Genomic DNA, 122,056 nt, shown 5'->3' on the forward strand with positions numbered 1-122,056 from the left:
CGCCCCCCTCCGCGCTGAGCCCCCGCACCCGGCAGCTTGATGAGGCCGGTAGGGTCCCCACCACCACCACCACCAGCCACCCACCCCCTCGCCTGCTCGGATGGGAGCGTTTGTTTCTCGTCCCCTTGGGAAGTGGAGGCAGGAGGGTCGCGGCGGAGAGGGTTGAGGCTGGTCCGGTGGCTGGTGGAGACCCGATGTGCCCGGCTGCCTGCCGAACCGCAGCGGGCAGGCAGGGAGGGCTGTGCTGGGGGGAACGCAGCACCTTGGGATCCTTGTCCCATTGCCAGGCACTTGGGGATCCTTCTCCTGCTTGCACATCCCTTGGGATTCTTCTTCCCATCACACACCCCTTGGGGTCCTTGACCCATTGCGCACCGCTCGGGATCCTTCTCCCCATCACACATCCCTTGGGATCCTTCTCCCCATCACACATCCCCTGGGATCCTTCTCCCCATTTCATGCCCCTTGGGGTCCTTGACCCATTACACATCCCTTGGGATCCTTCTCCCCATTGCATGCCCCTTGGGGTCCTCGACCCATTGCACATCCCTTGGGATCCATCTCCCCATCACACATCCCCTGGGATCCTTCCCCCCCATTGCGCACCCGTTGGGGTCCCATTGCACAACCCTTGGGATCCCACTGCTGTTCCACACACGCTATTTCACCTGGATTCAGAGGCTTGTGACTGTCGTAGCATCCCAGGCCTTGGCAGGGATGTGCCAGGATGGTCTGTGTCCCTGTGAGGCTGGAAGAGTTTCATGCTGAGTTGTAACTTTAGCAGAGAAAACTCAGGGGAGTTTGCTGCTTGCTTGGGAAGTGCTTATTTTCAGCTCTCTCCAGGATCGGTTAATTATCGCTGGAAAAAAATTATTGCTAAGATCTTATAATTAAGCAGCCTGCCGAGACTCTGCTGCTCAGAAGGCAGCAGAAAGCAAAAGCTCTTTGTGAAACGTTTCTTGCGTGTGCGTGTGAATAGAGCTGCCTGGGCAGAGGGCTGGCATTTCTACTTGCGCATTACCGGGGAGCTGATGCACGTTGGCAGCTCAAAAGACCCTGCAAAATAATGAAAAAAAAAAAAAAAAAAGCAGCAAGAAAAGAAAACCTGCTAAAAGGACTCCCGTTGTCTTTGTAGAATTGGATCCCAAGTCATTATCATCTGTTTGTGGAGCTATAGCTGCCTTTAGGACAAACTGTTAGTTCATCTTTGCAGGACTGGGACTGCCTTTATAGCCTGTTTGAATGGTCCGTGGGCTGTGGGGTCCAGGGTGCTACTGCAGAGTGCCTGCTGCTAATAATAACGTGGTAAGGAGTTTACCCGCTCTGATCCGGCTAAAGACGGCACCGAGGCTGGCATCGCCGTTATCAGCCTCCGATCTGTCCCTAGATTACATGGATAAAACCCACAGAAGAAAAGGCTGGGGTCTGAAGTAGAGATTTGATCCAGAATGGAAAGGAGCGGGGGCTCTGATTCAGAACGGAGCGGTTCAGGCTCTGCCCTGGCAGCCTGTAGGGACAGGATCTGCAGAGGGGCAGGATTTGGAGCCGAGGAGCGCACGTCAAAGCCGCCGCGTCCAGGGTGTTCTCATTTCCTTTGCTCTCCGAGTTATAATTTGTTCCACATTGCAGTGCCGGGGCGGCCTCTCCCTCCGCTCGCAGCATCCAGGCTGCAATCGTTGCCGTTCAACTGAGGCTGTGGCTCGACTGGTTTCCGTCCAAAAAAACAAAGGAAAAAAAAAAAAAAAAAAAAAGGAAAAATTTTCAAAAAAGGGTCTGGGGAAATGGCTTTTCTGGTTGCCATTCTTGGGACGGTTATAGCTGAAATCTCACCGCCCATCCGTGCAGAGTTGCGTCTGCGCTGGGACGAGCCCTGGGGAAATTCCAGAAGATTAAAAAGTGTTTTAGTAGTGCTGCTGCTCTTCCCAAAAGGGAGTGAGGTGACCTGGTAGCTACAGGTTGATTGGCTTGATAGCATCCCCCCAGGGAGAAGAGGGAGAAACCTGGCTCAGGCTTTAATTGATTAAAGACTTCAGGACCAGGAATAAATTCCTGCCATCCAACGTGGCTATATGGAAAATAACTCCTGGCAAGTAGAAATTATTTCAGCCTCTGGCGCGAGAGGTGACTCTCTGGCTGTAATACACTTTTGTGAAGCGTTTGAGTTATGCGAGGTGATGTTCTTGTAAAAATCTGCACTTTCCAGTATTAAAAAAGTCAGTCCAGTCCAGTATTTAGAGCTGACATTATACAGTGTCAAGAAAGCTGGTATTAAATAAACTTGATCCATTTCAAAGGCAGTTACAGGGGAGATTATCACTGCTGGGCGCTGCTAGCTGGTAGCACGCTCTCAGCATTTCAGTGCTTTTATCACTAATCTGGAAGGAGATACAAATGATTTCTGGAAAAACCTGGGGCTGACCCAGAGCAGCGCAGTTTAATAGCTTGTACAAATCCAGACCGTAAACTGGGCAAGCGAAAGGCATCCCAACTGGAGCGGAATGGAAAATGGAAATCTTTTTGCACCCAAAAATAATAACCGAAGTTGTACGTGTTTTCCTGTCCTGAATCCGGATGATAAATTTTCGGCAGGAGCTGCTCACAGATACTGGGAGAGGCAGCGCAGGGGCTCACCGACTCCTTTGTCCAGCGGGAGTTGCCTGGGGAGGTGTCTGTGTGTCTGTCCTGATTTCTCTGCTGGAAAATGCAAAATTTTCAGGGTGATGGGAAGTTTTGCTGCGGAAAAAACAGCAGTTATTTGCATTGCTGGTCAGGGTGCTATCAGAACTGACTTTAGGCTTGTGGCAGCCAAATCTAGTCTCTCCATGTTGGGGGAGAAGATGTGGGAACCAAGGGGAAGGGACCAAGGGGCTGCAGAAAATGTCTTACAGCGAGAGACGAGATGGCCAGCCAGTTAGTCTACTCATAAATCAAACCAAAGAGGAACGAGGCGGGCTTGATTAAAGCATCTAAATACTCTCGTGGAGGAGAAAATACATGGTAGCCAAAAGCTCGTTAATTGAGCAGAGAAAAGCATGACAAGAATCAATGTCTGGCAGCTGAAGGCAGACACGCTGGAAATAAGGCATAAATATTTAACTGGCGGGAGCGATCAATCATCGGCAGGACCGGCGAGCAGCAGAGGTGGGTTCAGCATCTCTTTGCCTTTCGCCTCACGGCCCGTCGCCCTGCGGAAAGTTTCTCCCGTAGCCCCAGCGCTGGGCCAGCAAGAGGGGCTGGATCGAGCCCACAGCAAGGCCCTGGTTATTAGGTGATTTAATTAGGCGGTGTGTTTGTCTTTAGTCACGGCGGAGCCGTGGAAAAGAGTATTTCTGGTGCCCTGTCGGCTCTTTCTGAGAAACACCCGTGAAAGCACTGCAGGCACTTGGCAGGTGCTGCTTTTCTCTTTCAGCTACCGGTGGTCGCGTTCTGGCAGATCTGCGGTGGCGGGGCGAGGGGATGGTGCTCAGTGGCTCTCCTCAATGTCCAGCAAAACAGACTGAGAATCAGGAAAACCAAATCTTGGTGAGCATCCCAGCGTGCCGTGGCCGCTGGGGGAAGGAGCTGGGCCAGGACTCGTGGCGAGACACCCAGGCTGGTGTCCCCAGGGACACGTGTGCTTGCGAGAAGGCGATAAAGGTCACGGGGTTGCTGCTGGCCCCATCTCCTCCCCTTCGCCTTTCCTTTTCGACAGCATTTCTGTTCCCGTAGCTGTTTTCCCGTCTCCTTGTGGTGGGGGAGATGCTGTTGGTGGGCAGCGCCGGGGCTGGGTTTGCTCCATCTCCCCCGCAAGGCTGCCGTGTTCCTGCTGCCATGGAGCCTGAGCTTGCGGCTGGCCTGGTCTTCCCCATTTTCAGGCTGTGGCTGGACGAACACGTGTAAACTTGCCCGTCACCAGCATCCCCCGTGGGTCCCCAGAGGTCAGCAGCCCTCAACTGCAGCAAAGGATTGGGCTCTTTAGTTGGAGGCAGGGGGGAATATAGTGAGATGCTGAGCTATAGGGGATATATACGTGTCTCAGCAGCCTGCATGCAAACGTAACGCACACCAGGAACGGATTTGCAGCAACTCTGAGTCCTCAAAAGCCACCACGCTGTGAGCAGCTGATGTCCGTGAGCAGCCCAGGACCGCTCTTCCTCTTCTTCTTGCAGAGACACGACAGACACCCACCTGGGACCATGCGCGACACGGGGGAAGGCCTGTTTTGAGGAAGACCATGAATGGAAGGAGAAAAGGCATGTGAGAAGGATGGCAAGGTAAGGGGAGGCTTTACATGGGCGCTGGGTGGGGGCAGCAGGAAGGAGCTGCTCACTCGTGGTGGGAGCAGGAACCTTGGGGCTGGCAGGAAAGTCCCCAACGGTTGCAGAGTTGGTTGTGGTGATGGAAGGACATGTGGTGGCCATGTGAATACCAAAAGCATTTGTCATAGTTCTGCAGAATAAATACAGACAGTGCTGGCCAGGGAAAATAACAGGTTTTGGTGTGGCGAGGCACAGCGTGTGAGGAGATGGAGGATACCTTATAGAGATGCTGCCGGGAGGCAATCACAGGCTTTTGGCTAATTACTGTGTGGTTGTTAGCGGAGATGTCACTGAATGCTGAAGAAAGGGACTCTTCGGAAAGTCTGGGTTATGCTTCCATAGCTGCAGGCGTGTGTCCTCCAGTGACACAGCTGGGGAATGGGGCTGCCTGCGGCGAGGAGGGGGCTCACCTGGGCCAGGGAGGGTCTCACCGACCTGCGGGAAGATGTGCCCAAACAGTTAATGGCCTTGCCAGCTTGTCCCCAGGTAGCTGGGTCCAGCTGGAGCATCCCCTCTCTCACAGCAGGGCCCAGCAGCATTGCACCTACCACGGTTTTCTCTTTAGCCTCCTCGAAGATGCCCGTGACCGGCGTGCCGGAGCGCACGGATGCAGGAAGAGCCAATCTCGTTATCATCTTATTGTATCAATTAGAGTCCTCAGGGGGATTAAGGCCGTGTGTTATGCTGTCTCCGGGAGAAGGCTGCGATTTCTCAGGTGACCTGGGCTGCTGCCTGGTGAAATCACACCGGTGTTGCTCCAAATGTTGAAAAATGGGGTGACCAGGCTGAAAGCTTCTCCTGACCCGGGCTTCTTATTTTTTCCCTGTGAAATGCCTTCACCCCTGCACTCTGTAGAAGCTGCGTTTGGTAAAAAGAGCAGGAAAATAGCTGAGCTATAAATAACATATTCAAAACCAGTCAGGGACCTGCAAGGATGGTGTCTCCGTCTGTGATGTGGGCTTGGAGGAATGATTTTACCACCAGATGATGTTAAAAGGTTTCCCTTTGTGCTGGAGGTGGTTCAGGGCGGAGGAGATTAAATCTGCGCACTGAAAACAGTGATTTGATGACAAAGTTTTGTCTTTTGCATCCTTGATGGCGAGGTCCTGTAAGGACACTGGGGTAGTTTTTCTTCTGGTCGATGTTAATGAGGGCTGGCGGGGCTGTGCTGACAGCTTGGGGTAGTTTTTCTTGAACCTGACTGACTGCCAGTGCCCTGACCTGCTCCCCAGGTTGGGTCCGCCCTGGTGCTCCTGGGAGATGTCACACACCAAGGGATGTCCCCAGTGGGAGCAGCAGCTCTGAGCTCAGCTGGAAAAGGAGCAGCAGCATGGAGGGGAGCCATATCCCTGATCCCACCCCTGCCTCAGTTTCCCCAGTCGCAAGGTGGGAGCAGGAACAGCCTTCCCCAAACCTAGCGAGTTGCAGAAGCTCTTGGGGCTGATGCTCAGCTGGCAGGGTACAAAACTCAAGGTGCTAAGCTCTGCTTTCCAGCCCCGTTTCGGTGAGCCGGGCAGCAGCGATGTGCCAGGGCCGGGGTGGCTGCCAGCTCCCCTCCCTGCCCCGCAGCACCCAGACAGCCGCTTTTGGAGCCGGTGGGTTGGGAAGAAGGACAAACCCCAGCGGTTTCACAGTCCTGGTGAGGCTGGAGGGTAGAAAGGGGTGGTTTGGGGAACAGCAACATTGCAGTATTGCACAGCTCCCACGTCCTGCAGCCTTAGCGCTTCCTGGTGCCTCAGTTTCCCCATCTGCAATGATTAACGGGCCTCTGGTCCTGGGATGGGGAGGTGTACGCCCTGCAGAAATCCTCCACGCACATCAGGGAGGTTGTTTCTGGGTTAGAAGGTGACCTCTTCCATTAGCAGCAGGGACGCTTTTTCTTCCTGAATTAGATGGTGGTTTGGAGGCTTTCCAGGGCCTGATAGTGCTGAGTTTGCACCGATGGAGAGATCCTGCTGGAGTGGGACAGGGCTGCAGATGCGGAAACGTGCCAGCACCCTGCATCTCCCTGGCCGTGCACAGCTGGATCACGCCAACTGCTGCATCGAAGCGCTCCAACAGCTGCGGGTGGGACATTTTGGGGGTCCTCTGTGTACGCACCGAGTCCCTGCTCATGCCTGTTCCCGGCACGCAGGCTGTGTATTATATATAAATCTGGAGGTGAGGGAAAGGCGCATCCTGTCGGAATCAGAAAAGCCCAAATTCGCTTTCCGGACCTTCCCCACCAGTGGTTTGTGGGGCAGCTGGTGGCGTTATCAGCGCCGTGCGAGTGCCGGGTGTTTGTGCCTCCAGGATGCGGTTTCAAAGCTGACCCCAGCTGTCAGCAGTGATGTGGGGCAGGACCGTTATCTGCCTAAAGCCAGAAGAGCATCGGGGTTTGCAGCCCATTCCTGGGGATGGAGGTGCACCGGGAGCTGTCACACGGCCGTGGCCACGTCTCCTCCGGTCGCTGCCCGCCCCGAGCAGCCCTGCCCTGGCTAACGTGACCAGGGCAGCGTCATCAGCGATGCCACTGCGTGCTTTAACATCCTCCACAAACTAGCAACAGCCAAGAGATTTGCCAGAGTCAGGACATTTTTAGAAAAGCTAATTAAAGCCCATTTTCACCCTGTGCCTCTCGGTGAGCAAAAGCATTTAGCGGTGACCTCAGAGTGATTGAATTTGCACTTGAGCTTTTGGTTTCACCTCTAAAAAATGGGATTGCTCCATAAACTCGTTAGTGAGAGTAACTCCTGATGCCTTGGCTCCTGACCAGGACAGGCCCCGCTCTTCTCCCGCTGCAGGTTGCTTGGGCAAGAGGGACCTCTTAATATGCACGATGGACAAATTTGGGGCCGCTCCAGGCTATGTTTTCAGGGACAAATCCATCCCGTGGTAACCGTGCTGATGGCAAGGAGCCCAGCTGAGCTTGGCCACTGGTGTTTAGGGTTGCACAAGGGACATGGCTCTTCCTTGCCGCTGTCCCTTTCCACCTTGGAGGTGACAGTGGGTCCTCTGTGGCCACCAGCTGGGTCCTGCTTGCTCTTCCTTGCTGCGCATCTGGCCTCCAAACCGCTGACCTTCCCCTTTTTCCTCTTCCCTGTCCAGCTGTACCCCATGACGACCTCACACGCGATGTTTTATGGGTCCTCCTCCACCATGGCTCCACCATCCAAGAACCGGCTGAAGCGCCAGAGCCGGATTTTCTCCCAAGTTTTGTACCGGACGCTGAGCTACAAGGACCGGAGCTCAGCCTCCGCTTCCCTGGCAGCCAGTGAGGATGACCCGGCCGAGCTCTCCACCCAGCTGTCAGCTCCTGGTGTCCTCAAGATCTTCGGAGGCAACATCTGCGCGGGCACCAACTACAAGAGCGTGCTGGCGACGGGCAGCTCCGGCGCGCGGGAGCTGGTGAAGGAAGCCCTGGAGCGCTACGGGCTGAGCCAGCTCAGCGCCGGGCAGTACGCCCTGTGCGATGTCATCGGGAGGTTCGAGGGCCCCGAGAAGCAGTGGCAGATGGAGGGCCTGAGGGTCCTGGGTGACCACGAGAAGCCGCTGCTCATCCAGGACCTCTGGAAGCCCAGGGAAGGCTTCTCGCGGCGGCTGGAGCTGCGCAAGAGGGCGGAGGTGGAGGAGCTGGCAGCCAGGGATGTGGACACCACCACTGCAGGTCAGAGCCGGGTAGGGGGCAGGGAGAGGGTCCGGGGAGCTGCGACCCCCGCTGAGCTCCTGCGGGAGATGCACCCCACATCAGCAACTCTTACACGTGTTTTGGGCACGAGGGGGTGGTGTAAGCGGGAGGGTAGCCACATTTTAGCTGCAAGGCTCCTGGATAGAGTTGGTATTCAGCGCTCTCCTGCATAAATTTGGTACCTGTGACCTCAGATATTTACCCCAGCCAGTCGAGGGGTTCATACCAAATAATCCCCACTCGCAGCTGGGCAGCAGCAGGCCAGACCATCAGTGTTGCTCCCTCTTCTCATCACTGTGAGCCAGCATCACGGCGTCCCATGCCTCGGTGCAGCTTCGTGCCTGGCAGAGCACTGCCCTGCTCCCCTGCACCCCCGTCTCCCCGTGGGCATCCCCCAGGCCAGACACCCCAGGCAAACCTGCAGGAATAATTGAGCAAAATGAGAAGCTAATGAAGCGACAGCAATGTAGGGCAGGAGAGCCCTCCCGGAGATGCCTGATCGAGTCCAGGGCTGGCAGGAGGAGATAAGTGTATCATTAGGAACCAGCAGGTTAGCAAGTGATCCCAGCACAGAGTAATGAAGTTTTCCTCCTCCCACCCCCGGATAAAAGCCTCACAAGGATGAGGGCAGAAAGGTTGAAAATCAGATTTTTTTTTTTTTAGCTGCACGATGCCCTTGGTGGGCCTGACCTGCTGACAGAGGGGTCAGGGTCAGGCCCTGGAGGTGTTGGCCGGGGGGCTTTGCTGGGCTGGGCACCGAGTGGTTCTTTACACCTGTAGGAAAGGGCTGTGATTGTCAGAAATAACCCAACGATGATGCAGGATTGCCCGGCGCGCTCGGCAAACGGGAGCCAAAGCGTCCCCACCAGCAGCAGAACAAATGACCCGACCTGCCCAACGCCAGCGGGGACAGGGCTCCTTTCCCATCTGCTTTAACGAGGGCTGGAAAGAGCCCAGGCACACAGCGTGAAGGAAACCAGCCGTGGGTGTTTCGGGGGAGAGCAGATGCTGCTGGAGCCCCACCAGCTGCAATTTGCGATTGCACTTTTGCCTGGGTGCCCCAAAATCCGAGCGTGGAGTCTGCAGCTTTGGGGATTGCTGGTGCGGTGGGCAGGTTCCCCGTCAGCGTGGGGAGCTGAGGGCGGGCTCACCTCCTGCCTTGAAACTGGAGGGATGGAGGAGCAGTGGAAAACAACCCCCAGCCCTCGTATTAACGCTGTGCAGGGTGGTCCGTTGGCACCCGATGGTGAGACAGGGCTCCCTCCATCCCACGCTGTGTCCGGTCCTGGTGTCTGCTCAGGGAGGGGATGCTACAGGATCGGTCCCAGCTTGCTGCACGTGGGATGCAAATGGAGAGAAAGGGGCTCAGGCCAGGGAGGGAGTTGCAAAGGTCAATGATCTGCTCTTCTCTTCGGCTCCTTCTCCAGCCGGGATCAGAGAGCTGTTAAGCACTTTGGGAGAGCGGTGACTAAAACCAGCTCCTTTTGAACTGAGGAAAGGGCAAGGGCCAAGCATAACGGTTATAGCACACGGCAGGGAGGGCCACGTAGCTGCTCCCTGCCTGAGCCCAAGATCACATCAACTCTCAGCCTCAAACGCTCCCCCTCGGATGCGGGAAGCAGCTTTCCCACCTGTGACCTGGATGCCGGGTGGGCTGGCAGCCGTGGGGAGGGTAAGGCTCCCACACAGGCTGGGGGAGCAGCAGGCTCCGGGCTGCCTGGCAGCACCGAGCTGGCCTGGGCTCAGCACCTTTCAGTGATTTCCGATGGAGGAGCAGTTCCTGATGGGATCGCGTGCCCTGGATCTGGAAATAAGCCCGTCATGCTTTCGATGTAGATATCACTTCATTTGTTTCAGCACTTCTGGGTGGGGCGGTGGAAATTCTCCCATTTTTCACCCTTTGGGCATTTTCCGTAGCCGACCAAGCTCTTCCGAGACAGAAAACCTACACCCATGTTTATGTAGGCTGTCTGCTCTGCAGACTACACAGCCCTTATGTGTCTTACCTGTTAAAATTTCCCTCCTGCAGCCCTTTCTTTTGGTGGCACCAGGGGCTCGGTCACCGGTCTCACCCTGCGCTGGTGGCACTGCCCGAAGGGATGCTGTGGGGCTGGGACCACACTTGCCCACTCCATCTGCAGCTGCCAGGGATGAATGGGAGTGATGCAGCGTGGCTGGGGGAGGCATCTGCTTCCCCCCGATCCAGCATCCTAAAAGACACAGAACTCCTGGTGTGGCAGGGACTGACTGTGAGTGCCCTCCACCGAGGTCACCCTTGTCACCAGCCTCAAGCTGGCAGAGGTCCCCTTGCCGAGCATCAGCTGCCTGCCCAGGGTCACGGAGCACTGGTGTGGAAAGTGCAGCGTCTGTGCAAAAAAATAAAGGGACTTTGGGCTTGCAGCTCCCTAGGAAAAACAAACAAACAAACAAAAACCAAACCCAAACCAGGGACACTGCAAAACAGGGTCCCCAGGGAAATACCTGCAGGGCTCTTCCCCACACAGGGTATCGCTGGAGCAGCAGGACCAGGCCCACTGGTGTCACACAAGCTGGAGTTGCCCACCCTGCTGCTGAGCTGGTAGCTGGGGAGAGGCTCCACACCCATCTGTGACCTGTTAGCAAATAGCTTAAGAGTTTTATCTGCTCAGTTACCCATTATCCTAATTAGTTTATTAGCTGCTTCCCACTGCCGAGGAAGGTGCTTCCTCCTCTTGCCACTAATTAGCAGAACAGGTAGAACATCTCTGCAGTAAATGAGGCTTGACTCCCTCTCTCACTGCTACCCCCAGCCCTGCTCCTTTTGGGGAGCCATAAGGCAGAGGTTAGGCAGCATCCAGGGAAAACATCCACAAACTGGAGGGTGCTGGGACAGAGGCACAGCACTTGGCATCTTGATGGCATTCATCTTCCGAAACAGCCCAGTTTTGCACCGTGTCCTGAGCCTGCTGGGTTTTTCCCCAGGAGGCTGAATTGCGTGCACACCTCGAGAAACTTAGGTGTTAAGGTTATTATATTAAAAGATGCTCTGCCAGGTACCTCTGTGGATCTGGCTTTGATATACCTTAGCACGACTGCATCCAGGGGAGACTCCCTGCAGGGTCTGTGCGGCAATTACATTAGGAAGGACTAGCCTGGCATTAGCCACTCCTGGGTAAATTCAATGCACTGCTTCTTTCCTGGGGCCTGTGGAGTTATTTACTGATTGATTTATTTCTTAGCCAGGAAAAAGGAACCTCTTTCCTAGGCTGAAAAAGAGGCGGATCCCAGACAAGATCCCAAGCCCCACAACCGGCAGGTTTCCCCTCGGGATGCAGGGTGGGTTTAGAGGCAGCAGCTTGGCGGGGTCCGGTGGATGCTGGCCAGGAGGTACACGGTGCCCCTGCCCAGGGTGCCCAGCACTCCCCAAGGGACAGGGTGCAATCCTGCCCCGTTCCCCTCCGCACCGCCCTGTGGCTTCAGCAGCTGCCGACTCTGCCCCGGCTGTGCTGTGTCGGAGATGCTCGCGCAGCATTTTGGGTGGGACAACCTGCACACGTTTGGGAGGAGAAAACAGTACCAGAGGATTGAGAAAAACTAACCCAGTTTATAGAGAGACTTTGTTATGCTCAGGAAAAGAGCTGTGTTTATCTTTCCAGTGCAGCTCCGGGGTTAGCAGGGAGCCTGTGACGGGGGCTCTATCGGCAGTAAAAAAGCAGCTTTTTCTTACACAAAATAAATACAGAAGCTTCCTTTCCCCTAGATAAGGGACCGGTGATGGCGGGTCTCTCTAGGCGGTTGGACCCCAGTCCCGGCAGCCCCTACTCCATCCCAGTGCAATGAGCTCCAGCAATAGCTGTTCCCCAGGATCCGGCCCCACTCCCACGGGCCAGGCTGGGACCTGCATCCCCCCAGCCATCCTTGATGCCTTTGGCCCATTTGCGCACTGTGGGTTGGGGATGGGTCTCCTGGGGGGAGCCAAGGCCTCCTGCAGACACGTTTGGGGTGGCCTTTGGCATCCCCAGCGGCACGGCTCGGGCTGTGCTCCTGCCCAGGCAGGCGTGTTGCACCGCCCGGATTTCACATCTGTGGGACACGGGCGTCCCGTCCCGAGCCGCTGGCCGTGATGGGGCTGTGAGCAGGACCGATTGCCTTTTTAAGAAGGACGTGGGGCGCTGGACCTCTGGGGTTGGCTTGACCATGCCTTGCCCTAATCCAAAGGCATGTAAACAGCAGGGGCTATTTTCTCCCTCTCCTACCCCTCTCCCCATCCCCATCCCTTTCATTTTCCCAGCAAAGGAGTGCTCGATTTAAAACAAACAAACAAAAAAATGTATCGCAGAACCAGCAGTCCATTCCTCACCAAATAAGGCAGATGACATTTTTTTCTCCTTGGGTCTGAGCTTGTGAGTGTCCCTTTAAGCAGCCCTGGGCACTAGGCTCTCTGCTCCGCCGTCCCCAAATCCCGCCGGCTGTCCCCAAATCCCTCCGGCCGAAGCCTACTCACTGGTCAGCCAAGCTGTAAAGGGGGCTCTGGCTCCGTGCTGCACCGCCACCGCTGTGAGCGAATCCTTTAGGGTTTTTCCTCTCTCTTCGTCCTCCCTGAATGTCACCAACCTGCTCCCAGGAGGCTGCCCACCCGAGGTACGAGCATCGCCCATCGCACCCACAACTTCTTATTTCTCTTGCAGAGCTTCAGCCACGCTTGCAGCACGGAGGGGCCCACGGGGACCCCCCCCAGGACTGGGGATGCCACTCGAGGGGCTGCTTTTGCCGCTCGGCCAGGCCTATTCATTCACTCCAGCTCCCGTTCGTCTTGCGGGCAGCCCTGCTCGGATTAATGCTTTAGAGAAGTTAATTACAGCTTGCTCCTGCGGCAGGCAGGCGGGCAGGCAGGCTCCACTGCAGCTCACAGATCCCATGCCTGGCTGATGCTCGGGGGGGGGGGCTGGGGGGGGGGTCCCTGCAGCTCCCACTTGCTGCTGGCCACCGAGTGCTGAAGACCCAAAAGCAACATCCAGGCTCTTTTTAATTTTTTATTATTATTATTTTCAAAGATTGAGCTAAATTTCTTTTTAGCACAGATTTCCTCTCCCCCCTCCCCAGCCCTGGCAGCGTGGCCGGGGCAGGTGGGGGATGCTGCGGGCGCTGAGCCCCAGTCAGTGGGTGTTGGGGACCAGGGAGGGCTGGGGCACCCCCTTTTTGGTGGCGGGCCGCGAAACTCGCCGCGTTGGTGTCCTGGTGTCACCCTGCGAGGAGAGCAAAGGACCAGGGGACATCAGCTCAGGGAGGGTGCGTTGTCCTGGGGGTGGCGCGGGGGGGGGGGGTGTTTAGCTGCTCTATCCCCGCTCCCGCGCTGCAGCATCCCTCCCGACGTGGGGGGCTGCGGCTGCGGGGGTCGCGGGGAGGTAGTGGGGTGCTGAACGCTGCTCTCCCCCCCACCCCCGCACCCCTAACACTCCACCCCCCCCCCCCCCCCCCCCCCCCCAAATCCCCGCAGGCATCAACGCCCAAGCGCGGAAGCTGCAGCGGCACCGGGCGCGGGGGGCCCGGCGGGCGCCTCCGGCGGGGGCTGAACGGCGCGGTGCCCCCCCGGTCCTGCGGCGCAGCCTCAGCGAAACCAGCCTGGGTAACCCGGTTCGGCGGGCCGGGACCGGGACCGGGACCGGGACTGGGACTGGGACCGGGACCGGGGAGCGGCTCCAGCGGCACTGCTCCACCCTGCCCGGGAGCCCGGCGGCGGCGCGGAGCGGTGGCGGCAGCAGCATGCGGTACTCCCTCTACCAGTCCCCGCACCTCCTGCTCCTGCAGGGCTACAGCCAGCAGCATGTAAGCACCGAGCCACCTCCCCGCTCACCCCCCCTCTGCACCCCCCTGGCACCCCCTCGCTTTCTTACCACCCCCCCCCCCCCCCAATAAACCCTGGGAAAGGGGGGGCTGCTGCATGGCCGGAGCTGCTGGGGTGGGGGGGGTGGGGTGGGGTGGGGGGGGGTGGAAGAGCATCCTTTAGAAAACGAGCGGTGGCAGCTTAGGACTTTGCAGCCTTGTCCCCAAGCCTGTCCCCAAGCATGGGGGGGGGCGCGGGCGCAGGACCCACGACCCCCGGTCAAAGCCCCCTCGGAGGGGTACGAGGAAAGCCCTCGGAGCGGCATCACTGCCCTGGCACAAAAGAGGCCCCTTTTTTTTCGGGTGATGGCTGAGCTGCCCCATCCCATGTCTGGCTGCTTCGTTAGTGGTAAATGTAATGAGAGGCAGCAAGGAGACAGCGTGGCTGGGAGCCTCTGCTCCCCAGCGCTGGAGGCACTTGGAGAACTGGAAAGGACTGGGACGGCTCTTGTAGTTAATGGCTACTTCGTCCCCGTTGAGTGGCTATTCCAATCTTTCTGGCAGGGTGACAGTGGCACTGCAACTCTCACCCATCTGCAGCCATCTCGCTAGTACAGCTGGGGAAACTGAAGCACAGGGGGGGTTACAGGAGCTGCCTCAGGCAGGCTGGGGGACAAGGCAGGGCAGGGGATGGCTGCTGTGACCGGGGTCCCAACCATCCTCTCCCAGGCAGGCAGATGCAGGCATCACTGCAGTCTCGGGGGAGAAGGTGGGAAAGAAAAGCAGCTGCGGGAAATGGGGCGGGGGGAGAGGCGGAGGGAGGGCACCTTCTGCCCAAAGCAACCCCATTGACTGCATGCCCAAAGTTACTGTGCCCGTTTATTAGCGTGCCCAAAGCAGGATGGCCGCTGTCCTGCTCGGCAGCGAGGAAAATAGAAACGTGGCTCTGCCGTGCAAAGGTGCAGCAGGCGGGTGGGCGGCCGGGGGACAGTGGGAGGCTGCAGCACCCACCACGCTGCAGGGAGGAGAGTCCCTTCTCCCGCCTGGTTCATGCCGCATCTCTCCGCTCGGCAGGACAGCTTGGTTTACCTGCTGAACCGTGAGCAGCACACGGTGGGCCAGAGGACGCAGGCAAGCAAGCCCAGCATCAGCCTGTCGGCCCCCGACATCTTGCCCCTGCACTGCACCATCAGGAAGCTCCGACCTTCGCGGCATCGCTCAGAGGAGAAACTGGTGCTGGAGCCCATCGCCGGTGCCGGCATCTCTGTCAACTTCGCCAAGGTGGCCCGGACGGTCGTGTTGCGGCACGGAGACCTCCTCTCCCTTGGTCTCTACTACCTGCTCCTCTACAAGGACCCCATGAAGGCGCAGCCACTGCCGGCGCAGACCCTGCTGAGGCTGCGAGCCCTCCACGCCACTGTCCCCGAGGGTTCCCCCGTCTGCGGGGCGTGCGGCAGCCTGCTGAAGGAGAGGGACCCTCCCACCAAAAAGCAGGGCCCCTTGCCCGCCAGCAGCCCCAGGGCACCCCGCAGAAAGCTGCTGCTGGAGTTTGAGCCGGCGGCCGAGGACGTGCTCCTACAGCGCATCATGACCCTGATCGAGCCGGGGGGGGACGACCACAAGCTGACGCCCGCCTTCCTGCTCTGCCTCTGCATCCAGCACTCGGCCACCAGCTTCGAGCCGGGCGACTTTGGGCAGCTGCTGCTGAAAGCGGCCAAAATGATCCAGAGGACGGTGTGGGTCAGTCGGCGGTGGGACGGGGTGTTGGTGGGGTGGGGGTGTTGCTGGACCGGAGCGGGGCTTCCCCTGGCGGCAGTGAGTGCTGGTCGGGGTGATGCTCGTGCCACCCTGTCCCACTGGTTTTCATTTTGCTTTCCCCTTCTCTCCCTGCCCAGGAGCGGACGCGGGAGCTGGCCGAAAAGCAGTCCCAGCAGTAAGTGCAACCTGCTGTCCTTCCTTGTTTTGTCTCAAATTGGGGAGAATTCAATCCAGTTCTTCCTTCATGAGTGAGAGGGAGTCCATGGCTGGCTAAAACCACCCTCTCAGCCTGGTGGCACTGAGACACGCTGAATTTTCCTGCTAAATCCCATGCATTCGGCTCTCTGGTCCTTTCACCGTGGTGCCTGCAAGGCCCCTGCTTGGGAACATGTAGGGCTGGAAAAGCAGGTGAGCTCAGGGGGGAATAGGACCTTCAGCAGCTCTGGGGTCTTCTCTGACCCAAGACCTAGCCAAGGCTTTGCACATGTGGCTTCAGCATCCCCGAAGGATGTAGTGGGGATGGCCCCTAGTGCTGAAGACCCTGCTGAGGAGCGGGGGCAGGGCTGGCATTGAATGTATGCATCCGGGGATGGTGGCATGGGGTGTCCTGGGCTGGGGAGCACCACTTAGGGCCATCACAGTGGCGTGGGGGGCTGGCTTCCCAGCCATTTCCAAAATTCAGGCTCCAAAGCAGCATCAGGAGAAACTGTTGGTGCTTGCTGTGAGCTCTGCTTCAGGACAATCTCCAAGGGTGCTTCCCAGGCCTTTCCTATAGCAGGAAAAAAGCAGTTCAGCAGTTAAGAAACTTCCCAGATGCTTTTTATTTGTTTTGTTTTATTTTTGAACAGCCCAGTCCGGGCGGGCTAGGTTTAACCGTCCAGAGCTGGCAGGAACAGCGCATACTTCTCAGGGAGAGCTACTCTTCGGCCACGAGTATTTACTGCAGTTCAGCTGTATCAGGGGCAGTCTCCCCCAAAAGTGGCACCCCACAAAGGCCAGGTGCCTGCAGGGTCCTCTTTGCCATCCCACGGAGCAGGAACCACCAGATTTTTGCTTGTAAAGGGACTTCCTAAGGCGGGTGCTGGGCTTGGGCGTGAAGGGATACAAAAGCTCTCTGGCATTACCCCAGGCTGGCTGTTTTCACCTCAAAAGCTTGAGTGGGGCTGCCAAGGAGCAGCAGCCATAACACCCGCTGTGTCTCCCCAGCCAGGACCCCGCCACCCTGTCCCGCTTTACCATCTCGGACCTTCTCCCGGACCTGCAGCACATCCTCTTCTGGATGGCCAACGCCATCGAGGTCCTCTACTTCGTCCAGCAGAAATCGCCCACCTACATCCAGAGCATGGAGGAAGAGCTGGACGTCAGAGGTAGGGCTGGACGCAGCGCCCTGCTTGCTTCTCCAGCCTGAGCGACTTTGCTCTGGCTAATCCCCAGTCGCAAGCGGTGGTCAGTGCCCCTGAGATGCTCCTTTAACCCCCCGTAATCCTCATCAGCAGGGACATCTCTGCGGTGCAGCCTGGGGTAATCTGCGCGGGAGGACCAGCCTCATGTCGTGCGTTGGTGCTGCTCGGCTTCGGGGCCGGGTTGGGTGGCGTTGGCAGCCGAGCCTCCCCTTTCCACCCCGGCAGCTTGTGGTTAACGCCTCGGGGTGGCTTTCTGCCCACCCCTCCGGCTGCTGTGGGGGCACCTGGATTTGCAGGCAGCCCTGCAGGATTGCTCACCGGTGAGCCCCCCAGCAAAAAAAAAAAAAAAAAAGAAAGAAAAAAAAGGATTAAATCAGCCTCAGAAACCTTCTGGTCTATGCAGCAAGTTAAAGTGTTCGTAGGCCAGGCAGGCTCTTGGAGGGACAGGGCAGGGGCCACTGTTCTGCAGCAGCGGGCTGTGCTGCCAGCGGCGTTGTGAGCCGTGGGAGATGGCAGGCGGGCGCTCTGGGTGATGAGGAGCCTCTTTGCCCCTGTTGGGGGGATGCCAGCGTGGGGATGCCAGCCCAGGAGCACTACTAACCCCCACCCCGGGCATGTGGGGAGCGGTGAATTCGGCCCACCTTGCTGCTGCAGGGTTGCTCCCCCCTCCTCCTCTCCACCCCGCAGGCTCCAAGGAGTCTCTGTTCTCCTCGACTATCACAGCCAGCGAGGAGGCGATGACGGTGCTGGAGGAGGTGATCATGTACACCTTCCAGCAGTGCGTCTACTACATCTCCAAGGTACGTGCTCTCTGGGGAGGGCAGCAGCATCCTACAGGGTCGGCATGAGCATCCCCAGCAGCTCTTGGGCCGTGCAGGAGGGTTTTTTTTAAGCTTATTTACTCTTTGGCAGTTGCATCATGCCGAGGTGTTTTCCTTTGGGCTGAAGTGCCCCGATTTTTGGTCGCAGCCCAGGAAAAGTATTGAATTACTGCGGCGTGTTTCCCTGCCCGCAGTGCAGCGGCTCAGGGGAGGCGTTCGGGGCGAGCTGCTTGGCTCCGGCCGGTGCGGCATAATGGTGCGATTGAGGGCGCGATGGAAAGGGGCCCCTGGACCGTTGCCGTTGGACTGCGAGAGCCGGGCGGCAGCGGGAGCGGGGAACAGAGCGGGCAGTGTGAGGCAGGAGAAAGGCTGCTGTGTGCGGGACGGCCCTGCCTGTCCGTTGGTGTTGGCACGCAGGGACGCAGGGCTTGCTCCTGCGCCGCTCTGCCAGAGCAGCACCCTCCTTCCCCAGCACCCTCGCCTCCCCCTTAGCCTCGGCAGAGGTGGGTGCTGGGTGCTGCTCTCCCATCGAAGCGATAGGGAAAGGTCATCTCCATCGGTCTTAGTTTTTCTTTCACCCTCGTGCCCAGCTCATCGGCTGCTGCCCTGGTTCAGATCAGTTTTCAGAACCCTTTAGCTTGAGCTGTCCCACGCCGTCACCTCCAACTCCTAAAAGCGACAGACAAGTTCATTTTAAGTTTTTTTTTAAAGGCTTGTGCAACACCAAGGCAGGGAGTAAGCAGGATCAGCCCCTTGCCCCTCAGCTTGCGGAGGTCAGGGGGTCGGAAGGGTTTGGCTCATGCAAAAAGAAAAAAACAAACAAAAAAAAGGTCAGTTTTTGCTGTGAGCTTGCCATGCTCTTTGCAGTGTCTGTACGTGTCGCTCCCTGCCCTGCTGGAGTGCAACCCCTTCCAGAACGAGTGCCGGGAGAGCTGGCGGGCATCCCCGCCGCTGCCGGAGGAGCTCCGCAGGGTCGTACTCATCTACCAGGCGGTGCTGGACCTGCTCCGCCAGTACGAAGTGCACCCGGAGATCACCTCCCAGATGTTCGCCTACCTCTTCTTCTTCTCCAACACCTTGCTCTTCAACCAGCTCCTGGATAAGGGTCAGTCTTCCTCAAACACCCAGCCCGCACTGGGTAACCTGTAGGGGGCTGGCCCTTTGGGAGACCCTCCAGTCCATCCCAGTGTCACCTTGGGGGGTACAGGAGGGAAGGGGCTTCAAGCAGCTTGGCGGGGGCTGGAGACGGGCAGGTTTCAGCATCGTTATGATGGGGAGACCAAGCACAGACCCAGCAGCTGTCTCCAGGGTCCCCATTCCCAAGGAGGGGTGTAACCCCATGAGTGCCCCATCCTCACCCCCTTACTGCCCTTTTGAGCCTGAGCAGAGGAGACTGAGAGCAGTTTGGAAGGGCAGCTCATCAATAAACTACTGCAGCCTGCTTTGTAATGGAGGTGCTCGTTAGCCCTCATTAACACAGCAGCCCCGTTACCTGCTGTTAGTGCCAGGCGAGGTCCAGTCACCACCAGGAGTTACAGCTATAGGATGCTGGGGACATTCACCTGGACTTATTTTGCTGTCCCGGGGCAGCTCTACCCCTGGGGCAGGGGCTGGGCTCCAGCCAAAGGCTGGGGGACTGGGGGGCTGTTCCCCAACACGCACTGATGGTCGCTTTGCCTCCACAGGCTCCTCGCTTGGCTGCTTCCACTGGTCGCAGGGGGTGAAGCTGCGGGCCAGCATGCGGCTGCTCCTGGACTGGCTGCGTGGTGCCGGCTTCGAGCAGCTTGCCCAGCAGTTCTTTGCCAAACTCTCCAGCGTGGCCAACCTGCTGGCCATGCCCGGCTCCCAGCTGGTCCAGGTGAGGGATGCCCAGCTAGGGCCTCTTGGCACTGGGATGGGCACGGGCAGGAGAGACCCTGCACAGCGTTTGGGGGTCCCTGCAGTGATACGTCCCTTCTTCTGCAACCTGTCACCAGCTGCCCCTTCCTAGGGTGGTGGGTCTGTGGATGGGCAGTGCTGAGGAGATGCTCAGGTTCACTCCATCTTGCCTGGCCTCTCCCTCCCATCCTCCTAGCGAGCTCCTGCTCCTTGGAGAAAGCAGCTTCTCACCTCTGGCGTTCCCCCCCGTGCTCTGTCTCCTCACTCAGATGACCTGGCAGTCCCTGCGAGCTGAGTTCCCGGCGCTGAGCCCCACGCAGCTCCACCGGGTGCTGAGCCAGTGCCAGGCGGTGATGGATGTGGGCTGCATCGCAGCGTGGCAGCCCGGCGAGGAGGAGAGCCCGGCCACCTTCCAGCCCGGTGAGCCCCTGGCTTTGCGCTCAGTGCTGCTCCGGTCCCCGTGCTCCGGTCACCTGCAGCCTCCCTCGAAGCAGGCAGTTTCCTTCCCCTCCCTGGGGCTCCTGTAGTAACTGCAGTGATCAGGGTTAACCACGGGGCCATGATTTCGGTATCGCAAAGAATGCAAAATGCACTCAGAAGGGTTTGGGGCTCTTTCTGTGTTCCCAAGTGAGGGATGCTGCTGCCTCACAGCTCACCGTGTGCCTCATGCCGGCTGGGAGACTGAATGTGGTCGAGAGTTGGGAGGCAGGAGCGGGGTGCAGCCCAGGCCAGCACTAACCTCCCTCCCTCCGCTTTTCAGATGAGATGCTGGAGTCCTTTGACAATCACCCACCCATCATCCTGCCCAGTGGGGGCTTCAAAGTGGATCTGGAGGTGGAGACGTTGGATGACAACATCTACCGGCACCTCCTCTACATCCGCCACTTCCTCTGGAGCCTGCAGAGCAAGAGCCCCCACACCAGCGAGGGGCCAGGCTTAGCACCCCCAAAGGTAGCCTGTACCCCGTGGAGAGGCTGTTCCTCTCCTGGGTGGGCAGGAGAGTCTCAGGTCCCTCTGGAGCCCCTCCAAAGCCGGTGCCAAGGGCTCGCTGCCCTCGCCTGCAGCCCGGAGCTGCAGTGATGCCCTCATGTAGAGCTGCTGGAAGGATTAGTGCTGCTAATCCCCCAGCCTGGGGGGGTGCGGGAAGGTGAGCTGGAAGGACAGGCTCTTTCCAGCAATCTCGTTAGTGGGGAGGTGGGAGGAAGGGGGGATGTCTGCAGGCAGCACTCCCCTTCTCCCTGCGTGTTCCCCCGTCCTCCCTGCCTGTCCCCACGTAGGTGGGCAGGCTTGCACAAAAGCGCTAATTAGCTAATGCCTGTAAAGCACAGAGAGGGCGAGATGTGCTGCGGGTGCTAAGCTCAGCTGCCATTCCTTTCCAGCTCCCTGAGGAGGATCTCCCTCCAGCAGGTCCCCTTCTCCTCTCCCGCCCTGTCCTCATCAGCTTGCAGCACTCACAGGCACTGCTACCTCCTCCCCTCACCCCGAGGCCACATCACCCAGCTCTAGGGCCACAGGAGGAGCTGTGCCCCCCCAGTGTCCCCCTCCAACGAGATCCCCCATCAGGGACATGACCTGGAGTCCCCTCCTGGCTGGCTGTGAGCATCCCCAGCATGGCCCTGGCCCCAAAACTGGTGTGTGGGATCTGTGCTGGGAAGCCAGGACAAGCCCTGGTGATGCCCAAATTGCCAAGACTTTTATGGAGCCGTCGTGCCTGCAAAGCAGACAGGGTGGTGGGGTGCAGGTAGGGTGTGAAGAGCACGCGTAGGGGGTCCCACAGAGCATTTTTCTCCTTCTTAAGAAAGAGGCATGCACGACGCCAGATGTCCTGGAGGTGAGCGAAAGCCCAGCTGCTGCCCTGAGGAGCACCATCACCCAGGAGGACTACTGCTCCCTGGGGGGCTGCACCGAGCCGGAGGGGAGCCCCCCGCTCTGCCTGGCCACCAACGGCTGCCCCTGTGAGCAACCCGCCGGCGAGCCCCAGCTCCAGGAGAAGCTGAAGCAGCTGCAGCTGGGCAGGGGTCCGGCCCCAAAGGCTGGCACGGCACCCACAGATCCCTCCTGCCTGCTGACGCCACCCACCACCCCCCTGAACTTCGACTCGGGGAGCCTGGAGTCCCCACAAGGCACCAGCAAGGGGCTGCAGGATCCCCGGAGGAACGGGATGAACGGCACCAAAGGCAGCACCCCCGAAGGTACCGAAAACTGGCGCTGCCCTGCTTTAGGGGTGCAGGATTGGGGCACGAGGGTGTTTGCTGCCATTCTCCTGTGCAGCCCTCCCCGCACACACTGTTCCTGCGGGGACTTGTCAGTGCTTGGACAGGTGAGAGCAAATGAAACATCTCATCCAGCTCCTGCCCAGGTAGAAAACCAGCCCTGGGGCTCCCAAGGTTGGCTTCGATAGGGTTTGGGGGGGCAGTGTTCTGTGGGAGGTTGTAAGGTTGGGTTTGGGCAACGCCAGCGCGGTAAGCCGGTCTCTCCACTGCCAGGATGCTCACCGACCCCCTATGACTACCCCACGCCAGAGTCTTCCAGCCGCAGCTCCGCCACCGACGACTTCTGCTACGTCTTCGTGGTGGAGCTGGAGAGAGGACCCATCGGGCTGGGGATGGGGCTGATCGACGGCTTGGTGAGTTCTCACCGACTGCGGGACAGGGCTGATGCCCCTCTAAGGAGCTGGAGTAGAACACGTGAGGTGTGTTTCATACCTCAAGAAAAGCCTCCAAAGAAGCTAATGGCTTCCCATGGGAGCTAGGCTGCTTCTCCTGGGGAAAATAAGGCACAGTGATCTCTCGGGAGAAGCAGATTTCTGCTCCTGGGTCACTGTGCCGTGCACGCAAAGTCCATCACAGCTGTCCTGCAGCTGGAGAGAGCAAACAGGCTTGGCTCTCTTGTGGAAGGAAAATGACTCAGCCGAGGTCTTTCCTCCACCCTTCAGCGGGTGGCAAGGGAAGTGGAGGGGAGCAGGGAGACTCGCAGGGTGCCAGCACAGCTCCGCCAGCAACGGCATTCATTGCGTAAGGTGGCCTTGCAATCTGGCTTAGTGCAGTGGCTCATCTTACTAAGTGGCCCTTCACAGCAGTGCATTAGTCAGTAGGAAACAGGGCATCACCGAGCCCCTGGGACAGCCGTGAGCAACGAGCTCCCAGCCCAAGACGGCTGCAGGTTAACAATGCTTTACTCTTAATTAGATTGAACAAGAAAAGATTGCCCCCACCTCTCCTTTCTGTGTATAAAGTGATATAAAACTGAAGGCTCGTATTTCCTTCCTGGTACTGTTAGTGACACCGTCCCCAGCACCCATCCATCAAGTATCCCAGCACCTCCAGGGTCGCACCTCCAGGGTCCCGCCTGGCATCAGGCACCCGCTTGGCTGGGAGCCATAGGGGAGGGTCACCCTGCCTGGTTTGCTCAGCCCTTTGGGACCCCGAACATTTCACGTCCCCTCTGTCCTGGCTGGTCGCTCACTGCCTTTCCCTGCCACCAGCACACTCCTCTCTGCTCCCCGGGGATCTACATCCGCACCCTGATCGAGGACAGCCCCGCGGCCGCCGACGGCAGGCTCTCCATCGGGGACCGCATCCTGGCTGTCAACGGCACCAGTCTCATCGGGGCAGACTACCAGAGGTGAGTCGTACCTTACTGGAGGGCCGGGTCCGGTATCGGCACTGTGGGAGTTACTGCTCGAGTCCAGGTTTTCAGCTGTTTTGCAGCAAAAAGCTGAACAGGGTCTCTGGGTGCCTGGTGCTATGGTCCTGGCCAACGACACAGAGGATGCTGCAGTATGGGCAAACCTGAGAGAGGAGAGACCTGCGCAGGACACTGCAAAAGGGGGAAGGCAGCTGGGGAGGTGGAGGGGTTTGGAAAAAGGAACAGCTGGAAAGCACATTTGGGAAATAAATGAGAGCCCCAGAGGTGGGTCTCAGCGATGCAGAGCTGCTCCAGCCCTGCCTGACCCCAGGCTTCCTCTCAAAGGCAGCGGGATGGGGCAGCTCGCACCCTGCTGGCCTGTCCAAGGCAGAGCCCAGGTGCCCATGGGGCAGAGCATTTGCCCTTGTCCTGCCAGCACTTGCATGAAGTGTGGGGAGCTGCCAGTATGTGGGGAGCCAGAAGTCACCTCTCTCCCTGTTGCCGCTCTCTGCAGCGCGGTGGACCTCATCCGCTCCGGAGGGAAGAAGCTGCGGTTTCTGGTTGCCAAGTCGGACATGGAAATAGCCAAAAAAATCAGTTCCAGCTCCTCTTCCTCCTAGTCCTTGTGGCGTGAAGGTCCTTCTGCAGCAGCTTGTGGGTGCAGCTCTGGTTAAGGTTGCAGGAGGGAGGACCAGGACTCCACCACTGCCCTCCATTCGCTTTTCAACACCTCGCCCCTGTGCTGCAGTGGATGAAAGGACACACAAGGGTGATGCACGCTTCTCCCACTGCACTGGCTGAGACCATCACTCCTGATCCATTGCCCGGCCTCACCTTATACCCTGTGTTGTCCTTCTTGGGAGCTGTTCTGGTCCTTCATCCCCTCTGGCAGGGGGCAGGAAGAGGATGCTCTCCCCACAGGGACTGTAGGCAGGTTCCTCTGTTCCTCTAGGCTGGCAGCCCTGCGTGATCTCTCACGCTGGCAGGCAGAAGGCTTGAAACACCTTTGGGATTTAAAAACCTGCACGTGGGGCAGGCCTGGGCTTCGCTGTGGCAGTGGCCACCTGAGGTGCTGGCTCTGGGGGTGGTAAAGGCAGCACAAGCACCCAGGAGCAGGCTTCCAAGCAAGATGCATCGCTAGGAGTTAAGTTCCCTGGTGCCATACCCTAAGGCAGGTGCCTTTCTGCTGCTGGGCTACAACCACGCTGCCCCCAGCCCTGCCTTGGGATGGGAAGCAGCTGCAGCAAAGGGCTGACACCACCAGCGGTTCCCTGTGAGTCCTGGGGAGAGCCCTGTGAAGAAAAGGCCTCTCCCGCCCTTGCTCGTGCAGCAGATTTATTGCCCAGCTCTGGCACCATGATCCTGGCAGAAGGCCCCCCCAGGACAAAGAATTTCCCCACGCAGGAGCCCTCTCCAAGGGGCTACGGCCGGGTTAGTGCTTCTGTGCTTGCCCCTGGTCCCTGCAAGCCAGGAACGGTGGGTTTGTGCCACCAGGAGCCTGAGCGAGCCCGGCAGCGTGCGGTGTCAGACCCCAGGGGTGGCTGACACTAGCCCGGGCAGACAAACGACATCTCGGCACCGTGTCCACAGCTTCCAGGCCGTGGTAAAGCCACCCTGTTTCCTGCCCAGCTCAGAGCATCTCCGAAGTGCATGCTGCTGACATGCCAACGGGTGATGATGGGCCACTGAGGTTCCCTTTGGAAGGGCAGTCTTGAACGTCCCAGAACCAGCTCTGCTATCTGCTGCCCACAACGGTGTCACCAGCGCTGAGGTGGCAGCTCCACCGTGCGGCCGGCCGGTCCCCTGCACACCCGGCCTCCTGCCGGCCAAGTCATCCCTGCGCTTTTAGCAACATTAACGGGATAAACCCGACCTGATTTCCGCATATAGACGGATATCGAGACCTAGTTTAGCCGAACCCTATTAAACCAGCCTGCTGCAAAGCCCTACATCACACCCTGCACTTCAACCAGCACGGTCTAGGCGCTGGCAGCAAATCAGATATTCACACGGCGTCTGACAACAACAGTGCTCCGAGGATTGCGACGCTAAAAAAGGGATGCTTAGCAGGGTTGGCCTCAAATTAAACCTCGCTGCTGTAGTTTTGGGTTCCGTGCTTAGTCTTGCACTTTGCAGAAGGAGAGAGATGTCAAAATAATCCGCGCAGGGGAAACCAGTACTGGATTTCAACGCAGCCTGGCCTGCCTTTTTTTAGGGCAAAATGGACAAAGCACCTTCACCGAGACACTAGTGCCTTGCTTCTCTGCCAACTGGCCTGGGGTGCTACCCCAGCAGGGACTGGGAACAATGCATCCCTCCTGCCACTGACTCAGCTGCACCAGGCAGGCGAGCAAAGGCTCAGGGCCCCCACAGGGCTCCTGGTGATTTCACTCGACGTTGAATCGAGTAGGTAGGTTGGCCTGTGAACCTCCACGGAGCTCAGCAGGCTTGTAGGGTAGGACACGGGCTACCTAGAGCCCCTGGGCAAACTGCATGCACTCCTTACTACCCTCTGCCCAGGAGCCAGGGCTCGGGGGAGGCTTGGTTTGCACTAGACAGTACTGGGGCTGCACCCCGGCAAGTTCCAGTGGTACCGACAAAACCCTCTGCTCGCCGCTGAGCCTGACTCTACCCCTGGGGGTGGGAAACAGCCCCAGAGCCGTATGTTGCTCACAGCACAGTCAGGTATTGAAACAGACTGTAAATAAACCCTGCTATTTCCTTGTGTGCATGAGGGCTTGCTTCTCCTGGGAGGAGCAGCGGGATGTATTCACTTCCCCCATTTGTTAATACTGTACAGCTCGAATGTGTATAAACTTCTCGTGCAGACACAGAACACAGCATGGCGCCTGTTTGACACGGGGCTGATGTATATAAAGAAATGCTCTCGGTGTCGCCAATAAACTGGATCAATAAATCTCTCTAAGCTCCCCTCTGGTAGCTGCCTCTTGGATCTCGACACGTTGACTTCCGAGAAAGACGGAAGAGCAGCGAGGGCTCACAGCAGACTTAATGGAGCCACTTCTGCCTTCTCCAGCTCACGCAGGCCTTTGCTTGGCTGATCTGCTGCAAGCAGAGAGGCAGTAAAAGCAGCACACGCATAGCCACGGTGTAGCGAGGGTAAAGGGGAGGGAGGAACAAGTCAGGGGAGGGGAGGGAAGAAGAAATATGTCTCCAACGGGGCGTGGTGTGCTGGCAGGGTGTTAATGCGTGCATTCACTCTCCCGCCACATTCATACAAATCCACTGGGATTTTCAACCCATACTGGCCAGGGAGAGGTAAGACAAGCTTAGGAGGTAGAAAAGCAACAGGCACTAGGAGACAGAAATACAAACAGCCTCAGACCAGAAGAGCTGCCTCAGCTCTACTTATATCTGTTTTCTGTTTCGTTCACAATCATTTGTTCTTCATCTCCAGTTCAGAGCAGGGCCCCAGCCGTGAGCACCAGCAGTGTCCGATGGGTTACAAGTGGCTGGAGCCTCTCAGAAACCTCATGCCCTCACCCTGGCATGAAGCCAGGAGTCGGCTCTAGGAGACGGGTGACAATCCTCAGGGCAAAAGGGAGGGAGTCATTCACCTCCCTCTGAAACCGGGTCCTGGCCACCTCTACAGGCGGCGTGAACACAAACTGAGCCACGCTTGGCATTTTCAGTAGGTTCATCAGCTCAGTTGCCCGGATAAGGATCTCCTCAAGGTCCTCCTCGCAGTAAACAGAGGTGACAGCAGGGCTCCGCACAAACGTCCTCATCTTGGACAGGAACATGGACACCCTGCAGGAGAGAAGGACCCGGACATCAGCTGGCAGGACCTCTGCACTCAGCAAGGTCACTACTGAAGCTTGTGTACTCCAAAAGACTGTTGCAGGGGAACACCAGACACTATCCACCCCCTCTTCCTGATGCAGAATGTTTTAGTCAGCAGATGAATCCCCACTTCCCCAAACTGTGCTCCTCCACAGCTTGCTTCCTCTGTCCTGTTCGTTTCAGGCTCCATCAGTCGCCAAACTCAATGACTTAACGCTAACAAACATCTGTGTTTGGACCCCCAGGATCTGCACGTTTCAGACCTTTGCCTGTCCCTGTCACCTCTCCTCACCTGGGGATCAAGTCCTGGCTGCGAGCTGCCAGCTTGGTCAAGGTGGCCATAAGGACACTGATGGCGCGGGGTGCGTAGCTGGGGGTGCTGGCCAGCGGTCGGAGCTGGGTGATTTCAAACAGCACGGCCTCCAGAGTCTCAAAGAACCGGTTGATCTGCTCCACGGTGCAGCGCTTGTCGTAGGACACAGACATGTACTCTCCAACAGACCAGACCTGAAGCAAAGGCAGGTGTGCTCAGGGCAAGCGGAAGGAAGGGGAAGCGAGTCATTTTTAGGGAATCAGATGAGCTAATGCTAGGAAAGAGGAGGAAAGGGAAGGTGACCAACAGATTGCACCGCAGCTGGAGCAACCTGTGGCAGAAGCAGGCAGGCCCTGCTTACCACATGGCTGAAGACGGCCTCCTTGTTCTGGATGTTGCTGACTGTCCCCGAGAACTCCAGAATCTCCGTGGACAGTTCCACGACGAGCGCAGGGCGCAGCTTGCAGAGCATCACCAGCTGCGAGCTCAGCACCCTGGAGGAGAGAGATGGGCAGAGGTGAGACCACGGCAAGGCGGTCGTCACCAAGCCGAGGAGGTGCTGGCAGCACCCGGCCACTGGCCCAGCGGCCGTACGCTCAGGATGTTTCCAGCAGGGCTGAAGGTGCAGTCCCCGTTTTGCACCCTCCAAAGACGTGTCACAGCAGGGACTGGGCCACAACTAAAGAGGGTCCTGGGCTGCCAGGCTGCAGCCAGCAGAAGGACTCGGGAGCTCGGCTGGGCCTCCTGCTCCACCTCACCTGTACACCTCATCTTTAAATGCTGGGATCTCATAGAGCTGGTCACTCCTCTGCAGCAGCAGCACCACCAGCTGGTTTATCAGCGGCCCATCTGCAAACTGAACAGCAGCCTTTGTTTCAGCAATACCAGTGACTTCCAGCAGCCAAAACCCAAACTAACCAGCCAGGTAAGACTGCTGGCACAGAAACAGCCAAATTTAGCAGGAGGGGAGCAGTGCACGAAACAGGTATCAGGCACTCATTCTGCTCTCACCCCCCTCCTTTACAGCCTGACACTGCACCATGAAGCTTTTCTGCTCCATGAAGTAGCCACCCCAGGGCTGGTTCATGCCAGTATTAGACCATCCCACCCTCCCCTCATGCACCCCTCTGTTGAAGCTGCAGTGTCTTAACAACTTTGCTTCTACAGCTGCTCTTTGCATAATGTCCCCACAGCGTGACTGGGAGCCAAACTCCCCCAAGAGAGCCTACCTCTGCCACCACCCTGAAAAAGAGCTCCAGTAAGACAGGGACAGTCTCTGCACATTGCACGACCCTTGGGCTGCTGGCCAGGGATCCCAGGAGCTGCCGAAGTGGAATCAGCCTGTGGGCAACAGAAGAGTTACTGTCAAAGGCTTGTTCCTAGCTACTGTCCTGGCTGCCCTTCCCTATCCCCCCGCAAGGCCTCTGAGCGCTCGGCAAAGCTAACGCAGGGAAGATCCAATCCACCTCACCCCAGCTGAGAGCAGCTATGCCTTTCCCAGCAATCCCAGTGCTGCCTCCCAGAGCTGGATGGCTGAACCAGACAGCTTGTGGCAGACTCCTACAGCAGCCTCCTACCTCTCTGGGGCATCCTCAGGAGCAGACTTGGTGCGGAGAAGATACTGGAACATGCTCTTGTAGAGGGGATGGCGAAAGGCTTCCAGACAGGTAGCCGGCTTCGCAGCTGGGTCGCTGGCAGCCCTCTCGGAGGCAGGAAGAGCAGCTGACCTAGTAGGAGGCACACACAGAACGTGCTGCATTATGAGATGGGCCAGGGCATAGCTACAATCCTGAGCAATGGAATAACTCCCTTTGCACTGAAACAGGGAGAGCAAGTTGGTGTAATCCCTCTGGAAGCCAGAGAAGCAGGATGACAGAAAATTGTGAGCTCAGACCCGCTCTGGGCTCAGGCAATAGTTCCGGAATTGCTTCTATATCACTCCTGGGAAAGGGGAAAACGGTGTCCTGTATCCCTCAGTCATCAAAGCCTCTAGGATGGCTGCCTTTTCTAAGCACTCCAGAAAGAGCTGCTAATGGCAGAGAAGACAAGGAAGAGCAGAGGTACAGCAGTGAGAGCCAGTCCTAGTCCCATCCCATCTTCCTGGAGACTCACAGTTCCTAATGACCACAGGAAGAAAACTCTGTATGCCTCCAGGTGAACCCAGCCAGAAGAGAGGGGTAAGAGCAGGGAGGGAAGACCAGGTAGCCCACACCTCTGTGCTGAGGTGGTGGTTCACGGCAGACACTCCAGCATGTGGCGACAATTTGGAGGTGGATATGGAGAGGGGAATGACAACAGCTCCCTGAGCCCCAAAGACAGTCCAATACTGCGGTCACCTTCTCTTCCCATGCACAGCATGTTACTATGAAAACCAGGCTGACATCTGTGCAGCTTTGTGTTAACCTGACTGTAGCAGATGCCTCTCGTTCTGTGACAGCAGCAGCCAGAGGGCAGCTGAGGCGCAGAGAAGCGTGTACTAGGCTATGGTCAGTGGCAAGCCCCTGATTAGCAAGCAAGAGGAAAGGAAGGTAGCATTACCTCAGCTGGACGTCCAGAGCTGCTGTCAAACAGGGCAGGTCAAGCAGCAAATGGAAGATCTCAATGGCTGTGCCTGCCTCCAGCAGAAATGGGAGAAGATCCACAAACTCAGAGATAAGGGGCGGGCTGTTCCACGCCAGGAACTGCAAGGAACAAGCACAAACTGCTGTACTATCCCTGCTACTCCACCCCACACCCAGACAATTCTCAAAAGGGATGGCGAAGGGAAAGTCACTTCTGAAAAGCAAAACCAGAGAAGTCTGAGGGTTTTGTCAAAACCTGGGAGGCTGCTGGAAGCTCGACACAGGCATCTGGCAGCTGGTTCAGTGGCTGGCAAGCTGCAACTTATTAAGTTGTCCAGAAACAAATTGCTCTGTCCTAATTGTGTTCACCGTGCTTCCCAACCCACTGGCAGTAATACTAACGCAGACTCTCTTCTACTGGCAGTGCTAATCACACCCAGAACCCTCTTCCCTCTCCAAACCCACACTCGGTTTTATAATAGAGTTCTTGCCTGTACTCTCCCTAGCACTGCCACGGAGGCACATGGAGGACTCTGGGGTGCAAAAAGAAAGTTCTGGGGCACAGAAAGGAATGTGCAGCAGGCTCGCTCCTGTGCTGCGACAGCAAGTTGTACCTTGAAGAGATTTGGGAAGCTCTGCCTGAATATGCTCGAGGTCTCAGTGAAGAGCTGGCTGTTGTCTTTGCAGAACTGGACAAATTCAAAGGCCAGTGATGGGTTGTGGAAGAGCTGAGCCGGGACATCAGTGAACAAGTGTTTGCAGATTGCATCGGAGTCCACAGCTGCCACCTTGCCTGGGAGGACACAGCACACGGCCGAGCACAGCCCACCTAGCAGCCCTGCCAACAAGGGCTCCAGGGGCTAAATTAAATCTGGGTTATGTTTTTCTAACGAGCACAGGACACTCCTGGGTCTCCAGGAGTGGGATCATACACCCCAGGGTACAGCAAACTGCCAGGACAAAAGGCTGTGCTGAGAGTATGCAAGACTAGATTGTGGAGGAGGGAGTGAGAGCTGGTGACTTACTGTGGTTCAGGAAGAACTGGGTAATGGGCAGCAGTGCCCTGGCGTAAGTGGCATCCCCACAGATTCTGCCATGCAGGACTTTCAGGAAGGAGACTGCGCGGTACACGTAGGAGGAGTCCTGTTTGCAGATGATGTCCATGATTGTCACCGCCTCAATGAGACACTGCAGGAGAGCAGAGAGTCAGATCAGAGTGGGGGAAGCTGCAACTCCCAGAGCTTCAGCCCCACCTCTGCGTACTTACAGCTTTCTGCAGGTCTCCATCCTCTTTCTTCAGGGGTCCTGCCAGAGAAGGCGGTCCAAGTTAAACTTTAAGTCCAAGAAGGAACATTAGGCTGTCAGTTTGACCACTAGCCCAGATTTCAGGACAGCTGGGAACACATACTAATCTCAATTCCAGGCTAATGAGAACCAAGTTCCACAGCCCCCTGCTGCAAATCACAGGTAGGAGTCAGAACACGGCCACTGCCTCCAAATCCCTCCCAACACCCCAGCTCAGGGCTGATCAATGACTTGCACCAGCAGCTGCAACAGGTCCCATGCCTAGAGCCTGACTGCGGACTCTAGGGAGCGAGATCCCAGCCCAAAGAGGCAGTGAACCAGAAACATCTTCAAGAACACTACCGAGAGAACTCCAAGGAAGGTTCATAGCAAGACTCACGCCGGTTGCTCTGCTCAATAAGCCGCTGGCAGTACTCGAAGGCTTTCTCCCGCAGACGTTCCTTTGGGGGAAGCAGGCGACTAGACGTGGACGTAGCTGAGACCATGGACGTAGCAGACCTGTCCATCCCCGATGCCTCATCTACAGAATGATGGTTACCTCGTATCAGCTCACGTCACAGGCCATGTAACCCCCCCCAGATACCCAACAACAGCAAGGGAGCTGTCTGTCCGCAGGTGCGCTGTGGAGAAAAGGAGGCTGGGGAAGAAGGGAGTGTTACAAGAACACTAAGGGGATGCTGTCTCCCACCACCCAGGCTCTTTTTCTCAGGGACCCAAAGGGTTTTGCCTGAAACCAGGGGACTCACTGAACAAATAATTCCTTGTGGAAGGGTCAGTAAGGATCAGCCAGGAGGCTCTGCGATATTCCCTCCCAAAGTTTCCCTGCTCCTAGTCCAAGAGCTCTGAACTCTTGCCCATATTCCTGCCACTTGCTGGGTTGCTGGTGCAGCCACCTAATCATCTCAGAGCACACACTGCTTTTGTGGGGGCAGCCCACACTGGCCTGCAGCCCTGCAGTTCGTACCTGAATGAGGGGTTGAAGACCCCTTGCCCCCATAGCACAGCAGCCAATTCCGCAGCATGGAGAAGGCTTGGACGTTGAGCCACTGGTCCTGTGTGTAGTACTGACCCACCGAGAGCACTGTGAAGAAGTCGGTGGCAATGGCACCATCCACCTCTGTGACAGGACCGGGCTGCAAGAAAAGATGCAGCAGGTCAGATCTCCAGGGAGAGGCTAAGTGAGAAGGCATGGAAAACCCCACTGAGGCCACGGAGACACGTAGCCCGTGTTTATATCTACGGTGGGGCCTGCAGGGGGGCAGTTACCCAGAGAGAGAAAAGCCACCTATGTTGGGTCCTTTTCCCCAGCTAAAACACTCCAAACTTTCCCCCTCTTTCTGACACAGGCCTCATTTGCAATCAGCTTTTACTCTGAGGTACACGGTCACTAAAAGACTGTCCCCTCAAAACTACTTCAAGGATCAAAGCTCTGGTTCTCCAGCAGAAATCCTAAATCTGGGAGCTATAAATCCTCCTACTTTGCTTTCCTATGTGTCTTGACCACTTACCCCACAAAAAGTGATCACTTCTAGGTTACTATTTCCCAAAAGAAGCTGATTCTGGGAATTTGAAACAGCAAGTAACTGACTAACAAATGCCCCTGTGAGATGACCATGGCAACTCAGCACTTACCTGTCTGGTTCTGGGATTGGAGAAGAAGCCTCCAGAGGGTTGAGCGACTCCTTGCTGCATACTCGCGTACCTCAGCCAGTCAGCCATCTTTTTACTGACTACGTTGGTCTGCTCTGTACAAGGGAAGTCACAGGGTCATTGCTAGATCAGGCAGAGAAGCAGCCTCTGCAACATACCCCTGCTACCTCTCAATTGCTGTGCTTTTCCTCCAGCCTAGATCACTGTCTCTGATCCAGCAACCAGTAAAGAAACTGGTACCCCAACGTGGATGGCCTATGCTTCTCCTCACACTGATTCAGAGTCCAGGATCACTCACACTCAGAGTCTGTTTGTGAAATGGGCTCACATTTCAGAGCTGTGTCCTCTCACTCCTAGTCACTGGGGCAGTCTCATTATTGTTTTGCCTGTTTCCTCAGACAAGAAGTCAGGGAGTGAGTGCTGGAACCAAGGACTTCTGGTACCAGATCAGTCCAGAGGTACTTGTCTCCATCCACAGCTGCTCTTAGGAGGAAGGTACAAAGATACTGTCAAATCTATTCAGGCAGTGGCTGGCTTCAGCTCTGCAAACAAAGGCATAAATCCCTCACAGAGGACATGCAGAAGCTAAGGCAGGTAACCCTGCCTGCTCAGCCAGCCCATACACCCTGGCCCAGTGTCCTCCCCAAAGCTTCTCCTGCATACTGCACAACATATGCAAACCTCACAGAAACAGACTCTTGCTCACAAGACCACTCCTCACCATTTTAAGCCTGGAATGCTCTCCTACAGTTTACTCACCAGGCCCTATCGCTCACCACCACCTACGCAGTCCTGCCTCTCTCATGAATAGTACCCTCAGTTGTTTTTGCTGCTCTCTTGAACAGGTACACAGCCACATCCCTGCTTCTAGCTCTCACTTTGCTTGATGCTCTTCAGGACAGCTACAACCTCACACTCCTATGGCATGTGGAGGCCTTAGCTAAGGTACCTGTTACTGTGATATAAAGCCATACAGAACAGAGACTCTGGCCTCCAGAAGGGGCCAAAGCAGCTGAAGGCCCAGTCCCTTTTCTGAGTGGTGGAATATAGTTCACCAAATAATTCCACTTTCCTTCTGGCAGAGATGTCACTTTTAACAGCAACTTCCAAGTCCTACCCTTAGCCAAAGCCTTCAGAGAACCTTCTGATCACTATACAGATCACAGCCAGACGGTTGTCTCAGGCCTTCCTACATATTTACCTTCAGTTAGAGATTCTGGTGAAAGACTGATGACATTTGACAGGATAGGAAGAAGGTATCGAGCACTCTGACCCTCAGGCAATCTTCTTTCAAGGACTTTTACAACACGCTGCCCCACAGCAGACACTTCAGCCTTCTTATTTCCCTTAAAAATAAAGCAGAGGTTAAGCTAGGCAAACAATCTTCTACTAGTGCTAGAGACCAACACCATACAAACTCTTCCATCAGGCATCAATACTAACGTCAAAACCATAAAAAGAACTCGCAGCACAGGCTATTTTACCACACTTTACAGAGATCTTCTGCAATGTGAATTCACAGGTTCCAGTACTTTGATGGAGCAACAGCTTTGTGGACAACCATCACCTGAAGTGGAAATTAACAACTGCAATGGCTGTCTTCAAATTAAACACTATGATCCATCAATTCTAGAGCAGAGTACTAGCACTAGCTACTCCCCATGTGGTCAGTTTGCTAGCTCCATTGTTAAATTAGAAATTTATGAACTGTTGTTACATGTTCTAGGATTCTCTGGTTAGTCCATATCCTCACAATGTGGAAAATAAAGCAGCTTCCTCTTTGGGAGACTGTTATAGCTGTGGCTTGGAGATGCTGTCAAACCCTTCTGTCCAAGGTTAAAGATGACAGGTGGACCTAGACTTTTGACAAGTTTTTTTTCTCCATGACTGCATCGTGCCAACAGAAGGAAAAACCTTCTCTGCTGCTCAGGGCCCTGGGCAGCTGGCTGCTGAAGGCAGTGAACAAACACCAATCTCTGACACTCCCCATCTAATAGTCAGATTTGTACCAGATCACTAGAAGGAATTAGGAAACTGCAGGTGAGCTTCCAGTGAGAAATTTCACGGGGGAACCATGACTGGGGCTAATTTCTGTGCTTCTCTCATGCACAGAGTGAATAAATCAACCAAAGCAACATAAAGACAAGGAAGTTTAAGGTTCAGGGATGGGGACCTGTGCAGTGAAGGAAAATGGAAGAGACAACCCTGCTCCTCCTGGAGATACATTGCTGCAGCCCACTGCAAACCATGGAGCTACTTACACGTGTTGCTGACACATCTCTTGTTGCTAAGAGAAAAACCTGACAGAACTCAAATCAATGGCAGGTTTCCAGCTCCTAATGCAACACTAAACGCTGTATTTTCTGGAAAGCCAAAAGCTTTACAAAAAGAAGAACAGCTTTGCAGAGCCAAGGGGAGCAAGGGGGTAAAGAGGAGGAGGAGGATTTCCACCCAAAGCAGTGACAAATGAAAATATGCAGATGTTTTAAAAGCTCTGCTGAAGTGTGGCTGCTTTCATGAGTGAGGCTGCTGCTCATTGCACCCCCTATTAGAGAAGTGATAATGAAATGGCTAAAATACAGTACGTTTATCAAACATTGATAAAAACCTCTTCATGGTTTCAGTCGTAATCTAACAAAAATTAACACACAGAGCATGTTTTTACATTGTAGAACTGCAGGACAGTCTCAAGGCTGGTTACGGGAGCGAGATCCTTTGTAAAGCAGCCCATAATTAATATATCACTGTTTGCTGTTTCTATGTTTTCATTTCCTCTAGCTAAGTAAGACTCAGAGGAGTAATCACAAATGTAGGAGGCATTTCTAAGCACACAGTGAAACTCAGAATGAGAAGTTTCAGAAAAATATTTTGTCTCTAATAGGCACAATTCTTCTACAAGAAGCAGCAGAAGAAAGAAAAAGTTTCTAGCTCATTCTCCAGAAGGCAGTCAATGCAGGCAGCACTCAAAACAGGAAGGTCCTCATGTTTTGTTCTTCATGGAGAATCTAGATCTTTGAAGTGCCATCCCTACATGTTTTGTAGGTTCTATGTATTTTTTTTTTTCACATTTGAACATGAAAGCCAGTACCATAAAAAGTAGCAGTAATAAAGTCACTCTCAAATCCTTTGCTCTGCAAGCAGCCCTGACTTGAAGTCTATTATAGAGCTAGCACTAGCGTTCCTTTTTGCTTCCAGTTAGTCGCAAGCCTGCTTGAGGTCCTCAATCTCTATGCATCACAATTTTAAGCAGTCTTTGTTATCAAATACTAAACACAAAAAAGTTGTCATTTTTTCCTACACAAAGCAGAATAATTATGTTCCTTAAATGAACGTGGAATACTTCTGCTTCTTCCTAGATACTTTCGATTGATTTTCACTCTCCTTGAGCCCAGCAAACAGGGAACAATCAGTAAGCAAATCCATATCGACAAGGGAAGATTTCTGACGTGACAGGTCATTTACCTGAGCCAAAAGGACAGAGGATACCAGGCTCAAGAGCTTTGTATCCTGAATCTCATCACAGGAGAGGATCAGATCATTGCAAGGTGACATCTCTCTCAGGATGGCAGCACATAACACCTGAATTTGCTCAGGGCACTTGGATGAACACAGCACTGTCTGCAACAGCTCCACAAACTTGCCATCTAGCCTGCAAGAGTCACAGTAAAGCATCACTGCAAGGCAAGAAAAGATTCAGACGTTTATTTCCCATGTATTCTTGCTCTAGGGATGATCCGCCTTGACAGTGGCCCTGACTGATGCCATCTAATCATCTTCACTTCTGAATTTTGTTCCTTAGCGCAGCTTGAAAGAGCTCTCAGGGATACAAACACTTGTTACTTTCACTGCAAAAGGAGGCAGGCAACTTCTGCTTAGCAATGGGGGAAAAAGGCAAAGAGGGGCTTTACATTCATAGCAAACTCGATGTTTTCAAGACAGGGTGGTCTTTCAAAGTACTAGGCCCGCCCCCCCTTTTTATTTAATTTTCAAGAAAGTAACGCCTTGCTTCTCGCGAATGTCAGACAGACCCAAGGCCACTCACTTGCGGGGGTACTTGGTGGCGGCGACGGTGAGGTGCAGCCTCTGGAGGCAGTCCACGGCCTCGGGGCCCAGCTCCGGGCCCTGCAGGAGGGCGGCGACGCGGGCGGCGAATCTCCGCAGCTCCTCCTCCTGGATCTCCCTGGCGGGGGCAGCGGCCGTCGGGATCCCGGCCGCGGCCCCTCCGCTCATTCCTGGCCCTCCTCGGAAGCCCATGGCTGGACGGATGCACCCCCCAGTCCCCCCTCACCCCGGTGAGGCACCGCCGGGGCCCGGTTTCCCCCTCAGCCCCGGCCAGACCCCCGCCAGCCCCAGGCCCGGTACCTCCGACAGAACCCCGGCCCTCCCCGAGGGATGGCCGCCGCCCTGCCCCGGTACCTCAGCACCCTTACCCCGGTGCCCCAGCACCCCTCCCGGTACCTCGCCTGCTTGAGGAAGCTCTCGGCCGCCGCCGTGAACATGCCGGATGCTCCGCCGCTCTCTCTGCCTCGGTACGCGGCCAAAGCGGCCCCCCAGAGGCGGGCGGTCCGGCCGGGCCAGCTCCGGGGGGACGCGGCTGCTGCTGCACCAAGGTTCCGCCTGGCGGGGAAGTTCCGGGAGGGGCTGGACTGGTCCTAGCCCTGGGGAAATGGGCCGGGTCCCGGCCGCAGAGGGGAGGGAAGAAGAGAAAATGGCAAAATACTCTCTCGTGGCTGTTCATTGATTATTTCGAGATAATCGTGGCACGAAGGAGAGCAGCTCTTGGGACTCAGACCCAGGGGAAATGTCACTGCACAGCCCAGATGTGGCAGTTTAGGTTTTTAAAGGCAGGACGATAAAACATGCCATATTAGCCGTTCCTGCAACCCGTTCAAAGAATGATGCCTTCCAAAAAGAGCAGGAGGTTTTAAAAATTGGTGGTCTTCAGAGCTTCCAAAAGGTTAAAAAGACATTAACGTTTCCCTATCAGAAACATCTAATAAGAAAGCTGAAGCTCTCACTGCCGTGCCTTGCATCACCTTGCAAGGAGGAGATGGCACCGGAGGAAGCTTGGTGCTTTGCCCTTTGGAATGACCCTGCCCTACGCCCCCCTGGCATTAACGTTCATGGCAATGGGCAGTAGAGCATCAGCTCCCTTTTGCCCTCTGAAGATGCAGCAGCATCCATCACCCTCGCTATTAACAGTCAGAGCTACTGCAGGCACTGGGCTGACACGCAGAGGGCAAGCACGAGCATTCAGATTTTTCTCCACATACCTTCTCTGGCTGCATCAGAAAACACGCCTGATGCACGTGGGGAGCTAAAGATGTGACCATTTTAAAAGATGCTAAAAAAATGGCTCTGGCAGAATACTATTTCATTACTTTTTTTTAAAAAAATCATTAATTTAACATTAGCTACTTTATGCCAACTGAGGTCTTAAAAGCCATTCCTATTCAATTTTTAAGCTCAGAATGACTTTTGATCAAAATAAACCCTAAACAAAGTGCAGCTCTGTTAGGAGGACAAAGGAGGAAAAACCTAACTATTAAAGTAGGTGGATAAAGAACTATTTTCTTACCTCATATACTTAAACGAAACAATTATTATAAATTACAGGGAAACAGACTGAAATAGTTTATATTTCAAAATAACAATGTTTCACTTCATGACAAAATGAAAGCTAGAGCTGGAGGAACAGTTTATAATCCTCAGGAGAAGCATTAGGGATCTCACACACACACACAGATGTTCACTCTGCTGCTAGTTAACAGCTTCCCAAATAACTGACACTGGATCGGAAGCAGGATATCTGTGAACTCTAAAGCAGTGCACGGTGTCCAGACATACTTCTCTCCTACAGCCTTTACTGAAAGTAAGGAAAAAAAAAATACCTAAAACACTGTCCCCTCACATTGTGAGAAGGGGTAGACTGTACAACACAAACTGCTGCAGGAATCTTAATTCCCCTACGATACTACGCAGGAAGGGTGCGAGTCTGTCACTTGGAAGCAGCAAGCAATTTCAGGGCATTTTCTCTTTCATATATAATTTTATTTCTGGTTATAGAAACAAATGCTAAGAGGAGAAGCAACATTCCCCAACCACATACATCAAATTAAGGTAACAGAACAGAACAGTTAAAATAAATGAAAAAAAATGGTAGAAATTTAAAACTTTGTTATAGCTTTAAAATATTAACGTTCTTGATACATTAGAAATCACATTCAGATCTCAAATTACTTTAAAAAATGTATGGCTCCATATTAAAAAACAACAAAACCAAAACCACTGTATCCCATTTGATGCAGAAAAGCAGGTCCTGCTCCTCAGATGCTCGTATTTGCCACCTCCTCTGGTGAGCAGCCGCCTCCTCGGCATGACCAGGACGCTCCCACCCCTCGTGGGAGCCACGGCCCGCCTGTGCAGCTGAGCACCTCGCAGGAGCAGGGCTGCAACGTGGCTGGATAAAGATGAAGAACTTCACATCCACTGCCCCAGATGGAGCTTTCCCCCTTGGGATACACACCTGCTTTTTAAAAAGCACTGAGAACGAAGACAAGTCACCAAAAATACTTTTTGATATCAGCTGTAAAAAAAAAAAAAACAACCCACAGCCCCCCAAACATCTGGCTGGAGGTGTCTTGTACAGGCAACACCAGGAACTGAAATGCAGGCATGGCTTTAGTTCCCCCATCCATCCCCATCTTTAAATTAAGTGCCAAATCTAGGTGAAAGGGGTAAGGCTCCCCCAAATCTGTAGCAAATCACTTCTGTTAAGCCATTGAGGTATATCTGGTCCTTGCCTCACTGCAGCCTTCCCTTAAGGGCTCAGTGGGAACGCGAATCTGCAGAACAGGGGGAGATTCAGATTTTTCTGAATTTATTTTATTTTTTTTTAAAGCAAATATTCAGAGCTGGATCTGAATTTCCAGCTTTACCACCCATTGCTCACACACCTCTTCTGATTTATCCCTAACAGCTTTTAACAGTCCTTTGGATAACAGTGTTTGGATAGCTACAGACACTTAAATGCTCTTTTTGGCTACGCAGAGGTTGGCTGGCAGGCTGGACAAGGCCACTCTCATCACAGTACAAAACAGCATGTCCAGAACCCAAGACAATACACAGTCTTGTAGGATTTTTTTTGTATTTTAAAGCCATTTAATTTCCTGTATCAGTATGTTTGAATGAGATTTTTTTTTAAACATTTTCCATTTTCTTTTCCATTAAAGCAAAAAGACCTTACAAACAATACTCTGGTTCCCTCCACTTCGAGCCCAGTTAGGGGAGGAAAAAAAAAAAGTGAGTTTAGGTTTACAGTAACTCGTTTGCTACAGAGCCATCTTGCCTACTTAGCAGCCTGTCCACCTCTGAAGAGTGGCATATAAATCAGCAGAACATTAGGATGTTCTGCACCAGACTTTTAGCAGCAAGGCAGTGAAACAGAAGGAAATCTCACTTTTTCTGCTCCATTTAAATCTCATTTTTCTTCAGCTAACAGACATTTCTCCTCAACATTGCCCTTAGCTTTAAGGAAGGCTCTGTTTCAGACTGCTTTAAGTGGAACTGAGGTGGGGTAGAAGCAGGACTGAAAGGTCTAGATTCACAGCAAAGGTGCACTGCAGACACAAAACAGTAAGCAAATACTAGGGGAAGTCTGGTTTTCACAAGGGCTGTTTTCTGCTGAGGAGGAAAGCTGTTTCCTTTCACTGCTCCTGTGCTGGTTACTCTTCTTACCAAAACCCTGTCCTCCCTTAAGTAGCAAAGCCCCATCACCAGACAGTAAGCACTGCAGTGAAGCATTGACTCAGATCCTTACAGAGAAAGGAACTTCTACTTCTGGAAGAGCAATTAGGATTAGGAAGCCAAGTATCACTTGCTTTTAAGAATAATTCTCAAAAGGCCCAAGTAGGTCAAAACACACGCTTCTGTGAATTTAGTGATTCTTGTGGAGCTAAACCATAACTGAAATTTGGCCAGTTAGGTAAAAATTTACTCCCTGTGAATGGGAACATTAGAAAAACTCTTACGCATTTGTTTTTAAGGGGTTATGCACACACCTCGTGCCATGAAGAGACAGAAGCCTCATAAAAGGAGCATAATCTCACCACAGAGGAAAAGGAACTATTTTCTAGTGCCCCAGTGTTAGCTTAGCCACCTGACAGACAGACAGGGAAGAGTTCTTCAGCCTTACAGCATCCTCATGGACCCCCCATTATTTTCCTCTGTTAGAAATAAGGTCCCACTACTTATAGAGCAGAATCTGTAAAGAACTCTGAGACCACAGCTAGAGAGAATTTGAGACAAGAAAGGATTCCAGCTTTCATCAGCGCCATTTGGGGGATTTTCTTGCCAGAAAAGCAGCAGGGACTGGGGCTGCTGAAAACATGACAAAGCCAGAAGCAGGGCTCCTACACAAGGAAGATGCAAGTACCAAGTTGTCTCTCCTGCTCTGTGAGAGGAATGAAAGCAATCACTGAAGTAAAGCTGCTTCTACTGGCTGCTCACATTCGTTACAAAAAAGGGTACATCATTCCTTTAGAATCAGTGCCTGGTGTGGGAATTTACCAACATACTGTATAAAAGCCTGTGTAAAGTACCATTTAAGAGAAAGAAATAGCCATGGACCATGTATATATCTATATTGACACACACACTCGCACACACACATTAATAAATATAAATTTTATGTTTACACAGATCTAATTTAATATTCTCTGAAAAAATATTCAAAGGGTTTCTTCCTTAGCTGCCACCCATGAATTGTCAATGTTTTGGTTTTTGTTTTCCTCTATCTTGAGAGCGAAGGGGCAGACTTGGCACAACTACCCTCAGGCTCCGAAACTTAAAGTGACACGTAAGGAGAGGACCAGCCACACATTCTGAAGGGTTTTAATTCAGTGTTGGTAAATTGAAAACGTATCAAAAGAATTTTCTGAACATATAAATACAAAGGTTTAAAGTCATTAAAAAATTTGGAATTTAAATATAGTGCTCCAAGAAAACCAAGTATTTTTCAAAATGTCTTGCTCAGGCCAAAGTGAAAATGCTCGCTGCCGTATAACTGCCCCACGAAAGACGCCCTAACACCCTAACAGAGAAAGCCCACCACCACAGCTCGGCATTTTCCACTGCTCATTATGATGTATGCATATATCCACACCCCTGTGCACAAACACATGCCCTGTCCTGCAATCGACCCACCTAGCAGAGAGACGCAGATCTAACTTACTGCAGCCAAAGGTCACTAGGCAGCTGCAGAGAGAGGTGCTCCAGCACAAAGTCACAGCTACGTTTTGATCAGGGGCAGATCAAAACGCAAGAAGGCATCACTTCCCAATCCCATCAGTTCCAGCAATCTAGATGACCTTGTAGTGTAACTGTCTCCTGCAGCACAGCTGGCTCCATTGTAAGCTACACTTCACAACAGTAGTGTATGCTATAGTAGCAGCAGCTTTGGAGTAATTTTTCACCCAGAAGGAAACAAAATTTACATGACTGAACAATCTGTTATATAACTGCAACCTAACACACATATTCTCACCAGATGCAGACCTTCAAGCAATGGCATTAAATTAGGAGTTGGATTAAAGGACTCTGGAGTTGACAGAAAAAAACTACAAATAGAGGGGAAAACACTGTGACAGAGAGCAGAAACAGGAGATGCCCGAGAGACTGTCTGGCAAGGGAAGACAGATTATTTGCTGCAGGATGGCATTTGCAAACTCAAAAGCTCAGTGTGCAGCAAGGGCAAAATTAGAAAGCTAGTCATGTTCCTTCACAGGTTCATTCTTAATGCCCTAGTCCAACTTAAGAGCAGCAGGACCAAAAAACCTGAAAGATTTTGCGTCAGGGTGGAAACTCAAGGCAAGATCCACATTAGATTGAAACTATCATTTGATAAGGTAAAGCACAGATACTGTTAAAAGTTATCGTGATCCTTCAGTGCTGTCTCCTGTTCAAAAACCTCCAAGATCCATGCTGGCACTCTTCCTTGGAAGAGAGGGACAAGATGGTTGCATACATTCGAATGCAATCCAGAGTACTCCCAGTTCACTTTGTGACTCTTGTTTCTTACACTTACACTTGTCTTGCAGCAAGAGACCAAGCAGGTACTGGGCTGTACTTGCAAAAGTGTAGCTAGCAGGCCAAGGAAAGTGATTCTTCTTCCACTCCATCAAATCGTATCTGTAGCACTGTGCCCGGTTTTGGGCACCCCAGTACAAGACAGACAGGGACTTTCTGCAGCAATTCCACCTGATGCCCTGGGGCTTGAGCACGTGATGTACCAGAAGAGTCTGACACAACCAGTTTGGTTGAGCCTTAAGAAAAGGAAACAAATGGGGAAAATCTTACTGCTATCTCCAACTACCTATTTGGAAGATGCAGAGAAGGCAGAGCCAGGCTTTTCTTAGAGGTGTGATGTGATAGCAGGAGAGACATCGAACACACAGGGCTGCAAGGGAAATTCTTCTTAGATAGCTGAGAAAAAGTTTTCACCTCATCAGTGGTCAGATCAGAACAGAGATCAGGCTCATGAAACCTCTCTCTGGATATTCAAACCTCAGCTGGACAAGGTCACAGCAACATGGTCTAGTTGGACCTGCTCTCAGCAGGAGCTTATAGCAGAGACCTCCAAAGTTCTGTTCAACGCAGGTTATTCTCTATTTCTACATAGCTACAACTGGTTAACGGCAGAGACAACAACGAGAGATTTGACCTTCCCCAATACTGCTGTTTAATGTGATCTATGTTTATCACAGCGACAAACTGTGTCATAGTTTAAACCTCAGAATCAAATACGGAATAACCACCCAGTTAGAATTCAATCTTTAGATGCAACAAGCTTGAAAAAACCCAGCTTTCGATCCTCTATGGAAAGGTACAAAACTATTGCTAGATTAAATCCTTGTCATCCAAGATCCCCAAACATAGGTACAGGAGGGAAACATTTCTCCTTTCACCCTACATTCTGACATTCATTTACACGCTAGCACACATCAGAGCAATACCAGATATCTCACTGTTGCTGACAGATGAAAAGCTCTAACATCAATTTAACGTCCCCAGCAGTCAGCGAAAAATGTTGCATACCACACCGTACGAAAGCTCAGGTCAGATGCTCTCCCTTGCTTAGACACAGGTCCCTAGGCTTCTGTGCTTCAAGTTTTATTTTACTGCTGGCATTTCCCTACTGAAAAAGCGGAAAAATGTGGAAGTTAACTTCGAATGACAGTTCTAAGTCAATACACAAGACAGACACCTAAAACATGCAAAACCAAGTTTACTACCCCCAAACCCTGAAGCCAGACCACGATGACATGGATCGCAGCAGCACTGTAAATGCTTCAGCTGTTTTCTAACAATTTCTTTTCTCTGTTTACAAAGCTTTAACATGTCTCTAAAAACACACTCCTAAACAAGCTGTGCCCAACAGCAGCACGTCTAAAACACAGCATGAAAATTAAATACAGGGTAACCAAATTGACCTTTCTCAACCTGCTCTGGACCTCCGTGTGTCCCACAGGTATTTTCACCCTTGAGCCCTTGGGCAGAGCTTGATGCAAGGCGCTGGTCCTGTCAGTGGATAAAAGAGACTGTATATGCTACAGGGCACAGTGTTAATGGTATTGGGGAGGGAGGAATATGGGAAGAAAAAGGAGTTGAAAAGAATATATGAGCTAATCATGAACTTCAATTTTGTGCTCAGCACTGTGTTGTGTTATCACTAAATCAGGTTAAATCGATCTCACTGTAAAATGCTTCCTGTATCACAAGAGCCAAGGTCAAGACAAAACAACAACTAAGGAATTCCAGTGGAATAAAACCAAGAACAACTGTATCCAGCTTTTGCAAACCGAGACAACAGAAGTTGCTATAAACTGAGCACAAAGTAAAATTAGTCTCTGTTATTGCCTAAGATGAAAAAAAAGTCAATAGGGAACGGTGAAAACTAATTCACGCATTCAGAACTCTGTTTAAAAGTTTTCCCAGGGCTAAGTTATAGATGGTTAAATACTCAACATGCCTCAACCTTCCTTGAACAGACAGCAGAAGACGCAGTGAAGCCTCCTAGTCCTCTCCCCCTCAAACCTCCCTCAGTTAATTTAATTGAGGACACGAGATGCAACTTTTTAGAAAACATATAAACAAGTTAGATGATTAATTTAGACTAATCCAACTGCATATAATCATGAAGGCAAACATTTTCTTTCTAGTTGAAGACCTAATTCTGCTATCACATTGATTTTCATTCCTCTGCAGTGCTCAAAACCGAAAGCCTGGGGCATCAGGACCGATGCAAGAAGAGCGACGCTGTCTTCCAGACTGAGCGGTGTGTTGAAGGAATTAATCTGGAGGCCTGAAACAAGATGCTCCCATCTCATGTGTTCCAGATGACCACATTTTTCCACAGCTCTCAACAGGATTTAGTAAGAACTGTTATTTTACCTAGTATCAGGCAATGATATAGGGAATGTATAGGACCAAAAAAAACTTCCAAGTGGCACGGCTGCTTCCTACAGTAGCAGGGAGATGCAGCAGCCTGATAAAGCAAAAATCCCAACAGGATGACTGACAAGCTCCATACACCTCAAGCGGAATGGGTGAACAAATCAAAGATATTTGCCTATCCTCAACTCCCATTTTAATCAGCAGGCATTGAGAGCCACAAAGGGAAGAGTGAGAAAGTGTTATTCTGTTCTAAATACTTAGAAGGCAGATCTATACACGCAACCCGAGGATGGACTTTCAAGAGGTATCTACAAAGCAGCAGCTGGTGTATGAAAACACTGTCATTTAGTTGATGTATTTCTACAGCACTGGACTAGTTTACAAGAAGTTTAGGACCTAATTATCTAGACTCCCCAAGACAAAAGCAGCAGTAAAGAAAAATCCACAGAACTCTGGCAGCCTCACATCCTGAGCAGCATTCTGTTGGTTGCTCCTCTTGCACTGACTCACCCAACCTACTGGAAAGCTAAAGATGACTCCGCTTCAGGAAAGCTCCCTGGCCTCAGGGCTGTTTCAGAGGTGTGCCTGTATCTAAACGAGCAGTCACCCGAAAGTAATGATTAATCACAGAAACTATGCTGCAGTCTCACTTGTGCATTCTTCCTTGAAGTACGTTTTATTGAATTCTGGCTTTGAAAAGGCTACAGAAAACAGAGCTAATCCGTGTGCTTTTCAGCTATGCCGCACCTAGCTTCCTAGCAGGAAAAGTGACAGCTGGAGGCCGGCCTGCTTCAATTACTTTGTGGTCTGTAACAATCCTCCTTCACAAAATAATTCCAAAGTACTAAAATCCAATCTAATAACTTGTCACTAAAGGCACACACGTAAATTATGAAAGCCTAGCTGTAGAAAAATGAACTGCCCTGAATATTTCGTGTGCCTCCAACTGCAGAAAGTAACCGCAAATCACAAACCCAAGAAATTCTTTCCTTCTCTCAGAAATATTTCTCACAAAACAATTGGCTTGAGAATAAAACATGGCTGGATTTTATTCAAGCAGTGGAACTTGGCTATTGAACAGGATTTGGCAAAGAGAAAGGAAACCTAGAAGGGAACAAATGATGCCAGCTGTTACCTTGTGGATTTCCTTCCCCCTCCCCAGATTCCAGTTGAACGGTTGTGCCTTACCCCCTAATCCCCACAGACATCCTGACAGTATCATATACTGACAGTATCATTTACTGCACATTGGGGAAATCTTTTTGCAACATGTTTATGCAGTGGGCTTGCTTCTCTGCTCTGCGATAGCATTGTCAGACTCTACAAGACAGCAACCTGACAACAAAACAGCACAGACGAGGGAATAACCTACCAAAGGCATATTCCATCCCTCTTAAGTCTCTTTTGCCATTACTAAAGCCATAACATTTCCTAAATGAAAAGATCTCTGCTGTGCTGCCAGAAGACACGTTAGCCAAGGGGACTGCAAACAGGCATAAAACCAAAGGGCTTAGCTGGAGGCTACGCAGGGGTTGATTTCTTTGCCAGTCATAAGGCACCACACGCACCCACTGCTCCACGGCTGAAGTGACTCAAATCTGCTTAACTCGTAAGACATCCTTGTACTACATCAAAAGCCTCGAATACAGTTTGAGTAAGAGCCTTCTACTACTGGCCAACCCAAATGCTTCTCAAGGGAAGAGAGACAAGAGAGGAAGCCAGGCAATGAAAGGAAACCTCCAATTCCTTTTGGAAAAGCTGTTTAAGACTTCCTGTGACTTTTGCCACATGGAAAATAAAAAGCCTCTTTTCCATTGGTCTCCATATCCTTGCAGAATTTGTATTAAACACTATGAACTCTGCTGCCTCTCACCCCAGCTCTCAACTTCTCTCACTGAAGAGTAACACAGGAGCTTTGCTGTTAGCTGTGGCAGAGGGTTAGCGACGGTCTCCTACCCAGCCCTGGACTCCTCACCATCGTCCATCTCGATGAGGACCACTACCAACAGGAGGTGAAGCCTGACTGCTTTAGTGCACAAGACCAACCAGTATTTTCTCAAGTTCAGAGACAGTGGCAATGACTTCACCTACAGTGCTATTTCAAACAAAACCTGGTGCTCCAGCACAGGATGTTATCAATCAAACATGCACAGAACCTTTTGGAGACACTTCCCCATGTGACCCTCAGTCATCAAGATACTTTGGCTGTTATCCAGAGCAAGTGATGAATAATTGTAAGAAATCACTGAAGGTACAAAACCCTTTGTTTTTAATATCTTTACAGGAACCAAATTAATACAGTTTCTCTGTCATCTTATTCTCCCTCAGAGGGAATGGAGAGAAATTGCATCTGGAAATCCAGGTGGCTGAGCCCTGTAACTCTTCCTCCTGAATCTCCACATAAATAAACATTCGTTCATATTCAGAATTTTTCTGTTTTAAAAAACAAAATCATTTGCCTTTTTCTTTAAGCTTGGTACCATGTTTCTTTAATGATGTTGTTGTGAGATACTGCACCCATCTTTCAGCATTTGATTGCCTTAGGTGGCCTTTTTAAAACGGTCCTGTGGTTCAAAGCTCTAAGAAGCACAGTATTAAGGCATAAAAAACGAGGAGTTTTCTTTCCAGGGAGCAGACTGTATTTGTGTTACATTCCTTTAGATGCTGAACTGCAAATCTCATCCCCTTGGAGCCAAAAGGGGAAAAGACAGTTAAAAATATCCCAGCAGTCATACAATCAGTTGTCTGTATTTTTTTTTTGAATCTTTTTTTTTAAAAAAAGGAAAAAATATCCCATAGGTAAAGACAGAACAGAGTTCCAGATATGGGTTCTTGGGAGGTGTTTTCCATTCTTTTTGGCACGTTGTGATTCTAACAGCTGTTGTCCTCCCATTTAAAAATCTGACTTTAGAAAGAGCTCTTTAGTCGCTATGTTTTGAGCTGTTACAGTTGTGGTTTGTTTTCTTTGAAAGCTGCTTTAGGGATACTGCCATCCCATGCCCACCCCGCATCACTCCAGCTCCTGCCACCGGTTCTTCATTCACTGGTTGCCTGTCCTTGTGGCATTGTAGATGTTATGACTCCAGTTTGGGCTGGGACTACTGCACTGGACTCTTCTATCCGGGGTCTTTTGACTTCAGGTTCACTGGAAGAGGCTGCTGCTGTCTCTTCGGTCCCTGTCTCACATACCCGGCTGACTACAACAGGAGTGGACGAGCTGGCCTGGGCTGCAAGAAGCTGCAATGGATTTGTGAGAGCTGGGAAGTAGGACAAGAGAGAGAAAGATAATTAATTTAATGAAGTAGCACAAGTGTTTGCTATTCCAGAAAGCAAGAAAACAAAACACCACAGTCAAATGCAACAGCTGGCACATATTCAAGTGTTGTTTTCCAGTCCATTTTGAAAGGCCTGCTGGCCTTGTCTCTGCCTCTCCCCCCCAGCCTCAGCTTTATGCAAGTTTACCACACTGGTAACAACTCCTTTCATGAGAGCTTCCTTCTTCCTACCCACTGTCAAACAAGGCATTGCCAGCTTAGCACTCATCTCCAGATGGGGAGGATCAATACCACTAAAATTACAGCACAACTCCTCTTTGAGAGGTAGCTCTCTGGCCACCTACGATCAGATCTTCTCACAAGCTACAACATCTGTGTGCCATGCCTTCAGTCCAGAGGGCTCTCTTTAGCCCTGTTTGCACAGTAAGAACACCCAGTCTTGGGAAACTAAATTACAATCCAAATATTGAGTGTACTGACATCTTGCTTGTAAAAAGGGCAGGAAAAAGCTTATCCCAGACGTCTAAATCTGTTCCCATCAGAACATAGGAATTTCTGGCTCCCAGTCTTGTATTCCAGTACTGACAAAAGATCTCACCCTCCCACTAATGAAAGTGGTGAGAAAAAAAAGACGATTTAAGTAGCAATCCTCTAAAAATGTCTACAATTCCTAGCTCCAGACAGAATAAGCTTACACACTGGCTTTGGCACAAAGCACTGCCTGGAAAACAAAACACATGCAGTTTTTGGACTCTGCATCAATTGGAGAGGCAGCCAAAGGGGACTCAGGAGACAGCACATCCTCTGCCCTCCAGACTGATTTGCAAAGGATGGAGTGACAGAACATTAGTGGTGTATTCACTGCTAAGCACATCAAAAAAGGAGCCCTAGGATAAATAAACAAAGCAAACAGAACAAAAGCTCTCAAAGCCCAGCAACTTCTACCAAGGCATGGGAAGGAGGCTGTGGAGTATCAAGAGGATGAAATAAAAACCAGGGCAAGGATAAGGGCAGTCACCAATTACAGTTCTGTGACATAGAGAACCTAAACTACGCAGCTGAAGGGAAGTTAACTTCTTACAGACAAGAATCAAGAGACTGAGGCTCTGTTTTACATCCAGAAAATTCACTACCACTTACAAAAAATCCCCCTCAGATACAACCGAAATACTTTCCAGTTTGATGAGAGCTAAAAAAATTTTAGTGAGATTAGAACACTTTAAGAAAAAAGGTTAAATAAACTGTCTGATTCTACATTAGTCAAACACTACTACTGACTAGCAGCAACTCCACCTATTTGATTCATTTAATATCTTAATATCCTAGTTGCATAAAAATCTTATAACTTTTTTCATTGCTCCAATAAGATTCTTGCAGTGCAAGTGCAAGCCGGGTCATACCATGAATAGATGTGGCAGAAAATTCTGTAGAAGCATTCCTACCTTCATGAAAGCCATCAAAATCCCACCAGCACCCTTCATTTCAAACTCCCCATAAGCACCAGTCTGGGATAGCAGAGGTGCTTGGCATCTCACCGAAACAGCTGTAAGAAACCTGGATATTACCATCCCCAGTCATCCTCAACTGAACAAAACCTGAGGTGCTGAGCAAGCAGTAAGAGGAGGCTGCCAAGACACGCTAGTATGAGATTTTATAAGTCAGCCTTGACAAGTGACTAGAACATATCCTGTATATAAAAAAAATCCTGTATTTATTCACCTGATGAAATAGATCTTATTTCTCTCAGGCTCTAAGAACTTAAGATAGGAAAGTGTTATTTTCTTAATACTCTATGGAGTCGTATTTCACAAGATCTAAAGAGCACCATGGAAATTTTATTATTTGGCACGCTGAAAGCACAGGCTGTTTGTCAGAAGAAAACAAATGAAAACAGGCTCTACACAAGAATCACTAACACTTTCAGCAAGTAACCCTCAAAAGGTAGAGAGTATAAGTAGCAATAAATGCACAGCCAAGGGCAAAGGAAAGACTCTTCAGGAGCAATGCTAGATAGCAAAATACTTCTCCACTAGGGAAAGGGAGCAGAGGCGGACAGAAGGATGTCTACCACTGACAATTACAGCCACTGAAGTTGAAGAATTGGAATATCTTTGGAACTGGACACATGGAATAACTGGATATATACTGACTAAGAGAAAACCCTTACAGCTTTACAACCCAAGTGCTAAGCTCAGAGAGCAATCAAAAACCAGAAAGCAATGGGAACAGAGCCTACCATAAGCGCTGCCGGTGATGCTGTTGGTGGGGACAGCGTGTTTCCCGTTCTGAGTGACTGCCCGCACAGGGAGCTGATGCTGTCCAATGGTCACTGGAGCTGCCTGCTGAAGGATCGTGACTGTCTGTCCTGGAACACCCTGTGCCATTTGACTGGCGACTGTCTGAATAACACGGCTGGCTGTAGGTATCGTGGCAAATGCGATCGTTGGCTTTTCATCCATGCCTGCTCAAGAGCAGAACAGACAACAATCATTTACTACCCTGGCTTAGGAGCAGACTTCATTCTCATTAATGTTCTAGCAGTGATACATACCCCAGGCTTACAGATATGAAAACACCTCAGCACCACAGAAGGTCTGAGAGGAATATTTGAAAACACTGAAATATTCTCTATTGCACATATAGTTTATCAATATCAAGAACATTTTTCCTATAGCACAAGCCACTCGGCCAAAAAAAAAGAATCTAGATTATAAACTTGACCCTTTGTCCTAAAAAAGCATCGTTGCCCTTACTGGTATATTATAGCTGTGATATGGACAGAAGTCACTGCAAGTCTCATAGCTCACTTTGTAATCACAGGCAAATTGGCCTGACTCTCAATACCATACAGCAGGAGAAGGCATTAAGATCTTAAACAATGCCTGGAGCTAAAAGAGTCTGCAACAGCTTGCTATCAGGCTTGCAGGTAAGTTGATTTACAAGGAGGTCTTCCCACAATTGCAAGCTTTTGCCAGCTACGGAAGTATAGGGAGAAGCCAGGAGGGAGGAAAAAGAAATAAAAAGGAGGGCTGAGCTGGTGGATGGTGCTCTCAAACAGTTATCTCACTTCCCAGGACAAGTTCAGCAGGTATGTAACAGATACATCACAGCCTCCTGCTGGGCATGGGGGAAAGGAGGGCCACTCTTCCAGGGTCTCAAAGAAGAGAAGGCAGGCAGGAAGCACAAACTCTTTAGTCCTGTAGGAAGAGAAGACTTTGCCCATTTTAACATTAGTCGACAACAAGAGTGGAGTTAGATGGGACATAAGCATCAAGTTGAGACCTGCAGGCAGTGCTGATGGGAAGTGGGGAGACAAGAGGCAAGGAAAGCAGAGAGATGAGGAAGGAAAATGGAGCAACCAGGAAAAACAAAGGGAATGCAGAGACTAAAAAAGGATGAGTGGGAATAAGAGAAGGACAAGGATGGAAAGAACAACAGACAGCAAGAATTAGTGCATGAAAGAAGGGAGCAGCTGCAACTGTTAGCACTTCAGGAACATGTATGGGATCCAGACAGGAATTTCTAGAGAATGCAAGTGAAACTCAAGCAGGATAACCAGTGCTGAACTAAAAATGCCAGTGGTCCTGCTATTGTGGTAGAGGAAGGTCTTTGTCATTTTTTTTCTTTCCCTTAGAGAAGGCCCATTGTCCCACTGCCTATACAAAAGCAATCGGAGTAACTAGTCTTGCTGCTGGTATAACACACACCTATTTTGTAGCACTAAGCCCTTCTGAAATGGCAAGCAGACAAGGTGTTGTCTAGATCACAGCAAGAGAATATTTAACTCACTAAATCCCTCAAGGCTGGAATTTCCAGCTTAGGAAAAGAGGCCTTTGTTGTAACTGGTTTTTGAAGATTGCTTTAATGGGGCACTGCCTGCACTTCCAGAAGCACATGCTTTGCTCTAGGAATCCAGACCTGCAGAAGAGAAGGGCTCAATCATTTATTTACAAGGCCATTCTGAAGCGGAGAGTTTCAGCCTTTCTCAGGCCATCTCTTTCGGCTAGAAAAAGCACACATTTCCATAGCACATCCAGATGACCAATACACAGTCATAATACTGATACTGGGGATAAAATGAATATTTAGAGCACTGCATGTTTTTTCAGCCTCCAAAGTCTGTTACATTTATTCCCCGCAGAAGACATGGGAGCACAGTTGTCCTGCTCACTTGTGGAGACATCAAATGGATCAGTGCTTATTTGGTTTAAGATTTACCTGGAGAAAAGTCTTTTAATAAGGGCTAAGCACCCAGTGAGCAAAACAGTGTCTGACCACCCACCCCCCAAGCCTGCTCAAGGCTCATTAGCAAAGCAGCAAGGGACATGAAAAGCTACCTCGGTGGTCACCAGCTAAGTCCAACACTGCTCCTGCAGCTTCATGAGCTCCTCCTGCCGTGCCCTGATTTGTGAGGATGTATCCGTTTGCAGAGTTTGCGGAGGAGGTCACAACTCGGACCATTGTAACAGTGGGAGCTTGCTGAACTACATGAATTGCATGACACGAAGGCTGTTGAGAAGTCACTATGGATGCTGGCATGTATGCAACGGGTTTTGCCACCAGAGTAGATGGTCGGGGAGGAACAGCCATAATCACTGGCTGGGCACTGACTGGAGATCCTAGATGGGAGACAGAAGCACACATTAACAGGAGAGGCAAAAAGGCCTCCATTCATTTCACCTATGCACTTTTAATCTGCCATACTCAGTCCTTCAGCACTGGCAGGAGTGGGGGTAAGGACCAAAAAAATAAGTCTTCAAAAAAAAAAAAACAAACCACAAAACACTTTCAGTCTTCTCTTCCTAACTTACAAAAACCTTATTTGCTATTTGAGCACATTTCTCTGATCAAAAGCCACAGCAAGCACAAAAAAAGAGCAGCTTTACTTAATGAGTTTTGCCTTCCAACTTTACCAGGAACATCCTATACATCAGGCCAGTTACTCCACAGCTGAGAAGCAGATACTTACCAGGGCTTAACAAATTACCAAGGCCCTGGTCACAGCACCAGAGAGGCTCTGCGCAGCCATGCTGATGTTATCCAGAAGGCTGGTAAATTAGGGTGAGCGAGCTACGCACTGCCATGGTTACTCTGCTGTCAGCTCCTTAGAGCCACCGAGCTCAAGGTTAGCTCATGTGTTTCTACACATGCCTTTACCTCCTGCCCCCTCGTCCAAAGACCAGGAAGAAAAATGGTCTGAAGTTGCGTATGCATCATCAGTCTCTAACCATGAAATGGAAAGAGAGAGATCTAGACCCTCCTGTGACACACTGGCAGAAACACACACCTGCAGTGTCCTCAGCATGGCACTTGGTGCAACTGAACAGTCACCCTCTGTGAAACAACCACTACTCACCAGGTGCACTCTGTGAATACCGATACTCTGGAACTGAGGCTAACTTTGACCCAAAGTCGTGATCATGTGGAATGGGTGAGCCCTCCCGCGACAGGCACTCTGGAGTCTGTAGGCCACTAGAGTGAGGGGACAGCAGGCCGGGGTGAGTAGGGGAGGCAGGAGCACTCCTGAAACACCAGAACATAGTGTTGGCAAGTGTAGATGCATTTCAACCACAAGACAGCAGCAGAGACCAAGAGTTATCTCCAGCACAGGATTCTCTAGCAGAAGCACAGCCTTTCTTCCACACTACCCACTAGTCTAGCTGGGAAGAGTTCAAAGGTACACCGTAACCTCATCAACACTCTGGCACCAAATACTGTCAAATTATTCCTTGCTGAAGGAAACTGGACCCTTCAGAATATGCCTAACAATTCATTTTAAGACCCACTGCTGACAGAGAAGCTGTAAGTGCTTCATGTTCAGATCAGTTTTATAATTTCACGCCATTCTCAAAGGATCTTTGTCAGTGTTTGAGAGAAAAGAGGAGAGGAAGAAAGATGCAATGTAGACACAAGCATCCGGCCCTGCATATGCTTACAGAGCAGTCGCTTCCCCTTCTCCCCGGTGCCTCCCTCCCCAATCACTTGGCTCCCATCTCTGGTCCCGTGTGGCCACCAAACACATGAAGAACTGAACACTTCAATGACAAATAAGATAGAGAAGCTGATCAGCTGAAAACCTCTTCTCCTGTTCCCCCCCTATTTTAACAGGCAGAAAAGAGGTGTGGGAGGAATATTTAATGAAACTGTTCCAGCTAGTGATGAATTGCAAGTCTTATCCTCACAGCCACAGGGCTCAGAGAAAGCTGTCATTGCACACAGCTCCTCTTTTTACATTTACACCGCTGACTGGAGCAGCTACATAGAACATCCCCTCATTGCTTCACTGCTGACAACCATGATCAACCTGATCTTCCCTACAGGAGAGTGTTTTAAATACCACGAAAATTATTCCCACTATGATCTAACCCACATCTAAACACAGCTTTCCTGAAATGAGAGATTGGCACCTGAAAACACTTACTCCAGTGATAACTGCTTTGAATTTCTTTGAAGTGATGCCAAAACAGATATGTTATTTGATGCATTTTTGTAGTTTGGCTCTGGATTTTTTGGTAAACACTTGAGAAGTTGGAACGATTTTCAGATTATGCCTCAGGATCATCTAACTGTATTAGCTCTCAAACTATAAACAGAAGTAAAGTTTGCTCACTGTATTTCAGGAGAAGTTTTTGTTTGTTTTCTTCGCGATAAGTTTGGCACAGAGATTAGAGGAAGCTGAAGTTACCTGGAGGAGAGAGGCCCAAAAGGTGTTCGGAAGCAGGACACTCCTCTTTGCCTTCGTTTTCTAAATGCTTGCTCTACTAGTTTGGCTTCAGAGGCAGGGTCAATTCGCCAAAAGGAGCCCTTTCCAGGCTCCTCCTGGGAGCGTGGGACTTTAATAAAGTAACGGTTCAAGGAAAGGTTGTGCCGAATAGAATTCTGCAGGAAGCAGAGGAATGAGATTATTATTTTGTCATTAGGAAACATATAACAAAGAGAGTGGGTTTCACCACACAGATTGGAAAAATAAAATCCACACTGCCATAATCAGTGCTGAAGACAGAAAAAAGTAACTCAACACACAGCTCCAAAGTCACAGGAGAACTGCAAGAAAAAAAACAGGGAAATGTGTCAAGAGTTTCTAGTAACCATGCTGAAAGATGGGTTTGCTTGGTACTACACCATCACTTAAATACATCTGGAGCCAGACAGTGCAGTGACTTTCCTGGGGAAAGCAAAGAAAGCAGAGGTTTTGCTGAGGCAGGGGGAAATCACTGTAAACCACATCAGAACTCTCTCAAAAGACAGGCTTTATTCTAGGCAAGCGGAAAAAATTGCCTGAGCTTGTGCTAACTGCTCACCTGCCAAACGATCACCGGTGTGCCCAAACATGCCCTAAAGGACACTGCATCTCATGGTAATCATCACGCAAGCCAGCCAACGTGCCCTCAGACAGCTCTGTCTCTGGGGAGAATCCATTATCTGTGCGGCACTAGTCTAGCACTGTACAGCTCTCCAAATGTTGACAAGACTATTTACCCTTTTCATTGCAAAAGCCCACCTCTTACTGGGTGTAGCACAATTTTTTGGGTTAGGGGAAAGGCTCAGTAAGCTCAGATGTGCATAAGCTCATTTCTCCTCCACTTCCAAAACAGAACAAGAGCTTCTCTAGCAGTTTTAGGCAAGCTCTTCACAAGTGAAGCCTTACAACGCCACTGGTAGGGGAAGGGAAAAGGCAACTTCACCCTCCACTGAAATGCAGCTCTCTTTGAAGCAGGATGCAGCAACTGGTTCGCAAAGCGCCGCTCTGCTGAGCAGGTTAAGGCAGGAAGTGAATTCCACAATTAATTAGAACTGCAGGGAAAAGCCAGGGAGGCAGAAAGGTATTTATTCCAACTATACTCAAAGTGCACCAAGAAGTACTGCTCCTGCCAGTTGAACACAATGAAATCAGCAGCTGCAAGACTCTTTCCAGCTGCATTAGTGTATTATATTCAAATGACAACACTCATTTCAGAGGTGTGACGCCAAGAAAAAGCCTGAAAGCAGGTGGAGCTGAGGTTTCTGGAACCCTGAATGCAGCTCTCAAGTGAATGTTCAAGCTTGATTTAGCATGTGTTAACTACATCCAAACTCCCCTATGAAGCTGGCCAGATTTCCTTTAATACCACAAGGAAGGCACAGGCTTCAAGTTCCCCAGGTTCCCATTCTGAGATTCAAAACTCGCAAACTGTGACTTAGACAATGCAGTTGACACACTGGGAAAACAAGACATCTGTGATGATTTGAGGTACTATGATTAAAAACTGTGACCTCAGTATTACGTTGGATATCTCTGCTTTGACAGATCATGCCAAAGACAAGGTGAAGGATTAAGCAAGATTCAGGCAAGTATCTGGGCAGAGGAGTGAGACTGATAGCAAGGATGTAGAAGAATAAAACCAATTAAAAGTGAAAGACATATGACTACAGCATTAAAAGGGTTTTACAAACCAGAAAGCCCAATGGTAACACGTTACATTGCCCTAGAAAGTATTTCAAAAAACTAATCACCCACAAACAAACTAGTTAGCTTACGCTAAACAAATTCACTCTGGGAATAGTCAAAGCAGCTCTATTCCCAGTGCTCCAAATCTTTAATAAATGCATTTCAAAGCAGATAAGCCTTGTCAAAGTGGTTTAAAAGCTTGTCAGTGTCAAGAACTCACCTGCCAGCCTTTGTCAGCAGTCCTGTAATATGGATAATGCTTGGTAATGTGGGCATAGATCCCACTTAGTGTTAATTGCCTGTCCTGGGCTGAAGATATAGCCTGCACAATTAGCTGAGCATAAGAATAGGGTGGCTTGGACTCATCCTATGGAAAAAAACCCAAACAGCAATTGAATCACTAAAAGAATTTCTACACTAGAGCATATCAACAACCCAAACTCAAAAAGCGCATTTGGCTGTAGTTTTCACAGATGTTAAGAGAGCATCAGGGGCAGGTAAGAACAGCATCACCCTCTTCCCTTTCACTCCTCTTTTATACTGGCACTTCCCAATTTTGCACCAGCATTTCTGTGCAAACAGGACTATAGGACTGAGGCAGATTAAAGTATCTCCTTCCCTCTCCCCACAAACACACACAAAACCCCTTAACTTTAATCTGATTCCATTCCTCACTGAATTTACCACACGTGCTTACACCAGCACAAGGAAAAGGATCAGGACAAGCAGTGGGACGCAAAGAGCTTGAGGGTGTAGTGTACATTCACTGCTTTCAGTGCTCCTAAAACTAAAGCGTTCAATTCTGCCCAGCTACAGCTATACTTTGCTAGAAAGGTTTCATGCAAGCATGCTACCAGCTCTCCTCCCAGCAACAAGCTCAATATGAAACTTGATCTTGTCCCTTCCTCTCTCCAGCAGGATTTGTTTCATTCTAGGAACTTTAATTTGTTTGCCAGATCTCATATTCCCAGCTCTTCATAATATTACTCCATCAAGAACAGCCCTCCTTGTCTCAAGGGAGAATTCAATCTACAAAAAAGCCATCTAGTATTGTGCTCCTCCACCCAATCCCAAATCAGGTGGTTTTGGATCTAGACCTTTAACTTTGATCTGAAGATCAGCTCACCAAAATTAAATTTTATCATTATAACTAAGTTAGTTTTAATCTAAATTCCACTTGCTACTCTCATCATTTAATGCTTCTTTGACAGGCCTTTGTGTTTGTTTTAAAGTCAGACTACAGACTTCTCATGGCAAGGATCTGGTTTCTTCCCCTCCTTCCCCCTCCTCCAACTGTGTTTTGCAAAATACCATTAATTAAAAGGAGAAAACAAGACTCTGGATTTTAATGCACCTCGGCTTTATGGGTTCTTGATTTATCAAACATGCCAAAAAAAATAATCTTCTTGCTTAACCATTTTAGTGAATGACTTGAAAGCACTTTGGGCAGCTAAGTGTGCAGATTCATCATCTGCCGCTAATAAGATGCTGGCTTGAAGGCATGGTCTCAAACCCCGGAGGACAGCACATACAGTGCCCTTATGGCCAGGGTATTCTTAGACCCCTTTTAACTATACCCTGCACTGGCAATAAGCTGCCAGGTCTTAATAAGCCTCCCAGTGAGCACTGCTGGGTAAGTAATGTTTCTCTGAACCTTTGGGCTGTCCCCGCCAGATGCATCTGCCTGCTGTTCTGATGCTGCTTTTGCGGCGTACTCTGCTGCCAGCTGCAGATCCGAGGTAATGTTGTGACCAAAACGACATCCTGAGGATCCAGCACCACGTGGACTGGCCGGGCAAGAGTTAGGAACACTGGAGAGGCAAAAAGGAAATAAAAGTTATTTGTTACTTCATTTAGGAACAAGACACATATTTCTTAACTAAGTTACAGTAAAGCTCCCAAGTCACTGAAAAGCAGATATAAATTGCATTTATTTTGCCCCTGTGGCTTACCCAAAGCCCAGACAGACTGAGGAAAAAAACACCATGATAAAATTGGAATTTCTACAAATCCTGACACACCCCACCCCTCTCTGCAATCAAAAGACAGCAAAGTCTCAAAGTATTAAACAACTCCTCTGTGTTTACAGAAGCACTTAAAGTAATGCAGGACTTAAAGCAACATACACTGTACTAGGGATCAATACCTAACTACATAAGTAGCTTGCTGTTACAACTTTTGAACAAACAACACACCACTCCTTGTAACACAGGGAGTTAGACTCAGACTAACACTTAGTCAATTCTGCTAACAGATACAGCCTATGTTCTTTTACAGTATCATAGTTAAAGCACCCAGTGCAGGCATCTGCCATGAAGGTCCCTCACACAACACCCGAGCTTCAGAAGATCATACCCTGATCAGTGCTACACAGCTAGAGACAGGTATTTCCTTGATTCCCCAGCACAAAACGCAGCTAACAAAAAGGAGTTGCAATCACTAGTATAAAACACAGAAGCTCTGGCTAGCATGGGGAAAACACATTGGGAGTCCCAGGGCCACCACAAGATGGCATTACAGGAACAACTACCGAGCAGGAAAGCCATGCTAAGGCTGATAAAAAACTGCGACAAATAAATGGTGGCTATAATTTGCAGCACCACTCAGGCACACAGAAGTGAGTGCTACAAGATGAGAACTCATAAGAAAGGCTTATCTATGGATCACACATCTTTGATGTGTGGGATTGGAAGGATGGGAAGAGAGGGATTGAGTCTGGGAATCTGGAGTTCCCTTTTTCTGCCTCCTCCATTCTGTGCCATCCAGCATCGAGGGGTGCAATGGCAGAACAGCACGACAGACCCAAATCCCAGGATTACATACGTCCTCTATGTAAGAGCTGAGAAACAGTGAACAAGAAAGCAAAACAATACACAGAAGATTTACATAGCCAAACAAGCAGTTCAAACTGTATGAAAAGATGCAAATTGAAGCCCACAGCTGGGAACTAGAATTCAGTAAAACTGACATAAACAATCCTCCTGCCAGTCAAATGCCTGATAGGAGCACTAACCCTGATGCAAATAAATGCGGTAACTGACACTCAGAGCACTGTGCTAAACGCTGCACGAAAAAACACAGAACATGGCCCCCTCCTCAAGAAGGTGACTGTCTAAACAGCTTCCCCCACATGCACGTACACATGCAGACGGAGAGGCAACAGTGCAACTACCCTTGTTTGCTCAATGGGCAACACCTTTGGCGCACAAGCCATCTGACAGTATAAGGAATGACCATTTCCTACCACATTCCAGCCTGTAAACTGAGAAGTGCTGCTTTTCCTTGTGGCATCTTCACAAATGGCTGTTAGTGCTGAGCTCAGCACAACTGCGACTGGTTTCTTTCAAAAGCAGCGAATTACAGGATGGGGGGGCCAGGGGAGAGGGAAAAAGCAACAGAAATATTCAGCCACAACAAGCCTTTGCAACAGGAAACCCAGCCTCACCCATCTCCCATATACTAGCCACGAAAAAAGTGTTGCACAGCACCTGGTAACCCTTTCAGCACCCACCGATAATCTTTGGCATTAATGGGTGATGCTGTTCAGAAGTGCAGCGAGCGGTGAAGCTTTCAGGAGGTGCAAGATATACAACGTTGATGAGCCCATACGTACAAATCTCCCTTTGACAGAGATAACTGCATTTCTTACCTAGTCTTTCAAAAAGCAGAGACCTGTTTGTGAAGGAAAATGAATCAAAGTTCGCTATTCCACGCTCCAAGCCTGCTTTAGAAGTGGATAATGCTAAACCACAGAAGACACTCTTGATGTCTTAGTATTCACATGGGGAACTGGTGTGAATTTAATTATTCCGCTGTCATTTTTCAATAGCTTCTCCACATACGCGTTTCTTATAATGTGTGGATAATTACAAACGAAAGCCATTTTCATACATGAAACAATGACAAACCAAAAACACAGCAATTCTTTTTATCTTTGTGTTTGGCACTTGAGCAATTATTGTAACACATGGACTAGCAATGGAATAGGATGAAACAGTTTTCTGATTTTGTTCCTTGTCTGCAGAAATACATGAACAGCAAACCAGAGACAGCAGCCAAAACTCAGGTCAAAGATATGGAAAAGAGGAAAGTCCTCCAGTAAATCCATGCTCTGCACAGAGCTGTATTTATTCGCCTTTTTTAAGATTTTAAATAAATAATTAAAACTAGCGTGGCTTCAAAGATTATCCCATGCAGTTCAGATACAAGAACCGATTCACTCCCTCAAGATCAGCAAGCAAGTAGTCCAGTTTTTGCTATTCAAATGTTAGCTTCTGAGGCTGATAATGAGTTTTAAGTATGATCTCTTGCCTTTTTTTTTTTTTTAACAAAAAAAACCATTAAGGGAGAAACCCTTACCCTGCAGGGCTGTGATTCTCTTGAGTGCTGACAAAGCTCCTCCAACTTAAAGCGTTGTTAACTTTTAGAAAAGCCAGCCTCTCCCAGTAGATAGTCACTGAAGAACATGATAGTCCCCTAAAGAAGCAGCTGTCCCTTGAGACAGTCCCAGCAGTAGCTAAAAATTTGGAAGAAGTATTATCTTTTTGCCAGAATAGAGCACTTGTGTCCAGGTAGACCTGTTTCTTCTCAGCCTGGATCAGCAATCAAATCAAGAGACATGGGTACAGAACAGACAACACTAATTTTTAGCTCCTCCAGGCGAAGAGACATGGTAACACATGCTGTTAAGTGTTCAAGCTCCCAGTCAATCATCAGAGTGCTCTTCAGAGGGAAGGGAGAAAGAGGTGACTACTAGAAAAAACAAGGAGACACGATCTGTTCCCTCCGCCAACATGGGACAGGAGTGAAGAAAGAGTTTTACTAAAAATACCCCTCTGAGGGTTAAGTTAAAATTAAACATTAGTGCAGTCAGAAGAAAACAAGCAAACACAATGCAGTGACATCAGTTTCCTGGAGTTCCTGGAATTCTCCTCGCCACCCAGAGCCAGGGGCTGGCCAGGGATGCTTGCATGCACTCACACCCCCTTTAAAAATATTATGGAACAAAGACTTCTCCCTACAAACAAATGTTTGTGCTATGAAACAAAAATCAAGTGTGGGGACAGTGATTATGATTTGTTGGATACTAATATTGCATCAATACTTGGGGATAAGTTGATCCCTTTTGATACTGGAAGCTTTTACTGAGAAAAGCACAGCCAGGTCTGCAATTTTACCCAGCTCTCAGACATCCTAACCTACTGCTGTGATCCGTGCTTACTGTCCATGCAGGCAATCTTAGCCTACAAGCAATCCAAGCTAATTTGGGTTGAGCTTGTCTGTTACAGGAGAGAGTTTTGGAGAGGAAGCAAGTGGTTTGTACCATTGAAAAAGACACACAGAGCACATAAGCAAACCAGCTGCAGCTAGTAACAGCCTTAAGCCCGAGGCACCATGGTTAATGCCCCAAGTCCCAGAGATCTTCCATATCCACCGAGGATTCAGCATCTCAACTTGAAACACACTGACTGCAGGCAGCCATTGAGCTGCAGTTCCCCAAAAACCACACTGAGAAATCAGCTTTAGAATCAGACTACAACCACGTGCTGAATCACTTCAGTCCTCTGCAGCATGTTTTCTGTTCAACACTTAACCCTTCCTTCAGCAGGAAGGCCAGAAGGATGAGGGCTGAATGCAGCATATGTAAGGGGCAGAAGTCTTTTAAACACAGGGCTTAACTCCGGGCTATTGAGAACGTAACAGGCCCTTGTAGCATCACAAGTCACTTTCAACTCCTGCCAACATGAAATCTAGCCTCTTAAGTTCACAGCACTTTCTAGCAACAATTAAATATTTAAACACCAGCTACTGGAGAACACGAACAACTTAAGTATTTCTGTTTGGACAGAACATCCAAAATCAGTTTGATTTAAGTAAAGAATCAGAGTGCAAAGATAGAATGTACCACTGTGTGCATGGTGTGTCCACACCCAGGATGCTGTGTGTTGCTTGTCTCGTCTCAGTTCAAAAAAAAAAAAAGGATGCAGCAGATGCAGAAAAGGTACTGACAGGGATAACTAGGATGATCAGAGATAGGGAACAGATTCCATAGAGGAAACAGAGTTGAAGGCAGCAGCTGAGGTGCAAGGTGATAGAGCCTATAAAAACAAAGCCAAGAGGAGATGTTCAGCTTCTGGCCTCTTCCAATAGAAGAGATGGTGAACAAAAAATGAAACTAAGCAGCATGTCCAAAACATGAGAAAGAGCTTCTATGTTTGTAGTTACACTGTGGAACGACATGCTGTAAGACAAGGGCTGCTGCTAAAAGTCTATGTGAATGCAAAAGGCCATTACACGAGTTCTTGGGGAAAGGAGGAAGACTGGGAATCCATCAGGGGCTTTATTAGACAGATGGTCAGGAAGTCCCTGCTCCAAGGCATTCCCTGACCCAAGACAATGGTGGAGGCAGACTGCATGTAAGTTAGCATTACTCTGTGTCTTCTGTATTCTTATATTACCCCAAAGATAGCAGTCTGAGGCAGAGTACTGGGCTAGAGGGATCTGTTGCCTGAGCACATACAGAGATTCTTACGTAAAAATCTCCAGGCTCTCTCAATACTAGCCACATTGTACAGTCAGGGTGGGGGAAGGGGGGGGGGGTGGTGGCGGAAATAATGAAGCAACAAGTGGTTAAATGATTTATTTATGGTCATATTACAAGTCTATGAACAAGCTGGGAACAGAAACACTCCCAAACTCCAGTGCCAATTTCCCCAGAAGAAGAGGCAGTACAAGAACGCAGGAAAGTTGCCCTATTATTTAATTTCATTCATTTCTGCAAGAAAAATATCTGTAGGGATCAAGCTATAGAGGCTGAATTTAAGCCAGGTATACGGCTAAAGCACCTATCCTCTCCAAGATAGAGAGGAAAGATTACCTGGGATCTCACAAAATTCTTCACCTGACTTGGAATCTGCATTGCTGAAGAGGAAAAAACCTCTTTCCAACCTTGTGGTTGAAGATACGGTATGCACATGGGCAGCGCCTTTGAAAAATGCCTAAGTGCACATTTGCGGAGCAGGTACAAGAGACATAGCAGCGATAAGAGTTACAACCTTGGCAACACTGACAACACACAGGTTCCTGTCTGAATAGGCTTTTTTTTTTTTTTAACAGGCCCTATTGAGTACAAAGGGAGAATCCCCATTTCTTAAAATCTTCCCCAGTCATCTCCCCAAATGCAAATTGGAGGTGTGTTGCCCTGCACCCAAGGACTATGGTTAGAGAAATGCCACAAACCTCAGGCTACCCCTATATTCCATTTCATAAGCCTGCAAAAAGGGGCACCAAAACATATAGGGACAGTTTTTACATGCAGTAAGCAAGAATCAGGCCAAAGTACGGCACTTTGGGTTGCAAAACAAGCATTTCCACGATACACTCAATCAACAATAATGGGTGAGAATCCTCTGCCACTTTCTCCTTCCCCGGCCTAGCCCCAAAACAGTAACTCAAAGAAAGGCAAGTCCTTGCACGTTACAGGTTTCAGACAGGTTTCAGAAACAATCACAAGTGGTGAGACTGCCAAACCAAGCTGGATTTTGATGTGAAGGGAGAAATCCGAGAGCTACCCTGCCTGCCTAATGCCGAAGAAAAACAAAGCTGTCGAACAAGCCAGTGAAAGTTAGCTATTCGCAAAAGTTGAAATTCTTATTACTTGTCTGTGCTCCAGTGGTTCCCCTCTTTCAGAGGAAGTGAGATCACTCTGACTGTGGATTCAGTGAACATTTTATACTGATCAAGGGAAGAGGAAGTGCTCATGTAGCTGGTGACATCTGCAGCCTTTCCTCTAGCACATGGCTTGGCACACCTCCTTCTAGCACATGGTCCATTATCTGAAATAAACATGCACAGGAACTCCCAAGGCCCAGAATATAGATTGTTGCTTTTCTTATGTGATGTATATGCATCACACTAGTTGGCTTGTGGTTTGGAGACAAGGGTGATTAAAAATAATCACTGGTCTGTCCAATTGTGGGAGTTACCCGAGCTGTATATTCTGCCCGAATGGAGGAAGTAATGGATAACCGAGACAATGCAAAAGAGCGTGCAGAAAACCTGCCTTGGAGCTCTTCCCCAGCTTTTCAGTTAAATGGCTGAGTGCTCTAGGAAGAAGGAAAGCCTGAATGAAACTGAGCAGGCAATATTTATGCAATCCTGTTCCAGCGAGTGAATGCATCCACTGAAAAGCATTCAGCTTCCCACAACACACCTTTAGAGAAAACATGCAAGTTCAGATTAAATCCCAAGTGTTCTGAAACAGAGTTGTACGGCTGTTCCAGAGCCTGTTTAAAAAGCACTCCCTTTTGCCAAGCCAAGTCTGACTAAGCATATTTGCACATCTACTACACGGCTCACACACGCTCTTGTGCCATGCTTTATGGAATAAAAGCTCAATACACAATTTATCTACTACACGCTTGGAAAGTAGTAATTACACTATACATGCAAAAAAAAATCAGACAATGAATTTAAACGACCTGTTAAAGGCCACAAAACAAGCTAGTGGCTACACCAAGATAACTGCAGTTCCTGGAGTGCAGGCCTCTGAGTAATCCACTATCAGACCATGCAACATGTTACTGAACTAATTTTGCCTTGTGAAAATATGGAAAAAAGGAAATAAGGTTTAAAAAAAATATAGCTTATGAAACCACGGCAATTCTGCTCATATCTTTTGGTTTCCTAATCAAGCTTATAAAACAAAAGATGCAGAAGGATGCCAGCTGCTCTTTCATTATTCATACCATTAATTTAATTGTAAACTAGGTATTGACCCTTCTAGCAATGGCCAAACACGGGCAGGCACATTAAGTACTAATAGTTAAAACACAAATTGGGGTCCACACACAAATATGTACCTGCTTAGCTATTAGCACAGAACCTCACCTGACACTTTTCAAGCAGAGGTTTTCACAGGGCCCTAAGGGCTCTTCTTCCTACATGTCAAAGAATTTTTTTTACTGATGAAGACTGTATGCGAGCTAACTATCCATGCCCTTTCAGTGAAAAAACAAGCAAGTACAAAGTGTTCAAGCCCACACATTCTGGTGCAGAGATAAGCCAGAAGTAGCAGCTGTAAAATATGAACAACAACACTGACCTCCATAGTACAACATTTAGTATTTCTTTATTGTAGCTTTTTAAAAAATATGTATCAGTGAGAACATAATTGCTGTTTAGAATAGGGAAGCATGTACAGAGAAATTACTTTATTTTCATAAATACTAAAAAAAACAACCCTGAGGGGCAGTCCTGGATAGAGACACTACTTGGAAAACTGAATTAAGTTACTACTACAGTGTCATTAATACCAACTGGAAGATAATAAAAGGAAAACTAAACACTAACTCTAAACTCCAACTCAGCATGACTTTTGAGACCAGGAATAGGCTCCTACATCACACCTTGTCTCTGTGGATCTGTTTATAATGCAAGCACAAGCCACTCTGGGGACTAGATTGCAACACATACAGAGTCACATTCATGTAGGTTTCAGGGACTTGCAGCAAAACCAGGCAAAGCTAAGCGTTTGCAGCATAGGTGAGGAACTTCGTGTCACCAGTGTCACACAAAGAGGATCCTCCGAATGCAAGCTGCAGAACCTTAAAGCCATGTACTGAAAGACTGTCCCTTAACTCCTGAAACTGTGAATCAGTTAAACCTCCCAACAGGTAGAGCTGAATTTAACCAAACTACACATGATTTTCACACAACTTTTCAATGCCTTGAATCTTTTGAGAAGACACTCGGTGCTACTCTGCCCTTTCTTATGTTGTGTAAAACGGCAGGCTGCTTCTACCCATTTGTTACAACCACAGTGGCCTTTTCCTTTCTGGAACATGCAAGTCTGACTTTTTTAAAAAGGAATTTTGAACTCAAAGCAGGAAGAAATAAGCCATGCCTGTGTGTAATCCTCACAGCATGCTGCCAACCAACATTCTCCCTTAAAGCTGTACAACAGCATTGAAAACACATCTACAAATGGCCCCTCCTGGAGATAAAACACCTAGCTGAGAAAACAGCAGACATTTCTCCCTAGGAGTAAGCAGGAATCTTGCTTTGCAAAGCTGCTGAGGGTGGCAGGTTTGGTTTTGTTTAACTAAAGCTCATTCCCTCTCTAGGCAGTGCACTTTGCAGAAGGAAAATAAATAGGCTGGAAAAACCCCCAGAAGCTCGCAGGGGGGAACCTGCAGGGAAGCAAGCTGTAATGTAAACAGGGAGGCAGAGCCGGGCCGGGGGTCAGGAGGGCAGGGCTGGATCTGGCAGTGGGAGTGCAGGTACAGCCCCTGCCCCGCACCGGGGCAGAGGCAGGAAAAGGGGGCCAGAAGCCACTTTCCCAAAAGGAAATTTCACCCTGCCCAGGATTTCCAAACTGCAATAATTTTCCATGGGCCAATCAGGGAGGAGCAAGGCAAACGCACCAAATTAGGAAAGTAAATACTACAAGTGGGAGAGGGAGGAGGAGATCCCAGCTCACACAACTACCTCCTAAAGCCAGCGATGGGAGAGGGGTGTGGGTCACACGTTAAGCCCCTGCCACCCATCCCAGACCGGTCCCTGGGAAAGGGGAGAGGACAGTGTACCAGCCTCACTCACGACTGTGAAGCCACCAAGATAGCAGAGAGCTGCCCTGAAAGCCAGATGGCCAGAATGCATAGCTACATGCTCCCCGAAAAGCCTTCTTTTTCTCAGGCAGAAACACCCACATCACTTCCCGAAGTCTGGCCCGCAGGGTACAAGCGCTGCAAGACCCTGCCGGGGGGGAGAGGGAAAGGCTGAAGGGGCTGAGCAGGGATGTTTACAAAAGTGTCAGCCCCTCCTCTGCAAGAGGAACTCGGAAACGAAAGGGGTTTGGCAAGTGAAACCTCAGATGTCTTTTGAGGTTTTCTGAAGACTTGGCTGGATTAGCTTCTGCTCAAGACAAACGGATGCAATCATTAATCACCCTTAGTAAACACTCTGTTAGGGGCTGAGCACAATTCAACACTACTATTTCCACTTTCTCCTTAAGCAAAAGAAACATTCTTGGGGAGTCAAATATCAGTTGCAGGCATATGCCAGAGTCAAAAGATACAGCCTCTGTTAGTAACACAAACCACACTGTGCTGCTTTGCGCAAGATGACTGAATGGAAACTAACTACCATATGTTGGCAAAGAAACCATCCCCCTCCCCTCCCAGCAACAAGCTTCATCTAAAAAGAGAAGGTTAAATATAAACTAAAAGGCAGTGTCTGAACAGAGGACTAAAGCCACAGCTACCTCCAGCCCTCTCTTTCTAGAGTATCTGCACTGCACATCTGTGCAGCTCTGCAAGACCGGTGGAAAAACCCAAACAAGCAAGCGCCTCCAGATCTATGCAAAACTAATCTAGCTTCACTGTGACACTGAAGTCATTCTCAGCCACATAAATTTGAATACTACTCACTGAATGAGTGCTAACTGCTATACCAGTGTGTTAGACCTTTTTACAAATGTACAGACAAGAAAACAAACCAAAGGCTGTTACTATTACCAGGTACACTCTTGTGATTCTGAGGCCTGCACATTTTAAAACCCATACATCATCCTATACCATGAGTTTACTTCACTTCAGAAGTTTTATTATACTTTAAGTAACAGCTTTAATTTTAAAAAAAGATTACACTGCAACTCCGTTAACATCAACTCGTTGCTGAGAAAGAAAGAAAATATTCCAGACAGTAACCTGATGTTCAGGTTATTTTTATTGCACAATCACAAATCAGGTAATTTACAAAACAGGATACCCACACAGATGTACATTCAGATTGCTACAGCCCCTCAGTACGTGGTCAGCATCCTACCCCCATTTCCTTCTATTCCCAGGAAACCACGTGCCACTGGCCACCCTTGTCCTTAACTTCAGATAACACCGGCACCACCCAGCAACAACAGAATATTATTGAGATAAAAATAAAACAGGCAGAACTAACATAGAAAGTATTTGCCTGCTTTCTCTTCTCCATGCATATAGGTAGCTCTTGATAGATATTTCTAATTCCTCTGCCAAAGATAGACTAGTAACTCTATAGTGTGAAACTGGCACTCGAGTTCCCCCTGAACCCTTTGAGCTCTTAAACAAAACCCTTGTGCCCTACTTCCAGCCGCTGTAACACAGGATTTAGCACTCTTCCATCATTTTGAATATCAGATATTTAACTAGTTATTTTTAATGGGACATTTCATGCACCAAGTATACCAATTAAAATAGAGCTGGCAGACTTATGCCAGAGAACACAGATGGAGTTTCCAGAAAGCACACTTTGGATAGTTAACATTTTACCTGATAGTGCCTGTGGGGGATGGGAGGGGACTGACCACGCTCCGGAGATCCGGCTCCGGGATGTGGATCTTCAGAGGCGATATTTGAGGGTAAAGTGGCCGAAGGGGAGGTGATGAGGCTTCCTCTTTTGCTTCCTCTTTATGGTATAAAGATGTGAACTGGATCTTTATAACCGTACTAGGGAATCGGAAAGTACATCTGTAGGGGAAAGAAAGGGAAAAGTCAGTTTCACTAAACATATTTAAGTGTTTTTGTATGCAAATGGTGAATCTTCAATTCATTCGTAGCATAGAAGTCCACCATTCTCTATAGCATCTTTCTGCCCAGTGTCCCAGGCAGAATTACTGATCATAAATCTCTGTAAACGTATCATAGTGTACCATGTATCACCTGAAGGTTTGGGTAAGTTAAGTGACTTCCCCAAGGCCGTGTATTCTATCAATGACTAAGCAAGATGCAGAACTGTAATGACAAACACTTGGGTTCCTGCTATATCAAGGACTAAGATTTATCTTTTATTAGCTCCTTGCATATCACTCAGGAAGACAAAATTTACTGGAAAGTATCCAGCCACAAGCAACATGGAACAGAAGAGCCATAAAGTCCAGACAGAAACAAACAGCCTCCAGGTAAGACCAGACTTCACTATTTACAGACTGGCCTCGACGTATTGTATAACTAATACTCATTTATATCTCTGCATATGATGCTAAATGATCATCTAGCAGGTTTCAGATTAAAATACATTCATTTAGAAATGCCTCCCTTTAGACAACATGGGTTATAGCTAGCAGGGTCAGAACAGGGCCCCTGCAAGCCTATAGGGCCTCATTTCTTCTCTAAATAAGAACTGGGAAGAAGTGTTATTTAGGAAAATAATCACACATCTACAAGTGTAGCCTTCAGGAAATGCTGGAAAATTCAAAAGGAAATAAGCACTGACATTTTCCATATTTGAACAGAAAGCTTTCTAATTTGTAGTGTCTACGGTAGGCACAGGTCTGTAAGAGCGAGTGTTCTGCAATTCTTCTTATTGTGCTTTAATTAGACAATAATGTGCAATCAATACAAGCTTTCCAGGGTTCATTTCACTGATACTAAGGCTAAAGCAGCAGGAAATAAAAACCAGGTTTCACCGTGGGAAAGGCCAGCAGAGCACAGTAATTGTGCTGGCTTTCAGCATCTTGCCTACAGAAGGAAATGAAGGGACTGTGGCAGTGTTGTTCCAGCGCTGTAAGTGCTGGCGCAGGCTGAACATATTCTTTTAACTAGTGCATTATTGAATCCTGTCAGGTAACAGAACAAGGTGGCAAGCAGGTAAATCCGTATTTGTGACCACCGTATCTTAATGCTGCTATCGATAAAAATGCAGAGAAACATCCTACTGCAGCTCTAAAACCACACTCTCCTCATCTTGGGTTTTTCCCTGTAAGGTAATGTTCAGAAACCTGCTGTGAAGAGTGTAAAATTATCATTCAGGCATGGGAAGCTCATTCCCATCTCCCACCTCATCTCTCAAATGAGCTGGCTCAGCATCCAGCGGTTTGGACTCACAATGGCTCTGCTATGTACAGCAGGAGTTTGCACTGCATTTAATTCACTTCAGAGGTCCTGCCACCTGCACTCATTAATGCATTAAATAGGAACATCATTGCTGGCAATGCAGCCTAATTGTGTTTATCTAACCCTTCTAAACAAGGTTCCCTGCAGACTCAATACAAACGCACAATTCAAAACAGCAGAGTGTCCATGCCTTGCAGTGTCTGCCAGCAGCAGGCACACAGCTTACTGAGGTGAACCTGAAGCAAGGCTGTTGAACCACTACTCTGGATTTTAAGCCTTCATACTGCTACATGGATTTGCTTATAGGAAAAAAGCAGAAAACACATTACATTTGCAATGAGCATCACATGGACTAAAGCTCAATACCAGCACGAGCAAAGCTTTATCATTTTTCAAGTCCTTACTAGGGAAAAGCTGAGCTCTATCCCACTGCCACTTAAGTCTTCCTTTTCAGAAGGATCCTGTAATGCAAGATCCACATCTCCTATATATTACTGCTTTCAGGTGATAGTGCAACTCACTCCTCAACTCTACTATAGTTACTGATGCTGTAACAAAGACAAGAAGGCGATACCTGCACCCAAAACACTGTGCGGCAGTCCCATCGGTCCACAACTATAGGCAATCTTAAGAAAATCTGTCACTTTTCCAAAATCATGAGTCAACCTGAAATATGAAGTCTAAACTAACCCAGTAAATGCGTGTTGAAAAGGCCCATCTCACATTGCTTTTCCATGAGAGCCTCCCCAAAGAGATCTGATTCAGCCATGTGACTTACCCGCAATCTCAGACTGGAACAAGGGAAGAAAAACAGAGGCTGGGCTGGGCTGACTACACAAGCAAACAATTTGTTGGCTGCTGCGATTTCATTTTTAGAAAGACAGGCTTCCCAATTAGTGAAGCAGAACCCAGGACATAGAGCTAGCTTTCACAGATTATGCTAGCTAGCATGTACGTGGCCATTTTGTAAGGAACCAGACCCAGAAAAATCAGACTGTACATATATACAAGGGTGCTCACAGCTTTAGAAGGCTTCTGCAGCCTGATCTGCACTGGCTTCCAGTATTGACACTGCCTCCAAAGCCAAGGTGCAGGTAATTTATCCGAATTTATACTTTTGGTGCTGCAAAACCTGGGACACAAGAAATAGAAATGGAATACAAAATAAGATTGTGAATTCCTGCAGAACTCCTCCCCTCCCTCAGGGTGAGAAGGTGCCTGGGGTTGATGTTATTGTTCCAGTCTCAATCATAACCACCACAGTAATGCAAACATGACAACAAGACACTCCTTCAAATCAGTAGACATGCAGTAATACTGGGGAACTGTGGCAGGAAGAAATCAGAAAAGCATGATTTCTGAATCATCTTGTCACAGGAAGCTCACTTTTCATTACACTGAACTTGAATGCAGTCTTAATGAGCTTTTCTAATTGTTCCCTTAATTAACCTCTTTCCAACCAAAAGAGGATAAACTCAAATTATATCAGGTAGTCCTATTCAGGAGCGGGGCACATTAGTGCAGGACTTAAGCCTATGAGAATTATACTTCTACAGAAGATAAGCAGGACAAGACAGACAACCCAAGCAGAACTGAACATGCATTCCTCAAGATTACTGTATATATTTCAAGTTATTTAAACTGAATTATGCTATTTGATCCATGTTGCATGATTCTTATCAAAGATGCATAGCAATTACTACTACTGCTTAACATTTCCATCATGAGAAAGATCAATCTGAAAGCACAGATTAGACCCAACATAAAAAGCATAATGAAGTTAACTGGTATTTCCAAGGGTGCCCAAGAGGCAACTCTTTTAAGCACCTCTGAAATTTCCAGTTCATTAGAGAAGTAAATTAATGGTCTGCAAAATCTCTTGGTCTTGGTACAGGCAGGGAGGAACATGCTTCAGTTCCAGAACTGATGAGTTTTACTCACTAACCTGCTACAAGCAGGTACATCCTGCAATCCCAGGCCACATAAACCATATGTATCATGCTCAGATTATGTTGCATACATCAGTTCCTTGGGGGAAAGGATTTCCATTTCTCTAGGATGCCTTGCAAGACAGTGAGAATAGAAAGCTTTTTTTTAAGTTTGTGTCAAAACTAAAAACCACACAGACACACACCCCAGCTTCCATAAACTACATTGAAACAGGTCTTGCCCTATTAGATTACAAGCACAAGAAGTCAAAGAAAATGGATTGCTGGCTCCCTGCTGCAGGCTTGAGTTTGCAGACTCCACAGCACTCACTGAATGCATGCTATATATACATTGGAGACCAACAGGAAGGGAAGGAGTGTACATGCCACACATGGTTACAGTGATATATGAGATGTTGCTAGAATTTTGTTTATTTTAAACAAGACCGATTTTCCAAGTTTCCTGGACAAGCTCCTCACACTGACAACACAGCACCCATGCTAATAGGCCTCATGTGGTGAACCAGTGACAGTGACCACAAGCATTTAATCTACATAAAGTCTGAAAATAAAGTGCTAGGAAACACTAGACTTTACATAAACAGTCACCCCTAAAGCAGACTTTTTTAAAAAAATGGTTAGGTACAAAACCCAACAAAATGACTCTGCACACAACTATAAGAAGTAGACAAATTCTCCCCCTGCTTAAAGCACCTTTTAATCACAGATGCAAAGGAAACAGACGCATTTGCCAAAACACAGTACCAGGTTCAATAGAAGCTATTACAGTCACCGATTTCTTTGTTAGAGCACCCCGAGTGCTATTCAACACCAAATGACTTCTGCTAAGATCTGCTGCCTAAGAGCAAGAAAAGGCTATTTAAAGGTTTTAAAAGGAGACAGGAAACTGTGCTGGATTTATGTTTTTTACATTTACACTGTGGAAAAGCACAGTGACAAAATGGAGAAGACAGCTCATGAAAAAGCCAAGATGAAACATATATATAAATATATATATAAACCCCCTGGAATATGTATATATTATGTAATATATATATAAAACATCATATATTATGTTATATATAAACATCATTCCAGTTTATTATGCAAAAGGGAATAACCAGAAAAGTAAGTTGGAAGACTGTTACACATGCGTTGTCATCAGCAAGTCAGTACCATCTTTGTCTACTTTATCTTGCTGTGATTTATGAAATCCTGCTATTCCTGAATGTTGTGGGTATAAATGCACCAGTAGCATCTGTGTTACGGTGACGAGATGCAGGTCGAGCGAGAAACATTGTAGGAAGTGCTTTGTTAAAACTAACACTTTTTGCAACTGGCATCAGAACTGTACCACAGACCCGAGGTCTCATTCAAAGACAGTTCAGCATGATTGCCTCCCTTCACTGCAACTGCCACTTTCTCTTTTCAAACTTGCAGATACGGTTACCACCCCAGGACTCTCAGTATCTAAATCTTTCCCTCTGCCACTCTGACTCTGTATCAGAAATAGCGGGGCCAGCAGGACCAGGGAAGTGATTGTCCCCCTGGACTCGGCACTGGTGAGGCCGCAGCTCAAATACTGCGTGCAGTTTCGGGCCCCTCACTACAAGATAGACATTGAGGTGTCCAAGAGTGTCCACGCTGGAGCACATCCAAAGAAGGGCAACGACATTGTGAAAGGTCTAGAGCACAAGTCTTATGAGGAGCAGCTGAGGGGTTGTTCAGCCTGGAGAAAAGGAGGCTGACGGGAGACCTTATCGCTCTCTACAACTACCTGAGAGGACGCTGTAGCGAGGAGGGTGTCAGTCTCTTCTCCAAAGTAACAAGCGATAGGACAAGAGCAAATGGCCTTTAAGTTGCACCAGGGGAGGTTTAGATTGGACAGCAGGAAAAGTTTCTTCACGGAAAGGGCTATCAAGCACTGGAACAGACTGGCCAGGGAAGTGGCTCAGTCACCACCCCCTGGAGGTGTTTTAAAGATGTATAGATGTGGTGCTTAGTGCTGCTATGGTCTAGTGGTGGGCTTCACAGTGTAAGGTTTACACTTGGACTCAAACTTAAAGGTCTTTTCCAACCCGAATGACTCTGTGATTCTACAGTTCCACAATGCAAGGTGACAGTAGCCCAACTCTTAAGGATGAGGCAGTTATCTCTACAATCAGCAGATACCTTGGATTCAGCAAAGGTGGGCAGCCAGAGCTCTAATTACAGCAGCATATGTCATGAAGAAACAGAACTATGTCATTACTAGTTTGACCAAGGATGCGCACAAAAACACTTGTAAATGAAAAAAATCCCAAACAAAGCCCCACACAACAGTTTCTCTGTCCCCTGTGACTTCTCTGAAACCAACTTGTTTTGTGTCAGTTACATATAGTTCACCCAGAAGAATACAGTATTATTGCCATGCACGAAGCTCCAAAACCATGTTGGGTTTCTCAGCACATGTGAGAAGTTGCCATCAGTCATCTTTGTCAGGCTATTACCATTACTGGTTATTTCAAGGTACCTGACACGATTTTACCTGAGGGCAAGGTGGATAGTTCTCACCCTTTCAGTCAATGTGTAGGGTAAATACCAAAATTCCAGGCCATGATCAATGTGCAGGTACTGTATGTAGCAGCTGTGACAGAGAAGTGCCCCAATTACCTGCTGTAACTGATTTTGTCTTCTGTAATCAGCTAAGGGAAGAAACACATGCCTACATGTACAAAAATCAAGTTCCCATTAAGTCATAAATACACTCCCTATTCCCATAATACTTTGAAGCAGTCTGAAAGGAGGTGCCTTGCACAATGTAAGAGACTCACCAAGAAAGTTTAGGCACCAGTGCACCCAAAAATCAAACTAAATTTGGTTAGAAAAAGCCAAGAGTTTGCTTCACTTAACATATATCTAAGCCCTGAAGTTCTTCCCACAGAAAGATTAGCAAAGTGGGACAAGAACAACTACTCAGATTCACCTTTCTTCAAAAACAAGGCTCTGATAATTCCTGTGGCCGCTGCAAAACAGCTGAGCTGGTAACATTTATTGACCAAGGTTTGTTGCTGTGTGACACTGCAGCCTGCCCAGGGACAGCAACGCTCTTTGAAACTTCAGCTGTTCTACAGCAAGCCCCACTGCATTACACAGTGCAAAACAAAACACTTCAACTGCAAAATCTTCAGAAGGGTTTCCCCTCCCATTTCAGTAACTAAAATAACCAAATCAATTTTCTCCATCTTCACAAAAATAAAGTAGACCCTTATGCCCCAACGGGAATAATAATCAGAAGTATTGTGCTCAAAATGATTATTTTTGATGGAACTACAGTTGTCTGAAGCAGCAAGGTGGGCAAAAACACAAATAACAAAGACACCTTTCAATCACAAGTGAATTAAAATGAACATTAGTTTGAATGAATGTCAAAACCATATAAGCAGCTCTGAAAGCTGCCTGAGCTGTCACAGGGGATTAGGTACTATTCAGCCCTCCTTTATAATAAAATAATAATAGTAAAATCATCCAACATTTCCTGTTCCCCTCCCTACCCTAGATTCCCCCCCCCCAAACACTTCATAAGCAATACCAATAAGAAACCAGTTATATCCAATACCAATAAGAAACTAGTTATATCATCCACTTGGCTAGTGCTATCTGCATTCCAAATGAAAAAGTTAATTGTGCTGAGACTACAGGAAGAGTTCTGAAGGAAAAAAGTCAAATATATTTTATTCTCTTAAGTCTAAACACACATTACAAAAGAAGCATGTACCTATCACCATGGCAATTTAAAAGTCATTATAATTCTTTTCTTTACACATCTCTTTAGGCTAGGGGACATAGGCAGCACAACTGACAGGTTTTTAAGAGTGCTTGATTCATTTTGGAGGTTACTGCAGTCCTAAAGTAATGAGTTTTCAGCATTTGCTATTTCCCTCTCAATTGCTCTACTGATCTGACCAGATTTAACACAGAAATCCTGTTGAAGGTCTACCCATAAAGTCCTTTATCAAACACACATCAGAGATATATCTGTAACGTGATGGTCGGTAAAATAGTTTGTTGCATTCATGAAGAGATAAGCAAAGGGTCTGCAAGTAAATGGTGAAGCCCAGAATCCACATTTGTTCTTCCTGTAATGAATCAACTCAATCCGAAGACAAGCAAGACAAGCACAATGCCAGACAGCAGCAGGACAAGGAAATAAACTGCAGAGCTCCCTGCAAAAACACCTCTGGTATTATCCACTATTGTTTAATCAGAGGAAAAGCTATAAAAGTCACTGTTAGTGTTTTTAACATAACTGAAGAAAAACTGTATTTAGAAAGTACTGAGATTATCTGCAAATAAAGGAGTATAGTTATCTCTGATGCTGCTGAAAAGACAGGGCAACCCAGTGAAATGTTTGGTTACAGTTATTCTGTAAGTCACAGCAGGAGTTTAGATCAGGAGGACTAGTTTCTAACCTCACAGTTACCCTGAGCTCACAAATCACTTGCCTTGCATGCTTTGTAACACAGTCACTTGATTTAATATATACTGTCTTGCTTAACATTGCAGCTATACAAAGAAGTACATCTATCAGCTGAGACCGAATTAAATCGTCTGTGTGCATATGTGAGTGAGCTCAGGTCTGAAATAATTAGCTGAATTCAAGAGATAGTAGAAGTAAGTCCACTTCATGAATCTTAATTTTCTTCTGTTGGGAAATTTCTCCAGAAAAAGCACCAGTAACTATTTCCATTGCCCTGTTACATCAGATGCACAAGCAGCTCAGCTTCAGTGTACTGGGGTCCCCGGCATTAACCACTTCTGAGGTATCGTTCCTGTACTAGAACTAACGTAAACCTGGTTTTAGTGAAGGCAAACTCACACTGAAGTAATCAAGAATTCCTCATACCCGATCCAGTGGAATTAGCATTGACTAGCCTGTAATTCCCGATCACTGGAAGGATTTTCTGTCCTTCGCCTGAAATGCATCTGAGTTAGCTGGAAATCCTCCTCTTTCCATGGTCACCCTCGACTCACTGGGGTAAATAATGGACAACTGGGTCAAATTCTGCGGCTCACATGGATGGTCCACTGGTTTCCTCTGCCTTAAAAATAATCTTCTCCCCAAAGAGATAACAATTATGCCACTCAATCTCATGCAGATTTATTTTAACACAATTTAAACCTGTTTCTCTGCTGTAAGAGGTTTCCTTTACCCCCACCACCATTCCTTCCCCTCAGCCTTTTCCTCTCAATGTCACCCTTGTGCTGATTGTACCATCCAAACCACTGCATCGCATATCAAACCAGGTAGCTGAAATAATAAGTCACTTTGTTGGGAGTAAAATTATCAGGCAGATCAGATCCCTTATCTTGGCTTCCACATGGTAACACAAGCACCAACACCAACAAAGAGGGTGGAAGGGAGAAATATCAAGGGGAGGAAGGAAAGGAGGAGGTACCAGAAAAATGTTGCAGATTTATAACAGATTATAGAAAAAAGAGCATGTAACCACAGACTCAGATTTAAGCATCACATGATCCAAACACTGCCTTCTCCTTTCAGAAAATGAAATGCAATTCATTCATTTTGAGAAAAGCTCTGGTCTTTATCAGGTAAATCACATCAGCCACCATGCTGATGCTCTAAAGCCAGAAATTTTCAAAAGTTTCTGAAACAGAAAAGTCATGATTTTTTTTTTTGATTCAGCTTAATTATTTAAAACCCAAAGTCACTCAGCTGTATGCAAGAGGACCAAACAAAGACCAAAAATGTTTTCTGCATTCCAACAAGTGCTTCCCGCAGCCCTGTACCCATGGCAATTCTCCCATAGCAACCAGCAGGTCGCGTCTGCAGGAGCGGGTTTGTGGTCACCTCAAATGGGATACGCAGCCCTGCATGCTGCAAAAAAAAGTGCTTTTAGTACTTCCGTGCTTCCACAGTGTATTCACTGACAGTCCTTGAGAAAAGTAAACGCAGTAAGATGACTGAACAAGGACAATGCTTCAGAAAAAAAATTTAAATGGCCATTTTTTTTGGTCACAGACAAGACTTTCCTTATACTCCCTGCTACTGTTTAGCTGGAACCATACAGACAGTAAAGGATTTTTTTCTCTTAATGTGAAGGCGCTACAGGTTACACTGGGATTTGCCTAACACTGCATATTACCACTTTTCAAACAAGGTTTCCGACACAGCCAGACAAGATTTCAGATGGGCAAAGAGCATGTGCAGGCAAGCGTATCTATTTAAAACAAATACTACCAGCAGCATCAGGCAAAACCACAACTTATGAATAGCTATGTCTCTTAAAAGCACCAAGTAAATTAGCTGTAATGAATGTTTCTATTGAGCTCAGTTGCACAGGGCTTCCCTTAATGCCATTTCATCAAGGTTCAAACACATTGAGAAACATTTCCACACACAGGCAGATTTTTCAAACAGGTATTAGCAAAGTCCTTTGAAGACAGCAATGTTCACAGGAAAGTCTGGGCAAACTCTGGAATTCCTCTCCCTGCCAGCACCATGCACACACAGACATACACAGAAATTATTTTGTTTCTTCAGTCCCTCCAGTCTCTGCAGACATCCCACCTCGTAGCGCTGATGAACAGCGAGGTCTCAGCCACTGCCCATCCCGGGAAAAGGCAGTGAGTGAAACTGAGCCAAGGAGGTGGTGGAGAGGGAAGAGGATAAACACCCCTAGGCTGATCAGGAAGGCTAAAAAGGAAAAGAGATACCAGAAGCCCAGCCCAAAGAACATCAAAATGCTGGTTTGGCTCATATATATCTTCTTGAAAAGTGCACAGAAGACAAGCACTCTTTTTTGAGGCTTCAACAAGCTGTTAATAGCAAAACCTTCAGAAGACCTTCAGAAGAGTTTGCACTATGATACCATGCTGTGAAACTTCAACAGTCATTTTATTCTACACATCTTCCCTGCAATTTCTTATCCAGCAAACCTTTTAATTGCTGTCACAGAGCAAACGGATAAATCTAGCAAGACCACTGACAGAAACAGTTAAATTTTTCATTCAAGTGAGAACATTTGAGGCTGTTTCACACTGGAGAATTAGAATCAAGAGCTGTACTTTTTATTTTTACATCCCTTACATCTCTTTAATAATGTTCCAATTTTACTCTTTGAAAGTTATTTGAGACAACAAGCACAGCTTCACTACCAGATTATCCCCTTTGAGGAGTAAAGCACAGTGCAGAAAAGGAAAAGAAAAACTCCACATAAGATATCGTAGTTGCCATTTTTTCAGTGTAATGAAATACCACAACAACGTCAGGGAATAAACTCACTATCAAAATAGTATCTCATGGAAGAACAGCAGAGTATCAGCAAAACGGCTGAGAAGGGTGTTTCAATCAGCTAATGGAGAGCCAGGAAGAATGGCAGGAGGTTCCATCTGAAGTCACCACCCTGCCTCGGAAATTCACATTATGGACAGGCCTCTTCCAGATCCTACCATCCTACCAGCTTTGCAGGATGGGTCTTACAGTAATCCTGTGCAGTCCAACGCCAAAAACAAACACCTACCAGAAGCTGCTCCAATCTCCTCCAGAAAGGTATCAGAGTGCAAAGGGCCAGGAATGTGCAGTTACAAAAGTGACCTTTCTGAAACCTCTCCAGTAGAAACTACTGTAAGCCAGCTAGTAGAGTATTTTCATTCACTTCAATGCCTGCAAAAAAAAAGCTGAAGGATATTCTCAAAATACCACCATTATCACCACTTATTTAAACTCCGTGAAACACCGGTCAATCCACACCTGACTAGGGATTAATTCACTTAGCTATTTAAAACATAGAAAACCTCAACTATAAACACTTATGTTAAAATTAATCCAGAAGAATCCTGACAATTATTTCCAGACAGATTATAAATGGGTAAGATGATCTCAGAAATCAAGCCTTGGTATAATCAAAAGATTATCATTAACAGGCTTTTATAACAAATACCATCAAGGCAGAGTTTTGGTACTTCGATCAGGGACTCTGTTAAAGCCCACCACAAAGATCACCTTTTAAATATGCATGACAAGACAACATGGTAGTTACTTGGTGCCCGTTCACCAGGCACAGAGAAACAAAGAGGTGGTGCTGTAATTGTACCTCACTTAGCTTCACATTTCAAAACACTGAAGTCAGCTTCAAAATATGCCATTCACTTCAAACCAGGAGTGCAGGGCACAGGGCTTGCTACCAGAAGGCACATTCTTCTTCCTCTTCTGAGCACTCCTATTCCTTTAAAAACAAGCAAGCTGCAGTTCAGCAGCACGTAGGGCAGATTACATGGAGCACAACCAGTCTGAAGCACTGCAAGATCTAACTCAAGTCTGCCAACATGCTAAACATCTGAGCCTAGAAGGTCTTAGCTACACCCACAAAAGTCAGATGCAGTTTTACATCAATATAAACTAATCTGCAGCATCAGTGGCATCTATCTTTTAATCAGTACTGATCGGGGTTTTTCTTTGCCTGATTTTTTTTTTTTAATTAAAGTCTCCCAAAGGTGAATCCTGGCCCCACTTCTACCACACCATTATTGAAGCTGCTCTGTTCCCCTCTGTAGTCCTTACTATAAACAACTTCATGTCTCTGAGCAAACTGTTAAGACACAGTGAACTTTTTTGTGTGTCGTGGTAAGCCATGTCTTAACTCAGCACCACTCCACCAGTCAATGAAAGTGTCTCATTTACCGTGCCTCTCAGTATAACAACAATGGAGAAAAACTTTGCAGTTGCATTTCCAGGGCTGCCAACAGCTAGCCACCTGTGGAGAACATTTAGTAAGCCGTCCTTGAAGTCTAAAATTAACCATAAAGCTGCTGTTTGTTTTGAAGCTTGGGAATAGGGAGGTGTTTCAAGTATCAGAACGAGTGGCCTGACATCAAAAACTTGATATGAAAGTTTGCCACTGAAGAAGTGGGCTGGCACAACCAGCAGATGATGCTTTTATTTAAATGAGGTTGGCTGTCAGCACCAGAAAGTTTCGCTATCAGCACTGCAGAAGCCTGATATGATCTGTACCACACAGCAAGCCTATTATGTTATTTTGTTGTGTGTGTGGTTATATACATAAAAACAACGACAGTTAAGAGGCTATATAACACACAACAGCCTGTGTACCACTGCTGCTCTAATCAGGTATTCTAGCCTGTAGAGGTCTAGATCCTATCTTAACCATTTCTTCACCAGCCAATAAATAATTTACATTTTCTCTGAAGATCAAATAAGCACAACATTTGTGTGTGTGTGCATCTCACTTTTATCACCAAGTCTTAGAACTGCAAAAATCCCTTTCCACGTTAGGTTGATCAATCTGTTGATTTTTTTTTTTTAGTATATTGTCAGCACTGCATTTTAATTTTTTTCCCAAAGCCTGACAATTAGCAATATCTGTGATTTTATAACAAATAAACAAAACCCAACATGCTACACGCTCCTTCAAAAGCTATATAACAACTATTTAACACCTCTGCTTTGTTTTGTATGTAGCTAAGAGGTGCCAGGAAACAAATTGTTTTAGCTTCAGAAAATATGGTTGGCTGGGTTTTTTTGGTTTTTTTTTTTTTTTTTTTTTAACTGAACTTACTCTCTTTCTAACACTGGTATTTCTGTACTTTCATTTCAATTTATTTTCTTAAATAGTGCTCACCTTCCAATCTCCTTTCTGAACCTCCTTGCCTTCCATATAGCACCACTGTCTTTTAAGGGGTACATCTTTTTTTAAAAGGATCCCTGTGTAAAACCCTGGTAGATCATAACCTTCTCGGCATGTTTCAAAGCCTGAGCTCTCTCCTCAGGGGTGTGCAAGCCTCTCCCACCAAGAGAAAAACAGTGGTCCCCTGCTCAAGAGCCACGGGATGTTTTCGGAACCCCTGCCTCAGGAGGAAGGAGTGCATCACCTGCATACACTCCCCTGCTTGAGCTGTTACTGTACAAAGGGAGCAAGACTCTGCTGACAGGTATCAGTCCCCTGCCACTGTGCTTTTGAGCAGCAGCCTGACACACCACAGCCGTTGCACAGCCACATGTGCAACTTCACTAATATCACTATCAGCTGGAAGTAGACACAGATGACCAGCCAGCCACTCCCTCCTCCCAGCCTCCTTTATGTCAATAAATCTTAACCTGGCTGTTTGAGCAATGTTTAATCATAAACAGTTTTGAACATGCTCCAGAACATAAACAAAGGTGAGCAAGAGAAAAACTGAGAGTCCAGTACCAAGAATCACTCACCACTTGCTGCTGAACCAGGTAAAAGAGAGCAGAGAGACAAGGAACTGCTAAGGAACAGAATACAAGCACCTGGTGTTCATTTAAAACAACCACCACACAACAACGTTAAAGTATCCAGAATGGTGGCCACAGAAGGATTTCTAGGACTAAATGCATTAACATTCTCGCTTCTCTCAAAAACAAACAAACAAAATTAAATCGCTTAGAACACCCACTTAGATACATGGAAATAATCTGCCCTCATTGATCTCATCCCACTGCCATTTACAATGCAGTCATCTTGATTCCCTTCTGTGTTGCTAATCAAGCTAAAATTAACTCCTCTCCTCCTGCTTACCACACATGCTTATGCCACAAAAAAATCAACACAGGCAGGATCAATTGTCTCTCCACACCTTGCTTACGTGGTAAATGTATATTTAGGACCTACAGGACCTCTTGTGGGATTTCAACTGCATTCACCACGGGGCTGGATAGCTGTTTAGACTGGGTGACAGAATGAGTAGCTCTCTGTAAAAAGGGCTATATGAAAGAAAGGTTTTCAGTCCTGTTAAACTGCTTTGACACAAAGCGAAGACATGTCTTAAGCCAGCATTTCCACAAAGCCCCGCAGGACTCTTCATTGCCATGGCACTTAGTTAAGTTTGGGGCATATTCAGTGGACACAGAAACTGATGGCTGCCACTCTGACAACACTGGCAAAAAATACATACTATATCCTAGTGTTTGGTTTTAAAGCAGCTCCACTTTAGACCCTGGTGTAATGCTTCAAAAGAAAAAAAGCCAAATCGAAACAAAATCCCAGCCCTACCAGATAATACCCACTAAATGCCAAAATACAGATCAAACTGGCAGAATTATGGAGTGGAACAGAAGTTTAAAAGAAAAAAGCACTTTGTGGAGATAAATATTCCTCAAGTCTGTGCCCGACAGCAGCCAAGGTTTTATGCTATTAAAAAAAATACAATGCACACCACAGTGACAAACAAGGTTATTCCATTCACCCCCATGCTAACTTGCCGTCCCACTAACTTAATTCAAGTGCACAATGAAAGGCAACTGTTACAAAGCAGAGTAGGATGATACTTATTTCTATATTCTGCCGTCACCACCCTTGTCCTACACCTATTCTTCGCGAGGCGCTGGCAAACTCCCCACTGCAAGACTGAAGCGGCAGACACTACATACAGTCTTACACTACCACTAAGTTTTTCTCAGCCCCTGCCAAGGGCTCAGAGGTACGATGCAGCTCACCTTCCTGTAGGACTTCTCACATCCCACTTTCCCCAGTCCTGCTGGGGGCTAGGTTTGGGCGTACCACCAAACCACAGCTCTCAGCCCCAATGACAACATGCAGCCCCTGGCTGCTTCAGGACCCCTGGACCATGGCTATTCTGGCAGCACCATGCAGTCTGACATTGTTTGTTTTCCCCAGATGTCACAGAAATGGCAAATACTAGCTCTCTAACACACACGTTGGCGCACGGTGTTTCTGTGCCAGAAAAGGCTGCCTAGCCCCCATTCATGACGCGCTGAGCTTTTCCCCCCTCCAAGACAAACCTTAAGATAAAAGCCTACGTCTGGCTTCCATTCTACCACAGCAGAGACCACAAGTAGTGACTCAGCAAAGCATGGCCACCACCTCCCTGCTTCTGTGAAATTCGAGAGCCCTTCGGAGAGGCTTTCCAAGCTTCTGCTACTCACACTGATCTTGGTTAAAATGAAAAAAGGTCAGTATTAACTATTTTCCTTCTTTGCCCATTTTGGCAGAAACATGCAACTAAGTATGTTTCTCCCTCAATCATAAGCCACAATTAACACCTACCTCAGTGCCAAAAAAAGCCCCACCTGCACCCACGCTCCGGGGAACTTCCCTATAACAGCTTCTACAAAGAGTTCTGTTTTCAGTAAGAAATTAAACAGTACACTGAGAATTAAATACATAGCGACAGCATGGAACTAACTGCAGTGCCACAGCCGGCCTCACCAAGTAGCACTGGTTATTAATTTCCATACCTAACTCAACACCAAGCATTTTAAAACTTTGCTGAGCTGCTGGGGAATTTCCAGCTTGCCACAGATCCTGCCCCTTTCACCACAGAAATCTGGCTATGGCTGCCACAGGCAACATGCAACTTTGATTCTACCACTCTTTTCATCCTACCTTCCATCTTCTTGGGAAGACTCTTCCTTTATTACTACAAGTATCCAGATCCTGAGAAATTTTTATACCCTGAAGAAAGAGGAAAAACTAACCGTTTGAAAAGATCAATTCATAAAATCTCCTAATAACCATCAGAGAGAGGCACTTGTTTCAGCATCTTTGTTGGATACGCTAGAGCAGTTTAATTCTCATGTAAATCTCATTTGCAATGCCATCAACTTTCTTCTAATGGGCCATTCACCATTGTAGGGTTTGCTTTCAAGAAGCCAGGCCATCTCCTTGAAAGGTCTCACAAGCCATCTGAAAGACTTTCCCTTCCAAATCTAAGGAACTACTGACAAGCACATTAGCAAAGGCTGGCAAAACAAAATAACCTCTGTAAAGCTCAGGAAAAGATCCTAATTCCCCACATACATATGCCAGAAAAAGCTTGCGTGTGGGATGTTACTAAGCTTTGAATTCAGTCAGACTCTCTAAGAGGGCTCTAACACACAGAGCAGGACTATGATGTCTTTTCCTTTGAGGCTGGTTCAGTTCATTTAGAAAGTGATCTGAACGAGCTAATGTACTATTTATGTACATTATAGAAAACGATCCATATGGAGTCAGACTTTGCAAAATGTTCACTCAAGTCCGTTCCACTCCTTAAGACATATCACAATCCATTCAATACCCAGGAGAGGAAGGCAAGATTACTGTTTTAAAAGTGGCTCTGAGGGTAATTTGAATGTTTTAAGAGCTGACATCTTCTGGTCTTAAGAGTCAAACAAACATCTGGGGCAACACAGAGCATCTCTCACAAATGTCTACAAAGTGACATCCACCTGCAGCCTCCATAATCATGACATTGAAAATTAAGGTTAGAGGAGAAACACAGGCCCAACCTTCCTTCCTACTAAAGAAGAGGACAAAGAAAATAATTTTACTGTGATTCAGGAGAAGACGATGTACTGGACTGGCTTGTGAAAGACCACCTAGCAGGACATCGCTAAGACTGCACATAATGTAGAACAATCACAAGATTATTAAGGTATTTTAAATCCTGTCAGCATATACAACTGTGCTGAGCGGTTTCTTCCTTGAAAGGAGTTTAACTAAAGTGACAATGACTTTTGCAAAATGACAGCACATACGTAAGCTGCTGCTACAGTAGTTTCATTATTTAAGCCAGGAAATTTTAGAGAGTTAACTTGTCATTTTACTGGCATATTCTAATGCTCCCCTTCCTTTGCTTCAGCACAGCACACAGAATTAGGGAAACATTTTACTTTAACAGATCTGTCTTACCTGGAAGCTTCATACAAACTTCAGTTTGCAACATCAGCTTTTTGGGGACCAGGACTGTAGTCCTTTTCTGCTACAGGTTTTGGTTTTTTAATAAGAATCCTCACAGTTGCAATACTGTCTGGTGGAACATAAAGCAGGATGAAACTGAGAAGAAACTGAGAGCCACTTGGAGAAGGGGATGCACCCACTTGTCACCAAGAGACCTCAGATTTGGAATCAGTGTCCATCAAAACAATTTTTTTTCCCCCCAAGCTCATTCTGTTTGCAGGAAGCACTGAACTGGGATGCTCAATTGTAAACAGATCACATGCAAGTCTAAACTACTTGATTGCATGTATTTCTAACAGCCAGTTTGCACATGTGTTGTTTACACAAAATGCAAAAAATGCTAGCAACACTTATTGAACCACTACACATTAGGGATTTTCTCCTATGCCTGAAGAAAACTTCTGTGCTTGCCTTAAAATTCCATAAAGAAAGACATCAGCAGCAAACCATGTGCCAGCCCTTGACTTCCTTTGCAGGTCTTCCCAGTTTCATTATGCCTTGTCTCATTAGACAGTGTCTGAGAGAGACGTGGTAGAAGGGAGATAATAATTATACAGCTGAACGGACAAGCCAGAAGGAGGCAAAGCCACCCAATTGCCAGGCTTGTTGACAGTCAACACCCCTTTACGCACGGCAGGCAGGCAGCCAATCCAAGGTACACCACGTTACACAAGCCATGAAAGAATTAAGAAAAGAAAAAGATCAATAAATAAATAGCAGTTGGCACGTCTCCCACACCAAGAGTCTACCCTTACTAGTTTGGGCTACACCTCAAACTGAATATGAAAAGCAGAAACATTTTTGGTCTACCCACCAGGTGGAAACAAAATTTGCTTTCTGTGTCTAGTCCTTTTCTCCTCCCACATAATCAGGATTTGGAGTGTTTAAGAGTCCATAGTTCTTATGCCCTCGAGAGAGGAAAGGCCTTAAGTTGCTCAAGAACAATTCCTTCAGCAAGTGCACAAACTGGCTCTGCAGGGAGTCCAGTCCTGCTTAGTCAAAATGTTGGTGGCTTCTGTATGTGGCCTTAAGGGAGCAGAAGATTAAAACAGTTTGTGTGGGAAGGCTTCCCAAGGCTCCCTAAAATGGCATGAAGCCGAGAAAAGGGGTACAGCTACAATGCCATATTTCAGAGAGAATGGGAGGGACATCCTTTTCCACAGCGCTTAGACCACCTCTGCAAGGCTTTTTGTCTCCTCATTCTGTTCTAAAAGGTGGAGTGGATCAGACTCATACATGACAACAGTCTCTTATGCTAGAAGATTCTTGAAGCAGGACAGTAAGTGCTAACAATGTGCTTGAAGTTTTCTTCCACTTACCCTCCTATCCTAAATCACACAGACAAAGACTGTCCATCTTTGCTTCCTCAGCCAAGGCAGATCTCCCAATTAATTTCCACATTATTTCTCCCAAACTGTCAAGATGTCCTCAAACAACATGAAAATTACGTATCTGGTCCATTTAAAGGAGGGGGGAAAACCACCAAAGTAAATCCCACACACACAACAAATGACAACCCAAGAAATTAAACTCACTTTTAAATTACTAAAAATAGATTTGGTAGGGAGGGAAGGGACTATCAATCAAGTCTTACTTAGAGCTGATGAATATTCAAAGAACACACTTCTAACAGACTTCTCTCTTAAGACTGCTTGAAATTTTTATGATAAAAAATGCAGGAGGACATGAAAAAAGAAGCAGTAGGATAACAAAGAGCAAAATACACAAGACAGAAGTGGATACAGAGTATTAATTAGGCCATTAAGATCCTTAAATGTTTTACTGTCCAATAAAATATGTATTTCATAAAAATTAAGTGCCATGCAGAAGGAATGCATGCATACATTTTATTGAGCTATTCTGAAGAAACTGAAGATGCGAATTAGTAGCCAAAACCATTTGTGGACAAGAGCGAATAGACATTAGTAAAAATGTATCAGTACTCTGAAAACAAAGAATATATTATTGGATAGAAATTTTCACTCACATTTACCTAAGTGAGAGATTCATCTGCTCTATAACCATCTCATCAATCTGCTTTTATAAAGAGTCTGCAGTCAACTGAAATAGGGAGACTTATAAATATGTGAAAAACCTATTCAGTGATTAATACTGAATTATTGACTGAAGTGAATGCATTAAGACCACACAATAATTTGTACTCACAATTAGTCGATTAACCAAGTCTGGAAGTACATTAAGATATCTCTTCATAGCCCACATTCAGGAGACAAAAAACACTTCAACTTTTTCCATCTTAGAGATGTCAAAAAAAAAAAATCACTGCAAAATGACACCCAGACCTCTGGCTCCCCATGTTTCTTGGTGTCAGTCTTGCAGTCTGTTACATCAGGGCCCACCAGCCACTTCAGATGCATAAACTGACATTTAAAAGCTACCTAAGTTTACCACTCAGAAAGCACTGCACAAGCTCAGTGGACTTCTTCGGCATTTGCTGCCTGTCCTTGACAACTGTAACGCAACAAAGACCTTAACCACCCAATACGCTACAGACCAATCTCTACGGAATATTTAGCTTTCATACTTTTCTTCAAAGTAGGAATCCCGAACTGGATATCCTAGCCACGAGTCTACAGCCTCAGGAAACTCCTAGATGCATGGGGACTGAACCAAAGACACATAAAACAAAGCTGGTGTTAGGTATGGCTACATGTGAGAGAGGCTCCTGTGCTCTGGGCCACTATTAAGAAAAAGGAGAGGAAAGAATCTGTACTAAAAGCCAATGAGACAATTCCTCTCCCTTTTCATTAACATTGCCAGCTCAAAATCACATGAGTTTTCTTTTTTGAAACCACATTTCCACTCGGATTGGGAAGGGCAAGCTGGCTCACTCACATCTGACCAGCAGTAAGGTGACTCTTGGTCTGTTAAGCATTTCTGGTTGTGGTGCCCCTTGGCTCTGACTGCAGAACACCCAGAGGCTGCCTGCTCAGACACTTAGTAGAGCTAGAAGAATCTCAAATTAGCACGTCAGAAGAACTGATACAGAGCCCAGTGCTAGCACAGATCCACCCTGAATAGGAAAGCCAGCTGGAGCTAACTGTCACATCTCAAACAGGGGTTTTACAAGCACCTGACCAGTCTGTGTCCCCTTTGTGACCCCACAGCCCCCTCAACGCACGCAGTTGAACACACTCACCAAGCTCCACACTCTGCAATTGTTGCAAAAACTTCTGTCAAGAGCAGACACCAATTACTACACATGGGCCAGCAATAAGGCTTTATTTGCATGGCATAAGTAGCAAATTCAAGCAGTTTCCTGTTCTTCACCAACATCCTGTTGCCACATCTACTCCTCCAGGAAACTGCAACACCGAGCAAGAGAATCTGGCATCCCACAAAACAGCTCTGACACCAAACGGCTATCGGAGCACAGTTACTAAGAGCTTGCTTACAAAGAAAACAATCACATTAATCTGGTTGTCATTTATGCTTTCAGTTATTCAGTGCAAGACTGCATGTCCCATTTTCTGGAGGGGGGGGAAAAAAAAAGGGCAAAAAAGGCATTATTTTGATTTGTTACCAGAAGTCAAACCAGATATTCCGCGGCGAGGATGCTCACACGGCTGGCACCGAAATAACTACAATATGAATTACTACAGATTTAAGAATTTTTATTCCTGCTTTCATAAAAGCAAAGACTCTCACACTCATTCATCCCCTAGATTTATATAACCACACAACAGTACCAACTGGAAGAATCCCAGTCAGCTAAGGATACATGTCATGACTGAGTTTGTTAACACAAAGAAGTTACACCAGCACAACTTGAATCTACATTTAAGTCTTTACAGCTGAGAGCCTGCACAAGAATGTACAAGTGTGGCATGTTCTGGTTAGATTAATCTTTTCATAATCAACACATCAGCTAAACTGAACGAAGCTTGGTTTAAAAGAATACATAAGAGAACATACACTGAGTTTTGCATAGCATTAGTTTATATTCACAACCTGACTTACAGCACAACTATTTTTGCATCAACAAATCAAGCAGTAGTTTCACATAGTGAGAGAAACTTTCCTTAAACACTTAATATAACCCATGACAAATTGAGCCGCTTAGCCAAAAATTATTACTTGACATAAATTCCATAATTAAAATAAAGTAAGCCTTTATCACCATCTCAGTGTACAACAAAAAACACTGTTCTCAGACAGTCTCTGAAATCAAATAAAAGCATGAAGAATATAAGATGAAGCACTAAGACAGCAAATCTTTGAAGGGTTTCTAGCAACAGTAAAACCATCATCTACAAGTTGTAGCAAAGCAAGCGATGCATTTCAAACAAAGGAAAAAAAATGGTTGCAAATGCAGATTACGCAATATTTAAGAAGTAAAACTACATGAGGAGTTATCAGAGCCAACACACATATGCAGCATTTCAGAAACTACTAGTTCTGTAGTCGTAGTTATGCGGTCAAAGCATTTCCTTAGTATCTGAACATACGCTTGCTGTTCCCTCCGAGATGTAAGGCCTCTTACACACCATGATGGCATCATTCTAACCACAAGAATGGAGGCCGAGTGGTTAGTGAGGTCATCAAAACACTGCGATACGATGTGTATATCTCCGTTTTTCTAGATCATGGCAATATTTTTAACCTTAATTAGTGCCTCGAGTTACTGGCTAACAGACTGTACCATCTCCCTTAGAAAGGAAAATGAAAAGACTGTTGGCTCTAGCTCCCAATTTTCTGCTTGGTTACTAAACCCCAACTGCAGAGACACCCCCACTACCCAAATGCTGAAGTCAACTTATCTACTCACAATACAGAAAGATTAATGCATGCATAAAATTGTGGGCTCAGCACCTGAATATGTGCTCAGAGTACTGGACTATTTATTTCTGTCAAGTTTATTAAGTACCTAGGAAAATCGCATTATAAATAAAGCAGCATGCTTTTAATAAAACTTCACATGCACAGTAAGTTTTCAATTTATAATGGGGCTTACATACATAATATTTTTTACTTTAACTCCATGTTGAATTTAGTTCCATACATCCATGTATTTCCTTCCCCTGTATTCTACACTCAAACTAAAAAACTCCTCCATTTATTTCTTCCATTTCCTAAACACTAGAAGTACTACAGGTTTAAAAACCTACTTTTACACTTAGAAATCTCATACTGAAAGTACCCATTTACACCGAAAAACACAAACTTCAGGCTCCATTAATAGTGCTACTGCAAAAATACGAAATGGTCACAGAAGCAATAAGCAAATATCCCATGAAATATTCACAGACAAGCAGCATTTTCCACCCTATTGAGCTCCCAGTTCAGAAAGCTGAAGTGCTATTATCAGGCTACGCTCAATCAACATTTGCAGTTTTCAGTCAATAGAACTTTTGTACTTAGGAGCATTTGAAAACCTGACCCATAGCTGCTTAAAATTCAGGTTAGTGACTTAACTTTCAACAGTTTCAGTTCCTTCGGGGTGGGGGGGGGAGTGGCGGTGAAATGCTTATTCTGGAAGTCTCTAACTTCCAGACAAATTATTGTCACTTCTTTTAAAAACTGAGTCAATTTTGAAGGTAACAAAGAAAAAGTTAATAATTCAGCATTGACCTGATCCTGTAAATACCTGATTACACTGTAAATTTGAAAAAAAAAAAAATTACTGTCTTCAGCAAGAAAAAGTACTCTAGCTAATGGTTCCTGCTGTATCTCAGGTTTTTGCTTGTATCAATAGTTTTATAAACCTAGTGCATATCCTACTGATAGTCTTAAATTCCTATTTTTTTTTTTTTTACAGAAAAATACCCAGATATTTATCCACAGATTTCCAGCTTCCGCTAGCACAGCTAAAAATTTTCTAGCAATCCTTAATTTGATGTAAAGCACTTACTTTTGATTTAAGTACTTCCATAATTTCATCTTGATTTATATGTCTTACCTGCTGTCACGTGGCACTCATGTTAATTAAATAATTAAGGGGTCTTCAGCTGCACTGCAGGTCCTCCACTCTTCCACCCACTTTGTTTCTAACTGTCATTAACCTCTAGGAAATGCCCTCCTTGTTGGTCATTATTGTTTAATTATACTTCATAGTTATGTCATCTCATCTGTGAAATATAATCTTCCATAATAACACAGCTGTGAAATAGGATACTCCCGCCCAGAAGCGAAATTCTGGTTACAGCGGACTATACATACACACGACGTCGTTGGAGGAAAGGATATGAAACTTTTCAAAGGCCCTTGATTTTGTACAGGTCTGTTGTGTTAGGAGGTACATACAGTCTTCAAGAGAGGTCTCAAACTCTTCCTCTTTCCTCCCTTCCCCATCCAGCAAAATCTTCCATAAATTTTAGGAATAACTACTTCTAAACTTAGAAGAGGGCTCATAACAGAGAGGTTTTATATGGAAGAAGTGAAGTGAGAAGGAACCTCAGAAATAGATTCTATGACTCCAGGATCTATTTTTTTAACAAACAGTTGAATTACATCTGAAAGACACTTTTTTTCCTGGAACCCTCTGCTTCCATTCGCGATCTCATGATGAACAAGCATCTCCTCCGCTTGTAATACAACAGCAGCAGTGACTGCATTGGTCCAACAGAAATAGGACTTGGCATATCTCTGCTATCTTTTAGGTGGGGGGAAAAAAAAAAAAAGGGAGGGACACACACAACTGTTTACACAACTGATTCTTAGAAGATTACCAGCAAGATCTTCCCACATCAGAAGGACCTCCCATCTAAATCACTGAATGGCAATTAATTCCTGAAATTTAACATGAACTGCACATACTGCTGGTATATGGAAAAGGTGTGGCTGTATCAAACAGGGCAGTAGTGCTACCATAAAATAATATTCAGAAAAAAATGTGGTTTGTACTGTAAAGTCTGTGTACTATAACCTATCTTCACTTTGTTCTACTTCTGACAGTATTGGTTGGGTAGCAGTAAGCACACAGACTTCTCTACAGAAAAGAAACGGCACCAGCCAGCACTTTGGTTTGTTTACTGGGGTGGGGGGAGATTTGTGTATGTACGTGTGCATGTGTGGATGTGGATAACTGGGAGGGAATTGTCTGATTTTTCAAGAGTGGAGATAACAGCGGACAGGAGAGCAGTTTAAAGCCTCAATCAAGACTCTGTATACCAAGCTTCAATAGGATTTTTTTTTTTTCCTGGTCTGGGTTACAAACCCTTGACTGTCCAGAAGGCGGCAAGGAGTTGTTTACCTGTTAGAAGCAAGGGGGCAAATTCCTTTAGATTGATGCAAAACATTCTCCTACTCTGGAAGTCAGAAAGGGAGGAGCATTGAGTTTATGTAGCTCAAACAGCGGCCAAGCAAAAAGGATGCCTTATTGTGCAGAGTTCATAACTGTACATTGAACTCCCCCCTCTAAAGTGATGAAGAAGGAAAACTGTTAATCCCCCTCCAGAAGTCACGAGCAAATGGCAGAGGATAGAAATAAGCAACCAAGCCACTGCCTGAGAGAGTTTGAGCACAATGCTTATGATTAACCAACAGAAGAAACAGAATGTCAGGGAGGAGAGAGCTCGCACAGATAAACCCAGAGCCCGAGGGAGTGACAACAGAAATGCCCTGGGCTTCGGGTGGTCTTGTTTTACAAAGCAAGATTAATTAAACAGACACTAAAGGACATCTCTTTTAGAAAATGAAACACATTACAAACCAAAACGCCTCAGAGAGCGAGCAGCTAGGGAGTTATAACTAAATTACTAAGTACAAAATGAAGCAGCCTGCAGAGGAAATGAGTAATTAAAAAACCCTCCCCTGAGCAATGGGCTGGTGAGAGAGGGATAACTCCAGGACCCTGGTGCTGGAGGTAAATGGTACCAAAGCCAAAACCTGCCAGATGAAAACAGATGTTTTATACAAACAACACAAAGCCTAGTGGAACATCATAAAACCCCAACCTCCTGCCTTTACAGCGTGTTCTCACTCAGAGATGTCATTAGACACAGTCTGTCTGGTACGACCTGAAGAGATGCACGCAGGAATTACATCACCCACCACTACCACGCTGCCGCCCCCGGGTGAAGCGCTGCAGTCGTTGGACAGTGCTCAGCAACCATAAACAACGCTTTCAGAGGAAGAAATAGATTAACGTCAACCTCATTCTTCTTTCTGCAAGAGAGTTTATCTAAAACACAGCACTGAGAAACACCTCCCTTCTAGCACAGAAAACCCTTCTGGCAGCGCTCTTCCCTTCCCAAGGGAGCAAAGACACCCTGAGCGCCTGTTTGCCAGGGGTCCTGGTGAGCAACATCACCCCTGGCCTGACCCAACTCCCTCTTTTCTCCGTTGCCCCAGAGACACCAGGAACAACACTCAACTTGCCAACCCTAAAATAAGCACTCTGTCAAAGTGGTTTTCCAACTTTTTCCACTAGAGCTTTTCCAGGGAAGACAAGCCCTGGGTGTGGCATGTTTTAGCCCACTGACAAGAGTCCTCCTTCTCTCATCTATCTTTTGGAAGCCCCTTAAGGGCCCTCAGTTGAACATGAATCTGTTGGCAGGCAGACATGAAGGACAATGACCATGGGAGACAGCCCACTGGAGGAGCACCCTGCAGCGACAGGCTCATACTTTTTCCCCAGACGTGGTTCTCTCAGAGAGAGCAGCCCCAGCCTTAATGAACATCATCCCCTTTCTCAGTTACAGACAGCAGCAAGGCCTGGAAGGTGAGGACATCCCTTGTTCATGTTGAAGTGGATCCACTGGCTGGATACCAAACAGACAAGTCTCACGACCATCTTGGGCCCTCTATCAGGTGAGAGTCACTCTGTCATTGCACTGAGTATCCCTCACCCACTGTGACCAACTTCAAGCGAGGGGCCCCTCACCATTCTCCAGGCTCTATGTGGTCTGGAGCATCAAGGCCACCTTTTTCAGAAGCAGGCCCTCACGGTCCCCCTCAGGTCCTCTGTGGGCAGGGGGACTCCCTCACCGTCCCCTTCATCGGAGAGCGGTCCCTCATCATCACCTCAGGCCCTTCTCCTGGCAGACTCACGTCCCCTCTGTGGGGCAGAGGGGCCTCACTGTCTCCTCGACGGGACAGAGGGTCCACTCACCGTCCCCTTCCTCGGAGAAGTCACCTCTCCACCCAGACCCACATCCCCTCCCCGGTGCGGAGGGGTCCCTCTCCGCCCGGTCAGGCCCTTCCCCAGGTCCCTCCCCGCAGGCCGCCGGCTCTCCCTCTCCCTCCGGAGCGGGCCCAGCCCCGCGGGCCCCCGCCGCCTCGCTGCGGTGCCACCGCCCCCGCGCCCCCGGCCCGGCCCGCCTCGGCGGCACTCACTGCGGCGGGAGCAGCAGGGCCGGGCCGCCGCGGCGCTGGAAGGCGCCGTCCACGAAGACGCCGTTCTTGCCGAGGCAGCGCAGGTAGAAGTGCGGCTCCTGGAAGCTGAGCTGCAGGTGCCGCCGGGAGATGAAGCTGGAGTGCCCCATGTTGACGTCCACCGAGCCCTGCGAGGAGTTGCGGCCTATGGTGACGGCCGGCTGCCGCATGAGGAACTCGAACTCGCGGCCCTGCAGCCTCGCCAGCACCGGGCCGGCGGAGGCGGCGGCGGGCGGCGCGGCCGGGGGCGGCGGCCCGGGAGGGGGCGCCGCGGCGGGGCTGCAGGGCGCCGAGCGCAGCGCCAGCAGAGCCCGCGCCCCGCTGCTGTCCTCCCCGACTTCGGCCATGTTCCCAGGCAGGGAGCGAGCCAGCGTGCCGGCCTCCGGGGCGGAGCCGGCGGGGCGGGGAAGCGGGGCGGAGCGGAGCGGGAGCCGAGCCCGCCGCCGCTGCCACCGCCTTCCCCAAGCCTGCCCGGCAGCACCGCCGGGCCGGGCCGCCCCGCAGCGATTTATGGCGCGGGGCGGGGGCTGGCAGCGACGGGCTCGGCGGGGGCGCGGCGCCGCCTGCAGGCCCAGGCGGGCCGGCTGCGCTGGGCACCGGGCCGCGGCCCCGTTCTTCGGGCAGGTGCTCAGGGAGCGACCCCTCCTGAGGGCGCTCCCGCCACCTCGCCCTTCAGCCTGGCAGAAAAACGGCTTTCTGCCCGGTCCGTGAGTTGAATCGCCTCAGAACCGGCCCCGCTTCCTGCGCTAGAGAGGTGCCCCCACCTCAAAAACCGTCCCCGCTCGGGGCTTTCTGTGGGGCAGGGGCACATCCACCCCAGGGGCACCGCCCGCCTTTCGGTACAGAGCTGCCGCGTTTTCAAACCAACTTAGGCCCGGTGGGATGGCGTTTCGTTGCCTCTTCGCGTGATTACACCAAAAGCCCACCGCGGTGTTAGGTGGGGATTTAATCGCCACAGGATTTTAACATCCCTGGACGGTTTGCAAAGGGTTGCTGAAGGGGGAGATTGATCCCAGGTACACAAAGGTGGGAGGTTAAAACACCTTAATACACTTCTGTAGAGTTTATGTATATATACACACTCACATATATGTATATACTCATACAGTGTTTTTATTCTCATATAGTTTTTCATTATAAGAGAGCATGTGTAGGTTGTTTAGCTTGTATTACATGATTTCTTACTCCAAATTAACTTTTATAATTTTTTTTAATATTATATGAATGACTTCTATGAACGATAAAGGCCATGTTCTTTGGAACGACAGCATGTGTTTGGCTCATGTATACCCTGTACTGGTTAGATCATCCAGATTAAACAGGTAAAATTTTTCTGCATAAGTGAGCTGGTGATGTTTTGCAGAATCCCAAATTGTTAAGTAACCAGCAAATACAATGAATTTGAGAGTCTTGGTAGGGAGCCGCTGTAATTGCTTATTGCTTCGGCTCGTGTGGGGAATGTGGCAGCTCGTAGTAAGGCTGCTCAACAGCTTAGAGGAGAAAGGGAAAAAAATCCTATAACTGGTCAAAAGTGCAGAGCGAATTTCATCTATGAAGACTTAATTAAATGAGCTGGAATCAATCCAGGACCACAAGGTTAACATCCCTGTTCCTGGAACATCTTCCTTGAGATGTTTAATGACTGCTGAGCAGTCGGGACATGAGTTAGACATCTCACCGGAGACATCATCTTCAGCAAGAGTGGTCTGTGCCACTACAGTTCAGTAGCAAGTGAGAGGAAGAAAGAAAAGTACCGCCTAACAAAATACCACTTCCTATGCAGCAGTGTCCACTCTCCAGCGAGACTCAGCCGAGCTGGGCACAGCAGAAGGTTGTGGTCCCCAGGGCAGGGGAGGGAGCAAAGGCATTCCCAGAGAGGTCATGGGGAGAAGGGAGGTGGTCGCAAGAAGTGGCTATCCTGGAGGCCTGGAATTAAATTACAGCCGAAAGCGTCCTCTCAGATGGCGAGGAACAAATAAGCAGGGGCACAGCACACAGCAGCGGCGTAACCTGGGCTCTGCCGGGGAGCTGCTTTGCTTGCACCCATCTGCCTGAGCTCCTCTCCTGCCCCAAATCGCTCAGCATCAGCAAATGCTCGCGGCCAGAAAGTAAAATGTGGCCATCTGGTAGGAGAGAGCCAGAGTTGCATGCTGCCTGACGGGAGAGCTAGCTCAAGCCTTTTGCCCGGTTGCACCGGAATGAGAGTGCTGTTAAGTGTGCTTAAAAAGGGACCCAAGCTGGTAGGCAGGCGTGTGGGAACAGGTGAGGTGAGACCTCCTATCATCAGAGCAGTGTTGGACCTGTAAAAAAAAAAGAGAAAACAGCTCCAGAGAGATTTTACTTCATGTCTAAGGCTTTTTAAAAACCTAAAATAGTGTCATTTGACCAGAAGGACCCTGAAAGGATGAGAAATAGGGTGAGGCTGTTACCAGACATTGTCAGTAAATGTTTCCGTGGCTGCACGGGAAAGCGCATTGCAGGCAGGCCGGCTGGCACGGCAGGAGCCAGCCCCGACATGGGCAGGGGCTGGGCGGTGGTTCTAAATACAGCAGTTGCAGGCAGCCCTGTGGACCCATCTGATGTGGGGCCAAGAGGCGTGTCGCTGCCAGGGCTGGGTCTCGTTACCTCTCCCACATTGGGTACAGGCTATGGATTTCTGCGGCTCTGGTTGGGGAATAACCCAAGGGCTGGCACGTGAGGCCGGCTGTGAAGATCCTCGTGCTGCTCAGAGGCTTTCCGAGCTCTCGGGGTGGACCCAGCGCAGCCTCACTGCTCCGAGGCTGCGGAGCTGGGGATACCGATGGCCACACGTGTCATGGTCGTTCTACAGCCACCGAGATGCTCCTGCTGCACAACCAGTGAGATTCTTCTTCTAACAGGTCCATTTCTTCCTGCCTGGAAATTTCTTCCGAGTGGAATTGGCTGCTTAAGCCAGCACCGTCGCCGAGATAAATCCCAGCTTCATGCAAAATGTGATCAAGCGGTGTACAGAAACAGGATTCCTCCGAGCTGCTTGATGGGTTGTGCTGAGCATCGTGTCTCACCAGCCCATCCGCCTGCGGCACCCGCTCCCTAAGCTCCTTGCGCTGTGAGGAACAGAGCGCTCTGCTCGGCAGCCTGCAATGCTCTGCTCAGCTCTAATCCACCCTGCAACAGCATCAAACCAAGGGCCCTTCAGACAAGGAAACGCTTTGTGCTCCTCCAGTCAGCTAATCCTGCTTAAAGTCAAGCCGGCTGCCCCAGTGTAAATGCCTAATGTAAATGCACTCAAAATTGTTTGAATTAAATTAATCTCATCCCGTATGGCTGGGTTGACTTTAAAGTGGTTCATTTTCCTCGGCGGGGTTTAGACAGATATGTCTGCAAGTGTGGCCCAACTTCCTGATTCTACAAATTGCCTGACAGATGATTCAGGGGGCCAGGAGCCAGGTACCTCGAGCTGTGGGGAGCAGAGGTGGGGAGCAGCCCTGACACGAGATGGGGCCAGAGGGGGGACACAGCATGGCCCTTGTGCCACCCCTGTGATGTGCCCAGACACTGGTGCAACACTCAGATCCGGGAACAGCACCTTGTTCACATCTGAACTGGGCAGCTGTGGGATCGCTCCAGCCAGGACCGTGCTTGGGCACTACCGTGGTGTGACGCCTGTACAAGCATGGCTGCCTGTGCCCATGCAGAAATAATCCCTCCTGGCACTTTGTAGAGACACCTTGAGCCATTTTGAGCCCTGCTCTGTCATGTCTGTGCAACAGGGCAACCTGGACAGGGAGGAAATATTAAGCATTCAAACAAAGCAGCTGGGAAGGGGACAGCAAGAGCAGAAAGGAGCTGGGGTAGAGTCAGCGTTACCCAGAGAACGGTGCAAAACCTGACTGTCCTTTGTCAAATATTTGTTTGGCAGTGTGTCATGGCTGACTGTCTTAATACAGTGATACACGACAGGAATCTGTATTACGCTATCAGTTGTGGGCAAATGAGTGTAACAGGTTGTTATGGTCACCCAGATACCACCGCGTTGGGCAAACACAAATCTTGCAAAAACAGTGATAAAAGGGTACATTTCTGCATTTATCAGCTGGATGACATCTGCTTAAAGACACTTAGATTCTGTAAGTGAAATGCTGCATTTCTATAGCATTTCATACAGCTGTTGCTCACTATTCTGATGCGTGAGACTGAATACATATTTATCAAGCCCCAATTCAGCAAAGAAGCTGCCCAGCTTCGAAACTGCAGGAAATCTGCTCTATCCCCAAACCAAAGCATAATTGAAAAGCAGCTTCGACAGAAAGGAGCGATGTGAGCTGCACGCTGGGCCTGAGCTGCTTGATGTATTTACCCAGCAGCTAGACAACACATTGATGCTCACAATGAAAGCTAGCCTAATGCACACAGCCCTGACCCGGGGAAGGAGGAGGAGAAGAGTGAAGGAAAGCAATTACTCTAAGGAAAAGAGACTCTGCTGTCTCTGTGCTAGCCCAGTCCAGCATTTCTCCTGAGCACAGTGCCAATCTGAGAGGGTTGAGGGCAATAGGGCTTCCACTGATGTAAACTGCATCATTAGCAAGCGAGCAAAGACTTCAGGAGCTGCATCACACAAATACTTAAATAAAATACAAAAGAAAAGGGCAGCATTACCTCGAATTCCTGCCCGGCTCCCTGCAACCCTTTTCCCTTTCCTTTTTCTCAGCCATCAAGTAGGTTTTAAACACTGTTGTGGTTTTTGTCCAAACTGATTTGAAGCAATGTGAGTGATGAACAATGTGCCCTGTATCTGTGGAGCTACTTCCCCCAACACACCTGCGCTCGGGAGCAGTGTCACTTCTTTCTCCAGCTGGGTAGGTTTTAATTCTGCTTCGTGTCTCAGGGACATCACAGTGCTAGGATGCAGGAACAAAAAGGGTTTGCACTTATCCACGTCTGGTAGGATTTTCTTCTTAACCAAGCGTCTGCAAGAAGTTAAATACAATTCATTGCTTTGAAACATATTCAGGCGCATGATAGTATCTGTCTGTCACACACACACACACACTCACACGGTGTCTAACCCAGTCTCCATGGGATTTCTACCTGATTTCTCAATTCTGTCGCATGACCTGTGCTTTTAACCCTGATCTTTACATCTCTCCAGTGACCACCCTTGGTTCTGATGTGGGGCAAGCCGTATAAATCTGCCTGCCTGCAGAGGCTGCAACCACAACACGGAGCTCTGACCAGGGGGGCACCTGTGAGGCTCACAGTAGCATCGAGGATGCAACCTGCCACTAAGGGTCTGAGGAGAACGGTGGAGCCCTAATCCCATCCAGGACACCAGCTAATACCCCTTCTCAGTCACAACAGCTTTACAAATCTTTCACAGCGGCTCCGAGCCAGGTTTTAATCCAGATGGCCTGATAAGAAAGGGTTGGCCTGTGGAGGAGGTGATACATTGGTAGAGGAATTCTTTCTTCTCCTGCAGCACAGCATTTAATCAGCAGAATGTTGAAGAAAACACCAGTGAGTCAGAAATGTAGTGGGAACACTCATGGTCCTGAAAGCTCACAAAGGATACAAACCCATCCTTTTTTTTTCCTGTTGCAAATAGGCTGTTACGCTGAAGGGAGCAGTATCAGAGACAGAAAAAAGCATGCAGACAGTGGGACCTAGCGCAAGGGGGGCATCACTTAAACTCTTCTTGGTCAGGGCTGCCTCCTGCAAGGTGCTGTGTGCTTCATGCTGGGTGCTGAGCAGCAGCCTTGATGCCTGGTGAGACAGGGCTAAATGAGATGCTGCATCTGTTAGCTCCCTCCCAAGAGCAGCACAGCCTGGGAAGATTGTTCTTTCTGTAGTAATGAATTTTTTTATTTTTAAATCAGCTGTGATCTTGTTTACTGTAAACTCCAGTATGCTGGAAATATTTCTATCACAGTTTATTTAGGTTTTGCAGGGATTTTTTTTCAAGTCACACTTATCAAGAATATATTTTCACAGCAAGTTCTCTGAAATACAATAAAGACCTAGGAACATCTGAGGCCCAGACTCTGTCATTCCCTAAGATACTGTATGAGCTGCTCATTCCCCATGCAGAAATGCTGTCGCTTTTCTAGAATCCAAGCCAGAGACTGTCTGATGTATGATAGCCCATTTTGGAAAGCCTTGAACAAGGCCATTTGTTGTCGAGATAATTTTACAAAAGCAATACCATTTCATGGGTTGCAGTTAAAATAATTCATAAAATTTACACTGGCCTGTGCGCTTTGAGCTTTAAACCCGCTTAGCTAACTTTCATTTTGGCTTGAAACTTAGACCTCATTGAAATACATAACACAAGCCAGGTCTGAATTATTTGCTTTAGTCATTTTTGAATTATCTCATTTTCTCACTTTCCATCGATGCGAACAGATGAAAAAAAGCCCACATACTTTTCAACAGCTAAAAACGACTGAACCAGTAAGTGTAAAATCTGATATCAAACAAGAAACATTTCAGCCCAAAAGGAATATGGTTTTGGACTTTTATGAGCAACTGTATCATATACTGCCTGGCGCTGCTGAAAACAAGCTCCATGCATTGTCTGGAGTGCTGAAAGAAGCTGATCTTAAATATCTTGCTTTACAACTTGCCTGAGAAGATAAAGGAGCTGGTAAAGCCACAGAATTTGCCCTGTATTGTTACAAAACATTTAAACAAAATACAGGACCTGCGTGTTTCCTGTCCCAAACCTTATATCATGATTCACACCTATGATGATGTATCTATCATGATATACAGACAGTGTAAAGTGCTGCCAAAACCACAGTGGTCACGCCTGATCCTGACTTCCTTCCTATATTTTCACAGGCATAAACCACACAGGAAAGATCAGGGCAATCTGGAATCAGATCCATAACCAGCAGGTTCTGTGTGTAAACGTCCTCTTTGCTACATCACCTCTATGTTGTAACCCAGCAGCCTGGACCCTGCGTTATCCTGAGCATCAGAGCTGGCTGTGTTCAAGTGCTTCTTCAACAAATTCCCCCTCCAGAAATGGACAGCCTCCTTTTCTCTTTTAATCAGCTATCACCCATCAACATGCTGGGTACCAAAAGCTTTTCTTCCAAATGGGAAAAAACCCCACTGGTCCAAGGCATGCCAGGAAGAAAGGAAAAGGTCTGGATTCAGCCTTTCTCACCCTGCTCAGGGCTCCTGGCCTGGAGCATTCTGGAGATGCATGTACACGGTGGACTCCCTCCTGGCCAGGTTAGACGTAGAGGAAGGATGTGGTGGCTGGTCTTCATGAGGCTTTGGCTTTTCTCAAGTAAGAGGCAGGAGGTGGAGGGCAGAGGTGAAGAGTACAGTGCCCTGATGTGGACTCAACCAAGGTGTCCGGGGACGCATGTGTGAGCAGCTCTGGACTTCAGCCGCTGCGTAGCATCCCAGTAAAGGAAACTTGAAGTTGCTGTGACCTATTCTTGGCTTTGGCCATCAGTGGGTTATCCTTGAAGTAGGGACTAGCAAAGGCACTTGTAAACCATAGTCTCTCGTGAGTATCCTTTGGGATCACTGTAGCCTCTCAGCAGGGAGCAGATGCTGTGGAGGGACTCTCCTGCAAAAGTCCTGCTGTTCTGCGGACCCCTTTAAATCACTGAGCAAACCTAACCTTTGATTATATTTCCAGCACTAATGCTGGTTCCCTGTAAAATCCTGGATTAAGTGTGAAACTCTCTCCTTTTCCCACTCTGCACTCCGCTTTCCAGTTGGTTGCATTAGTTAGAGATCTTAGTGTGATAAGGGCATTTGCAGTAAGTGCTGGAAAACCCTGGGTTTACAATCATCATGCATCACTTTAAGGGCACACCGTCAACTTTAGAAAAACATCTGCTATAAACAGTTTTACTTAGTTACATTACTAATAATACCATGCAGTATTAAAAGTGAAAGGATTTTAAAAATCCAATTTACTTGTCCTTCAGCTCGGCCAGTGATAAAATCAATGAAATGCATCTCACTTTAGTTTAGAGTAATTTTCACTTACCAGTTCCCTCATGCTAATGTGCTTGCTTTACAGGCAGGAAGGGACGTGTTTACCTGCTTAGAAAAAAACCCTATGCACCCTAGAAATTGATAAAAATAAAAACCCTCCAAAAACAAGGAGAGAGAAATAAGAAGGCATGAAACCATGTCTATTGACTTTTTTTATAAATACATGTTTTACAGAAATGAAAAAGTTGCTGAATTTAACCAAAGGTCATTCTTCATCAACAAAATAATAATCATGTAAGAGTTTAATGGTTGAATCGAATTCAGTTTATGTTAGCAAGAGATTACTATTATGGAGTGTTCTTTGATGAAATTAACGGTGTTATTTTTCTTTTTAAAGGCAGAATTTAAAAACCCCAACCGTTAAAAGTAACATATAGGAAGTTCGTGTCTTGGAAAAAGTTTGCATTAGCCAAATTAAAAGATAAAAATAGGAACTCTGTAGCCTTCAGAAACATTGACTCTAACCCCAAGGGCTCTTTTATGCCTGGGGTTTGGTCGTTTGGGGCTAGAGAGGGAGAAACCGAGGGAATGTGATTTCAAGCAGATTTATGCATTTTGGTGCCTTCATTTTCCACAGAGCTCAGAGCAGAAAGTAATTTGGTGGATGTCACCTCCCACCAGCCTCCTTCCACCTGCCCCATCCTGTCCCCGGTCAGCACCTGAACTTTGCTAGCGTGCAGAGATGCGGACCAGCCACCCAGGCGGGACCCTGCCATCAGCAGCGCCACAGCCCAGCCGGGATGGTTTTTACCGCGGGTGTCCCATCCAGGTCATGCCAGTTTAATGCATCACCTCGACAAGTGCAAACCCCAGGGTCTGCTGCTGCAGGACCTGCGAGCCCACAGCCCTGAACCCATCAATTTTGGGGAGCTACGCATGTGCCAAGGGCCTTGCCAGGGTGGAGCTGTGTGACCAGCCCAGGCAGAGGGGGACCAGAGGTCGCAGCTTCCCCCAGGCTCTCCAAGCCATGCTGGAGCCCACGGTCCCTTCAGCCCATTTGATGCCCAGCATCAGTCACCTGGACGATGAAGGCAGACTTCCCTGGAGGCATCCAACATTAGGGTGGCCACAGCTGGTTGGACTGAATCCTTTCTCTCCCATTCACCCAGAAGTTGCTTTCCTGTATCATTTCTTTCCATTAGGTGGTTGCTCAGAAGCCTCCAGTAGGTATGCTGGCTGCCAGCAGCCAGTTCCTTTCCGAGGTGCCTGTTTGGACCCTGGGCACGTTCTTTGTGTTGCTTCAGCCGGCTGACGGCACAGAGATCACCCCTGGCAGCGCACTGGCTCACGGGATACGATGCAAGACCTTATTGCTAAATGCCCGTCATGATAATTCAGTATTTTATTTTTTTTCCCTGTATCCTGGCTGCGGTAAATTGGAGTGATGCTATCTCAGGCTTCCTCCGTGATTCTCCTGGAGCTTCTAGCTAAAATTCAGCATTAGCAAAATGTGCCTCTGGAATAAGGCCTCATAAAATATTGTTGGGATTGCTAGGCAACCTGGAGGCATGTTGGGTGCTGAAAGGAACCTAAGTGGGCGTAACGAGCCTGCACTGGAGTCTCAGATGAAAAAAGAGAGGGCATTCTTTGTGTCTCCATGCTAGCAACACTTTACCTTTGATTTTCTTTTGGAAATAGGTTGAGATACACTGCTTCCACACGCACAAAGGTACATATCTGTGTAATTGGTGCAGTGGCCTCTAACCTCAGGTTAATCAGGTGGATGAGAAATGCACCTATCCAGGGCTTTTCAATAGCAATAAAATAAAATGAAGTTTTTATGGTCATGAAAATACCCATATTCCAGCTCTTTGCACCTTCCAAGGGCTCCTTTTGCAAAAAAAGAGGGGCCATGCTCAATAATAACTTGTTTTATGTGGCCACCAAGGCGTTGCCTCAACCCTTTCTGCATGCTGCAGCGGTACTTAATGCAAACTGGCTCTGGAAGGAAGGGAAACAAATAAAAAGCATGCAGTTTATTGGCAGGGCCTGATGCAAGTAGTCGGCTATTTACAGATACATGCACATGAATAAAAAGAAAATTGAACTGGGCTTCCAAGAACAAGGTGAGGAATTACTGTAGGTGTAAACAGGGGAGGTTTACTGCTGATTTCGTTAGCTAAGATGTCAAAGTGAGTTTCTGGTTTACCATTTCCTGCCTCTAACTCAAGAGCAGGAGATGCTGCCCCTTCCCGAGGGCACATGAATCTGCATCTCATCCCTCCAGGAACAGCTTGACTTGCCCAAAGGGCTTTAGCCAAGCAGGCTCCAGCCCTTCCCCTGGGCAAGCCTCCTGCTTTGCTTCCACCCCAAAGCCGAGCCTCCAGCAGGCAGGTCCACTCTGTACTTTCTTTAGTGGAAAACCTGGAAAAATACACTCACTTTGGCAGCAAAATCAGCACCCACGTGCTGAAGCTGCCCTTGCGACTCTGGCTTTTGCTTTGTCTGTCCAGCATTGCTAAAGGCGAATCCTGGCAGCAGGTTCCGTGGGAGGTGGATGTGCCTCCGCTGAGATAAGCTGTCTGTGCCAGAGGCTGGCCTTCCAGCCAAGCTGAGTGTGCAATTTGTTTCCCAGTGCTTGATTTAGCATATAATTTTCTGTTCAAACAGCTAGTGACCAAGCTGGCTAACACATCCATCCGCACAGAGCCTGTGCAGCTCCTCCGCGTGAAGGGCTGCTCTCACCAAATCCTTTTCAGAGGTGGTGAACAGCCCTCCCCCTCAACCTCCAGCGCTCTCGGGTGGCTGAAATCCCTTATTTGGGAAAGCCACCCCACTTTCCTCCTGTACCCACGCAGGGCTTCATCTGCTCCCTGTTCAGACTGGGAATAGTTACTCATGCAAAACATTTCATCAGCGCAAATGGAGGTCACTGAAAAGTAATGGTGAGAGCCAGAGCTGATGATTTTGTCCCATTCTTTGTCAATGAAAACATTTCTCAAGCATCCAACACTCCTAGATATTCTCATACGAAACAGAAAGGGACTGCAACAAGCTAGACATGCATTTCCTAAGACCATTAATGAGTATTACCACGAGGCTGTTGTTGGAATCAGGCATCCTGCACGACCTTTCTGTTGGAAGCTGCTCTTAGGCTTGATCTTGAAAACCAGAGAACTGATGGGAACAAACCTCAAATTTCCACAGTATTACAAGGTTTCTTGGATAACTACATATGGTATGTATATGATGTAACTACATCTTTTATCTCTCATGTCCCTTTCTAGCTAGATTTAGGTCAGGAAAGCTGCTTGTGAGGTATTTATCCATTCCTGGTGGTGCACTGGCTGTGCTATTTTTCTGCTCTGTTAGCATCGCAGGTTTCATGATACGTATTTCAATACCAAATGGCCCAGACCAAAGCGCTTGACACTGCTGAGCCATTCCTCTGCCCCTCCTGCCAAAGGATGCTGATGGGCCATGAGGAGCACAGGGGGATTTCTTCTGATTTAGGGCTCCCCAACTCCTGCGACCTCCACCTCCTTCCCCCATTTCACAGACCAATTTTGGAAGCATGTAAAATTGTGCCAATCCTGGGCTTTCTTTTCGTTTTCTCAGCAAAGCTTCCTCTTCACACTGCGACGAAGATGAGCTGGTCCTCAGTGCTATTTTAGCAGTTATTTTAATAAAAAATGTGGCAGCTGGAAGTGTAAGAAGGATGGGAGCCAGGCACCTTAAGAAATGATAATTGCCGACTTGGAGCAGTGCTAAGAGTTAACAGAGGGATGTTTAATCCAATTCTTAGCTTCTATTTTAAGATCCTTTTAACTTTCCAAATCAAAAAAAAGACAGAGGGGGGAAAAAAATAATCTCCATCGCAATTTCTTAAGCTTGTTCTCAGCCCAAAGGTGAATTTTTTTGTGTGTGAGGAGTTTGAAGAAAATCCATTCAGCTGTTTCGGAGGTTTCAGAGCATGAAAGCAACATCTGGTTTAAAATCAAAAATAAAGAGAAATTCCCTTTGCTCATCAGAGTCAAAATGGGGTTTGGTTTCACGCCTCTGATTTAGTATGTTTTGAGCTGTCCCCTGGAGAAAGCTGGTCATTTCTGTACTGATTTGGAGGGGATGAAATTGTGTTGCAAACACAAAAAAATTAGGGGTGCCCAGATGGGAGGGCAGATGGGACTCACACCCCAAGCTCCTCCGCTCCCGTCCAGTTCAACACAACATGGGCCATGGTCCCTAAATTGCCAGTTGAATTCGTTGCACTAAGGTTTCTCACGGCCTGCTGCCTCAGCTGGGGCGGTTTTGGCTTCTGGTTTGATTTTTGCGGTGCTGTTTGCTGTGCGCAGCACTGCGCTATAGATGGCAGTGCAGGATGGAAATTGCAGACCCCTTCGCTCTTTAGTAACAGCCCTGGGCTGCGATGGCTCCTGCAGCTTGTCCCAGCAGAGGAGGCCAACCTCAGATAACCACTTTCTGCCTATCTGCCTGCAAATCCCCCTCAATTTTTTATCCGGTTATTAATAACAACACAAACGTGACCCTCAGAATTTACAGTGGGCAAAAGCGACAAGGAAGCTCTCTGCAAATTAACTGCTGCTTCTCAGAAAACACACAAACGCTCAAAATCCAGTGGCAAATTTGGCCATGATGTTGCCATGCAGGAATATTTTGCATTTCAAAGGCAGCAGGCAGTTGATTTCTCTGAACGTTTCTCAGTGCAAGATCATGTCTATGAAAAGACTCTGCTCATACTAGCATTCTGCTGTAAGTGAAAGCGTGCACCTTCTCAATGTCTCATCGGGATTTATAAGAACACTAAAATCTACGCAAATGTAATAATTTTCATCAGATTTTTTCCATTTTTTTCTCCCTTTGTACAGTTTCCTGGAGTACTGGCACTAGAAGTAAGAAAAGAAGTAAAATCCAACTCAGTTCTGCAATAGGAGATGTAATGCTGGCAGGAATAGGGATGCTACCAAAGAAATCATGATGGGAAGTGAAGAATATCATAAACAATTACAGCAAGATGCTTTTGAAAAATCCCTCCAGGTACCCAGCTGCATCTGTCGATGCTTAAACACCCTCAGAAATCTGGCCACCAGCCCACTGCTCAAGATGTTAAGCAAAAAAAAAATATCATAGAAGAGTAAAAGGCATAAGAAAGGCAAATTCCTTTGCCATTGGCAAGATGAAAGGAACCCCCCAACTTTTTTAATGATTGGGGTGGAGAAAACTGCAAACAATAAGTGCTGTGACAGTTGTCCTTCTCTTCCTTTGGAAAATGGAGCTGGATCAGGATTAGGCACTGGCAGACTTTTTTGTTTCACCTTCAATGAACAGTCTGATGAGCTCCCCTTCACCTGCCCTGTCCCAGGACTGGATGGATGAACCGGTGTAGCCCTCTCTGACAAGGAGATGTGCAGCACTTTTCTCTTACAGGATTTTAATGTGATCTTACACATCAGAAGGATTCAAATGACAAGAATGAATGGCAGTAGCCAACCTCATGGCTTGATATTCTGATGAAATGATGCCCTGGCACATCCATCACACTGTTCCGCTGTCAAGAGAACTCCCAACTCTGAAAGAATAGTGTATTTTTCTTCTACAGTGTTAAAAAAAAAGCGGAGGGGGGGGGGGGAGAAAACATCTGTCTTCAAGCCTGACTCCTACATAAATGTAACTTTGAGATAAGACGCAGCCAGATAGACAGGATCTATGGTTCAGTTCCAAACATGGAGGGCACGACTGCGCCTGGCTCCATCTGAAGGCACGTGCATGGGGTGAAACACCCACTGCGTGCAAGCCCAGACCTGGCACTTTGCAGAGCACAGCAGGTGAGACAAGCTGAAAGACTGAAGGAAGATTCATTTCTTGCCAGTGGCACGTGTAGACTTTTTGTGCCAATCCCTGTACATTCGTCTTGGAGAAGCAGATGCGGACGTGAGTGAGAGGGAGCAAGGTGTAAGGCTGAGCGTGCACGGAAGCGCCATGGTGAGGTTATTTGCTAAGCACGGGGCTGGGGCGATGCAGGGATGCAGATACTGATGTTGCCCAGGCAACATTCACTTTTGCAAGGTGTCCCTTTGTTTCTCCTGATTTTTAAGTACGGTATCTAGCTCTAAAATGCAGATTCTCCAACCTGTGAATAAGACTTATTATCTCCTAATGCCCCTTCCCCATATCTTTTCAGAGCTTGTTACCAGCAGCACCGCTTGTGGCTAGGTAGTGCAGGAAATTAAGAGCAGCTCCGCAACAGTGACTTGCACAGGGTGGGAGAGGAGATCTCTGGAGAGAAGCAGAGGTAAGACATGGTGCCTGGGGTCCCGGGTGCAGGACACCCTGAGCTGCACTGTCCACCCTGCTGAGCAAACACACTGGCTGCAGAGTTAGCAGGATTTAGGGGAAGGATGAGCCTATAGAAAGCCATGAGTTTATCCTGCATGAAGTCCTCATTCCAACTTTCAGAGCCCCTGATTCAGTTGCGTGTTGTGTTGCTGGGATTGCTCTGCGCTGACTGCAAGGCTTCGTACCCACACCGTGAAGTTTAGTGCTGCATTTTCCATGGGCTACATTTGTGTGCAATAATCACCATTTTCCCTCTTGAGGCTGCTTTGAAACTTCAGGGCTGATGTCTCACAGGAAGCATTGGGGACAGTGTTCTCCCACCGTGTCCCATTTCCCAGGATGTGGCACCAAGGTTCACACTAATTATGAGATGCTGATCCCATTATTATGGAGCAAAATTATCAAGTGCTAGAAAGAGCACAACAAAAACCGGCAGAGTGGTAAACTTGAAATGAGGTGGAAGTAATATCTGCTGTGTACAGGAGGCCCAGATTTGCTAATTGGACATGCCTGAGGTCAGTAAGGTGGAGTGAGGAAAGGAAGACATCACGAGTGGGATGAAATTACCCTTCCTGATGAAGGGGCATGGAGGAGATATGCGGGATAGTCTTTCTGCACCTCCTAGACAGAAAAGGGATTCAAATGCAGCGAGAGAGGAATTGCAGTAAGCAAGAAACCTCTTCTCCAAGTGCGAAGGTGGCAAAGGAAGTGGGGCAGCCAAAGAGATGTATTTACATTTGAAGGAGTGGGGAAGGAGGAATGCAGAGCAAAGGCAAGAGCCACAGCCTTGTGTAAAGCCTCAAAACGTCCTCTTCACCCCAGCCCAGGTGGCTGCCACGGTCCCCATGAGTCCAACAGCCCCCGCATGCGAAGTGACCTGCCCTGAGTGTGGGGCAGAGCAGGCAGCAGCCAACTCGTTTTCATGATTACATAGCATTGGTCGCCCTATTTTGCTGCCTTCCTTTTGATGCAACAAGCCTGTGGGGAATAAAGCTCAGTGGGAGATTGCTTACGTGGTTTCTAACCCATTAGTTTCTTTTATTGGCTGTTGCCTCAATAAAAAAAAAAAAAAAAAGAAGAAGAAAAAGAAAAAATCAAGGAAAAGTAGTTCAAGGTGTGAAGAATTCATATGGCACAAAAATATACAAAATGTTATTGGCTCTGTCCCCCTTGGCTCCAATCTCAATCTTCTCACCATGCTGTGCATTTATCTTTCTATTATCACACATAATGACAGGGAAATTTTAGCTAGTCCTATGCAAAAAGCCAGCCTGCTCCTCTCCCCTCCCCAGTGAGAACCATCCTGGCTTGAGCTCACATCGCTTGGCATCTGATTTCAGCCTAGCAGGGTGTTTCAATACCAATAAACATCTTGTTTTCGTGTGAAGAGCTGTTTCAGCTACATTCTTCCCCATCTTTTGAGAGCATCCAAGGCTCTGTGTAAAACTTTTTATTGATCACATAAATAGCAGCTCTGCTTCCCTACAGGCCCCGACTTCGCAAAGTGTTTTGGTATCTGGAGAAAGAAAGGTTCAATAGAAAAGTAATTCCCTTGGCTTCCTAGGACTATGAACCCAAGGCTGCTGGTTTCTCCTCTCCTTGGCAGAGTGTGGTCTGGGGAGGAGTGCAAGAGGGCAGAGAGATGAATTTTTGTCTTGTCCCAGGTGTATTTAAGGTGGTTTATACATGGGCACGCAGCCACTCTGTCACAAAGGCAAAATCAAAGCCACTGCGTAAAGAGCTGAGAGTTGATCATTAAAGATTTAATTGGTCTGAAGGCTTCCTGAAATACTAAGAAGAGACCTAAACCACACAACTTTGAGCAGGAAGCCTCCCAGGCTGGAAAGCATGGGTGGCTTTGCTGCTTACGGACACTGGTATCTGTGCGGAGGGCAGTCATTTACACTGCTGTCATGCTAAGAAATTTTCCAAGGAGGGGATGTTGGTGAGAAGCAGCTCTCTTCATCCCTGGAGAAGCTGTCTTGAGCCACCATGTCTCACAAGCATGGACCGAGACCTCTCCCTGCAGCTGCATTTCTCCAAGGCACTGCTGAGACATGACAAAGGACCAGCGTCAAATCCATGGCCTGAAACCCAGACAAGATCCTTCCCATCTGTGTCCTGGCTGTCAGACCTGTTGCACCATCACCTTTTGTGCAAATGAGTGAGAGCAAACACAAAACCTCTTCAATTGCAGTCATGCAGAGCTCGTGGGGAAGAAGATTGATGGGAGCTACCTGGGAGCCTCATCAGTCCTTGTTCAGGAATCAAAAATCCCAATCGAAATCTGCTGTGACTCATAGCTATGTGCTGGCACAAATTCGACCTCGTTTGTGTAACAAAAGGCAGATCCTATTCTGAGCTGTGTTATAAAACCTTTGTGACTGTGTGTTTGTCACAGCAGGCTAAAAGGGCGCTAACGACTTTGCTGACCTTGCTGCTTGCGGATGGCAGAGCGTGACAGCCCTGGAGCCAACAGGGCTGTGGCGGTGGCTTTTGGAAGAGGTGTGATGGCAGAGGCAACACCTAAACCCCTCCACAGCTGGAGGATACCAACCCAGCCCACCAGCCTGGTGCTGAGCCACCGACAGATGCCCCAAATCAGCACAGCCCTTGGGTAGAATAAACCTGCCTTCCTCCATCTGAAGGTCCTGCAGGCGATGGCAGCAATGGAGGGCACAAGTGGCGTGATGGTGAGTGCCCTGTGAAATGGGTGGGAGAAACGATCCTTCGCAGCTATAAAGTCTTCCCTTGCCTGAAATGCTACGCTCTCAGATAATGAGAACAATTTGAATAGCAGCAATTACTTGAGGCCCACATGCCTTGGGAGGAGAGAACATCTGAGGTATCTGTGTTCAGCTCTTGGGGCCAAAGAATGGACTCATCTCTGTCTCTCAAGGTCCTACATGGTCCTCTGTGGGGACGTACTATTAAACTGTCCTTGTCCATGAAGGAAAAGACACAGAAGAATTTGCAGGCTTGAATCTGGTGGCCAAGCCAAAATCCAGCCCCTGTTTCACCTCAAGTACCTGATCCTGAGTGCTCAGACAGCAGCCTTGTAAAGCCTTACCTACAGGAGGTGATGATGGTCGGTTGCAGGTTTTTTGGTTTCATTTTGCTTTAGTAACTTTTGAGATTTTCAATAGTTTTTCTTACGAGGATAATCCACTCAAAAATGTAAAGGCGAAGCCTTTTTCCACACCAATGTTTTCCCTTCTCTGCTTCTCATACAACTTTATTTGTAGGTTGGTGATAATGAGACCTCCACTGCTATTGATTTTTTAAAAAACTTATATAACTTTGAAACCCTGTAGATATTACATGGACTTTGGAACAAGATAAGAAGTAATCACACTCCCAGCCTCTCCAGCCCTTTAATTAATCTCGACAGCAAACTCTAGCTGTATTCCTAGAACAGACTGACTACCTCTCCTGAATATTCTCATTTTCTACAGAAATGTATGGATACTGGAGGTAAATCAGCATCCCACAGGGATCTAACTCCTGACACAATATTTTTATAACAGACAGGAGAACTGACATGGCCCTGCTTCTTTGAGACCGACTGCTGCAGAGCTCTGTGGAATGGGCGGGAAAACAGAGAAATATCGGCTCAACTTCTGCTAAAACAGCAAACACTCTCCCTTTCTCAGTACAACCTTAAGATGGAGCAAAGCGGTTAAGCTGTAAGGACGTACCACAGAGAGAGAATAATAGAAATCAGAAAATGAGAGGGTTACGGTCCAGCTTCCCAGTGACCTGATTTAGGGCAAAATCTTTTATTCTGTAAGAGCTTATCCCTGCATGTTGGTCCTGGGGTTTGCATGAGATACTGGGGCCCCAAATGCTCCCATCGTCTCCTAGGGATGGTGCAGGGAGGACAAGGGGATTGAGCTGAGCCGGTGCCCTGAGCTGCAGTCTGCAGAGCCCGCTGCTGCCTTCCTCCTCACCCTTAGCTCCAGTGAAATCAATGGGATTAAATGAGCAGAAATGAGACAGGAGCTGGCTCCATCGCTGCTGTGGTAAGTCAGCGTGGAAGCTGGCCTCGATACATCTATCTAAAGCTCTGTATTGAATCTCAGCTGACAGCTCCAATAATGATAATAGATATGGCCAAAGCTGCTTCGTATTTTCTTTGGAGGAGGCCAGGTTCCTCCTCTCCTCTCACAGACAGGCTTAACCATGCTGCCAGCTCTCGTCTCTCAGGCATTTTGAGGGTTTGATAAGCAAACCGCGCTCCTCACGATGCCAAAGCCCAAAGGGATGACAAAGGATGACCGAGCTACTCCACACAGTTAACCCAAGCCCTTACTGAGGTTTTTGCAAGAATCCCTCTGGGTTCAGAGCCTTGCTAGCACCCAGGGGCATCCCAGGCTTCACCTTTAATTTCATCTGAAACTTCCCTGGCTTGGTGGAACAAAAGAAATGGTACCACTGGGGTGCCACAAATGCGTCCCATAAACCTCCTTTTCTCCAGGAGGAGGCTGCTGCTGCAGCTTCAACCAGCTCCCAGCCCACAGAGCCAAGGACAGAAGTGCCAAGGACATGGTGTGGGTACAAGGACAAGGTGTGGGCATGGCTATGTCTGAACATACAAAGCCAGGCTAAGCTAACCCAAAGCTCAGTGACATAAAGTCAAGCCACATTGACATGAAAGGCCTCAAGAAAAAAAAAAAATCATGCAGGAAAGTTAAAGTATATGGATTTCATTATGGCATTATTCACACACATGCTGAAAGTAAGTTCGGACAGTTTTCCCCTGCAGCCAGCCGTGCCAAGTTCATGGTGCCCAAGGACCACAGCCCCGGCAGCAGGGTTTAGCAAGGCTCAGGTTTTACCCCATCTCACAGCCCCCGCTGAACTCAGCTCTGCTGGGGATATGTCACCAAACAAGCCGGGTCAGGTAGCAATAGAGTAGCTCAGGGATGTTTATGAAACAAGGGGAGGTGAACCCTAAAGGAGAGGGCATCCCATGTGTTTGGGGAGCTAAGTCAGCAGGGAATAAATTGGGCTGCCTGCAGTAAGTGATGCTTCAGGGAGGCATAAAGCAGGGAAGCAGCCAGGGCACACGCAGCCATCCCTGTACGGGGTCTCCGGCACGTTCTGTCTTCTCTGTGTTTATGCTGGTGACTGCGAGCTCTCCAGAGCATCATCAGGTTTTATGGCATGTACGCATTATTAGTGCTTCACAAGTAAATAATGTCATATTTCACTGTTTATTGCTGAAAATGCACAGTAAAAGGCTAAAGCCTGAAAAGTGCAGAAAATAATTTATGTGGGAGGAATGAATTTCCCATCATGTCAAACCGCTGCCAGAATTTATCACAGTGCCCTTCAATTTGGGTCTCTGTCCAACATTTTAAAGGTCTGTCTTTGTCATCCGTTTAGGTTTGGGGAAGCTGAAGGTTATTGGGAAGAGTGGGAATTGATTCTGGTTCTGGAGTGAGAGAGAGGAAAGCACATGGTGGGGGCTCCAAAGGGCTTTTCCCTCAGTTCACGTGGAAAATTAACGGCGTGGTGGCCACCAAGGACCAGCCTGGTGAAGGGATGAAATGGCAGGAGGTTCAGCATCAGCTCTGGGAGCTGCTGAACTTCGTGTATTTCTGCAGTCCTTCTCGAAATGCATAAACCAGCACAGAGGTGGATGAGAGCTGCCAGCCAAACTTTGTAGCGATCAATATGTCTTAATTAGGGTCTGATTCTCACTTTTCACTCAGACACTCAGCATTGGTGACTCAGATCACAGATGTAAGAATTTCTCAGATTACTGGATGAGGCCATGAAACTTCAGAAAAAGGTTTCAAAACTGCTTTGCCTACTGCTGCTTTTTCCTTGAGAACCTGCCACGCTGCTGGGCGGGAGCGTCAACCTGAGGGAATAATTGTGTTTTAAAGCTACTATTTCTGTCCTCGCCATTTATATGTGTCTTGTCAGATTTGTACCTGAATTCACCTCCGAGGCATTGGTACCACCCAGCTTGGAACTGCAGCCGGAGGCAGCGAAGGCACCGCAGCTCTCCGATGAGAGAATGCCGAGCTATTTTCCAAAACACACTTCTCTCTAAATTAGAAGAGCAGCAGGAGCAGCCTACAAAGCTGGGGGCAGTGCAAGCGTCCTTGCTGTGGAGATAAACTCTCTGCTTTTTAAAGCACCTGGAAGATTTGAGGCTTTGGGGCTGGAGATGCCCTCATTGGCCAAGTCAAGCATTTCTGCATACAGCCAAGGTGCCTTCTGCCGGGGAGGGGGAGCTGATATGGATAGGTCAAAAGCTAGAGAAGCACAAAATGGCATAAAAGCACAGAAGGCTCAAATAAAAGTCCCCTGGTTTGGAGAAACTAGATGCCCACTTTCTTGGGACTGGTAGAAATTTTTCTGGTGGGACACATCCTCTCCCACACCTCTGATAGGGATTTCCAGGCTCAGCGATTTGAATACTGTCACGTAGACTAACAACTGGTTAAATATTCAATGAGGTAAACTGCATGGGCAAATCAGACAGAGGGACATGTTTTTGTATGCAGACCTGAGATCAGAACGTCTGATATCCCAAAGGACTTATTTGAACCAGCTCCTGAGTTCAGATAAGCCAGTTCCAGGGCTACTTTGACCTGGGTCCATGCTACTGGGTACTTGAAACTCACTTGACCTCTCAGATTAATTTCTAATCTGCAATAAGGATGATGAAACGTTTTTTTTTTTTTCTTTTTTTACAACATAACTGTCTTAACACAAATGCATACTAAAATGACTTCTCAAAGAATGATTCAAACAACAGCCTGTATAGCTGAGATGAGCTAAATGCCCATGTATTTTACTCATGTAAGATAATTTTAGGCACTTGTTCTCAAAATAATCCCATTTACTTTTAACAAAAAAGAGGTCTGACTTAAAGCTGAAACTTAAGCCCTTTCCATGAACCTGCATGCATGGCAGCCCTGACATTTACCGCTTTTCACACACCTTCATTGTGAGAGGCTGCCTCATCTATCCCGGATCACCAAAGAGCAATGAAGAAAGCAAACCCCCCCGGTCAGATGATGGAGAGGCAAGTGGTCTGTGGCCTAAAAGCACACCAAGAAAGGATTCTGGTTTCTTTTATTACAAATACTGGAGTCTCATGACCCTTTCTAACTAGTGTAACTACCACCATGGTGGAGGTGAACCTGCTGAGATACAGCCAGAGCAGGTCACCCTGTGGAAAGCTGCAGCGGTGGCAGGGACACTGACTGAAGACATTACGTTATCCCCGCTTTAGGTACAATCTCATGCAGTGCTTTGCATAACAAAATCCTTATACTCCGGATGAGCAATTTGATTTGTCACCCTTTGAAAGATCCATCGCTCTAAATGAGTCAAGTGTGCTGACTTCACCAGGCTGTGACATGCCAATGCAGAAGTCTGCTCGGACACTTCTTGGAATGACTTTGCCAAAATTATGGTGTAACAAAGCAGCGCTCGCACGCAGCTGCCCCATCAAGGTAACCTCCCTAAAACATCCAGGAAAGAACATGGTCTTACACCTTATACTGGAAATACACCTCTTCTGATTTGCATTTGTCCAGGACTGATGTTGCTGCTCCCTTGTGGGATGTAACCTTGTCTTTCATTGCAATGCAGGTGAAAAGTCATGTGTGGAGCTAGCAGGACTAGCAGGATACTTTATTTTTTCTTAACTCATTTTATAAGGTTAAAGTGAGAGAACCTCAAACAGACATTTATATTGGATTGAGGAAAAGAATGCAGTGCTCAGAGTTAATTAGCTATCCAGATATCATATAGGTTTTGTAGCTGTCATTTCTTAGAATGAAAAGGAAGATGATGATATATTGTAAAGATTATGAAACAAGATCAGTATGTATCAGGGATATTACTGTAACTGAAAAAACATCAGAAAAATGTCCTAGTTTCTGTGTAGTTCCAAAGCTCAGTATATGGAACAAAACATCCAGGGGAATTAATTACTTTTTTGTTGAGGTTTTTTTTTGTGAGCTTTTTAAATCCCAAGGAAGTCTATGTGCAAGAGAGTATCAGTCATCTATACACAGAACTACATAAAGTATCATTAGAGACCCCTCCAAATACATTGATTTTTTATCCAGCAGTAGCGTATCAATATTTTAACCACTGACAACAAAATGTAGCCTTCATTATGAAGGATTTTCCTGTGGGTAACTAAACCACTGTGTATCAGGGGAAATAAATAGTTGCCTCCCCACATCTTCTGCCTATGCTGAAAGTGAACTCCTCACACCACTCTGGCAGAAGACCATTGGTAAATTTAATATATTGCTCCCTCCCACCAGCAGCTGTCTTTTCTAGCCCCATTTTACACTATCTGAGCTTTTTTTCTTTCTTTTAACCCCGTGACGGGAAGACTTCTGAGCTTTCCAGGCCAGGACTGTGCTGATTTCCAGCCTGGCCTTTGTTTCTGGATGGTTATACCCATTTGTCTCTGCACCAACATCACAATTTGATTAAATAGCTCTTCTACCTGGCATTTATCTCATAGCAACCACCTTCCAGCCCAGCTATCATTTAGCTAGACTAAACAAAGGTCTTTGGGGGCACGTCTCCAAGGGGGTGAGAAGTGCCATTGGTATGCTGGAGCCCCTCTAATTGGACCCCAGTGAGCCAGTATGTTCAAGTCGGGCACACAAACAAGCTCCCATCCCAGAAGATCTTATGGCCAGAACACAGAATAGTATACCCTGAACTACAAAATCATTGTTGTATTTTTAATCCACCTCCTACCTGGTTGGTTTACTCCGAGTATCCTTTTTAATGTAGCTGTTCAGGCAGCTGGGTGTAAAGTCTATTCTTGCAATCTCTTGGCATACAACTGGCTGATAATATTAACACAATTGACTCAAAAAGGAGGTTAGACAGACTACGTTGAAGGCCCTGAGAACTTCCACTGGCTTGCTTCATTAATTTGTCCTCTTGAAAAAGAGAGCCTTAGTTATAAGCTTATTTTTGTTTATACTTCCACTTGCGTTAAACTAAATGAACGTGTTTCTTTCAGCCCAAGGTAATTTTACTCTTAACTGTTCTTCTAGAATATCTTAAACTACTTATCAACAATGAAGCTAAACCAGTCCCACTGCTTGCCAGTTTGGTGTTTCTCCAGTGCAGAAATCTACCATCTCCCATTCAGAGATTATCTGAGCCCTGCATGATTGGTAGCATTTTTGTGATCTGTATCTGGAGAGTTTAAAGTACTCCATAATGATACAACTCCCCAGCAATATTTATATCCCAAGTAGCACTGCAGAGTCTCTGCTGCAACTGGTCCAGCCCTGGGAATCTAAAACAAATTCCTCAAAGTATCTCAGGAGAATATCTGGCATGATCATACTCAAAAGTGAGTTAGACCCGAAGATTCAGGCTTATCCAGCCTGCTCCCCTTATTCCCTCGCAGTCCTTTTCATCGTGAACACAAAATGTTACCCACTGTGGCTTTTTTTTTTTTTTTTTGCAATAGTTCTTTCTCTTCTAAACTGCTCTTTCTTCTCCACACCCATGCCCCAGTCATTATTGCTATTCTACAGTGTTTTTCTTACCCTACATTATTTGGTTTCACAGCTTGTGGAGGATACACGTGTTCTTCTGTTTTACTGCCCAGCCCCAAGTCATTGTTACACAAGAAATCCTTCCTGCTCATCACACCTTGTTCACAACCTGGATTAGGAGCACTCCCTTCATGACACAATGCAGTGTTATTTTGCTTTCCTGAAAGCCATTAATCCATTAATCTGAGCTACTTAAGGGCATTAAAAAGGGAAAAGCAGCTCAGTTCTCTTCTGAATTTGCTTCAAACTTTGGCTTTTTAAACCTCTCACCCTCAGCTGGTGGCTGTCCTGGGAGCACGGTGGCAACATGGGAGCTACCACATGGTGCAGCAGCCTCAATGACAAGGGTGAGTGTTGCATGGCCACCGTGCACTGCACATCATGTGTGACATTGTCACCCATGAATGAGACTACGGTGTCACTAGCAGGGTGTTCCCGTAGAAATAATTGCATCCCCATCTGGCCTTGCACCTTCTCATGCCCCTGAGCAGTGTGCCTCTGCTCCAGATGCCTGGGGTGGTGGGCTCACAAAAACCCGTGATGGGATGCAGTGCACTTCGAAATGTCCAGGAGAAGGAGAGGATGGGCCTAAAAACCCGTGGTGGTAAGGAATAAGGCACATCTGGAAGACATGGATAGGGTGAATGGACGATTGTGCTGGCTCAGTGCAGGTGCATCCAGGTGGGCAGAGACGACCTCGTCTGGGAAGAGAGAGCGTAGGCTGGGGCTTGGCTGTGCAGTTCCCCTCCTTGCCACCATTTCTGTGAGGTGGGGTTCAGCCTTGGCTGAAGATGATGCCAAAAAGCTGACGTTTCTCCTCCCTCCCAGAGATGGAAGGCAGGAGAAGTCTTCCCCAGGCTCCCCTCTGAAGATGCCCAAGCCACCTCTCAAACACAACCTCCTGGCCAGCTTGCTGTACCCTGTAGCGGTTGAGGGGGCACCACAGCCTAGAGCTGGAGGTTTGTAGCTTCAGTGTAAGGCAAGTTAGGGCATAAACTCAGCTCTGAGCTGGACTTCGGTCATTCATTCCCGTGTCATTGACTTTCCTCGAGCGTGGATTAATATATGAGGTTTTGTTTATTTGTTTATTTGCTTGTCTATCAGCTTACTCAAGGGGATGGTGCGGTTTTGTTTAAGTCAATAGATGCAGTCCATTGGGCAGAGATCATAAAACCATAATGCAAAACCAGCAACAAGACCTTGCAATTATCTTTTTTTTTAACAAGTTTTTTTTTTTCAGGTACTATTCTTACCCTTAAAAATGACCCAAACAGGAGAAGGATTGAGGCTTATTTTTACTGAGGATGGAGAGCCCCACAGCTATCGTATTTCCTGAATAAACTGTACCAACCTGTTTCACAACATGGTGAGTCAGGAACATTTGGTGCCCAGTACATTCAGATCTCAAGGCTATGTCAAAACATGGAAAGAGGAACCCTGGAAGAAAAGTTCACTGCTGTGACGAGCTCCTGAGTGTGAAACCACCTATTTAATCACATGCTCTTTCAACATCTCTGAAACTATGTCATGAACTTGTCTGTTTATGTCAAACTAAAGTAGACTATCTTTATTATAAAATAATCTGCAACTGGGTTGTCTCTCAAGGTCAGAGCAAAGACCAGGCAAAGGTGAAATGAGATATAAATGCTGCTGAGATAAGTCCGATGATGACTCTCAGAATGTGCCTCTCATCACCATGTGGACTGGGATCCATTTATCAGTCAACCCAGCATCAGTCACAGCCATGTCCTCGGAGACACGAGGCATTTGGTGTGCCAAATATTTGTAACACCCGGTTATTTGCACCCAGTGCAGTCAGTAAACTCACGTGTGAGGACGGCAGCTGTGCCAATAGGAAGGGAATTGCTCATTTTAGAATTCTGAATGAACACTGTAGCACACGTCTGTGCAAACCATATAGCCTCCTGCCTTAACATGATGGCCCTAACAAACACGATCCAAATAACCCAGTTTTCTCCACCATCTTAATCTTCTTTTAGCACATCCATACCTCTAGGCTGCTCACTTTTCTGCACCATCCTTACAGGATAACCATTAAAAAAAATATTGTGTTTTCCCTTTGCTTGTCTTGTTTTGCCAGCTGCTGCAGAAGGGTGAACGCTGTTTTTATCCCCAAACGTGAGCTGATGTTTTGGAAATGGTGGTACTTTAACTGCTTACAGTTGTGGAATGACAGTATTTCTCTTACAAAATGCCTGGCCACAAGCCAGAAGACAAAGTGGACTTCTAAAACCTTTACAGGGGGCAAATTCCTGCGTTTGTTATAAGCTGC

The 122,056-nt window shown here is 47.9% G+C and overlaps 3 protein-coding genes across 5 annotated transcripts; 1 reads left to right on the forward strand and 2 right to left on the reverse strand.

Moving 5' to 3' along the window:
* Positions 1-4,217: 4,217 nt before the first annotated feature.
* Positions 4,218-23,874, forward strand: RADIL (Rap associating with DIL domain). The gene is made up of 15 exons (XM_086473096.1): positions 4,218-4,253; positions 7,386-7,944; positions 13,442-13,770; positions 14,842-15,507; positions 15,663-15,700; positions 16,732-16,892; positions 17,616-17,728; positions 18,617-18,854; positions 19,435-19,607; positions 19,897-20,047; positions 20,388-20,578; positions 21,426-21,819; positions 22,114-22,253; positions 23,112-23,251; positions 23,769-23,874. The coding sequence occupies exons 1-15, from the start codon at positions 4,218-4,220 to the stop codon at positions 23,872-23,874; spliced, it is 3,435 nt and encodes a 1,144-aa protein (XP_086329222.1).
* Positions 23,875-26,613: 2,739 nt separating this feature from the next.
* Positions 26,614-37,386, reverse strand: AP5Z1 (adaptor related protein complex 5 subunit zeta 1). Of its 2 annotated transcripts, none has more exons than XM_086472913.1 (17): positions 37,346-37,386; positions 36,930-37,067; positions 36,350-36,536; positions 34,089-34,233; positions 32,870-32,982; positions 32,202-32,370; positions 31,617-31,757; positions 31,200-31,237; positions 30,958-31,120; positions 30,547-30,725; positions 29,910-30,052; positions 28,949-29,098; positions 28,613-28,712; positions 28,130-28,239; positions 27,733-27,865; positions 27,351-27,565; positions 26,614-27,025 (listed from the first exon to the last, which is right to left on the reverse strand). In XM_086472913.1, the coding sequence occupies exons 1-17, from the start codon at positions 37,384-37,386 to the stop codon at positions 26,755-26,757; spliced, it is 2,436 nt and encodes an 811-aa protein (XP_086329039.1). In that variant the 3' UTR covers positions 26,614-26,754. The 2 variants fall into 2 exon arrangements, with proteins under 2 accessions (XP_086329039.1, XP_086329038.1); XM_086472912.1 differs by having other exon boundaries at positions 28,130-28,227; positions 28,601-28,712.
* A 10,775-nt stretch (positions 37,387-48,161) lies between these two features.
* Positions 48,162-96,246, reverse strand: FOXK1 (forkhead box K1). 2 transcript variants are annotated; one of them, XM_086473022.1, is made up of 9 exons: positions 95,861-96,246; positions 69,349-69,546; positions 58,698-58,854; positions 57,264-57,410; positions 55,301-55,494; positions 53,972-54,138; positions 52,953-53,234; positions 50,852-51,076; positions 48,162-48,597 (listed from the first exon to the last, which is right to left on the reverse strand). In XM_086473022.1, exons 1-9 carry the CDS (start codon positions 96,244-96,246, stop codon positions 48,377-48,379), a joined length of 1,977 nt encoding a protein of 658 aa, XP_086329148.1. In that variant the 3' UTR covers positions 48,162-48,376. The 2 variants fall into 2 exon arrangements, with proteins under 2 accessions (XP_086329148.1, XP_086329149.1); XM_086473023.1 differs by having other exon boundaries at positions 50,852-51,079.
* Between the last annotated feature and the right edge of the window lie 25,810 nt (positions 96,247-122,056).

Source organism: Leptosomus discolor, chromosome 14 (genome assembly GCF_034619465.1).
Source record: "Leptosomus discolor isolate bLepDis1 chromosome 14, bLepDis1.hap2, whole genome shotgun sequence".
Lineage (NCBI taxonomy): Eukaryota > Metazoa > Chordata > Aves > Leptosomiformes > Leptosomidae > Leptosomus > Leptosomus discolor.

What these genes read in the sequence shown, in the direction of transcription:
- RADIL (XM_086473096.1), top strand. Translation starts at nt 4,218, where the DNA reads ATGGAAGGAGAAAAGGCATGTGAGAAGGATGGCAAG. An exon ending in GCCGAAAAGCAGTCCCAGCA is followed by an intron (nt 15,701 to 16,731) that starts GTAAGTGCAACC and finishes GTGTCTCCCCAG; the next exon opens with CCAGGACCCCGCCACCCTGT. An exon ending in GCGTCTACTACATCTCCAAG is followed by an intron (nt 17,729 to 18,616) that starts GTACGTGCTCTC and finishes TGCTCTTTGCAG; the next exon opens with TGTCTGTACGTGTCGCTCCC.
- AP5Z1 (XM_086472913.1), bottom strand. Translation starts at nt 37,386, where the DNA reads ATGTTCACGGCGGCGGCCGAGAGCTTCCTCAAGCAGGCGAG. An exon ending in GCTCTGGACGTCCAGCTGAG is followed by an intron (nt 29,099 to 29,909) that starts GTAATGCTACCT and finishes GCCTCCTACTAG; the next exon opens with GTCAGCTGCTCTTCCTGCCT. An exon ending in TACTGGAGCTCTTTTTCAGG is followed by an intron (nt 28,240 to 28,612) that starts GTGGTGGCAGAG and finishes GCTGAAACAAAG; the next exon opens with GCTGCTGTTCAGTTTGCAGA.
- FOXK1 (XM_086473023.1), bottom strand. Translation starts at nt 96,246, where the DNA reads ATGGCCGAAGTCGGGGAGGACAGCAGCGGGGCGCGGGCTCTGCTGGCG. An exon ending in GCCCTGCTGCTCCCGCCGCA is followed by an intron (nt 69,547 to 95,860) that starts GTGAGTGCCGCC and finishes TTTCCCCTACAG; the next exon opens with ATGTACTTTCCGATTCCCTA. An exon ending in GTATTCACAGAGTGCACCTG is followed by an intron (nt 53,235 to 53,971) that starts GTGAGTAGTGGT and finishes TCTCCCATCTAG; the next exon opens with GATCTCCAGTCAGTGCCCAG.